Consider the following 128,664-nt stretch of genomic DNA (forward strand, 5'->3'; position numbering starts at 1 on the left):
AAAAAAAATTGTATTTACCTGTATGCTGGTTTTAATTTCCTATTTCCTTTTTTACTTCTGGTTAGTATACATTCAAACTTAGCATTAATATATACCTTATTCGAAAAAAAAATGGATTCACCTGTAATCAAAATAAAAAGAGAGAGTTTGACGACGTCTCTCAGCATTCTTTTTGAATATAGCGGGCCTGTCTCACAGCGAAGTTTGCGACCTGGAATTATAGCAATGGTGATATCAAACGATAGGATCACGATAAACAGAGTTTCTTCCAGGCATCTCTCCTGGAAGGGAGAAATCTGGTTGAATCTGGTTCCACGTATATTAATTTAATGTGTACTCAAAATTGTTTCGGTAGCTATTTTAAATAAAATTCATACTTAAAAAAAAAAACACATGACGTAATTTCGTCATGTTTATTTACATTTTCAATAAGAAAAAGGGAAATTTGTTTTACAAAATAGTACCATTAAATGCGTCCAATATTTAGTAAAATCCGACAAAAGCCACATAGATCTCTAATTAAATTTAAATCTATATAACAACAGTTTTTTTTTAAAATAACAACACACGCGAATTTTTAAATATCTAATGGAACCTTCGAGTCTTTTCCTGATTGTTTCACCGCGAAAGATAGAGAATGTGAGAAACTAGATATAGATCTAGAATAGAATAGAGAAAAATCAAGAATAGTCCTAGCCTAGATCTACTAGATCGAGATCTAGGTTCTAGATCTAGAATCCAGATCTACATTATTAGATCTAGATTTCTAGATCTATACCTAGATCTAGATCTAGACTAGTTCCAAGAAATACAGCAATTTAATTATAATTTAAGGCTTAATTAATGTAATTAAAATTATTAACGTTTTCTTCATAATAAACTATGGATCTAGGTTGTATATATATTTATTACTTTACCGTACGTATCAACATTTAACAAAGTCTGGTCTCTAGATATTGACTTAATATGATAATTTTAAAAAACCTAGCTAACACCCAGGCTATACAACTGGGACCCAAGATTGTAAACATCGAGAGATACATCTAGACATTATGTCGTCACTAAGGATGTGAAACCAGAAACGTGCGCACTTTCATGTTCAGCAATTTTAGCTTACATCCAATTTATTAGCGGAGTTATTTGCACACCAAGGGGATGCGAATTTGTTGAAACGTGTGTTGCTTTTTAGTGTTTGAAGATTAACCTATTACACACACACACACGCGCACACACACACACACACAAACACACACACGCACACGCACACACACAAACACACACACACACACGCACACACATGCACACACAAACACACACACACAAACACACACATACTCACACACACTCACACACACACACACGCAAACACACAAACACACACACGCATGCACACACGCACACACACACACACGCACACACACACACATACACACACACACATATATATATATATATATGTGTGTGTGTGTGTATATTATAAACCTTTCAACCACACAAATTCTTTTTGTTACGTTACATAATTCCTCATGAAAACAAACATTTTGAGCCGATGTGATATGAAAAGGATAAACATCATATCGACAATTCGTAGATAATTATGGAATTATTTTACGCTCAACTGAACCAGCTTCCCCCCCCCCCCCCCCTCATTAACAAAGCCAAGCTACGCCTATTAGGTTAAAACGGTTTGAACGAAAGTTCAGTTCATGGACTGTTTTATTTCTTGTTTTGTTAGAAATTTTGACTTCTACACTAATAGTAATATGTCGTCTCTCGTATTACCTATCTGATATCATTAGAAATGTTCAGAGAACAACACACTATAGTCACCCCCCCCCCCCCCAATCTCAGTCAAAATACGATTTAAAATTAAAATATTTAAAAAAAATTGTGTGCATTTTAAAAGTTACGGGAATCAGATATTGCAAAAGTTACGGGAATATTGCAGATTATACATCATGATACATCATGTTATAAAACTTTGTTGCATACCATTGTCCCTTGTTGATTTCTTAAATTACGTCGCTGTTTCTAAACAAGGATAAAAACTTCAAATAAATTAAAATAGTAAACAACATAATGTGACGTCATGGCTTAAGGGTACAGCGCTAGATCCGGGCTCAAGTCATGAGAACGTCTCTGAGTCCACCCAGCTCTGATGGGTGTTAAACTCATGTTTGGGAAAATAAAGGCGCTTCTTCATATGAGAGGTCACTGAAACAGATGAACTCTACTTCGTCTGCCCCATGTGACTTTGGTACAAAAGGGGAAAAAAAAGAAAAAGCAGAACCAATACAACGTAGACCTACCCACAAATGACACGGGTTTACAACGTAGACCTACCCACAAATGACAATGGTATACAACATAGACCTACCCACAAATGACACTGGTATACAACATAGACCTACCCACACACAAATGATACTGGTATACAACATAGACCTACCCACAAATGACACTGGTATACAACATAGACCTACCCACAAATGATACTGGTATACAACATAGACCTACCCACAAATGACAATGGTATACAACATAGACCTACCCACAAATGACACTGGTATACAACATAGACCTACCCACAAATGACACTGGTATACAACATAGACCTACCCACAAATGACACTGGTATACAACATAGACCTACCCACAAATGACACTGGTATACAACATAGACCTACCCACAAATGACACTGGTATACAACATAGACCTACCCACAAATGACACTGGTATACAACATAGACCTACCCACAAATGACACTGGTATACAACATAGACCTACCCACAAATGACACTGGTATACAACATAGACCTACCCACAAATGACACTGGTATACAACATAGACCTACCCACAAATGACAATGGTATACAACATAGACCTACCCACACACAAATGACACGGGTTTACAACGTAGACCTACCCACAAATGACACTGGTATACAACATAGACCTACCCACACACAAATGATACTGGTATACAACATAGACCTACCCACAAATGACACTGGTATACAACATAGACCTACCCACAAATGACAATGGTATACAACATAGACCTACCCACAAATGACACTGGTATACAACATAGACCTACCCACAAATGACACTGGTATACAACATAGACCTACCCACAAATGACACTGGTATACAACATAGACCTACCCACAAATGACACTGGTATACAACATAGACCTACCCACAAATGACACTGGTATACAACATAGACCTACCCACAAATGACACTGGTATACAACATAGACCTACCCACAAATGACACTGGTATACAACATAGACCTACCCACAAATGACACTGGTATACAACATAGACCTACCACAAATGACAATGGTATACAACATAGACCTACCCACAATAAGACAATACGAAGTTTGACTAACCATCTGCTATTGTACAACATGTCCATCATTTTTACTGTACCTAGATTGTATGCATCTGATTTTAGTACTGTTTTTTTTCCAATACATTCTAAGAAGTTTCATTGTTCTCACAAGGACGCAAACACCAGTCAATGATCTAAATCAACACATATATTTGTCACAACGACATACATAAGGCCCAGATGGGTTCACATTTCTAAATTTGTGACAAACACACTATTTCTTTATGGGTCATATTTCTAAATATGTCGTCACACTATATGAGTCTAAGGAGATGACCAACTGAAATATTTCTAACACTAAGGTTTTTCCTGATAAGTATTCACGTTTGAGAAGTCATTTTTTTTCGCCTACAAAACTCACCTCTTTGATATTTTAAATGTCAGAGAGACTAAAATACTTTATGCTTACATCAACTCCTACTAACATTTCAGGTTTGTGATTGTTGTTGATAAATATTGACTAGTGGAGTCTTCTTAACAGAATAGGCAACTTGCCAAATTTAAGCTAGCATATTTGGCAACTTGGGGATAATTTTTTTCTAACGGAAACTGAAAAAAACACATTCGTCATTCTTGAGCTTTATTCATCTTTCATTGAAAACATTATGAATTTTTATATGTGTTAACATTAGGAGCTTTTTTGTGGGATTAGTCGACATTTTAAATTGAAAAAACAAACACCTGGTGTATCTTCAATTTAATGTCTATAGGGAGGTTTGAAACCAGATGCTAGTTGAAGAAATAGAAATTTAGAATAATAGTTATGAATCAATATTTTATTTTTCTCGAAATAGACAAAACAGACAGCGGCCATCAACCCACGGCCACCAGTCGCGGGGCCATGGGGAAAGTTTTTCTCATGGCCATGCACTTCTCGCGGTCGATGAACAGGGTGGTGTTCTTGATGGAGAGGTCCTGCTCCAGGGCGCCCTTGGTCCGCAGGAGGGCCTGCAGGGCGTTCTCGGCCTCACGCAGTTTGTGCTGCAGGTGGTCCACAGTGTCCGTGATCTCCCCCACCTCCTCCACCAGCCGGTTGTGGGCGGCGTCACGGCACAGCTCCACGTTGGGCCGCCGGAGCCGGGTGTCGAGCCGGGTCTGGGCCACCTGGGGGGTGGATACAAGTATTACATTAAGGTCTTAGGAATCTGAGGGGGGGGGGGGGTGGATACAAGTAAGACATTAAGGTCTGGGCAATATAAAGGGGGGGGGGGTAAAGAAACACGTATCACATTAAGGTCTGGGCAACATTAAGGGAGAGGGGGGGGGGGAGAAACAAGTATGACATTAAAATCTGAGCAATCTGAGGGGGGAGGGAGGAGAAACAAGTAACACATCAAGGGATAAACGTTCATATATCAACGTCGAGTACTCGACCTATAACTACCCATTCGGTTGTAAATTGCGATGTGCACCGACACTTTACCTAACAATTCGATTGTAACTCGCAATGTGCACCGACCCTTTATCAAAACAATCAGTTGCAAATCGCAAATTTTTAGTGCGCATTATTCCCAAAATAAAATACTACACCAGAATTTAACTGTGCTTATAGGGAGAGCTCACACAATCCCCATTAGTGCACATTAGCCCTAAAATAAATATTACACCATAATTTTACTGCACTACGTTGAGACAGCTAATAGAATCCCGTTAGTGCATATGCGCCCTAAATTAAATATTACACCATAATTTTACTGCACTACGTTGAGACAGCTAATAGAATCCCGTTAGTGCATATGCGCCCTAAAATAAATATTACACCATAATTTTACTGCGCTACGTTGAGACAGCTAATAGAATCCCGTTAGTGCATATGCGCCCTAAAATAAATATTACACCATAATTTTACAGCGCTATACTGAGACAGCTTATAGAATCCCGTTAGTGCATATGCGCCCTAAAATAAATATTACACCATAATTCAACTGCGCTATACTGAGACAGCTTATAAAATCACGTTAGTGTGCATGTGCCCTAAAATAAATATTACACCCTAATTTTACTGAGCTACGTTGAGACAACTAATAGAATCCCCGTGAGTGCGCATGCGCCCTAAAATAAATATTACACCCTAATTTTACTGAGCTACGTTGAGACAACTAATAGAATCCCCGCGAGTGCGCATGCGCCCCAACATAACCACTCCCTGTATCCTGGCCTTACGATGTAACCAACCCACCTGCATCGGCGCCTCCTTATCCTGAATCGACTTCTTGAGAAGCTCGATGTTCTTCTCCATGTCGAAGATCTCCTGGAGCGTCCTGTTGAGATGCAGCTGGATCTTATTCCTGGCATCGGTCGTCTCCTGGATGCGGTGGCACAGGGCGGTGTTGACGGCGTTCCATTCCTGCGATGCCAGATGTTTCAGTTTAGAGACATTGGTTTATTGCATGCTGACTACTATGTGATTAGTTAAAAACTTGATGAGTGATGTAGTAATGTTTAACACGAGCTGAGTTGAATTAAAATCAAGACAGAAATTAACACTTTGACTTAAGTCCAAGCTAGGTGCAATAAAATAAAGCTAAAGTGCTCCAATGAAACACAGGCACTGTTTTGATGCCTGTGAATATTATTCGGTAGCGTATTTGGTCTATGATTTTTCTCTTTAACGAGCTGATCATAAATGACTTCAGACAACTGAAATTACTACTTTTATCTTTCTGGTTGCATAACAATACAAATAGCCAGACCCACCTATAATGACGTAATAATGCTGTTCTAACCTTGCTAAAAATAACACGAGCTACAATAAAACTTAACGGGAATTTTTTTCTTCTTGCTAATACATAATTAACCCTGTTACTTTACCTGTACCTTCCTCTCCTACTTAACATATCGTCAGATATACTGGAACCTTCTCTACCTTTGTCCTAAGTGACGTAATCTATGAACACCACCCCCACCCTCCCCCGAGCCCCATATGTTAAAATGTTGAGCACTAAACAAATCCACCGAACTACATTAACTCACCATCCACATCTCGTTGTTGCACGTGTTGATGACGCTCTCTATCTCACTTCTCATGTTTTTAGAGGCCAACCTCTCAGACTGTGAGCGCTGGATATTGTCATTGGTGTACCTATATAAGGGAATATATTGTCATTGGTGTACCTATATAAGGGAATATATTGTCATTGGTGTACCTATATAAGGGAATGTATTGTCATTGGTGTACCTATATAGGGAATATATTGTCATTGGTGTACCTATATAAGGGAATATATTGTCATTGGTGTACCTATATTGAGGAATATATTGTCATTGGTGTACATATATTGAGGAATATATTGTCATTGGTGTACATATATAAGGGAATATATTGTCATTGGTGTACCTATATTGAGGAATATATTGTCATTGGTGTACCTATATAAGGGAATATATTGTCATTGGTGTACCTATATAAGGGAATATATTGTCATAGGTGTACCTGTATATGGGAATATATTGTCATTGGTGTACATATATAAGGGAATATTGTCATTGGTGTACCTGTATAAAGGAATATATTGTCATTGGTGTACATATATAAGGGAATATATTGTCATTGGTGAACCTATATAAGGGAATATATTGTCATTGGTGTACCTATATTGAGGAATATATTGTCATTGGTGTACCTATATAAGGGAATATATTGTCATTGGTGTACCTATATAAGGGAATACATTGTCATTGGTGTACCAATATAAGGGAATATATTGTCATTGGTGTACCTATATAGGGAATATATAATATTGTCATTGGTGTACCTATATAAGGGAATATATCGACATTGGTGTACCTGCTTGGCCCACATCAGACAGACACCGAGGTCAAATTGACCCAAGTCACACAGACAGAGGTCAACTTGACCCACATCACAGAGACACCGAGGTCAACCTGACCCACATCACCCAGACAATGACGTCACCAACTCACTTGGCCCACGTCTCCGGCACGCTGATCGTGTTGTCAATCCTGTGAACACCGTCGTGGTAGGCAATGCCGCGGCTGGTGTTCCTCAAGGAGTGGGTGGTCGTGTCCAGGTTCTCGGCAATGAATTTGTCCCCGGAGTCTCTCTCTAGCTCGTGCTGTGCTGCTCTGTTCAGGCCAAGCTGGACGTTCGCTCTGAAAGGTGGACCGGAAGTGCCAGATTAGTCAAGGATAACATTTATTTTATTGCTTTTTTTTCCTACGGTAATTAGCCTGTAATATATATATATATATATATATATATATATATATATATATATATATATATATATATATATATATATATATATATATATATATATATATATATATATATATATATATATATATAATTAAATGTATTTCTTGTCGAACGTTGTTCAGTGGTTGAGCTTATTAAAATGAAAATAACCAAGATAAAAAAAAAATGGGTTATAGCTTTAATTATTTCATGGAATTGTAACGTTTTTGTGTGTGTTGGGAGTGGGGGTGGGATGGGGGTGTCTTTTTTTTTGTGACAACATGTGACGTTAGGCGTGAGATGGAGGCAGGGTATTAAAGCGATATCACATTATTGTGCACTACCCGTGCAGTAAAACATATTTCTCCCAGTTACAAGGAGAAATGTCAACAGGGTGGGGACCGAACTTTTCTCTACCACATGCTGCTATCTGTTGGGACCTGAGTTTTTTTTTTTATCCCAAGGCTTTTTCTTACACTACTTGGCGTGGTTGGATGTTAGAGCGCACGATTGCTAACCCGAAAGTTTGTAGTTCGGACCCCGGGCTCGTGTCCACCCAGTTAGGGAAAGTAAAGGACATAGTGCTGACCACACTATCCCTTCATTAGCCAAGGTTACAGAAACAGATCAACCCTACTTTATGTCCTATGGACCGCTAGGTTCGACAGAGCTACTTTAATTTGACACTCAATTTCATTGACTTATGGGTTAAAAGGCGAATTTGATTACGGGTGTGGGGTAATCTACCTACCACTCTCGTCTCGACCACGCCATGCTAGTTACCTGACTTTGACCACGTCATGTTAGTGTTACCTGTCTTTGGCCACGTCATGTTAGTGTTACCTGTCTTTAACCACGTCATGTTAGTGTTACCTGTCTTTGACCACGCCATGCTAGTGTTACCCGCCTTTGACCACGTCATGCTAGTGTTACCCGCCTTTGACCACGTCATGTTAGTGTTACCTGTCTTTGACCACGTCATGCTAGTGTTACCTGTCTTTGACCACGCAAGTGTTACCTGTCTTTGACCACGTCATGTTAGTGTTACCTGTCTTTGACCACGTCATGCTAGTGTTACCTGTCTTTGACCACGCCATGCTAGTGTTACCTGTCTTTGACCACGTCATGTTAGTGTTACCTATCTTTGACCACGCAAGTGTTACCTGTCTTTGAGCACGCCATGCTTGTGTTACCTGTCTTTGACCACGCCATGCTAGTGTTACCTGTCTTTGACCACGCCATGCTAGTGTTACCTGTCTTTGACCACGTCATGCTAGTGTTACCTGTCTTTGACTACGTCATGCTAGTGTTACCTGTCTTTGACCACGTCATGTTAGTGTTACCTGTCTTTGGCCACGTCATGTTAGTGTTACCTGTCTTTAACCACGTCATGTTAGTGTTACCTGTCTTTGACCACGCCATGCTAGTGTTACCCGCCTTTAACCACGTCATGCTAGTGTTACCCGCCTTTGACCACGTCATGTTAGTGTTACCTGTCTTTGACCACGTCATGCTAGTGTTACCTGTCTTTGACCACGCAAGTGTTACCTGTCTTTGACCACGTCATGTTAGTGTTACCTGTCTTTGACCACGTCATGCTAGTGTTACCTGTCTTTGACCACGCCATGCTAGTGTTACCTGTCTTTGACCACGTCATGTTAGTGTTACCTGTCTTTGACCACGCAAGTGTTACCTGTCTTTGAGCACGCCATGCTTGTGTTGCCTGTCTTTGACCACGCCATGCTAGTGTTACCTGTCTTTGACCACGTCATGCTAGTGTTACCTGTTTTTGACCGCGTCATGCTAGTGTTACCTGTCTTTGACCACGTCATGCTAGTGTTACCTGTCTTTGACCACGCAAGTGTTACCTGTCTTTGACCACGCCATGCTAGTGTTACCTGTCTTTGACCACGCAAGTGTTACCTGTCTTTGACCACGTCATGCTAGTGTTACCTGTCTTTGACCACGTCATGCTAGTGTTACCTGTCTTTGACCACGTCATGCTAGTGTTACCTGTCTTTGACCACGCCATGCTAGTGTTACCTGTCTTTGACCACGCCATGCTAGTGTTACCTGTCTTTGACCACGCCATGCTAGTGTTACCTGTCTTTGACCACGTCATGCTAGTGTTACCTGTCTTTGACCACGCCATGCTAGTGTTACCTGTCTTTGACCACGTCATGCTAGTGTTACCTGTCTTTGACCACGCCATGCTAGTGTTACCTGTCTTTGACCACGCAAGTGTTACCTGTCTTTGACCACGCCATGCTAGTGTTACCTGTCTTTGACCACGCAAGTGTTACCTGTCTTTGACCACGCCATGTTAGTGTTACCTGTCTTTGACCACGCAAGTGTTACCTGTCTTTGACCACGTCATGCTAGTGTTACCTGTCTTTGACCACGTCATGCTAGTGTTACCTGTCTTTGACCACGTCACGCAAGTGTTACCTGTCTTTGACCACGCCATGCTAGTGTTACCTGTCTTTGGCCACGCCATGCTAGTGTTACCTGTCTTTGACCACGTCATGCTAGTGTTACCTGTCTTTGACCACGTCATGCTAGTGTTACCTGTCTTTGACCACGCAAGTGTTACCTGTCTTTGACCACGTCATGCTAGTGTTACCTGTCTTTGACCACGTCATGCTAGTGTTACCTGTCTTTGACCACGTCATGCTAGTGTTACCTGTCTTTGACCACGTCATGCTAGTGTTACCTGTCTTTGACCACGTCATGCTAGTGTTACCTGTCTTTGACCACGTCATGCTAGTGTTACCTGTCTTTGACCACGTCATGTTAGTGTTACCTGTCTTTAACCACGTCATGTTAGTGTTACCTGTCTTTGACCACGTCATGCTAGTGTTACCTGTCTTTGACCACGTCATGCTAGTGTTACCTGTCTTTGACCACGCCATGCTAGTGTTACCTGTCGATCGTGTTCCTCATCCTCTCCTGGCACCGTTTGATCAGGTCGACTTCTCTGATCAGTTCCTTCTCTGGTTTATCATGTACGAGGTCAATAGACTGGCGTTTCTCCCTAGACGATGTGAGCAGATATTGGAAACATGAGTTCATTCACTAACGACAGACACTCGTATTTAATCAGTGCCACAACGACATAGCCACAATAATTAGCTAATTTCTGCATGGATCAAAATTTGTAAGCTACTAATTAAGGAAACAAATCTCTCAGTTTTAAAGAAACTATCATTTGTTCTAACTGCCCTATGTCATAAATGTAACACGTCCACTAGATGCCCTATATCATATATTTAACAAGCCCATCAACTGTCCATGGCATACATATAACAAGCCCACCAACAACCCATGTCACACATTTAACAAGCCCACCAAGAACACATGTCATACATTTAACAAGCCCACCACTACCCTATGTCATACATTTAACAAGCCCACCAACTGCCCATGTCATACATTTAACAAGCCCACCAACTGCCCATGTCATACATTTAACAAGCCCACCACTACTCTATGTCATGCATATAACAAGCCCACCAACTGCCTATGTCATACATTTAACAAGCCCACCAACTGCCCATGTCATACATTTAACAAGCCCACCAACTGCCCATGTCATACATTTAACAAGCCCACCACTACTCTATGTCATGCATATAACAAGCCCAACACCACACCTGTTATACAGACACTCCTGGGCTATGTGCAGGGGATTCTCCGTCTCTGCCAGGTTTTTCTCCAGGATTCTCTTGGCCTCGTTCAGGGCGTTGGTCTCTGTGATCATCAGCTCCAGCTCGTGGTTCAGCTCGGTCTTCCAGAAGTTGATGTCGCCTGGAGAGGCAGGGAGAAGTAGGGAGAGGTAAGGAGAGGTAGGAGAGGGTGAGAGAGTATCAACTAGATGCGAACAGGCAGTTGTATTAAACATCAAGGCACCCAGTTACATCACCAGTACACATTTTGAAGTAAGTTTGTGTCCTTTACAGAAAACTATAGGAGAAAATGCCGGGATGGAACACACTAGGCCTCGTTCACATCGTCCCATATCTACATCACTGAAAACATTATTTCATTTCATCTACGCTTTTTGCAAAAACTGTTAACATAGATTTAAGCCCCACGAACTATACATTCTAGAATAGCATGCTCATCAAATAAAGACAAAGGATCAAAAAGTTTACTTAAGTGATCCTAACCAAAACTTCTTCCATGTCAATGCTGTGATGATTTTAACACGTATAAAAAGTTGCATGTCAAAATCTATTCTAATTATTTAAACTGTTAAAACATAGTCCGACATCAAAACATTTCAACGCAACTCAGCAGAGTTTATTTTTAACACCCCCTCCCCTCCGGCCAGCTTTACCAACGTTCTTTGCAAGCAATACAAGCACTGGTTTGAGTCTTGAAATTAAAACATTACCCCCCCCCCTCCCAACTTTATAGCACAACACTGACGTTTCGATCAAAACATGACTCCCCCCCCCCCCCATTTTATTACAACCCAAATTTAGCGCTGAGTCTAACAATGAATGACAGCCCCCCCCCCCCCCACACACCCACACACGCCGACTCAGCACGACCCGACTCACCAATTCTTTCGCCCAATCTTTTCCCGACATCGGCCTGCGTGCGTTTGGTCTTGTCATCATACTCCTTACACAGCCGCATCGTGTCCATCCGCAGCCGCTCCGACCCCCCACGGACCCTGTCTGAGGCCAGGTAGTTCCCCTGGTTGGAGGCCATCCAGTCGTTGGGGGTGAAGCGGGTGTACAGGGCGTTTCTGGCAGCGGCGAAGACGGGCGGCACCTTGAGACTGTCAAGCTCTGAGAGTTGAGTTCTGGCTGACATGGGGTCGGGCATGCTTCGGGTGATAGCAGAGCACGGGTTGACCTGGGGTGGATGTGTACATCAGCATGTCTATACATTCAGCTGCTGTATGTGTCGTTTATATGTCTATATGTGTATACATGTAGCTAAAACAGTTTTTAACGTGAGTTCAACATTTCTACACATTCAGCTTTTGTATGTGTCGTTTATATGTCTATATGTGTATAAATGTAGCTAAAACCGTTTTTAACGTAAGTTCAACATTTCTACACATTCAGCTGTTGTATGTGTCGTTTATATGTCTATATGTGTATAAATGTAGCTAAGTCCGCATTTAACGTACGTAAGTTTCCTGTCAAATTTGTATTTTGAGTGGGTACTTTTGATGTTGTTAGGGTCAGGGTAGGGTCAAGTTTAGGGTTAGGTTTAGGATAAGAATCACCAGGACAGTGCAAGTATTTTGGTTTAGCTTAGACTCAGAGTTGGGATAACGATTAGGGCTGTAGAGAAGGTAAAGCTGAAGTTTTAGATCAGGTTTAAAGCCAGGGTTAGAAATATAATAAGGGTTAGGGACAGATATTAGGACCATGGTTATTGTATGACACGGCCTTGATATCAGGAACATATATCAGCAAAAAAACAACAACATACCTTTGATACCCTCAACCGGAAGTTTTACTAGTACCAAATGACCTTCACACGGCCCTTCTCTTCACATCCTAAACAGTATATAAACCATGATATAACAAGTGATATATAAGTTAAAGTTTAACAACTCACCTTTGCCGACTGGTAGTAAGTACTTGGTCGCCATGGTAACGTGGTCAGAGACCGCCGCATGGGCGAGGGTGCCGGGTACGTGTCGTAGGTCTTGTACTGGTTCTGCATGGTGCCAATGGTTGGCAGCTGGGTGAACTGAACGGCTTGACGGGGGCCGGCCATGTAGCTAGAGGTAGCTGTGGATCCTGGGGGGAGGAGAGAGTGTATCAGGGGGTGGGGGTGGGTGGAGGGAAGGTGCTAGAGGTAGCTGTGGATCCTGGGGGAAGGAGAGAGTGTATCAGGGGGTGGGGGTGGGTGGAGGGAAGGTGCTAGAGGTAGCTGTGGATCCTGGGGGGAGGAGAGAGTGTATTAGGGGGTGGGGGTGGAGGGAAGGTGCTAGAGGTAGCTGTGGATCCTGGGGAGAGGAGAGAGTGTATCAGGGGGTGGGGGTGGAGGGAAGGTGCTAGAGGTAGCTGTGGATCTTGGGGGAGAGGAGAGAGTGTATCAGGGGGTGGGGGTGGAGGGAAGGTGCTAGAGGTAGCTGTGGATCTTGGGGGAGAGGAGAGAGTGTATCAGGGGGTGGGGGTGGGTGGAGGGAAGGTGCTAGAGGTAGCTGTGGATCCTGGGAGAGAAGAGAGAGTGTATCAGGGGGTGGGGGGAGGGAAGGTGCTAGAGGTAGCTGTGGATCCTGGGAGAGAGGAGAGAGTGTATCAGAGGGTGGGGGTGGAGGGGTGTAGATTGAGGTAGCTGTGGATCCTGGGAGAGAGGAGAGAGTGTATCAGGGGGTGGGGGGAGGGGTGTAGATTGAGATAGCTGTGGATCCCGGGAGAGAGGAGAGAGTGTATCAGGGGGTGGGGGTGGAGGGGGTAGCTCGAGGTAGCTGTGGATCCTGGGAGAGAGGAGAGAGTGTATCAGGGGGTGGGGGAGGGGGTGAAGGGAAGGTGCTAGAGGTAGCTGTGGATCCTGGGGGAGAAGAGAGAGTGTCTCAGAGAGTGGGAAGGGGTTTGAGGGAAGGTGCTAGAGGTAGCTGTTGATCCTGGAAGAGAGGAGAGAGTGTATCAGGGGGAGGGGGTGGAGGGAAGGTGCTAGAAATAGCTGTGGATCCTGGGGAGAGGAGAGAGTGTATCAGAGGGTGGGGAGGGGGTGGAGGGAAGGTGCTAGAGGTAGCTGTGGATCCTGGGGAGAGGAGAGAGTGTGTCAGAGGGTGGGGGAGGGGGTGGAGGGAAGGTGCTAGAGGTAGCTGTGGATCCTGGGGGAGGAGAGAGTGTATCAGGGGGTGGGGGTGGAGGGAAGGTGCTAGAGGTAGCTGTGGATCCTGGGAGAGAGGAGAGAGTGTATCAGAGGGTGGGGGTGGAGGGAAGGTGCTAGAGGTAGCTGTGGATCCTGGGGAGAGGAGAGAGTGTATCAGAGGGTGGGAAGGGGGTGGAGGGAGTAGATTGAGGTAGCTGTGGATCCTGGGAGAGAGGAAAGAGTATCAGAGGGTGGGAAGGGGGTGGAGGGGTGTAGCTCGAGGTAGCTGTGGATCCTGGGAGATAGATGAGAGTATATCAGGGGTGTGGTGGGGGGAGGGGGGAATAGCTTGAGATAGTTGTAGATATTGGGGAGAAAAGAGTGTATCAACAGTGGTGGCGGGTGGGGGGGGGGGTAAATTGAGGTATTTGTAGATCATGTGGGAGAGAGGAGAGTATCAGGGGTGGGGAGGGGGTGAAGAGAAGTAACGAGGTAGCATTGAATACTAGGGAGGGTAACAAAAAACATAGATAGGATGATGAGTAGTAGGGTTTTTCTAGAAAGTAACAGCGTTAGAATACTTGTAGGTAATGAAAACAAAGCAGGGGTTGTATAAGTAGATACTTGTGGATGTAAAAGTAAAGTACTTATGGATATACCAGTAGGGTACTTATGAATTTATAAGTAAGGTACTTATGGATATATAAGTAGTGTACTTATGGATGGATAATTAGGGTGATTAGTAATGGATATATCTCAGGCTACACTGTAAGTTTAGTACTGACACCATCTGTACGCCTAACCATATCATTGAGTTTACACTTTGTTCTAACCATGACTAGTGCTCACTCAAACAAGTGAAGAAAATATTTAAAACTGTTTGTTTCTAGTACATGCACTATAATCCCACCCCTATCCTTAACCTAGCCTAGACCCTAGCTCTAATTCATTCTCTAACAATGATGCCCACAGAAAATAACTGAACCGATACAGTATTTTCCTGCCGGCGATTGTATACAGAAACTTATAACATCTTGACTTTAACAGCGATTAAAAATAAAAGATTATCTTGAATGCTAATTGAAACATCGATCATTAACATTTAGAGTTTCAACTCCTGGTCGCTATAATTTGCAGATTTGTTTAAACAAAACGATAAGTAGATATAAAATTAGACTTTAATAGATCTATCAGTTTTTGATAACCAATATTTCAACAAATACAAACTGTATCTAGATCTATTAGAGATTATATGGTACATAACTTTTTTCTAGGTAAATAATTGATGCTAGTTTTAGTACTTCAAACTAGTCTATGGACTATCACCATCTTTTCCCGTTCGTACCTAAGATGTATGGGACCTCGGCATAATATGTAGGGATAGTGTGGTCAGCACTTTTCCCAGCCGTCTTTTTTTTTTTAAACCCGGATTCGAACTCAATACTTTGGGGTTAGCAGTCTAGCTTACTAGGACTATGGCAGTGTTTTATAATTTATAAATAAGGTTATGATAGTCTATAAATGACTATGTTATCTGTAAGTTGATATGACAGTCTACAAACTACAAGACTATTTCATCTAGATATGTAATTTGCGATATAATATTGAAACAGAAGAACTCTGCTTCTGTTGTCTAATAGAGCCAGCAGAATCAGACCATCATAGTGTTGAAACTTATATAGATCTAGGTCTAGCTAGATCTAGCTATAGATTTAGTGTTGGATAGTTTGGGATAGTTAAATTATTAATTGTAATTTATAAACGTTTAGGAAAACTTGGAATAGTTATAATTCGAACTTTAATCAAGACATAGTATTTAGAGTCTAGATTCTAAATCTAAATCTAGATTCTAGATCTGGATATCGTTCACCATTGTTGATCTTTTCAAACATCCCCCTCCCTGTATTACTGTAAAGTTGAGCACACAATGCACGCGCCTACTCACCTAGATACTCGACGTTGCCGTAGTTGGGCGGGCCAGCCATTTGAGGCTGGGTCACCGCGCCACAGGTCGCCATATCCGTTTCGTTCTGGAACCGTTGTCCTGAAATCAGGCCAGACTTCCAGCCGACACTTGAGGATCTCCAAGACGAATCAGCTCGCCTGTAGCTGCTTGTCTGGGGAAGGAGGGTCTTCTCACGTCAACCCAGCTTTTTCTGACGTCATCGGTTGTTGTGTATGTCGTAAGCATTTTGTTTCGAGATTAACGCGATGGTTTGTTTATTATTCTATATTTAGATATAGAAGACAAAAATAGTATAATTTAATGGTTTCTTTTTAAATGGAGGGTTATTTTGCTATTGTACAGCTTTAAGCGGAAATTAGTTCTTTTTACCAATGCCCCATTATGCTGACAATACTTCCTATTTATAGGAAAAACAAAATGTATTGATCTAGCAATGTTTTTAAAATCAAAATTTTGGATCTATATAAAAAACGTAATAATAATTTTGCAAATAACGAAACAAATGATTTTTAATGTAATTATTTTTACCTTTCTCAAAGGCAATGTGAATTTAGTTTGTTTGTGTGTAGATGTATGTGTGTGTATGTGTATGTGTGTAGATGTGGGTGTTTAGATGTGGATGTGTAGATATGGGTGTGTAGATGTGGGTATTTTTATGTGGGTGTGTAGCTGTGGTTGTGTAAATAATGGTGTACATTAAATAGTTTGATAAAAACAGAACAATAAAAATTGTCTAGCATAAATCAGAGCATGTGGACATTTTACACAGATACGCACAGAAGTCGACATTTTATAAAAATAAACAAAACAGTGGACATTTTTTTAAAAATACATGCATAAGTCGACATTTTACAGAGATACATGACCTAGTCGACATTTTCCAGCGCTACGAAATCAAATTTACACCCAATATATACAAGAAGCTCGACATTTTTTTCTAAAGCGCATGTACCCGACATTTTGCTACAGTATTTTGATTGTATTGCGTTCACTGCCAATAGTCAACACACTCTAGGTATAAATCGATTTTGTATTGGCACCAGACTGTACAACTTTTTTATATGCAAATCAATGGACCGCAGCGGCCTGCCTAAAAAAAATCTCATTCCCCTCCCCAGCAGGGAGAGTATTTAAGTACACGCCAACAACACGACGTAGCAACGCACAGCACAGTGTAAACAAACAGCTAGTGTGTTCCAATGTATGTGTGTAGTGGAGGTAGACCAATAATGAAAGTGATAAAAAAGTGAATTCACTATGGCGTTTGTGAAGAGTTTTAAAGATTCCTCACTTCTATTGAAGGTAAGTGGGAGAATATTATATATATATATATATATATATATATATATATATATATATATATATATATATATATATATATATATATATATATATATATATATATATATATATATATATATATATATATATATATATATATATATATATATATATATATATATATATATATATGTGTGTGTGTGTGTGTGTGTATCAGACGCAGTCAAGAAACTATATGTTTTATGAAAGGACAAATAAACAAATAGATATATTATCAATCTCTAACTAATCAGCGGTTTAAAAAATGTGATTAGCCTAAGCCACTAGATCAAATTTTGATTCTCCGACCCCAGGTGACGGCATGTATCCTGATCATCAACATGGCCTTGGCCTGGGTGTCCTTTGTGACGGCCTCCTGGGGGGACGGGTACGGGGATGACGCGACTAAGACTAAGAAAATTAAAAAAGGTTACGGGCTGTGGAAGGAATGCAGTGATGATGAAATTGAATCTGGTTGTGTTAACTTGACCGGCTGGAATCTACGTGAGTCGTACACACACACGCACACACACACAAACACACACATATATATATATATATATATACATATATATATATATATATATATATATATATATATATATATATATATATATATATATATATATATATATGTATATATATATATATATATATATATATAACTTTAGAAAAAGCGTTTACTGTGTTAAAATTTAGACTTTTTAAAAAATATAGATTTAACCCTACTATGTACTTGTATTTAATTTAAAAGGATAACGTACATTAAAAAATAACATGGCACATACAATAATCTAACCTAAATAATAGCATTCTTAATACTAATCACAGTTTAATCTTTTGATAGTTACTGTCCTGAGTTATTTGGTCCATGAATTACTCTGTCCATGAGTAAAAAAATGACATTGTGTCATGTACATAAACGTTTTAAAATTCCAAAACTCTAGAATGGTACCGGGCAGTGCAAGCGTTTTCCATCTTTGGCTTCATGAGCGTCAACTTCTGTTTCCTGTCTGTCCTCTTGTTGATGTTCAACCCCAGCTGTCACAAGCGGAAGTCACTCCATCTGTGGGTGGCGGTTATCGGACTTTGGTCAGGTACGTCGCGTATAAAAACTTAAGTCCCTGTTTAGTAAAATTGAGTCCGTAGGACTCCGACTTGACAATATCTTTTTGGGCTTGAGTTTTTTTACTGCAGATTTCTTAGGGTGAGGGTTAAGGTCTTGGCGAGTCTACAATATGAACATCATTATGCTTGGTTTAGGGTTAGGGTTATCATAAGGGTTATCGTCTGGTATATAGGATGGGGTAAGATATATTGTTAACGGTTAGGGTTAAGATTAGAGATAGGGTCAAATTCAGTGTTAAGATTAGGGCTGAGGTCAAATCTAGGGTTAAAATAAGGGGTGGGGACAAATCTATCTAGGGTTAAGATTGGGGGTGGGGACAAATCTATCTAGGGTTAAGATTGGGGGTGGGGACAAATCTATCTAGGGTTAAGATTGGGGGTGGGGACAAATCTATCTAGGGTTAAGATTGGGGGTGGGGACAAATCTAGGGTTAAAATAAGGGGTGGGGACAAATCTATCTAGGGTTAAGATTGGGGGTGGGGTCAAATCTAGGGTTAACAATGGGGATGGGGTCAAATCTAGGGTTAAGATTGGGGATGGGGTCAAATCGAGGGTTAAGATTGGGGATGGGGTCAAATCTAGGGTTAAAATTAGGGATGTGGTAAAACCTAGGGTTAAGAATAGGGATTGGGTTAGTCCTAGATGCAAGCACATGGTCGAGGTGAGGATTAACAACAAAGGTTAAGACCAGCGTAGCAATACCAACAAAACCTAGCCTTAACTACGTTGTCCCATGTTAAACGTTACCAATACCTACACCATTCATCTCGCTTGCTCACTAACCTATGTTATAAACTAGCTAACACAAACCCTTAGAGACTTCAAGCTCAGCTAAAGTTTATCAAATCTAGTTTTACTCTAACAATAGCTTACATGGCTTGGCGACGCTACCAATTAATTTTTCTTTATAATTCACTAGCTATCAACAGTCGTGCGTACGTTTTAAAATAAAAATCAATCAAATGTAATTAATTAATCTTTCATTAAACCTTTAAGCCTGTTATGTGTTTAATCAATCTCCCCCACCCCCATCCCCCACCCCCTTGTGTCTACCATTCCAGCCATCAGCTACACAGTATCCATCATCGTGTTTGGGGTGGGGTTCGACTCGTCCTTCACCGACAGCTCACTGCCCAATCAGTACCTGGAGTACGGGTGGGCGTTGGCCATAGTAGTGGCCGTGTTCCAAGTCTTCGTCGGCCTCATCATGATAATCGAGTCCAGGAGTATCGATGCCAAGTTCATGGACTTGTAGGGAGTATCGATGCCAAGTTCATGGACTTGTAGGGAGTATCGATGCCAAGTTCATGGACTTGTAGGGAGCATCGATGCCAAGTTCATGGACTTGTAGGGAGTATCGATGCCAAGTTCATGGACTTGTAGGGAGTATCGATGCCAAGTTCATGGACTTATAGGGAGTATCGATGCCAAGTTCATGGACTTGTAGGGAGTATCAATGCCAAGGTCATGGACTTGTAGGGAGTACCGATGCCAAGTTCATGGATTTATAAGGAGTATCGATGCCAAGTTCATGGACTTATAGAAGGTTATTTCTGCCAAGTTCATGAAATTATTAATCGTTCTTTCTATTTGTGTATGGGTTCTTCTCCTTTATGTCAAGTTCAAGGATTTATAAATAATTGTTTATGCCAAGTAAATGGATTTATAAACAGTTCTCCATGTATGTGTATGTGTTCCTTGTTTTAACGTCGTTCTTTCTCTCCATGTATATGGATTCATCATCCCTTATGTCTCGCTTGAATTACAAGTTTATGTATTTATAGCTAGGTCTTTCTGTCGATGTGCATATGGGTTCGTCGTTTAAATGCCACATTCATAGATTTATAAATTATTTTAAAAAAGCTCTGCGTTGTTCTGTGTGTATGGGTTTCTACCGTTATTTCATGTTTACTTTAAATTTTACTGTAACAATATTTCAGAGTTCCCATGCCGTATTTCGACAGGTTCGTATGAATAAAACATCCGTAAAACCCAAGATTTAATTTAGTTTGTTATCCTTCATGTTAGCATGACAGGTCAGACTAAACTAGGCTATTCCTACAACGAAACGCTTTTTTAAAAAGAATAAACAGCTGCATTACAACATTCAGGTTTTACTTTAAAAGTTAGGTATTTAATACTGTTTATATTGCATTAAATTTATTGCGTATTTTACTATCTAGTTATGTTTACCATCTTATTACTAAAGGGAAACAACTGAAACAGTGTTAATACAATCTATCGGTTGTATCCCATGACAAATACAAATCCAGTTATATAGGTAAGGGGAAATAATATAAACGCCTACTTGTGCAAAATATCGATTGTTTCCCTTGTAATGCACAAAACTCCCAGTGGTTTTTATTTACTTTTCAAAAATAAATATTTTATCTTAAACATAACTGAGAATGAAAAAAACCAACTAAAAGCTGTACTGTTAATGTTCATTTGGAAAATATTAGGACAATTAAATTAAATAGCTATCCATTGATTTAAAAACCACAAGCAATTAAAAAAAAACATTGTACCCCACCTAGAAACTTTCTCACACGCTACGTTGGAATAAAAAAAAGTATTACTGTTGTAAATCTGTATCAGTTTACTCAAGCCGATGTTGAAAAGTGTAATGCTAAAAAGAACACGATGTAAATTTCATGTCTGAGGCAAAAAAATGATACAAAATGATTTAAAAAACTATAAAATGTAAGTAGGCCTACAAAGTTGATTAAAGCATGTCACAAATTAATTTAGTACAACAGTCGTCGCCGCCCTCCCCCCCCCCCCCCCCCCCCCCCCCCCACAAATGTTCCCTCACCTTACAGATTCGTGCGGTTTTCAAATGAAGAAAAAACAAACACCATTGTTAGGTTTGAAAAAGAAGTGAATTTTTAAATACTTTACAGCAAGGTGGTCATATGTCATATGTACAGTATGGTTTGTTTCCACACAATGGTCAGCGTGTTATGACGTAGACGTGGGGGTGTGAACGTGCAGACAATTGTTTTGGCTGCTCGATCAAAACATTGAATTGACTTGGAGAAATTCACAAAGAAGGCATTACGGGTAAAGTTACAATTACATCACAGTTTATGATGTTACAATTACATGACAGTTTGTACACGTTGACTAGTAATTTTTTGAAAGACGGAGCTGGAGGTTGGGAGTTCTTTCCGGTCTGACGAGAAGCCAGGTGTCAGAGGTCAGCATGACATGCCAGATTTTCCAGAGGTCAGCATGACATGCCAGATTATCCAGAGGTCAACCTAATATGCCAGATTATCCAGAGGTCAGCATGACATGGCTGATTGTCCAGAAGTTAACCTAACATGGTCCAGAGGTTAAGCTAAATGCTAGATAGTCCCGGGATTAACCTAACATGCCAGATGGCCAAGATTGGCCAAAGTTCAACCTGACTTGCCCAGAGATAAATCTAACAGGCCATCTTGGCTATCATCTGCGCCCTGACGTGGTCGTAGCGGCTGATGAAAAGATGTTCTTCTGTGTTGTATTTGTTCCTGGCTCCCTGGGCGTGAGTGAGAAAACAATAATGTCAAATATTAGACAACTTAAACGAGAACATAGGGGACATTTTAAATAAAGCAAGGCCATCGATACTATGACGTCTTTCAGGTAAAACTTAACTTCCTGATTCAAAGATATAATAAATAAACCGGGAGTGATCTCCCCTAAACTTTCTCAAATATTTTTATATAAAATTACAGGGGATGGGAACTCGGGCTATAGACATGATTTTTAATCCATTTTAAATACTTAAAGTTTTAAAAATAGAATAAAATCTCGTAGACAAATTAATTGCACTCCAAGTGAACGCGAAATAAAAAAGCGCATAATAGTGCGCAATATTATTAGTACTTTTAAAATTTACATTAGTTTTTTGAGAAATCGGAAGTAGCGTAAATTACTACTTCCTGTCAACGGAAATTACTCAAAATTTAACAGAAGGTAGAGAATTAGATCTTTTACTTACATGTGAAATTTCATTTATCTATCTGAAATAGTACTCAAGTTATAGGCTTTTGAAAAATTCAAAGTAGAAAAAGTACCACTTCCGGTTGTCGGAAATCGCTCAAAAGTTGATACGGATCTACGATTTTGATAAAATACTTATATATGAAATTTCATCAACCTAGCTGTAACGGTACTCAAGTTATCGTGTTTACACACGGACAGACAGACAGACAGACAGACACACACACACACAGACATACGGACAAGATTGCAAAATTATGTTTTTCCGTATCAGTGAGGTGTAAAACGTCGAGATTTGTAAAAATCTCGATTTTTTTTTTTTTGCACGATTACAATACTTTCTCTATACTACGTATATACGAGAAAGTAAAAAGTATTTTACAAAAATGCACGTTTTTACTTTCTCGTATATATGATATGTAAGTAAAAGATCTAATTCTCTACCTTCTGTCAAATTTTGAGAATTTTTCGTTGACCGGAAGTACTTATTTACGCTACTTCCGATTTCTCAAAAAACTAATGTAAATTTTAAAAGTACTAATAATATTGCGCACTATTATGCGCTTTTTTATTCGCGTTCACTTGGTGTGCAATTAATTTGTCTACGAGATTTTATTCTATTTTTAAAACTTTAAGTATTTAAAATGGATTAAAAATCATGTCTATAGCCCGAGTTCCCATCCCCTGTTATTTTATATAAGAATATTCGAGAAAGTTTAGGGGAGATCACTCCCGGTTTATTTTTAAAGATACACAAGAATACATCAGAGGAAAACAGTTGCACTTTTTTGTTGCAAATTGTTCAGGTGTCTCGTGAAAAAGACACGTAGTTACTTATCGACAGACTCTGGTTAGGAGTCCATACAATGTCCTACAGCTTAATTGGAACTTTAAAATTGGCTTTATTTGGTGAGAATAATGACTTACTCCATTACAGTGTTGAATAACTCACCTGAAATCTGGAACTGGGCGCCTTGACAAGGATGTTCACCACCTAGACATTGTCCACCAACTCACCTGGAACTTTTCAGACATTGTCCACCAACTCACCTGGAATTTGTCATTGTCCACCAACTCACCTGGAACTTGTCAGACATTGTCCACCAACCCACCTGGAACTTGTCATTGTCCACCAACTCACCTGGAATTTGTCATTGTCCACCAACTCACCTGGAACTTGTCAGACATTGTCCACCAACCCACCTGTAACTTGACATTATCCACCAACTCACCTGAAACTTGTCAGACATTGTCCACCAACCCACCTGAAACTTGACATTGTCCACCAACTCACCTGGAACTTGTCATTGTCCACCAACACACCTGGAACTTGACACCAACTCACCTGGAACTTGACACCCACTCACCTGGAACTTGACACCAACCCACCTGGAACTTGTCAGACATTGTCCGACAACCCACCTGAAACTTGTCAGACATTGTCCACCAACCCACCTGAAACTTGACATTGTCCACCAACTCACCTGGAACTTGTCATTGTCCACCAACACACCTGGAACTTGACACCAACTCACCTGGAACTTGACACCAACTCACCTGGAACTTGACACCAACTCACCTGGAACTTGACACCAACTCACCTGGAACTTGACACCAACTCACCTGGAACTTGACACCAACTCACCTGGAACTTGACACCAACTCACCTGGAACTTGACACCCACTCACCTGGAACTTGACACCAACTCACCTGGAACTTGACACCAACTCACCTGGAACTTGACACCAACTCACCTGGAACTTGACACCAACTCACCTGGAACTTGACACCAACTCACCTGGAACTTGACACCCACTCACCTGGAACTTGACACCAACTCACCTGGAACTTGACACCAACTCACCTGGAACTTGACACCAACTCACCTGGAACTTGACACCAACTCACCTGGAACTTGACACCAACTCACCTGGAACTTGACACCCACTCACCTGGAACTTGACACCAACTCACCTGGAACTTGACACCAACTCACCTGGAACTTGGAGCTGGGTGCCTTGACCAGGATGATGGCCAACTCCGTGACGGTGTCCTGCAGGTCCTCCCCAGTGTAGCTGGTGTAGAACTCCAAGTCCGGCGTCCACGTGACGACCGTATCCAGCCAGATCCGCCTGGCCAGGAAGAGGGCACTGGCCGCCTTCAGAGAGGGCAGCACGGGCACCATGTGGATGCTGGACACGCTGAGGTCCAGCACGTACCTGGCCTGGTACTCCACCTGGTGGGGGGGGGGGAGGGGAGGAGAAAAAGGAGCTGTATGTTGTCTTCATTCCAATTTTAACTTAGTTTGGTTATTTTCATGAGCTCTTATATCCGTGACCACCTACCCTAATGCCCAGATTTTTTATGCCTATTTACACATATGCATGCTTTTTTCCCCATGCCCAGATATCCTCATGACAAGTTACCCCCATGCCTTATGACCCACATGCCCGGTAGCCCCCATGCCCTGTTACCTGCATGTCCAGTCATTTCCATGTCAAGGTACCCCTTTGGTTAACACCGCGTTACCCCCATGCCAAATGCCCAGTTATCCCCAAGCCAAGTCACCCCCACGCCCAGTCACCCCCACGCCCAGTCACCCCCACGCCCAGTCACCCCCACGCCCAGTCACCCCCACGCCCAGTCACCCCCACGCCCAGTCACCCCCACGCCCAGTCACCCCCACGCCCAGTCACCCCCACGCCCAGTCACCCCCACGCCCAGTCACCCCCACGCCCAGTCACCCCCACGCCCAGTCACCCCCACGCCCAGTCACCCCCACGCCAAGTCACCCCCACGCCAAGTCACCAATACGCCCAGTCACCCCCACGCCCAGTCACCCCCACGCCCAGTTACCCCCACGCCCAGTTACCCCCACGCCCACTTTACCCCCACGCCCAGTCACCCCCACGCCCAGTCACCCCCACGCCCAGTTACCCCCACGCCCAGTTACCCCCACGCCCACTTTACCCCCACGCCCAGTCACCCCCACGCCCACTTTACCCCCACGCCCAGTCACCCCCACGCCCAGTCACCCCCACGCCCAGTTACCCCCACGCCCAGTTACCCCCACGCCCACTTTACCCCCACGCCCAGTTACCCCCACGCCAACTTTACCCCCACGCCCAGTTACCCCCACGCCCAGTACCCCCAGGCCCAGTTAACCCCACGCCCACTTGACCCCCACACCATACTACCCTTGGTAGTTACCTCCTTAGGATGCTGGTGAACCTGCAGATACCTGTCTAAGAAGGTGACACAGACAGGTCGCGTCAGGTCGAACCTGAGGGTCTGCAGGATGTACCTCTCGTAGCTGAGCACCTGGTCCTTGACGTAGGTGTTGTCTGTCAGGTAACACAGGGTGGTGATCTGGGATAGGTCATCTATTTTTAGTAACAATATTGCGAGCTGGGACAATCTATTTTTAGTAACAATGTTGCAAGCTGGGATACAATCTATTTTTAGTTACAAGAAAGTGTTATGGAGCAAAACAGTTGTTTTTTTTCAAGGTCGTAATTTAGTGAAAACAGAACATTTTTTTCTAAAAGTCGTCATGCAAATTTAGCGCTCCTTAACATATAAGAAGTTCAACTATATATTATGTAACTGCACGTTTAGAAGCAACACCTTTTTTTCCAAAATGAGCACTATTAATTTAACATATAAGAAAAGGGAGGGGGGAGTATTCACGAATAGCACCAGATAAATGACCACTAGCGCGACAACACCCACATGAACACCTACTGAACTGACCCCGGCAACACAACACCCACAAAAACACCTAATGAACTGACCCCGGCAACACAACACCCACATAAACACCTACTGAACTGACCCCGGCAACACAACACTAATATGAACACAACAGCCTAACCCTAGGGTCGGCAACACACCCACATGAACACAAACAGACATGACCCCGGCCACACAACACCCACATAAACACCAACAGAACTGACCTCTGGTGCGAATCTCTCGCTGAACTTTGAGGCAATAAGTAGACTCGTGATGCCAACCAGCTGTAGTTTGGGCATCTTGACGTTGATGATGCTGAGGAAACGGTCGATGAGGTCCACGCACATGTGTAGGGTGTCGTCCTTCAGCTCCTCGTGGTTCTAGGCCCGTGGGGGGGGGGAGACAGGAAGTGGTGGGAGTTCATACACAGCACGGTGGGGTGGGGGGGGGGGGTGAAGTGATGGGAATGTATATAGTTATGGATGTGAATTTGCTAACTACTATGAAAAACTGAGATGAATAAAGAAATTTTAAGAAATACAAAGCTAGAACACCTCTAGTCTTTACACAACCATATACCAGAACACTGTTATACATGATGACACTGCATCGTAGGTGATGACTGGAGTTTCATCCTGGCTGGTCACTATTATTCGCACAAGGAGACTTGGACAAACAGTTGTTTCGGTGATGTAATTAAGCAATAAACTGTTGTTTAATTGAATTCTGAAGTTCATTTTTCTTCTTTTTCTTCTTCGTTCTTAATTTTAGTGTTGGAAGGGATCCCCTCCAACACAATTAAGTATACGTGTCAACTGGTTATGCGCCATTAAGGCCGTTGACTCAAATTTCAGCCTGCTTTTCTTTTTGGATTAGCTTCCATAGCCTTTGTCCAAACTGCAAGGCAGCGGTTGTTTGATTTTGGAGTTGTCTCTCCTAGAAGAGTGGCTGCCCCCAGCTAACGAGCCTCATCTGCCCGAGGGTTCGAACTCGCGACTTTTTCGGTTTAGCAACCATGAGCTCTACCGACTCGACCATTTTTCAAAAAGTATTGATTCATTAAAAAAACTATCAGCAAATTTACGCAAATGTTACGTCCCCCCCTTTTCCCACTAGGACGTACACTACAGGCACCCATACCTAGTTAATAATGTCTGATCTAATTAAAGAAATGAAAGACACGTGATGAATACCTGAACCTGTAGGAGCCAGTCCATCAACACGCCCCTCATTCGTGACGTCACATCCGGACTGTTGTTAAGGAAACCTGGTTCTAGAACACCCCTGGTCTCCATGTGCTTTGTGTGTGGTCAATGGAAGAGACAGGTTATCTCAGGCAGTAGGTAACCGCAACAATTAGAGACAACACCCTGCCCTAAAGACAACACCCCTGGTCTAAAGACAACACCCCTGGTCTAAAGACAACACCCCTGCTTTAAAGACATAAACCCTTCCCTAAAGACAACACCCCTGCTCTAAAGACATAAACCCTTCCCTAAAGAATACACCCCCCGACATATAGAAAGCCTCACGTATATCCGCATAAAAACAAACATCCATATAACACGACTGACACCAAGTAGGCAGTATCCCAGACATGCATACAACACCAAACACCCCTGACTTTCCACCCAACACCCCTGACCTTCCACCAAATATCCCTGACCTTCCTTTCACCAAACACCCCTGACCTTCCACCCAACACCCCTGACCTTCCACCAAACCCCCCTCACCATCAAATACTCCATTATCTCCTTAGAATAGACCGTGGTGCTGAGAGAATCTGGACACTGGTCAATGTCTGACACACCCTCCGGCAGCTGACGTCGGTCTCCGGCCAGTGCACACACGCTGACCATGTCGGTGTCCATGGGGAAGGCGGAGACTCCAACTGTAGAAATCAGAGATCTCACAGACAAGTCTTTCTTTCAGAATTGACAAGTTCAGATGTGACAAGTTTTGACGGACAAGTTTCAAAGTGACAACTTTAGAAGTGACAAGTTCAGAAGTGACAAGTTTAAAAGTGTTAAGTTCAAATGTGGTAAGTTCAAAAGTGGCAAGTTCAAAAGTGGCAAGTTCAAAAGTGAAAAGTTTAGAAGTGACAAAGTTTAGAAGTGACAACTTTAGATGTGACAACTTTCAAAGTGACAACTTTAGAAGTAACAAGTTTAGAAGTGACAACTTTAGAAGTGACAAGTTCAGAAGTTTCTAGTGTAATAGTGAAAACTTCGGAATTGAAAAGTTTAGAAGTGAAAGAACAGTTTAGAAGTGTAAAGTTTTGAACAATCAAGTCCATTTATGACAAGGACTTCTAATGACCAGGAGAGAAGTGAAAGTAGTGACAATGACACAAGTGACAAGAACTTCCTGTTGGTCTTACCTGGCGTGGACATTGTAACCTGCAGAGAGTTAAAGTCTGTCTGGTAGATTTGTCTGTCCTCGACATTTTTCTGTCTGCCTGAACATGGATTTAGAAAAACAAAACAAAAAGTATGTACGCGTTATATAATTAGTGCTTAGTTTATATATTTCTTCGGGAGCCTGACAATAGTGCTAAGTCTTGAAATAAATGCTAGAATGAAAAAAACACTTATTGTAAGGGGGTGGATTCCTTGTCTGCAGTCTTCATGTCGGTGGAGACACTCGTGGGATTCATTTGTATTTATATGGGACTAGTTATAAGGTGTAAGATAACTTGTATTACATGACTTAGCTGGAATAGATTTCATTACCTGACTTAGTGGAAGTGACTTCGTGTGGCTTGTATTGGGTGACTTGTATTACATGACTTAGCTGGGGTGACTTGTATTATCTGACTTAGATGGGGTGACTTGTATTACATGACTTAGCTGGGATGACTTGTATTACCTGACTTACCTGACTTAGCTGAGGTGACTTGTATTACCTGACTTAGATGGGGTGACTTGTATTACCTGACTTACCTGACTTAGATGGGGTGACTTGTATTACCTGACTTAGATGGGATGACTTGTATTACCTGACTTAGATGAGGTGACTTGTATTACCTGACTTAGATGGGGTGACTTGTATTACCTGACTTAGATGGGGTGACTTGTATTACCTGATTTAGATGGGATGACTTGTATTACCTGACTTACCTGACTTAGATGAGGTGACTTGTATTACCTGACTTAGATGAGGTGACTTGTATTACCTGACTTAGATGGGATGACTTGTATTACCTGACTTACCTGACTTAGATGGGGTGACTTGTATTACCTGACTTAGATGGGATGACTTGTATTACCTGACTTACCTGACTTAGATGGGGTGACTTGTATTACCTGACTTAGCTGAGGTGACTTGTATTACCTGACTTAGATGGGGTGACTTGTATTACCTGATTTAGCTGGGATGACTTGTATTACCTGACTTAACTGAAGTGACTTGTATTACTTGACTTAGCTGGGGTGACTTGTATTACCTGACTTAGCTGGGATGACTTGTATTACCTGACTTAGCTGGGGTGACTTACCTGACTTAGCTGGGATGACTTACCTGACTTAACTGGGGTGACTTACCTGACATAGCTGGGGTGACTTACCTGACATAGCTGGGGTGACTTGTATTACCTGACTTAGCTGGGTTGACTTGTATTACCTGACTTAGCTGGGGTGACTTGTATTACATGACTTAGCTGGGGTGACTTACCTGACTTAGCTGGGGTGACTTGTATTACATGACTTAGCTGGGGTGACTTACCTGACTTAGCTGGGGTGACTTGTATTACATGACTTAGCTGGGGTGACTTACCTGACTTAGCTGGGGTGACTTGTATTACATGACTTAGCTGGGGTGACTTACCTGACTTAGCTGGGGTGACTTGTATTACATGACTTAGCTGGGGTGACTTGTATTACCTGACTTAGCTGGGATGACTTGTATTACCTGACTTAGCTGGGGTGACTTACCTGACTTAGCTGGGGTGACTTACCTGACTTAGCTGGGGTGACTTGGTCCAGGGGTCTGTGTGACTGCTGACGACCCACAAGAGGAGGGTACCGGGCGGTGTTCTCCCCTCGCTCGCTCAGTGTTCGCCTCTACACGGGACAGGGGAGAGAACAACAACGTGTTACACGGATACACGGCAGTGTGTAGGTGAGAGGAATAAAAGAACAGACGAACAAAACTAGGCTTGCAACACCCAAACACAGTCACACACAAACATGTGTTTAGAGCAGTGGTTTTTAACCTTGGCTCAATGGAACCCCAAAGGTCCGTTGAGTCAGTCTCTGGGATTTGGTGGAGGTCAAGACACACACCTGACTCATATGACTCATGACCGGATTTTGTCAGTGCGGACGATAGAACTATTAAGGAGGGTTCGGTGAATACGCATATGAAACTGGTGGGGTTCGGTACCTCCAAAAAAAATTAAGAACCACTGATTTAATGAAAATTTCACTTTCATTTTTTTTAAAAAATCAAACTATTTTAGATGGCCGACACCTAAATGAAACGTTTTATGGTCGAGCAGGAGAGCTACTGACTGCTAACTCCAAAGGTCCAGAGTTCGGACCCAAACATAGTTCTTGGTTGGATAAAGGCTACAGAAACAAATACAAAAAGAAAAGGCTGAATTCAAGGGGACATATTGTGTATAACTTGACGTAATACTTAAATGTGTTGGGGGGGGGGGGGGGGAGAGATCCCTTACAATATTCCTTACAATGAAGAATGAAGAAAAAAAGAAAATATGTAATTTAAGCACTTTCTTTCAGGCATCTGTTCGTGGGATCAACACCCCCGCCTCCCTTTTTTTTCTCTCAAAGCACGACACCCCCTCCCCCCTCATTCCCACACCCCCTAAGCTTCTCGAATGAAATACAATTTATATAGAAGATATATACTTTTACCAGTGTCCATCCTTCCCCCCACCCCGAAAATTCCCCCCCCCCCCCCCGGAAGAAAAAAGTCTGAAAGAAGCACTGATCTAAATGAGGGACTGAACCACCAATTCTTCTACATGGTACCCCTGATCACGGCAGGACAAGAGAACGTAACTCTAATCAAAGTAAAACCAACAAAGGGCGACAACCTGCTTGAACTGCTTGGCCGTGGACTCGGTCTTGGAGGTCTTGTCGTTCTCGCGGCTCCACGCGTCGCTCTCGTGCTCCAGGGGGAAGGAGCGGCGGTTGTAGGCGGCGCCGCATGCGCCCAGCTCGGCGTTCTCCTCGTCAATGTTGGCCAGGACGTCTTTGGACTTCCGCCTGCTCAGGTTGCTGCCGGTGGCGGCGTTGCCATGACGACCGAGTAGCTCGCGGGCCTTTTTGGCTCGCAGACGTGTGGTGACACCGACGTTGGCAGCCATTTCTAAAAATAGAATTGGGGTTTATAGTTACATTTTTTTTTAAAAACCAAACCAAAACCAACATTTGACGATGGTGATTTGTATTGATAAAGTGTCGAGAACTCCGTCAATCACAATCACAGTTGTTTCTATCTACAAATTCTTAGATTTATTTTTGGTACGCGATGTGTTCAAAGTTTAAATTTAGTAACGTCTCTGTAACATAAAACGTGTGTAATAACGTCTGTTTCTTAATCTGCTACATAATGTCTGCAACATGACTGTCTAATAATATCTGTCTCTAAATTTGTTTTTTAAATGCAATGCAATTGAAATGACTGTAGATCTATTTTTTTAAAAGGCAGGCGTTTGAAATTACAGCAGATCTATATATTTAACACAGAAAAAAAGTTTTACTGTGTGCAAAACTGTTTCTGGACTATTCAACACTGTACGTCGGAAAAGCAGGTTATTAAAATAAACTTTTACAGGCATTTCAAATGCTTTGTATTTTAAGGTATAGATCTACTGTCATTTTAAGAAGGCTAAAGCAAAACAATCAATACAAAATTATTCTAAAGAAATGCAATGATTTTAAGATGAAGAATATACTATATCAATATTTCTCCACTATTTCGAATCACATATAATGTGTACATTATCTCGTTGTCGTTTTTACGTGTCTGCTGTTAAACTTAATGTCTTAATTACGCGTCTGCAATTAAATTAAACTACTTAATTACTGAATCAACCTGTTTAATTAAACGTGTTATTGTAAAACCACACACCTAGAACACACGGACGTACAAGAAGCTAAAGACATTACACTGACGCTTACCTTCGGGTCAGACAAGTTGAAATGTGAGTTCAGCATCCAAGTACATCGCGGCCATGTTGCTAAGGTCGGACACAGTGGTGGGTGTCGTCCTCACTCAGGCGTGAAGTTGACACAATTTAAAAATAAAACAACGCAGACAGCGTGGGCACAGTAGTGGTGTCAGGGGGGAGACACGGAGAGTCGTGGGTTCGAGGCTGTGTGAAGGAGGTGGGGAGAGGGGCGGTGGAAAGTATTTTTATCATGATTTTTTTTTTTGTTAGTGTGTGGAGATATTAGCTGTACACGATTGCTTGGATGGGTGAGTAGGGAGGGGAGGGGAGGGGGGTTCTTGAAACACAGGTGACAAGACTTGGGCGGGGAGGTGAAGTGGTGATATGTGGGGGTAGAGGAGGGTGGGTGGGGACATAAATGAGCTAGACCTATAGATTAGCCTTGCAAGTATCGCCCAAACCTAATTCAATCCATAGCCGAAGTCACACGTTTACCCTTAACCTAAATTCACTTTAAATATTTTAATTTAGGTTCAATTGAAATGATATTTTAACCAACATTAAAATATCATGTAAATTGAACCTAAATTAAAATATCATTTAAAGTTAAACCAAATGAAAATATCATTTAAAGTTAACCTAAATTAAAATATCATTTAAAGGCATTTCTTGCTATTAAATTATGCTCGGTAAAACTGACTGATACCAAACAACATCAACGTTGATACGACAACAACAACAACAGCAACCACCCTTAGCATCTCGCCAGTAGCGTAGCCAGGATCGTCTCATGGGGGGGGGGGGGGGGTTCAAATTTTTACCCGGGGACAAACTTTCGATTTGCACCACCCCTCCCTCAAACTTTCGATTTACACCCCCCTCATACTATATATATATACCGAGGGGTCTATGGGGGGTATGACCCCCTACCCCCCCCCCTGCCTACGCCACTGCATCTCGACACCAAATCATTGCATAGGCTTTAAAAGATCCATTCTAATTACCGGATATCGTAACCCTGTAATTCGGAAGGATAGAGTACAGATTTTACATTTTGATTATACTGTGTTATATTATGGAATGAAAGGGTTGGTGTCGTCAAGTAATTTTATATTACGACAGTGCCTATGAAATAAACACCCCTATATATATAACAGAAGAGGTGATATATGCAATTGTTGTACCGGATTTATATGAAGTCATCAATGCCCCATGTTTTGTTTCGTATCATATTTGCATGATCCCAAAAGTGTGAGTTTTTTAAAAAACAATTATTGCGGTAGACACACCAATCAGATGTGTCGATACATCGTGTTGGGAGAACCATAGGTTGTTGGATGAATGGAATGGTCACGTGATAGGTAACTGGTCTTTGTAATCTGAAGTGGATGGCGGATAAATGGATGGTGTGGGTGGGGATGGGGGATTGGTTGGGGTTGGTTGGAGATGGGGAAGAGATGGTAATAAGGGGTGGGTGGTGATAAGGGGTGGGTGGTCATAAATGATCTGTAAGTGATGGGGGTGGGGATGGAAATGGGGAATGGATGAGCTAGAGTAGGTGGGGTGGATGAGTGGATTAGGTATAAGGATGGGTGAGGGGTTGGGTTGGATGAGGTGAGGGGTTGGGTTGGATGAGGTGAGGGGTTGGTGAGGGATTGGGTTGGGTGAGGTGAGGGGTAGTGTAAGGTCGATAAATAAATACGGTGACGCTGTTGGTTTTGTGTTGATTTTAAAGAAGTACAGTATACACACATAAGAATGTTAGCATAAGAACGGTAGCATACTCACATCAGCACTAGCATACACACATCAGCACGCTAGTGTACAAACATCAGAACACTAGCATACACACATCAGCACTAGCATACACACACAAGAACGGTAGAATACACACATCAGAACACTAGCATACACACATCATAACACTAGCATACACACATCAGCACTAGCATACACACACAAGAACGGTAGCATACACACATCAGCAATAGCATACACACATCAGCACACTAGCATACACATCAGCACTAGCATACACACATAGGAACGCTTTCAGACCCGTTGGCGTACGCGCTAGCTTACACATAGGGCACGCTAGCTTACACCCAGGACCACGCTAGTTTACACACAGGACCACGCTAGATTACACCAAGGATTCCGCTAGCTTACACACAGGACCACACTAGATTACACCTAGGACCACGCTTGCTTACATCAACGACCACGCTAGCTTACACGCAGGACCACGCTAGCTTACATCAAGGACCACACTAGCTTACACGCAGGACCACGCTAGCTTACACCTAATACCACGCTAGCTTACACATATGGCCATGCTAGCTTACACAAAGGACCACGCTAGCTTACACAAAGGACCACGCTAGCTTACACAAAGGACCACGCTAGCTTACACAAAGGACCACGCTAGCTTACACAAAGGACCACGCTAGCTTACACCCTTGACCGCGCTAGCTTACACCCTGATCACGCTAGCTTATACAAAGGACCACGCTAGCTTACACAAAGGACCACGCTAGCTTACACAAAGGACCACGCTAGCTTACACCATTGACCGCGCTAGCTTAACCCTGATCACGCTAGCTTACACAAAGGACCACGCTAGCTTACACAAAGGACCACGCTAGCTTACACAAAGGACCACGCTAGCTTACACAAAGGACCACGCTAGCTTACACAAAGGACCACGCTAGCTTACACAAAGGACCACGCTAGCTTACACAAAGGACCATGCTAGCTTACACCTAGGACCGCTTACACCCAGGATCACGCTAGCTTACACCCTTGACCACGCTAGAATAGATACACGCCTATAACACAGCAACAAACACACAACCCACACATCTACTAACACCCAGACCACCAATACATACACGTCACAGTACACACGCATGTAATGTTGAACCATTGGCCTGCTGAAACAGACACAACTGCTAACGTCGGAGGGTTCAAAACAATCAAGTGAGAACCGTCGCAATAGACACAACTACGCAGTGTCTTGATCTGGACAGGTAGTCCATTTTGTCTAGATCAGACTCCAGTGTTTCTTCAAGAGATTTCTCCCCGGGGGGTTGGGCACAGAATTTCTTCCAGGCATCTCTTTGAGGGGGGCTCCACCCCCACTTCCCGAAGAAAGTCTACCCCCCCCCCGAACGAAATGGAATTTATATCAAAAACATATACTTTAACCAGTGTCTGTCCCCCAGGAAAATGCCCCCCCCCCCCCACGAAAATATCAAGTGCCCCTCCGGAGAAAAAAGTCTGGAAGAAACACTGGTTGGGCACTTGAAACTGTGTGGGGTGGGGGCGCACTTAAATTTCCGGGAACTGACATTGGTTAAAGTAAATATCTTCTATATAAATTATACATCTTTCTTTTTTCATCTGGGGGGGGGGGTGCTCAGGGTGGTATGGCTAAGAAGTAATGATCGAAAGTAACTGCGTCTATAAAATGTTATCCCCATGTTGATGATTCAGAGAAAATACTTAATGTATACATGCATAAGTATAGACAGAATAGCGATTATCTACGAATCTTTTATTAGAAATATTTTTATAAAAATTAACAAACTGGCTTGTTTTATTATTTTAGCTTGGAAATGTTTATTAAAGTTTCCACTCCGACTTTTGTGTGACCACCTCCCCCCCCACCCCCCATCCCCAGTTCAAGCTACGTTATAGGGTGGAGTGTTGATTGTAAACTCTTTGTCGGGTAGGCTGGGAGAGGATGGGGGTCGGAGGTCTTCGTTCAGTTTTAAATCTTGTAACCATGGTGACAAGAGGGATAATTGCTGGGCTGAAACCTTTTAACCATGTTAGCAAGGGGGTAATAATTGATAAAAAAAATTTTGCTTTTAATAAAAACATCACATTCCATTTTTTTTTTAAATCGGTATTTGCTTAGTTGTAGACCGCTGTAATAAAAAAAATTAAGTTCACTTTTTGGACCCAAGGCAGGTGAAGTAGAGTTCATCCGTTTTTGTGACTTCGGCTTATGAGGCGATAGTGTTGTCAGCGCTTTGTCCAGCTACATTTATATTCCCTAATGTAAGTCATGTACTTAGAGTTTTAAATCGCCGTACAGCTCTTATATGGTGTTGAAAAAGTTGCTTGATCCACTCCAATGTTACTTTTTAGTCACTCCCCACAGCCTGACTATAGAAGCATCATGAGACTGGTCAAGTCGAACATTTCGGTTTCTCTGACCTGAGAATAATGCAATTATTGTGTACTCAACGTTAAGTACATAAGCGTGATAACAACCATTTTTCACAAATATAGTGTTCTCGACGTTTTGTACAGCAGCGTGATAACAACCATTTTTCACGATATGCAATCACATCATGATAAACTATGAAACCATGTAAAGTACTTTTTTATTTTAAGTTTAAAACAACTAAAAACCACGAACCCGAACCCTCTAAAAATAAAATACCTCTTAAAATACTTCAGCAATGTACAGATAATCTTCCGATTTGGTTTAATTAATGCTAAATAAATATTGTTAAATAAATATTGTTTCCAAAGTATACATAACTATAGTTACTCAAAACAAGTTTAATTAAGTAGGTCTATTTTTATGTGTAATGCTCTGTTTTAACTACAATTCAATTAAGTTCATCAACTATAATTTACGCTAATAAGTTAGGTGTTTAAGTTGAGTGCAAATGAGGTATTAAAGAAATTGCCAGATAGATTATTTTTATAAAACCAAATTTAAACTCTTTTATTAAATCTGTCACTTTTTTTTTTACAAAAGTTGCTTCCGCTGTTGTTAAAATGTAAACAAAGTGATTTAAAATTGTTAACAAAAATACAAGATGTGTGTTAACATCTACTGGACACGTCATACAGGTGTGTTAAGTAACTTGACACGTCATACAGGTGTGTTATAATCTAATTGAAGCGTCACAGGCGTGTTAGTAGACACGTCATACTGCTGGGCTGAGTTACTGAAACCATCATACAGGTGTTTGATCAGAATGATTCAAAACGGCATTGTAAAAACCAAGATATGTGAATAAGAAAATGACCAGGGCACCATAGGGGTTGTGTGGACAATGACATTTAAAAACACGAACCGTCAAACATTTAAAAACACGAACCGTCAGACATTTAAAAACTCAAACCGTCAGACATTTAAAAACACGAACCGTCACACAAGAAACGAAACTGTCTGGTCGTGACTTCATCACTTCTGATGCTATCTGGCTAGACTGATTGCGTAACTGATTAGATTGGTAATTAGATATTAGTCAAAACACACTCATACGTTACCTCATATTCTCAGTCATACACACTCACATACCCACGTATACATAAGTAGACACCGCTACATACAATGCTTATATATATATATATATATATATATATATATATATATATATATATATATATATATATATATATATATATATATATATATATATATGTAAACACTGTCTGGGTTGTCTTTTAAGTAGGGTAGGACATCTGCAGGACATCTGAAGGACATTTTTCTGGCACGTGGGCCTGGGTCAGTGAAAGATCGATGATCGATCCAAACATCAACGGAATCGATGTTAGATAACGGGGGTGTATCTGGCGGCTGGTGATAGTGTTTGGTGTATGACAAATGTACTGTTGTCAGTGTCAGTGGTTTTTTATGTTGTACACAATGACAGACGTCAATCATAGGTGGTGGCGGGGGGGGGGGGGGGGAGGGGGGATAGGGTGGGATAGGATGGGATTTAATAGGATAGGATGGGATAGGGTGGGATAAGGTGGGATAGGATGGGATTGGATGGGATAGGGTTGGATAAGGTGGGATAGGGTGGGATTGAATAGGATAGGATGGGATAGTGTGGGATAAGGTGGGATAGGATGGGATTGGATGGGATAGGGTTGGATAAGGTGGGATAGGGTGGGATTGAATAGGATAGGATGGGATAGTGTGGGATAAGGTGGGATAGGATGGGATTGGATGGGATAGGGTGGGATTGGATGGGATAGGGTGGGATTGGATGGGATAAGGTGGGATAGGGTGGGATAGGGTGGGATTGGATGGGATAGGGTGGGATTGGATGGGATAGGATGGGATTGGATGGGATAGGGTGGGATTGGATGGGATAAGGTGGGATAGGGTGGGATAGGATGGGATTGGATTGGATAGCATAGGATGGGATGGGATAGTATTGAATGGGATAGGTGTGAAGGCAACAGAAGCAAGACCTCGCCCTTGGCGCCGTGTGCAGAATCTGCCATTGTGTCCAGCAAGCTTTATTAAACTGCTAAGTATATTTTTAGCGCAATTTCCATTCTGGAGAATTGCGTTTATTAACTCGTCATTTCTGGGAATGGATGGATGAATGAATGGATGAATGAATGTATGGATGTATGAATGTGTGTCCGGGCTTTAAGTCGTATCTCCTCCTCAACGAAGCAATATCGATGACTAGTTCCAAAAACAATTATGTTAAGCAAGTTACGAGAATGAACATAGGCCATAAAAATTCCGGGTTTCTTTCATGGATTTCCCGGAAAAGCCAAAAAACCTCGAAAAAAATCAGTTTTTGGCCCCTATCTCGGCAACCAGACCACTTAGCGACTTGAAAAATGTACCAATCGATTCATGCCATAATTTAGACCAATATTGCCGAAGAAAGTTTTCAAAAATATCCTTTCGTTCGGTCACAAACATTTTTTTTAATTAATTAAAATTTGAACCGATTTAGTAGGCATTTTTTCCAACCACACCACACGCGTCATCACGTTCAATAGCTGCGCCATCACGTTCAATGGCTGCGTCATCACGTTCAGTAGCTAGGCGCGCAATGGTTTTAGTCATGTAACTCTATTGTAAATAAAACATGTAAAATACTGAAATTTTTTTTAATAAAAAACGTTTTAATAACTAACCAATGGTTTTACTAACCCTGCTCTTGATTTACGCTACGACAGAGCTATTTTTAGATAACATAAGGAAATTGCGCTTAAATTGTCACAAGACTTTTTAATTACCTTGTTTTTAGAGAAAACACATAATGGAACAAAAGCAAAAGACTACACTATAACAAAAATCTCAATCAATTTGAACGAAATTGTCAAATATTATTTAACCCTATTGTGCACCTATGTGATGGCTTTGCCTAGAGGTAGAACGCTAGACTGCTACCTGAAAGTCTCGAGTTCGAATCCGGATTCAAGTCAGTACTATGCCAATGAGTCCACCCAGCTCTGTTGGGTACCTAACATGCGTTAGTGGGAGAAAGGCGTATTGGCATAGTGCCGACCACACTATGTAATTCAGTTAAGGAGTTGTTGATATTTTTAATAGCAATATAATTAAATTCAGCATATCTGTACCTGTACCTGTATCTATATCTATAATAATCTATATATATATACATATATACATGTTATATTCATATACATGTGTGAATGTTTGTGTGAGTGTTTTAATATCACATTTCAACATGCATGTACACTAAATCTGTAGCTATCAGTTATACCCTAAATCTGTAACACGTCACTCTACAGTTATATGTTATGTTATCACTGGAGTGGTACTAAGGTACTTATATAACTAGTTACACATGGCGACACACACACACACAAATAGTGTAGAACTAGGACTAGTGGTGACACATACACACACACACAGGGCCATGTGATAACTGCCCGTGTAGATCTAGGACCAGAGAACGAAGCTACAGTGGTAAACGCCGTCTGTATGTTATTTGTAAACATGTGTTGGATCCAGTGGTAAACGATAGCGGGTGGTAGATTTTAGGGGGGATACATTTTCGCTGACCAGTGGTCAGTTTGTGTGGACCATGGACACGGACAAGCAGACGTTGTTGTCGAAGGATGAGGCGAGTTCATCGCGTGATTTCGAGAAAGCGAACGGACGGTACGGAAGTTTCGGGAACGAATCCGACGCGGAGATCTATCCCAAATCGGGGGTGCAGAGCCCGGGCTCACCCAATGGGGCGCACGTCACCCTGCGGTCACCCAGATCCGGGCAACTGACCCCCGGGCTCGGCTCCCCCACGACACCGACGTCACCAGTAGTTTTTGGGCAGTGTTCACCGGAGACAACGTTAAACGTCATAGGATTGTCGTACACAGTGAGTAACAATTCTTGGCTAATTTTAGACCGCTGGGAATTCCGGGGAATCTTTTACTTGTTACTAGTTAAAATTTAACTATTGACTGCGATAATGAATTATAATAAATATAAATAACTTGTTTATTGTTATCTCTACCTCCGGGGTTTCTTAAGATTTAAGAGAAAGATAGACCTTAGGGTGGTTGGGGGGGGGAGCTAAGAACACAGTGGGGGAAGTGGGAGGCTCTCGACTAAAGGTGACAGTTGTAGATATCCTAGACTTAACATCACCAGGCTCAATATAAGGCTTTCTTAGTCCAGAAGATGCTTTATGACACATTCTTTTTTAATATCCACTCATTATATTTATAACCCATCTCTCTTGTTCCACGTGTCTATTTTAACCATCCATCCACCATCACCACCATCACAACCATCCACCACCACCACCCATCACCATCCACCACCATCCACCACCACCCACCACCATTCACCACCATCCACCACCTTCCACCACCATCCACCACCATCCACCACCATGCACCACCTTCTACCACTACCACCATCACCACCCTACATAAAACATGTTCGCATCCATATTTAACAAAGCATACAAAATCCGCCATGTTTTCCAGGTGAAAGAGAAGGTCGGCCATTGGTGGAACGGAAGTTGTCTGAGAAAAGCCCGGAAGAAGCACGTGCTCAACAACCTGTGCATGAGTTTTGCCAGCGGGGAGCTCACGGCGCTGGTCGGCAGTTCCGGTCAGTTGTGTTTCTCTCTAGCCTCGTTTTTGGTTTATTGTACGAACATTTGCTTTTTTTTTGTATAGATGTCTCAATGTGGTCACAGTCAGTCTTTAATTAAAACAAAGGGCGTGATGTAGATAGGGAAGGGGGGGGGGGGGAGAAAAATATGTGATTTAAAAAATAAAGAAGTCAAAACAAGTGTATTCGTTGGTTTTTAACTAGATGTCAAAAACAGACGGTCATCGCTCATGACGTATCTAGTAGGGTAACACTGAACATCCGCACATAACTTACGAAAATTAGTCCTCCCCCCCCCCCCCCCAAAAAAAAAAAATTCAAAAACGTCTGAAAGAAACACTGATTAGGATTAGAGACTTAGTAGGCCTACACTACACATCCCTATAGGCTTCAGTTAAAATCAGTTAAAAGCACAAGTTATGACTTGGTTGTTAGGGTTAGTTGGCTGTTGAGTTGGACCTAGATCTATAACGTTAACATCTGGGTCACTCTCGTATTGCTAACACTAACGTTTTGTAACAGTCCCTGTATCCAGTGTTTCTTCCAGAGGGGGCGAACTAAAATTTCCGGCGGGGCAGACACTAGTTAAAGTATATATTTTCTATATAAATTCAATTTCGTTGGAGGGGGAGGGGGACGGTATACATTTTTCGGGGGGATGCCTGCTGGAATAAACTCTGCTTGTATTATATCTGTGTGAGATTTTGTTTTCTCACACCGCAGGCTCGGGCAAAACATCCCTGCTTGACGTCATTTCCGGCAGGGCCCAAGGTGACGTCACCGGCGTGGTGACGTACAAGCAGGAGCAGTGCACGCGCGACACGATGATGCAGAAGGCCAGCTACGTGCTGCAGGCCGACCGGCTGCTGCCGACCTTGACCGTGAGAGAGACCTTGACCTACATGGCCTACCTCAAGCTGCCGGGCTACACGACAGAGTCTGAAATCGAGGCCAAGGTGAAGTATAAATAGATGTATTGATCTCACCTATATATAAACTGTAACTACTAAAGATTCCATTATTAAAGAACTTCTGCATTATACAAATGATCTTTTATATCAGTCAGAATAATCGGTGACAGGTTGGGGGGGGGGTGTTCAGTATAACGTTTAGAATTTGGGGGTCAGTGAATGTAGAGGGAGGGGGGGGGGGTTCGTTTTTAAAATTAATTTTAAAAAACTAAACGTTTTCGCACTGTCAGTTAATTGCAGATAAAATGAATAGTAAAGTCTATTCTTATTTTGAATTAGTTCGATCAGAAATGTTAAACTGAAAATGTGTTCGCAGGTCGAATCAGTTATACGAGACATGGGTCTGACTCACGTGGCTGATAACAGGATAGGTGGCGCTGTGATCAGGGGCGTGTCTGGGGGAGAGAAGAGGAGGATCACCATTGGCGTGCAGCTCCTCAAAGATCCAGGTATGTTAGCTAAACAAAGATCCAGGTAGTTTAGCTCCTCAAAAATCCAGGTAGTTTAGCTCCTCAAAAATCCAGGTAGTTTAGCTCCTCAAAAATCCAGGTAGTTTAGCTCCTCAAAAATCCAGGTAGTTTAGCTCCTCAAAGATCCAGGTAGTTTAGCTCTTCGAAGATCCAGGTAGTTTAGCTCCTCAAAGATCCAGGTAGTTTAGCTCTTCGAAGATCCAGGTATTTTAGCTACTCAGAGATTCGGGTATTTTAGCTACTCAGAGCTTCGAGTAATTTAGCTACTCAGAGATTCGAGTCTTTTAGCTACTCTGAGATCCAGGTGTTGTAGACCAGTACACATTCAGGTATTGAGCTCCTGTTAACCCAGGACATGGTTGACTTACTTATCCATCTTTTCTGCCCCAGGATTTGAACCAGGAATACTCACATAAGCTAAGGGGCGGATTTCTAGCTGACCACACGTCAGACGAATCAGTTCCACATATTATCCACCCAAACGTGTCATTTTATGCGAGATTTGTTTTTATAAATACATTTATTTTTTAAGCAGAAACTATTCCTTTGCAATCCCATGATTTAAAAAAAACTTTAACGAATGTAATACTTGCAGACATTCTGCTGCTTGATGAGCCCACTTCCGGTCTAGACTCCTTCACGGCGCGCCACCTGGTGGCCAGTTTAGCCGACATCGCTCACAAGGGGAAGCTAGTCATCATGTCCATCCACCAGCCTCGTTCTGACATTTTCAACCTGCTTGACAAGGTGGCCATTCTGACAGTTGGCCAATTGGCCTTCCTCGGACGGCCGAACCAGATTGTTCCGTACTTCACGAACATTGGGTACCCCTGCCCCAATAACCAGAACCCATGTGACGTTTACAGTAAGTAAACAGCAAAAGCCTTTCGTTCTCCTACTACGATAAAAAATCTGTCAATCTCCTCTATACATCATCATCACTGCCCGTCCCCCCTGATGGGGTATGGGCCGTCAACTAAAGATCTCCATAGTCCTCTGTCCTGATGGGGTATCAGAGCTTCTTCCAGGCATCTCTTCGGGGGGGGGGGGGGGGGGGCTTCTACCGCCCCCCCCCCCCCAACGAAATTTATATTGGAAATATATACTTTTAACAGTGTCTGCCCCCCCCCCGGAAAAAGTCTACCGCCCCCCCTCCCGGAAATTTTAATTGCCCCCCCCCCCCATCCCCCGAGAAAAAGTCTGGAAGAAACATTGTGGGGTATGGGCCGCCAACCAAAGATCTCTATAGTCCTCTGTCCTGATGGGTATGGGCCGCCAACCATAGATCTTGAGTCCCCTGTCATGTGCTATCTTACCAACCTGACTCCAGATGTAAACCATCTTTTTTTGTTTCCGCTTTAACGTCTAGTCGCCAGGTTTTGCTTGTTCAACCTTTTTTGCACTTTTTGAGAGTTTCACCTCAGCACCCGCCTGGTAATTTTGGTTGTCGGTTTGGGAAACTGCACAAACCACCAACTCTATACATAGAACTCCAGAAATTCAAACGTAACACAAATTGGAAGTTCAAAACAAATTCAAACCAATATTTTTCCCTAAATCCCTTGAAATGAAAATCCGTTTCTTTTTTTATCTTATCGGGGATTCCCAGTTGACGTCACGAGTGTTGACAGACGGACGCCGTCACAGGAAAAGAAAACGTTGTCACGCGCGCACAAACTTTGCGCAGCTTTCGCCAACTCGGATCTGCAGACGGGAATACTGAAGCGCATCACATCCGGTCTGGCCCGACCCTACTCCGAGGTGTACGACGAGCTGGAGGAGGCAGGAGTGGACGACCGGCCGTCGTGGTCAAGGACGTTCACCTGTCTGCTGACGTATGTAGCATGTGTATAAAATGTCGGACGTTTACATACTTAGCATACATTTAAAACATCATTTCGGTGTATTTTATAATTTTTTAAAAAAAAATTTTGCAATTCCATCGGCGTGGTCGAACGGTAGAGCGTTTGGCTGTTAGCCCTAAGGTCACGAATTAGGATCCGATTCAGACTGTAGGGAACCAAAGGTGGCTGGACAGAGCGCTGACCACATGACAATCTTTGTAAAATAGAAATTTAATTTATAAAAAGTTGAAGGAATCCAAATTTCAACATAACATCCTTTTAACATATTTTTAGAATAACAAAATGGTTTAAAAACAAAACATACAACACATTAAACCTTCTATACTTTGCGAATCATTATTCAAAAGTTCTAGTAATCGTCCAAATAAAGTTAAATATAATGTATGCAAGGTAACTCGATAGTGGAATCAAATTCATCTGTAAACCTAAAAATCATTCTAAAATATATTGTTGTCATATTTTTCTTTATATATTCACACTATGATATTTTTGTATACTTAAGTTATATTAAGCATGGAAAAACCAAAAGCTTTGCAAGTACTGAGAAAAAACTAAATGTAATATTGTTCTATTTTTAGACGCATGAACGTGCACCTCTGGCGAGATCGCAGTGCCTTCCTCGGCCGGTTCCTGCTGCTGCCCTTCTTCGTGCCCTTCATCCTGATGTTCCTGGGCAAGCTCGGCTACAACCAGGGCAGTATACAGGACAGGCTGGGCGTTATCTACCAGGCCACACAGGTCCCACCCTACCTGGGGATCGTCAATGGGATCGCGTTATGTAGGTGGTAGATTTAGGGTGTTGAACTTGCGTGGGTGGCAGTTGTTCTATCGCTTTTTTTGTAACGATGTGACAATCTTTTTGTCTAATGTTCTGAGCAATCAGCTATTTGTTAATTTTCTTTTTAAGCAATTTTTTTTTAAATTAAGTATATCCATTTTTCCCTATTAGTTTTATTGATTTATTTTAATTTTTTGTTGGTTTTTATATTTTTACTTTAATTTATATATTAAAAAAAGGAATTAAAAGATACAAAGCCAATGTCCAAAATACCAAATATAAAGGCAGATAAAAGTTTCAAGATATTTAAAATTAATTATCTGATCATAATTGTATGATCACGTTATATATATTAATGTATTTCAACGTGTTCTGTCTAAATATTATATGTTAGTGAGTGCATCAAAAATACGTGTTTTTGAGTTTTACGTGCTGTTATATTTCTTTCTTGGTGTTGTTCATCTGACCATTTTCCCCTCGAACATTGTGTAGTATATCTCGACATTTGAATGTCTCTCTCACCCATCCCTTTCATCCAGTCCCAGTACTAAGGAGCTTATTCTACCGTGAGTGTTATGACGGACTCTACTCCACCTTCACATTCCTCGCCGCATACTACGTCCACTGCCTGCCCTTCAACATCATCTGTAGTACCATCTTCTCCGCGGCTTTGTACTGGTAAGGTATTGTTAATACTTGATATCATGGTACATAACTCTAGTAATCTAAATAATTAGTAAAGGGCAGTAAGTCTTCACTAAAGATAAAAATAACCTTTCGGTCTCGACGTTTTAGGATTGCAGGCATGAACGACGACCTAGAGCCTTGATATCAGGGGACATAACTCTAGAAATCTAAATAATTAGTAAAGGGAAATAGCCCTTCAAGTAAAAATAATTATAACCTTTCTGTCTCGACGTTGTAGGATTGCCGGCATGAACGACGACCTGGTCCGGTTCGGGTCGTTCATCCTGGTCTGTGTCATGCTGACCCAGTTCGGTGAGATGATGACCGTGGGTGTCCTGGGCGTGTTCTGGAATTCTCAGCTGGCCAACAACACGACGGCCTTGATCATGTCGGCCTCTGGTCTGGTGGCCTCAGGGGTTCTCAGGTCTGGTGGAAGTTTGTTTTATTTTATTATTTTATTATTTTATTTATTTTTGTTTGTTTTTAAATTATGAATACTTACATATATATATATATATATATATATATATATATATATATATATATATATATATATATATATATATATATATATATTATTTATATATATATATACATATATATACCTATATAAATATATAATATATAATATATAATATATATATATATATATATATATATATATATATATATATATATATATATATATATATATATATATATATATATATATTAATAATTTAACTTTTAACAGAGCTGATTAAAAAGTGATATCTATGTATATTTCTAATTTAAATAAGTAAATTTGTCGTTAAATAGATTTGCTACTGGGTAATTTATAACGGCGTTGTTCATTGGTAGAGTACAATAGTTAGTCCTAAAGTATAGTGTTCGACTCTATGGAATCTCACAGTAATCTTTCACGTACCTAGATCGCATGAGCGTTTATAATTGTCTTTAATTCTTAGGGGGACTTTTATTTTTATTTTAGAAAAAAAAAAGGCATGGTGAAAAGTTTTTTTTTATGATGATGTTGTTGATGTTGATGTTGTTGATGTTATTGTTGTTAATGATGTTCTTGATATTCATGTTGATGATTTTGTTGCTGTTTTTTTTGTTGATGATGTTTATGTTGTTTTTGATGATGGCGTTATGTTGATGTTGTAGATGTTGTTGTTAATGATGATGTTTTTATGTTGATCTTGATGCTGTAGCTGATGTTGTTGCTGATGTTGTTGCTGTTGTTATTGTTTTTGTTGTTGTTGATGGATGTTGTTGTTGATGTTGTTGATGCTTTTGTTGATGTTGTTGAATATTATGTTAATGTTTTTGATGTTAATGTTTTTGATGTTGATGGTCTTGATGTTGTTGATGTTGATGTTAATATTGATGTTAATGTTGTTGATGTTGTAGGACCGTGGAGAACATGCCGCAGGTTCTGCAGTGGGCGGGGTTTGTGGCCATACACAAATACTCCACGGAGATCATTGTGGGCAATGAGTTCCAGGGACTCAAGTTTGAATGTGACTCCAAGCAGACAGGTAAGTTGTGACTCTTAGGTAAGGTTTGACTCAATTAGACAGGTAAGGTGTGATTCTTTGACAGGTAAGGTGTGATTCTTTGACAGGTAAGTTGTGACTCTTAGACAGGTAAGTTGCGACTTTTAGACAGGTAAGGTGTGAATCTTAGGTAAAGTTTGACTCTATTAGACAGGTAAGGTGTAGCTCTTTATTAGACAGGTAAGGTGTGACTCTTAGATAAGGCTTAACTCAACTAGAGGGTAAGGTTTGACTCTGAGACAGGTAAGGTGTGACTGACTAGACAGGTAAGGTGTGACTCTGACTAGACAGAAAAATGACTTGTTACTCTAAGCAGACCCTAAAAGATAATGTGTGACTCAAAACAGACAGATGCTAGTATAGGAAGTATCTGTAACTTAAAGTTAGTTTTATAGACAAACACAATATATATTCAGTACTACTATATTACTACCAGAACATACTCATAACCCCATACTACATATAAACTTAACCCTAGTTGTATTAAAGTAAAGCTATGTTAGTTACTAGTTAATTCAATTACAAATATAGGATGGAGCATATTTTAAAGCTAAAAAAAAATTCTTATTTAGGATACTGACTAGTGGTGTTTTTTTTTAATTTCCCGTTGAAAATTAACCTAACGGTCAAAATTTCTAGTACATCGTTAGTATTTAAAAACCTTTATTGATGACGTCCACTCTGGTCTTAAAGTGCTCACACAATGGGTTAGGGTTACCTTTTAAAAAAAATAATTTTTAACATGGCTCCCCAGATCAAGCGTGTATTGAGACCGGAAATGACTTCATCAAGCTCTACTACCCGAACGCCCTTGACAACATGACGCGCAACTTTATCCTCATGGGAGCCTACTCAGTCGGTGCTTTTATCTTCGCCTTCACGCTCTTCAAGATTCGTGGGTTACCGACCTTACATTAGACTGGTGAATACTTTATTCTTCAAGATTCGTGGGTTACCGACCTTACATTAGACTGGTGAATACTTTATTCTTTAAGATTCGTGTGTTACCGACCTTACATTAGACTGATAAATGAACATATCTTAACATTATGATCTCGTTTGTATCATTTAAGCCAATCCTCACGTCTTAATAATATAGGTAGTATCAAACATCACTAAAGTACCATCACTATAGTATCTCTTATGTAACATAACTGCAACTCTGTCTTAATCATCCATCACTAAAAACTACTGCTACTACCACACAATCCCACTATCAATATAACATTAACATATCAATAGTATAAACATCACATATTTCAACATTACTTAATCAAGTTGTCCGTCAGTCTTGTCATGTATTTTATTCTCAAAACGACCAAACACAAAACTTGTGATGGCATAAGAATGATACGGCCTTCCAAGTTCATCATTTTTTTTAAATCTGAGTTTTATGTCAATTATTTTTTATTGAATAGCGTTCAATATTTAACGGGTATTTAAAATATGGCTTTCAAATTGTAAATTATAATATTTTAACAACTAAATAATATAATGAGCTAATGCTTAGAAAATAAATACAAACAGTATTTACGAAAGTACAACAATGATACATCGTTGATGATCATTATGTAACATTTTTTACTATCCATACTTTGATTGTCTCTTGAATCAAGAGACTGAATGTTAATGTGCAATATAGATCTACTTCAGGTACATTTTTCTGTGATATTTGAAGATATTCTTCAATATCTTTAGGTTTTTGGATGTAGTTTTAAAAATCTTCAGTGCGCACGAACACAATCTGAATTCATGTAAATTTAAAATAATAAAACTAATTACTTAAAATTGTTTTTTTTCAATTAATATAGTGAAAAGTATGTTTTTCGAATATTGCTAAGCTATCGTAATTATTAACATTTTTTTTAGAAATTTTAAAAACAGCAAGTTATGGAGATTTTACAATAAATTTTAACCCTCTAAGATTTTAAAAATAGTTTAGAAAGGAAATAAATGTTTAGAAGACTGAGAAAGATGGAGTTTGTCTAGGAAAAGTTTTTTTTCCTGAGGCTCATGACGCGGGAAATGATCACAGTAAGGGAGGTCACTCGCTGATAGCTTCAATATAATTTATTTATTGCCGTTCTTGTTTCTATTACATCATTTGCATTAAACTATTAATTTTTTTTGTATTGCATAATATTTAAACAAATTTGTATAAAATCACACGAAAGACTCGAAAACAAATAAAATGTTTATTAAACCTCTTTTATATTTATGTCTTTCTTATTGATTATTTCATAATGTTTCGTCCGGTTAATTAAAATTGACAACTTAAAACCCAAAGATTATTTTTAGGTATGTAATTGGAGGATAAAACCAATTAAAATTTAAGCTTTTTACTTAAATTTAATATTTTTACTGAGATCAGAAAGAAAAATACAAAAACAAAATAGTGTGGATGTTTTTTATTGTAGAGTAAGATTCTGAGGCTTGATAGATTAGGACAGTAAGTACGTGTGGATTAAGGGGGAAGGAGGGGGGGGGGGGGACTAGGTAAGTTCAGAGGTTCTCAGATAATCATTGAGACCAGGTGAGCTACTCGCCCAGACTGAACATCCCACCAGGCTGGGCATTGTGCCATTCTGGGCATTATATCAGTCTGAGCATCATGCTATCTTGGGCATCATGCCATTCTAGGCATCATGCCATTCTGGGCATTGTGCCATTCTGGGCATTATGTTAGCCTGGGCAATCAATGAAAACACCTGATGTACAAGTGACATGTACATCTATGTACAAATGACATGTGCAGATAATGTAGTTGAGAGGCCTAGGTGGAGTAGCCATCAAACACGAAGTTAAAAAAAATGATATAAATGCTATATATCTTAATACAATCAGTACATGAAGGAAATAGAGATTGTTATCCTGGTGTAGACCGTCTTAGGTATGCAAATTATGTTTGAGATGTATAAACTGAATTACATTACATAATAGACAAGTATAGAATATAAAAATCTGGAATACACGAAAAAAATATTATAGACCATTTTAAAGCAAATTGTTGATTGGAGAATGCAGGCAAGTAAATGAAGTATAAAGTAATTATGACACAATTATACTAATTAAAGTAAATATTGCACTGGGCTATGTTAAGATATGGAAATAGCCTCACCGATATAAAACGTTAAACAAAGAGCTAAATACCATCACTAAATAAAACAAATATTGCACTAGGCTTTGTTAAGATGTGGAAATAGCCTCACTGCTATAAAACGTTAAACAATGAGCTAAATACCATCACTAAATAAAACAAATATTGCACTAGGCTTTGTTAAGTTGTGGAAATAGCCTCAATAGAGTCATTGGAAACTAAACAACATCACATACAAATATTGCACTAGGCTTTGTCATGATCTAGTAAACGCCTCACAAATAAATAAAGTCAAAAGATGCGCTAAAATAGCACTAAATGAAACACATATTGCACATATTTTACCAGACTAATTAGGTTTATACACATTAATTTTGATTACGCATACATAACAATACCATATTACACTAACATCTTTCTACTCTCAATAATAAAAGCTGGAATTTCACCATAATCACTACCATCAACACTGCACAATCGTCGCACCAACTAGTAAACTCAAATAATCAACAAAAGTCGCGCAAATAGTCTCCACTAGTCTTGGAAACAGAACGAACAGCGCTACAAATAAAGAGACAGTTTCACTAATAAAACTTTAATAAAGGCGGTCTAACTTCAATAAATAGTACACTAGCATTCGAATGTCGAGTTTCTAAAACCATTCAATTTTATTCTAATTAAAACTTGCATAATATATCAAACACGTAAAAGTATTAAATCTTACAAAAATGGTTCTGGGTCTATAAGCAAATAATAAATCTACATTCATATTGACCATAAAATGTTCACACAAATATGTGTTACAACGATAGGTAAGAGGGTTTTCTACATTTAAGGTACAATGATTGGTATAGCAAATATATTCCAGTTTTTATTAAATGTATCAGTTAAAGATATTTACTTGTACATGAAATAAAATTAACGTTAAGACACTTGATAAAAATCTTATTTTTAAAAAAAACTTTACGATACAAAAATATTTTTAAAGTAGAAACAGCTTCATGTTAAAACTTATCACAAATACGATTTGGTTCTTATAGTTTTTCACATCGCCACTTCCTACTTCATGGTATTCTAATAGCCAGTTCCGACATAGGAATAGCAAGTCCGTGATTTTCCGACATCGGAATAGCCAGTCCGTGATTTTCCGACATCAGAATAGCCTGTCCATGATTTTCCGACATCGGAATAGCCAGTTGATGATTGTGTGGAATACAAATAGCCAGTCTACACATATATTAGTTCTTGGATTTTAATGTCCTTCATCAGGCTTACATATCAGTCCCAGGCTTACAGACCAGTCCCATGAAATCACACACTTTTAAGCACAGTTTCTTTTTCCTTTTTAACGTGAAGTTTTAGCCTCTTGATTCCTGCGTTGTAGATGCTGTAGGTAACGCCCCTCCCTTGGGCACATCAGCTGTGTGGTGGGGGGGGGGGGGGCTAATACATAGGCAAAATATGACTCTTCTCAACTCTCTGGCTAGTTTTTGCGTCTTGATTTCTTAGGCGTAATAATCCAATCGTCTACCAGACTATGGCACCAAATTAATTATTTAACCAACATTTAAACCTAACCCAACCTGGATAAAATTAAAGCTATTTTAGTTACTACAAGTGAATATAATTACAATAACTAGATGCATCAAACTGTTAAGTTTTAAGGGCGAACATCGACAGAAAAAATACTTGAAAAAATCGAACAATGATTTAATTGCACCTGGATTTTGTGTCTATTTCTCATCATATTACTTGAAACTCCTTTTCCAGTTGATGTCGTTTCACTTCAACATCAACTTTTGTATTTACATGTAAAAATGTCTGATTAGAGTAGATGTACTTGGTAACATCCGGACACGAGGCACATTAGATGAACACAGAAAATATCCCACCCAGTTTCTGGCCTCTCTGTGTTCACGATATTTTGCTGGAATAAAAATAAAAACATGGGTTAAATAAAAAGTCTCTCTTCCTAAAAATCCCTATAATATTTTTTAAATACCAATCTATAATAACTTTTAACACGTTTCGACAATAGCTTGTATTTGTTCTAACTCATAGAATTGTGTATGTACACTGTAAGATATTAGCCTTTAGATATTTTTTTTCATTAAAGTACATTTGAAGTCGTATATATACAACATTGCCAGGTAATGTTTGTTCGTTGCTGATTGTATGTCAGAATATATTGTTGTATATCTTTTTCTATTATTGTATGTCTATTTATATTGGTGTGTGTTTATTTCTATTGCTCTATGTCAAACTCTATTGTTGTATGTCTGTTCCTATGGGATGTATGTCTATTTCATTTGTTCAAAATCTATTTCTATTGAGTTATGACTTTTGTAAGCCTAATTGTAAGCCTAATTTCTTGCTATTCTAATAGCTGTTGTTGGATATCTTTTCATTTTCTTGCATGCATATCTATTTTTGTCTTATTTCAATAGGGCTGGTAAGTCGGTCACCAAACAGTTCTACGGCTCAATAAAACCTGCATGAGCCATAGAACTGGTTGGTGACCTACTTACCAGCCCTATTATCGTCTGACATGATCATTACCATCCGGCCTTGACCTGACCCACGTCAGACTCCGACAGCACGCGCAGGAGGAACTCGCCCTGGTGATGGTCCGCGTGGTAGTAGGGCACGAGGAAGTAGCCCCCGGGGTCAAGGTCGAACCTGGCCGTGACCTCCCGCCTGTCCGGCTCGCCGTCCACCTGACCGATCAGCTGGAGCTTTGAAATGTGCCTCTTCTCGTCCCTGTCGCAGTGCTTCGTCTGGAAGTGGGGCAAGGTTTGTTTTAGCAAGTATAAAGTTTTATAAGGACTAACATCAAGTTTTTATAAGGACTAACAAGTACCAAGTTTTTATAAGGACTAGCATCACGTTTTTACAGCAAGTTACACGTTTTTTATAAGGACTAGCAAGTATCAAGTTTTTATAAGGACTAACAAGTATCAAGTTTTTATAAGGACTAACAAGTATCAAGTTTTTATAGCAAGTATCAAGTTTTATAAGGACTAACATCAAGTTTTTATAAGGACTAGCAAGTATCAATTTTTTATAAGGACTAGCAAGTATCAAGTTTTTACAGCAAGTAACACGTTTTTATAAGGACTAGCAAGTATCAAGTTTTTACAGCAAGTATCAATTTTTATAAGGACTAGCAAGAATCAAGTTTTTATAAGGACTAGAAAGTATCAAGTTTTTATAAGGACTAGCAAGTATCAAGTTTTTATAAGGACTAGCAAGTATCAAGATTGTTTATAAGTACTAGCAAGTATTAAGTTTGTATAATTACTTGAAAGTATCAAGTTTTCATAACATCAACAATCGACTATCGCGTTTTAAAATTAACTATGAAATATCAAATTTTAATGTTAACTATCACATATGAAACATAAACTAAAATATATCAACACTTGCAATGTATTATGCATCAAGTAAACCTAGCATGTATCAACAAAATGTAAAAATGCATCAATAAACAACACGAACATAATCGATGATCAGAAGAACTCTACTCACCCTGTACAGACAGAACCCTATGGGCACGAGCAGCGAGTTGGCCGTGGACGGGCCGTGCCTGTAGTCCTGGATGAGCGAGATCAGCACGTGACGCTTGTCCTGCAGGGTCGGGGTCACCAGGGGGTCCTTGACCTCGTGCCGGGTCACCAGGAAGTAGACGCGGTGGGTCTTGGAGTGGACGTCCAGTCGGGTGCGGTCAGCGCTGGGCGTGTCCCCTGGGGTGGGGGGGGGGGGGGCGAGAGACGAGATACAATTAATGACGTGTGTAAAAAAGGGTTAACCGGAAAGATGAAAAACGGAAAACTGAGCACAAAAAGTGCGCAATAGATTTTTTTCTAAATCGATTTATTTATAGACTTTAGAAAAGAATGATCAAATGTACTTTGTAGCATAAGAAAACATTTTTCTACGATATAGGATCAAATAAAAGTTCATAAGTGTAATGAGTTTGTATTTGCGCATGTTTCTGTTAACGCTGTTGCGCATTTTCTACTGCGCATTTTACTAGGAACTAGAATAAAGAAGGGGGAAATAAAATGTAAGTCAATATACGCAATACAGAAGTACGATACAAGTAAGCATTACAGAGATAAGATGCAAGTCAAGATAAGTAACTTAGATACAGGTAGGACAAGTAACACAGATAATATACCAGTCAACGGTACTGTAGAAAAAGATACATTTAAACCGCGTAATAAAGGTTATATAGTAAGTTAGAGTACAAATTGTTTCAAAACTTACTGCTGATTTTAATTAAAAAAATGAATTCTGAAAAATTATAAATATACCAAAATAGAGACGTTTGTATAACGAATATTACAGAAAAAGTGGTTACTTTTCCATATATCCTTATGCTCGAGGATAACTCTCCACTTGCCGTCTGATCTGAAATAATCTCCCCTTGTTGCCAGAAACGAGCTTTGAGTCAAAGAACTAAGGGAACCAGACGACACGTCTTTCGTATTTCCGGTCGAGTTTGGCGCGCTTTGCGGTCTTTTCCCGTCGTCTGCTATCTTCAGAAACACATCAGACGTGGAGTACGAGTTGTCTGCGGTTGTCGGACCTGGGGTGGCTGGCGTCACGCTGAACGTTGCTGACGCGTGCGACTCGTCGGGCGTGTCGGCCGGCGTCGACAACAACGAGAAGCTGGGTTCGAATCCGGATGGCGAGGCCCAGACACCGGAAGACTCCTGGTCGGAGCCTGTGGCACTATCGGTGCTGGAGTGATGAGGGGAGGTTAAAGACATCCCGTGCAGCGTGGTGTCCAGGCTGTGTTTTTTCATGAAGTTTGTTTTGTGGGTTTTTCGAAAAGCGTGACCGGTTTTGTGTCCCGGGCTGCTGTGGGCCCCCGGTGCGTCTTTTAGTTTTTCACCCGTGGATTTCCTCCTACGCGGGCTGGGCAGACAGGAACTGGATAAATGTTTGTTGCAGGATTGACTATCACTGGGGTGGGGCGCCCCCCCGCCGGCGTCACGTGACTGACGGGTCGGGCTGCACGGGTTGCTGCCGTCGTCGTCCCCGGCTCTTTGCCGTCCGGCTTCGCTGCACAGCTGCGCGCGGTAGTCTCTTTCTTTAGCGACGAACAACCGCCTTCTCATAGCAGCGTCCGTGTGCTCGGTTTTCCCTCTATCGTTCCTTGAGGGCGAACACGGTGCGCTGGCAGGGTCGACGTAGAAGTTCGTGTGACAATCAGAGTCGCTGTTGGTTCGCCTTTTGGACAGCTGCTTGGCGAAGCTGTCGTTCGGCGACGTGAACCGCCGGGCCCGGTTCCGGTACGAGCCCTCCGTCCAGGTGTCGGTGCTGTGCAGGCCGGCGTCGCTGTAGGTCCGGTACGTCCGCTGGATGTTGAACCCGTCCATGCGGAACGGTTCCGGAGAGCTGATGACGATGAGGCCGCCGAAGTTGCACCGGAAGTCGCTGTAGGTCATCCAGTACTCGTCGAGGTCTTTCTTGGAATGGGGTTGCAGACGAGACATGAATTCAGAGTTGACGTTCTGCCAGGAGGGTGTATCGCTGGGGAGGGAGAAGGGGAGGTAAATATTGTAGACGACGTGGATGGTATAAAGGATAGAAGTAATGTCTAGTAGGTTTGTTAACATTTATACTATTTTAAACCTATATAGGCCTACTAGCTATTAATAAACATGTATATTATTCTAAATTTGGTAATAAAAGACTTTACTTTTTATGACGATGTGTGACAGTTGGAAGAGGAAGGTTGAAGATAAATATCGTCAAGCAAGCAAGCGTGACCCCCTAAACCCACAGTTATCCAAAGGATAATGGGTGATCTAGTATACTTTAAATAATAATAAATTTTATGGAAGATGATGTGGTGTAGAGTGTGCAAGTCCCTAGTGAGGAATGTGAAAGGTCAATCTTACCCGTCAGAAAATCGACCGTGCCATCGAGGCTCCGAGCCGTACGGACATTTGAGTCGGATCATCTGCTCCATGCGGCCACCGCTCACAGAAAACTGGGGGAAATAGTTACACGGAACAGTGAATACACAGTGAATACAGTGATAAGATGATACATGTTAGTGTCTTTTACTCATCAGAACCAGGGGTGGACTGGCCCGCTGATGGACAGTGAAAAATCTGATGGGCCCCTAGGTTAAAAAAATCCCGAAGGGCCCCCAAGAAAAGTCTCAATGGGCCCCTAGGAACTGTGCTGTAATAGCCCTATTAGTGTTTTGATTTCTTTTTTTTTTAATAATTGATTGGAATTTCTCCGTTTGAACATTTCAGTGCCTTCATACCAAGGCGTAAAATTCAGTTTTTGTTGTTGAAGAAAAAATGCACTATGAAAAACGTAACATGGGGTTGAGGGCCTATTTTAAAATATCCCGGGCCTTTAGGGCAAAGCCAGTCCATTCCTTATCAGACCAGAGCTACGACATTTAAATCAATTTAGGTCTCCACAGAGAAAAAGTTATTCAATATGCTCTGCCTTTAGACGCCATACTTGAGTACTTAACTTAGTGGATCGATGATATACACCATTATTTCCTCTCAGACATATTTAAATACGATTATAAAAAATATAACGTATTTGTTTAATGGACACTGAATGTGTCTAGTTGGGACACACAACAATACTCCCTTCTAATTGCAAACAGTTTCGTGGTCGCAAAACTTTCACCAGAAATGTGAACGGTGCCTAGACATAATTCTAAATATTTGAATACAACTCTTTGACATAGAGCACTAAGGTTAATTAGATTCCACAACGTGTGTATCGAATGACACCTTTTATTTATTTTAAAATTTAACTTGATCTCTAAACCAATTAACCCGGTGTTCCCAGTTCACAGATCAAAATGAAATGCTTAAAACATTTAACCCTTTCAGGACAAGGGATGAGAGAATGTAAATCTTCGTGAACTTCCTTGTCTAGGAGTCGCGTTGAAAGGGTTAACAGACATTTGAAAAGATTGTGTGAGTTACCTTGCTGACCGCTGTAATGATGTGAAGGTATCTGTCTTTATCTGAACTCTGCAGAGAAAAGACAGAAGTAAAGTAGATCACAGCAACACCAGAACCAGTCGTGCATAGGCGTAGCGAGGGGGGGGGGGGCGGGGGGGGGGCGCCGACCTTAGGGGGGGCGCCAAATTGAAAGTTTGGGGGGCGGGGTTCTAATGAAAAGTTCGAGGGGGTGCAAATGAAAAGTTCGAGGGGGGGTGCAAATCGAAATTTTGTCCCCGGGCGCCGCGAAGGGTCGCTACGCCTCTGCAGTCGTGATTGGATGATGGGTTAGAACATCTAAGTAAGGTAGAGTTCAATGACAGAAGCATCTTAAATGTTGCTATGCTGACTTCCTCATATTACATTCAATTATTTTAATAATACGAAAGTTAATTAACGTGAATGTAAAATTAACAACGAAAAAAAATATTTTTAAATACAATTCTTTATAGTTATTTTCAAATTTAAACCACATAGTGATATATATATATATATATATATATATATATATATATATATATATATATATATATATATATATATATATATGTATAGGATATATATATATATATATATATATATATATATATATATATATATATATATATATATATATATCCTATACATATATATATATATGGTTGGAAATAATTATATATATTTATATACGTATGTATAGGTTACATAAAGGATATATATATATATATATATATATATATATACCTATATATATATGGTTGGTAACGTATGCATACCCCTGAGTCATCTGACCAGTTAAAACCGGCTGGGGTCAGTCTTTTGTTGTTCCTCCAACAGGCCATGAGTGAGCGGTTCAAGGCCGACTTGTACAAAATGTGGAACAGGTTTGAGGGCGGGTCAATGTCCGGCGTGAAGAACTCGCAGATGGCACCGGTCAAGTCGGTCAGCACGTCCAGGGTGAAGCCGTACTCGATGGCCTGGAAGGTCCGTTTACACCTGTGGGGGTGGGGGAGATGGGTGGGGAAAATGTATGAAGATAATGTTGTATTCGGGTTAAGTGTCAAATTGAATTGGTGTCAAAATTTAGTCTGTGACAAGTTGAGGGTCAACATTGTGCTGTCTAGTGACCAATAGACCATGCAAATATACAGCTGTTTTAGAGGCATATGCTCACACCGAGGAGTGAATGTAACTGTCGATGCCTTGGTCCGACTCCCTATTCGTTTCCTATACTAGTCATATCTATAAACGTGGGCACCAAGTTTAGTCGACCATCTTTACATTTGTGATATTTTCTGCACATCTGTATAAGAATTAAAATTTACGTAGGTGATAGACAAGCCCAATCATAGCTGAACATCTCGGCTAAACCTCTACTTGATTGTCAACTCATTGAACGTTAAGACTAAGACTCGTGTATGATCATAGACAGTTTGTATAAAATATCAAGTGCATTGAGTAAAAACTAGTTTCGATGGATAATTATATATATATATATATATATATATATATATATATATATATATATATATATATATATATATACATATATAAATTGCTGTGTGCGTTTGTGGAACATGTTTAGTGTTATAAGTATATATTGACAAATATTAAAAACATATTGTGTATAAACTGATCTTATATATAATCTTACTTGTCGTGTATATTGTGTGTACACTTACTTGTCATGCATAACGTGTGTACACTTACTTTGCATAAGCTTTCTCCACCAGAGGTCCCCACATCTCTCCAGCACTACCCAGGGGGCGGGAGAACAAAGGGAAGCCATCCAGGATGGGAAGATAATCGTCGACGACAATGTCCACCCACTCACCAAACCTCCAGATGTGGAAATGAAAACAGCCTACAAAATAGATAATCGATTGAGATCAATAGACATATTCGATTTGAATTATTTAGTCGTTAAATTAAATCTCTGAGAGTAAGTAAAGATCCCCTTAGAACCTGACGGTTTATAGGGCAAGTGACGTAGAGTTCACCTGTTTCTGTAAATTCAGAATATGAAGGAATAGTATGCTCAGGACTATACCCAGACGCCTTTACTTTCCCTAAGCGTCAGGTATCCATCAAAGCTCGGTGTACTCAAGGACGTTCAACGTTCTTGAACCCGGATTCGTACTCAAGATTTTCGGGTTAGCAATCGTGTGCTCTAACATTTGACCACTGCTCCTATAAATATCTTTGAGGTATGTCTTTAAAACGAGTTTGGGACGAAACAGACATCGCGCGAAATGACTCACCAACATAGCTGGCGTCGAAGTTCTGCTCACTGTTTCTGAACCCAGGGATCAGCCGCTCCAATGCACGAACGCTGAGTGACACGACCACCAGGGCCGCGTGAAACCACCCCCTCTGTTTCCACAACTGCCACGGGAAGGGTTCGTCACAGATCCCCCCGACCCCCGTCAGGATGGGGTCTTCCTTGATTTCCTGTGAAGTGGGAAAAGTTGGTTAACCAGTATGGAGGGGGATTGTTCTTGTTTAATATTTTAATTTTTAATTAGATTAATATTTCGAGATAATCTACCCAAACTGCTAATTTAACTTTTTTTAAAATGCAATGTCTAAGAAATTCCTATTTAAAAAAATAATTTGTGAAAGAAAAAACTTTTTAAATGCGTCTGACTTGAAGACTTTAAAAAAAAATGTGTATGTTACAGTGAAGTGACTTACAGTAAGAACTGAAATGTTTCCAAATAAAATGTACGGGACGAGCGCTATAAATTATTCCGGAATCTACATTGCGAGTCTATAAAGGAAAACATTAGAAACAACATAATAAAACGACAAACAGTTATGGCCGACCAGAAAGAAGATCCCGACAGCAGAACTGCCGACTTACTGTTTCCCATCTAAAGACCGCCGAGAAATGAGCCGTTGACAAAAGATCTCTCGACGATACTGTTCCCGACAAAATAACTCCACCCAAACTAGGTCTATACAGAACAAAACTCGACGCAATCAATTCATTTCGGTAACAACAAAACGAACTACGAAAGGGAAACACAGTAGGCCTATATATTGGGACTACAAAATAGAAGTACAGAGGATTTCGAATTCCTTGACTGACATTACAGCTCAAATGGTGTCTTTCTTTTTGCAAGCGAGCTGCAAGGTGGCTAACCTTTTTAAAAAAAAAAGGGACGGCGTGGCCTAAGCGGTAGAGCGCTAGGCTGCTAACCCGAAAGTCTAGAGTTCGAATCTGGGTCCTGAGTCCACCCAGCTCTGATGGGTACCTATCTTATATTAGGCTTGGCAAAGTGCTGACCGTACCTTCCGAGGTCAAGAAACATATTAACTCTACTTCATCTGCCCAATGGATCGCTAGGTCTTAAGAGGAATCTTTACTTTTCTTAACCTAACCTTTAAACAAAATGCCCCTAAAACTACACTTGCCATACTTTTAAAAAGCCGATGCTATCAGCGTTGTGGGTAGACAGAAGTGGATGTTGTTTACAGCCACAGGGATTAATGCGGGTGTTTTAATGGTCCCCGAATATAGAAGTCGTGTGAAGTTCCTAAACAGTATAGCTTACGGTTGGGAAAATAATCGTTTAATTACAGGGGGATAATTACAGTATGGAACTGTAACAGAGATTTAAGGCAGCTTCAAAGAATGAAATAAGTTCCAGATGGATCGATGCAAAGCGTCGTGATATTGGCTAGCTGGATATTGGCTAGCTGGATATTTGCTAGCTGGATATTCGCTTGCTGGATATTCGCTAGTGGATATTCGCTAGCTGGATATTCGCTACACGCTAGCTGGATATTCGCTAGCTGGATATTCTCTAGTGGGTATTCGCTAGTGGATATTCGCTAGTGGATATTCGCTAGCTGGATATTCGCTAGTGGATATTCGCTAGCTGGATATTCGCTACCTGGATATTAGCTAGCTGGGTGATAGCGGGCGTGTGTCAATATTTGCTACCCGTGTGTACTCTAGTGAGATATCGAGATATTCGACTTAAAAGCTCACTCTGCTCTGCCTTAAAGAATTATACACAGTCAGAGCTTTTAAAAAATAAACGGCTGATTGGCTTTGCAGACATATTTAACTGTTTTCTGCATCATTTGTCTGACATAATAAACACTGTTAAGGGACACTGACTTTTAAAAGCGCCAACGGCCTTTGCAAATGGGGGGGGGGCTTTTCGCCCACGTGAATAATTATATATAACTGGGGGAGGGGTCAAACTCGATAAATCGACCCGAAATAAGTCGCTACACCTCTGACTGTTGTAACAGTATCGATTATGTAACATGACGTCTATATTGAAAACACGTGTGTGTGTGTGGGGGGGGGGGGGGTTCGAACTCGTGATGTTTTTGTGTACTTCACAAGCCGATTACGATCATTCCTCAACCAACAACGCTCGTGGCTATCTTTAACCTTGATTCGTGTCTTTAAATAGCGAACTGGTGAGCAGTGTGTGGCTCTTCTAACCTCGGCTGGGACGACGTCGCGAGTATAAAAATAAGCAGTTAACAACTTAGTTTGACAGCAATCAGTGTATCGAGTGAAGTAATTGGTTGATTGGCTTTTCGATATGTCATACGTCGATTTGGGGGAAAACCTCGGTAGGGTTTGTGGGGCTATCTATTGCTGGCATCGCTTGTCTAGAGAAGGTACTGGGAACCTAATTCTGGCTCCTAACGCTGACCCAGAGCCTAACCTTAATTATAAACCCTAAGTCGTACAGTCACGATAGGGCCTAGTGGTAGAGAGCTAGACTAATAACCCGAGAGTCTCGAGTTCGAATCCGGGTTTAATCAGCTCTGTTAGTTTCCCAACAGTGTTATCCCCTCATATGACCGAGGTCATCTGAAGCAGATAAACTCTACTTGATACGGTGAGAATCACGATATGGGTTAGAAACAGAGTTAGACCAACATACCTAGCGCTTTCAAATTAAGAACATACTTGTAGTTTCTTCTGCTAGGGTTAAGCGTAAACCTAGAACTAGGGGTTGGATTGGAGTTCTCTGCAAATTTTCTCTTACAGTAACAGTAGCTGTTTCTAGATTTCTTGGATGTATCGGTGAGACTACCCACAAGTACTTTTTAAAAAGTGAACATTGAACATTGAATATAGTATATTTTCTACATTGTTTATTTGACCTACCCCCACCTTTTCGCCCCACCCAGTCCCCAATACCTAACTCATAAAAGCCGAACTTTAGCAAATAACGCGTCTATTTATAGCCGGCCTAATAAGCACCTGCAAGCCTCTATTGCAACACGCGAATCTTTATTAGGCCACTCACGCCCAACTCGTGGTCTGTCAGATCTCTGATGCAGGTCAAAGGGGGGGGGGGGGGTGATGTAAAGGGAGAGAATTCTTCGTCAATAGTTGGATTTTACGCGGTTATTGGCCGTGTGTAGGTTGTTGTCAGGGCGACGGGACGTTCTGAGGATAAATTGTGACAAAAACCTGGCAAAACATAGTTTGTTGAACATCCGCGAACCGTAGAGGGAATTATTAGGGAATTGTAAAGGGAATCGTTAGGGAATTGTAAAGGGAATCGTTAGGGAATTGTAAGGGGAATCGTTAGGGAATTGTAAAGGGAATCGTTAGGGAATTGTAAAGGGAATCGTTAGGGAATTGTAAAGGGAATCGTAAAGAGAACTTTAATAAGAATTGAAATAGGAATTGTAAAGGGATTTGTAATTGTAAAAGGAACAGTAAAGGTCACTGTAGGGGAATTGTAAAGGGAATTGCTAAGAAAATTATAAAGAGAATTGTAAAGGGAATAGTAAAGATTACTGAAGGGGAATTGTAAAGGGGAACTATAAAAGAAAACGTAAAGATATTGTAAAGTGAATTGTAAAAGGAATTGTAAAGGGAATTGTAAAAGAGGATTGTGAAGACAGTTGGAAAAGACACTGCTGAAACGCTGTTGTAAATTAAAATTTAAAAAAACTTTTTTTTTGCCTTTGGTGTTCTTTACTTAGACAGGATTAACAAAGTTTTTTTTAATGACACATTTGCATGATGACAAATTATTGACATCTTTTTGTGTTATCCAAACGACTGCCATCCTGGTATATTGGCCAATTAATTGACATCCTAATATATTGAACAATTAATTGACTTATTGAGTGTATAGATTGACTAAAATCTTATCAAATGTGATGCATAATGGATATTCTGAGATATTGACAAAATAACTAGCATATCGGGGTGTTGACTAATTACATAACATCTCGTCATATTGACTGAATCAATACCATTTAGTCATATTGACTAAATTTTCTAGCACCTCAACATATTGACTAAATAATTGACATCTCGGCATATTGACTAAATAAATTACATCTCAGCATATTGACTGAATAAATTACATCTCAGCATATTGACTGAATAAATTACATCTCGGCATATTGACTAAATAAATTACATCTCGGCATATTGACTAAATAAATTACATCTCGGCATATTGACTAAATAAATTACATCTCGGCATATTGACTGAATAAATTACATATTGACTCAATAGTTGATACAGTCTAGGCAGTGTGGTAGAAAATGTAATCACAAAACCCACATATTCGTGGATAAGAGATGAAGAAGTCAGATAACATAGTTCTTACCACACCATTCCCCAACAACAGATATTTCTATTACGGTTTATAGACAGCCCGTTTATGTTTTACAATTTAATTCAATTTCTACTCTGAATATCAATTACATATTATGATAACGTTCCGGTGTTAAAATTCAAACAGAAAAAAAAATGTGCGAGCAAATCTTCACAAGTTTCTATACCTTTTTGCAACGTTTCTTTCATCTAAAGAATGATTTAACCGTTGCATTATTTTACAAAAAAAAAAAAAAAGAAAAAAAAAGAAGAAAAAAAAAAAAGAAAAAAAAAAAAAAAAAGATTGTAAGGTTTTAATTCTGGTAACGTCTCGAAACACATAAGGTAGTGGAGACACACCTACGTGTAGTGGTTTGGTTTGTCGATATGGTTGTGTGGTGTCTTGACCGGATCAATAGCACGTCTGCCGGCAAGCCGGAAGGCCGATGCCGGAAGTTATGTGTTTGTGCGCCACTTATTGCATAACTACAATCAATTTTTTTTTGTCGTCTCCAGGTTGTGTGATTTAAAACAAAATAAAATCCTTCTTTACTTATTTATCTCATCGAATAGAAGTTTTGTCCTCCATATTCCCCCACCCCTTGTTATCCTTTAGAATTGTCTAGAATTCAAGCGAAAGTAGGCTACCGTAAAAGATACATTGCGAAATATCTGAATAAAGAGAAAAAAAAGCCGGTGAAATAATGGCTATTAAAGAATAGTCAGTTCTGTCCGCGTCTAATGAGGCCAATCCCGTGATGGAGTTTTCAATAAAGATTGGGAATCTGAAATCTTTAGGGTGTGTTTTTGTCAGCTGGACACGTTTTGTTCGTTAGAATATTCAGATTTTTTTTTTGTACTGACTGGGCCGGAAGTTTGTTTTTGCCGTAAATAGGAAAAATGTTAACATATTGTTTATTAAGTACACATTTTCTTTATCGTCGATACTTGGTTTTATATGAAAACAAATCTCCCGAAATCTTCATTAATATAAGCCGACCATTCTTTATTAAAATCTGCTTACAAAGTATTTAAAGACACAACACCACCCTATAGATTAACACCTTTCTTCTTCTTGGTTCTTAATTTTTAGTGCTGGAAGGGTTCGAACTTTTCGGTTTAGCAACCATGAGCTTAACCGACTCGACCACGCCTATAACCACCTTTATGACATGATAATACTAAGGGAGGTGCAATATTTACGTTGTACGCTCGATTGCTCTGCAAAGAGAAAGATACCTTAGATAATTCTACAGAGCTTAGATACTAAATGAAGTTCTACACAAAGCAAAGATAAACGATGTATGTTTGGGCGGTAGAGAGGAACATCTTCACAGTAGTACTCATCTGTTTCTGTGACTTCGGCATATTGAGGGGATATTGTGGTCAGCACTCTGACCAGCCGCCTTTACTTTTCCCTAACGTGAGTCAGGTATCCATCGGAGCTGGGTTAACTCAGGGATGTCTTACGGACTCGAGTCCAATACCCGAACTCGAGACTTTCAGGTTAGCAGTCGAATGCTCTACCGTTTTTCTACACAATCAACTTTTGTATAGTACTGCAAAAAAAATAATTTGGAAGCGGTAGTAATCAATGAAGAGATATTTCTGGATGGGGGCAAAACTACCTTGAGAATCGAATGTCTTGGAGAGGTACCACACTGGGACACAGCGCATCAACGTGCAGGTAAAACTGTCCAAACATCAACAACACCTGTACAACTGACGTCATCGTGTAAACACGTGACATGTCACGGAAAGGATCACATCACCAAAAGGTCAACCAATCAGCATCCACCTGGTATTGAACTCCAGACGTGCACACTTAGGGGTGGGGTAGGAGGCTAAGGGGATGGGGGGACAAACCATCCCCTACCTGACAAGAAAGCCCGGGGACGGGGACACAAACAAGCTATTAACATTTACCTTCGGTCGTCTGAACACGGTTCTCTCATATTTGTCATCGCCGCTGTAGACGTAGGTCAAGGACGATCGATCCGGCGGGAAAGACGAGTCGACGAACAGATCCGAGGTGGTTAGCTCCCCTTTTAAATCTGCCTTCGCTTGCACCATTTTCTTGATACGGCTGAAGTAGATAAACAAGGGAAAGGGAGGTAAGGATTAATGGCGAAGTAAAAACAGATATGATATTGTTGGGAGTTATGTGATTAAATATTACAGGATAAGCCGCGGACGGTGTGAAATTGTTGATGACAGGAGAATGCTGAAAATGGAAGTATAAAAATCTGGTGGAGGGGTGGTGAGGTAAATGAATGCTGAATTGCATTAAGAATTTTTGGCGCGATCGAACGTGATATGTAGAACACTCGCTGTTCAAGTTGCTGTGGCGTAGGTGGGTGGGGCAGGAGGGGGTCGATCTGCTGATGGACGACAGTGGGTGGGTGGGTGAGTAGTACAGAGGGGTCGATCTGCTGATGGACGACAGTAGGTGGGTGGGTGAGTAGTACAGAGGGGTCGATCTGCTGATGGACGACAGTAGGTGGGTGGGTGAGTAGAACAGAGGGGTCGATCTGCCAATAGAGGACAGGGGGTCGGTCTGACAATGGAAAGCAGGGTGAGACGGGGGGGTCGATCTGCTGATGGACGACAGTGGGTGGGTGGGTAGTAAAGAGGGGTCGATCTGCCAATAGAGGACGGGGGGGTCGATCTGCCAAAAGAGGACGGGGGGTGGGTCGATCTGACAATGGAAAGCAGGGTGGGACGGGGGGATCGATCTGAAAATGAAGAACAGGGTGGGACAGAGAGGTTGATCTGCTGACGGACGACAGGGGGGGGGTAATTTGCCAATGGACTGAGGGGTCCGTCAGTGGGTGAGGTGGGGGGGGGGGGGGTTCGATCTCACGACCTGACCATGTGGGACGGTGTGTGACCGAGTAATCCTTCTTCCCATAGTGAATAAACAAATCACAATAAACAAACCACAGAGCCCAAAAATGTGTATCTATGTCTGTTTTTTTTTTTTTTTTTTTTTTTTAATTCACGGTTTTGATTCTCGATGAGAACAGATGAATACAGTTCTTGAAAGGTGAGCAGGGCCAGGTGTTCCGCACATGCGCAGTGTTAACGTATTACCAACCTTTGGTTTTATCAAGTACTGTTAGATTTTAACACCGGAAAAATATTAGTTGAAAGTTGGAATAAATTGAAAGTTGGAAAATTTTGAGTTGAAAGTTGGAATAAATTGAGTTGAAAGTTGGAATAAATTGAAAGTTGGAATAAATTGAGTTGAAAGTTGGAAATAAATTGAGTTTAAAGTTGGAATAAATTGAAAGTTGGAATAAATTGAGTTGAAAGTTGGAAATAAATTGAGTTGAAAGTTGGAATAAATTGAAAGTTGGAAAATTTTGAGTTGAAAGTTGGAATAAATTGAAAGTTGAAAATAAATTGAGTTGAAAGTTGGAAAATATTGAGTTGAAAGTTGGAATAAATTGAAAGTTGGAAAATTTTGAGTTGAAAGTTGGAAAATATTGAGTTGAAAGTTGGAATGAATTGAAAGTCGGAAAATTTTGAGTTGAAAGTTGGAATAAATTGAAAGTTGGAAATAAATTGAGTTGAAAGTTGGAATAAATTGAAAGTTGGAATAAATTGAGTTGAAAGTTGGAAATAAATTGAGTTTAAAGTTGGAATAAATTGAAAGTTGGAATAAATTGAGTTGAAAGTTGGAAATAAATTGAGTTGAAAGTTGGAATAAATTGAAAGTTGGAAAATTTTGAGTTGAAAGGTGGAATAAATTGAGTTGAAAGTTGGAAAATATTGAGTTGAAAGTTGGAATAAATTGAAAGTTGGAAAATTTTGAGTTGAAAGTTGGAAAATATTGAGTTGAAAGTTGGAATAAATTGAAAGTTGGAAAATTTTGAGTTGAAAGTTGGAATAAATTGAGTTGAAAGTTGGAATACATCGTGTTGAAAGTTAGTAAATTTTGAGTTGAAAGTTGGAATAAATTGAAAGTTGGAAAAAATGGAGTTGGAGGTTTAAAAAAAATTGAGTTGGAAGTTGGAAAATATTGAGTTGAAAATTAAAAAAAAAGACATGCAATTACATAAGCGACTTCAACGCTGTTTTTTTTATTGATTGAATACTTAATCAACTCTTCGGAACTTTATTAACCCCAATGATATTAAAAATCAATATACATGTAAGGTACATACAAATTACGGTTAAGCAAAATCAAATCTAAATCAATCTATCCACACACAAAATGACGATGTTAAACAAGAAATAAATGCAATAAAAAATGAACTCCTTGACTAGATTTAATCAACATAACTGAAATAAAAATGAAAAAAATAATTCCTGAAATTATAGAACAGTGATTCTCGAAACATTGGTGCGTCCCCCGTATTTTCTAAGTGGCTATTTGGCCAAAAAAATTATTTTATCATTTTATTTTAAATGTTCGTATATCTTCGCTCATGCTCTTATAGATTACCCCAAGAGCACAAATTGAGAACCTCTGCCCTAGTCTAGAGACTAAGATAGAAGTACATCAAAACTGTCCTGTCCAGTGGCATAGGCAGGGGGGGTTAGAGGGGGGTCATAACCCCCCCCCCCCCCCATAGACCCCTCGGTATATATAAAAAGTATGAGGGGGGGGTGCAAATCGAAAGTTTGAGGGGGGGGGGGTGCAAATCGAAAGTTTGAGGGGTCGGTGCAAATCGAAAGTTTGAGGGGGGGGGGTGCAAATCGAAAGTTTGAGGGGGGGGGGGGGGGTGCAAATCGAAAGTTTGTCCCCGGGTAAAAATTGGAACCCCCCCCCCCTTGAGACGATCCTGGCTACGCCACTGGTCCTGTCTTTAAACAAATTGTGAACCCCTAGTCTAGAAACTAAAACAAGAACATCTAATCTGTCGTCTCTAAGCGTAGAATCCTGGCCCTAGAGCAATTAACCAATACGTCAGTTTAAACTGTCAACATTTCACTCTTGTCCTACACAATGGTCCCTCAACTGTTTTTATAAAAAATATTTTATTTGCTTTTTTTTTATTTTTGTCTGTAAAATTAAAATAAGTTTGTTTTGAACTAATCTTGATATTCCAGGATTCCTCTGCAATTAAAAAACAAGCTTTTTGCCATTTTGTCCCCTAAAAAAAAGTCACAGTTCATCCCTTGTTATTTTGAGAACCACTGCGACCCCATAAATCCGAGAATGCCAGACAATTAAATTCTCCAATTCAATCTTAAAGGATTAAAAAAAAACTGAATGTCTTTTGTGACAGTGAACATGGCACATTGTAAAGACACATTTAATTTTTTTCCAATTATTGTTAATTAAACTTTGAAAATATTTTTTTTCAAATAAATGTCACGGGAGTGGATGAATTAAATTGAACAAATAAAATCTTTAAATGTGGATTAGCCCTTCCCCCGGGCGGGGAGAGTCTTTAACTCTCTCTACTACGCCGGTGTGTACGTTCGCTGTTTAGCACCTCACCGGCTTGAAGTACATCTTTTGTTATAAGGGCTGGGGACGTGATTAGGTTTAAACTAAATTGGTGAGTTAATTGTTCGTGTGCTTGTTACACGCGCATTTTTATTTAAAGTTAATTTTGGTATTCTGCTTTTTAATGTATGCCATAACGTAAGGGGGGGGGGGTGATCCCATGAAATTAGATATTTATGGGTACTGGGGTCCCATTGAGGTGTTGCCCAGTAGATGTTAAGAGCAGAGTTTCTTCCAGGCATCTCTTCGCCCCCCACCCCTCGACGAAATAGAATGTATGTAGAAAATATATACTTTTACCAGTGTCCGCTCCCCACCCAGAAAATAGAGTCCCCCCCTCCCACCCATCCCGAAAATTTCAAGAGCTCCCCCCCCCCCCTCCATTAGGAGAAAAAAGTCTGAAACAAACACTGGTTAATAGCTCTATGATCCTATGACCCCATTATAACAAATATTTTAGGGTTCTGGGATCCCGTTGAGAGGTTACCCAATGGATTTTAAGACCTTAATGATCCCATTAAAGGAGATATTTCTGGAAAAAATATACTTACGTGCTTTAAATAAAATACAAATGTGCAATACAAATAAAGAATAAGGTTCTTAACATAGCATTAACAGTATCAATATTTAATCTAAAAATATATTTTGGAATAATTTTAGAAAAATGTTTTGTTAATCCAAAACATGATTTCTTTTAATTTCTAAATTTGCCTTTCGATCGATCCAGTAATTGGTTTTATTTTAAAAATAACCCAAACTGGTGAATTATAACAAACCAGTGTTCCGCACAGACGATCAGAATTAATGCAATTAAAATCTATATTCAGCACACTTTGTCCTTCAAGATTATTTCAAGAAATGTAGAACTCATTTATACAGCTCTACTTTTTTATTTTAAGACATGTGGAACTCATTTATCTAGCTCTACTTTTTATTTTAAGAAATATGGAACTAATTTAGGCAGTTCATCTGTAAATTTTGAGACATGTACAACTATTTTATCAAGCATACCTGTAAATTTTGAGACATGTGGAACTAATTTATCCAGCTCACCTGTATATTTTAAGAAAAGTGGAACTATTTTATCGAACTTACCAGTAAATGTTAAGAAATGTGAAACTATTTTATCCAGCTTACCTGTATAGTTTAAGAAATATGGAACTAATTTATCCAGTTCACCTGTAAATTTTGAGACACGTTGAACTATTTTATCCAGCTCACCAGTAAATTTTTTAACACGTGGAACTATTTTATCCAGTTCACGTGTAAATTTTGAGACACGTGGAACTAATTCATCCAGCTTACCTGTAAATTTTGAAACACGTGAAATTAATTTATCCATCTTACCTGTAAATTTTGAGACACGTTGAACTATTTTATCCAGCTTACCTGTAAATTTTGAGACACGTGGAACTTATTTATCCAGCTTACCTGTAAATTTTGAGACACGTGGAACTATTTTATCCAGTTTACCTGTAAATTTTGAGACACGTGGAACTAATTTATCCATCTTACCTGTAAATTTTGAGACACGTTGAACTATTTTATCCAGCTTACCTGTAAATTTTGAGACACGTTGAACTATTTTATCCAGCTCACCAGTAAATTTTTTGACACGTGGAACTATTTTATCCAGTTCACGTGTAAATTTTGAGACACGTGGAACTATTTTATCCAGCTTACCTGTAAATTTTGAGACACGTGGAACTAATTTATCCAGCTTACCTGTAAATTTTGAGACACGTGGAACTAATTTATCCATCTTACCTGTAAATTTTGAGACATGTGGAACTAATTTATCCATCTTACGTGTAAATTTTGAGACATGTGGAACTAATTTATCCATCTCACCTGTAATCCTGGTACGGCGTCTCCCTGGGCGTCCGCTCCAAAAGCGGGAGTGACTGACATTCCCGCGCCTTCTTGTGGGAGGTCCGAATTTTGACCACAGGGGTCAACCCGTCCCTCGTCATGGCTGACAGGCAACAGGTTTTCTGCCTGTCGCAGGTAAAAAAGAGAACATTTGGGATTGGATTTAATGATAATGAATTTCAAAAGATGAAGATGAAGGTTTTGTGTAACTCTTGAAAAATTAAAAAAAACACATCGAAATAAAACTAAATGACAAAAAATAGTTGTAGAAGTAAAGCGTCACATTACTCACACACGTAAAGCCGCTCACACATAGGAGCACACAACACGGACACACAAACATACCCACAACAAAGCGCGACCGAATATTGCGAATATAAAAGTGCGCAATGGCATTAATTTAAAATCGATAGTTTCAAGACATAAACAAAGAATGACCACATGTAGGCCTTCATTGTAGCATAACAATACATTTTTCAATACATGAGCAAATGAAAGTGTATACATATAATGAGTTTGTGTTGAGGTATTTTGAGGTATTTTTCTGATGCGCATTTGATATACATAACAAAATATAAAACACGATAAAGATGGAGCCAGTTTTAAAAGAATTGATTAAGTTATTATTAAAATATTCATGATATACAATATAAAACACGATAAAGACTATATGAAACCAGTTTGATAGCTTTAAAACAAAAAAAAAATCTACAATTTCGATAGTTTCACTGGACCAGTAGCTTGTAGGTATAATAATTTTAATCTAAAAATAGACGGCGATCGATTTTTTTAAGGAATACATTTCACATCGTGTCTTGTCTGCTACGTTAGGAGGTGGCATTTCCTCAAAGGTGTTCACGTCACTGTCTATAATTGAAGTTATTACACACACACACACACACAAACACGCGCACGCACACACACACACATAAACAATTTGTTTCTACATGTAACAATATTTTCTACATATAACAATATGTTTCTACATATAACAATGTGCTTCTACATATAACAATGTGGTTCTACATATAACAATGTGGTTCTACATATAACAATGTGATTCTACATATAACAATATGGTTCTACATATAACAATATGTTTCTACATATAACAATGTGTTTCTACATATAACAATGTTTTTCTACATATAACAATGTGTTCCTACATATAACAATGTGTTCCTACATATAACAATGTGTTTCTACAGATAACAATGTGTTTCTGCTAGTCAATGTAGTCGTGTAGTTGAGTGAAGTGTTGCTAGAGTCTGTCTAGAAAATGAATCACGCAGTTTGCTAAACTAGGAAATAAAATAATGAAAAAAAACGCGGATTTAAATTAGATTTTTTTTTTAAATAGGGGTGTGTTTGAAGTAAACTTGTTATGTCATTTTACAGAGCTCTGGGATTTACTAGTGACATGTGACTTCGCGTGGCTGTCTGATGTTCTGTAACGAAGTAAGGGTTGGGATAAAAAAGGCTATCATTATTAACCGAGTCAGCTCAGCTCTTAAGGGTCGGCGTGGTCGAGTCGGTAAAGCTCATGGCTGCTAAACCGAAAAGTCTCGAGTTCGAACCCTAGTCAAGCTATAACAACCGGGTATGGTTGCTGTGACCACACTACTATTCTGTGTGTGCTCAAGCCATTAAACTGATCTACATCGTTCTTAATTCTATTGTTGTTATGCGCCATATAAGCCGATAACTCCGATAGGATTTGTAAGTTGTAAAAAATAGTTTACCAATTTCTCGTTTTGGTAGTTGCCAGCTTAAGTTTTCTTTTTTTTTTTAAACCAAATGTAAATATTTTTTATTAAATCTTTTATTTTTATGTTATGAAATCTACTTTCGCTTTTGGAATCAAAACAAGCTCAGACGATGAGTTATTGTTTTAAGTTGAAAATAACACACACACATAAATATATAGATAGAATACAAATGTTTTTTGTTATCAATGGGATTCCCGTTCACAACAATTGATCTAGTTCGAAAACTTTTATCTCTCCCTTGCTAACGAGATTTGAATTTAAGTGAGAGAGAAGGAGAACTTAGTTGAACTTACAAGTCTTATTTTAGCCTGATTTTCTTTCTGGATTTGCTTCCATAGCCTTTGTCCAACCAAGAACAAACTACAAGGCAGCAGTTGTTTGATTTCGGAACTCGAGACTTTTCGGTTTAGCAACCACACCGACCCCCATAACACTGATGAACTTATCTTCATTTTACTTTCAGGAATCCGAAACAGCTTCTTTAAAAAATAATATAAAGCCGATCACATAGCCCCACGCTTAACCCTAAGTGCAACAGATTAGCCATCGATAAGAGTATGTGTAAGGCTAATCTATATGAAGAGAAAAGTACGATGTCTTCAGCCGTTGATCGTCTCCTGATTTAAGAAATCAACTCCAACTGCGGCGTGTGCTGGTGACAATCAGATTCAAGTTGTTCACAAATTCAACGAATTTTTTTATCTTTGACATCAAATTTATTCATCTCCCTGTCTCCCCCCCCCCCCCCTTCCCCCCCCCCCCCCCCCCATCTCTCTCTCTCTCTCTCTCAACTTCTTGCTAGCCAAGGAATTGACCAATCGGAAACAATTACCGATTCTATATTTAGATTTGACACAAACACGGCTAGCCATCACTGCTCAAATAACCTATGACAGGGGTCGGCAACCTGCGGCTCGCGAGCCGCATGCGGCTCTTTTGGTGTCCAGTTGCGGCTCTTCAGCTCCATGCACAAATATTAATAATTATTTTATTTTATTTACAAAACTCATAAAAATATTAGTCGACAACACTCGGTAATAAACGCTATAACAATAGGTATAAACCAGGGGTCGGCAACCTGCGGCTCGCGAGCCGCATGCGGCTCTTTTGATATCAAGATGCGGCTCTCCAGCTCCTTGAACAAATACTAATAATCTTAATAAAAAAATAAAATATTTGAAATAAAAAAAATTGTTAGTGGCTCTTTGAAACCAGTGAAATTTTGAAAATTGTAACTTTTGGCTCTTCCGCTTAAAAAGGTTGCCGACCCCTGACCTATGACATTATCAGAAGTGCACAGATTACTAGGTTTTTAAATCTACGCGTAAGATTTTTTTTTAAATACGTGTTTTATTGATTTCTTTAGCCATCATCCCCCCCCCCCCCCCTACCACTCTCCCCCCCTCCACCTCATACACTTAAACCAAACCTGGCCACCGTTAACAACAATAGCCAGATGACCGTTTGTTCACGCGCCATGCAAGGGGGAGACAAGTGGGACTTGTCGAGTTATGGCCGTGAGATGTCGTCCGGGTCTAAAACCAAGGTCGTGTCAACCATCAGGCCACACCGGAACCTGGTCGGACTGTACACGAGTTTTACCCGCCCCTCCCACCCTCCGACCCACCCTCGCGGTTGAACCGTCTAATGACAACTTCCTTTTGGTAAACAGGTTATTTTTACATATCGGGAAAACCAAAGAGTATTTTTAACATGTAGATCTAGCGATTGTAGCGTGCTTTAAGATTGTAGAAGGATTAGTTCCAAAAGAGAGGTTTTAAATTGAGGCGCAGAACTAAATCGCAACTCACGCTAATTCTAGCCCTGACCTTTGACCCTGTTCATTAACCATAGTCTTATCCCTAGCCTTGACCTTTGCTCTGACCCTCGCCTTGACCTTAGCCCTGATCCTTAACCAAACCTAGCTTTGGGGCTCTGTCCCTATCGATGATACCGACAAAACACATCAACGCTCTAGAGTTTCTCACCCCATTTTTTTTGTTAGATTATTTATCCTCTTATGAGAACACTGTAAACCAGAGGCGTAGCGATGGGGGGCAGGGGGGGGGGGGGGCATATGGGTTGTAAAAACAGATTAAAATGTCAATTCAGCTGCACTTTTGCAGTTTGAGGGGGGGGGGGTGCAAATCGAAAGTTTGAGGGGGGGGGGGGGCAAATCGAAAGTTTGAGGGGGGGGGGGGGGGGCAAATCGAAAGTTTGAGGGGGGGGGGGGGCAAATCGAAAGTTTGACGGGGGGGGGGGGGGCAAATCGAAAGTTTGACGGGGGGGTGTGCAAATCGAAAAGTTGATGGGGTGGTGCAAATTGAAAATTTGCTCCCGATGGGGGCGCCAAATTGAAAGTTTGTCCCCGGGCGCTGGAAAGGGTCGCTTCGCCTCTGCAGTAAACCACGTCGTTTGGGTTGAAAAGTACTAATCACTGTGGCATTTCTCTTCTCAACACCCTACCCGAATCACTCGCACTTTTTATACCAAACTTTTAACCAAAGGGAAATAATGCAATAAAATTGGGAGGGCAGCGCACTCTCACCTAACACAAATTTCCGGGGATCGAAAACGTGCACTACACTTGTACTACTATCACAGCTAACACTATGTTTGACACGGATAGTGAAGTACATAGATTCAAATACAAAAGACGCAAGATGAGTATGATATAAATAAACTGTGAATAACCATGCGCGATAATTCCTTGTTAATTCCAGGGTCATAAAGATGCACGGTGTAACTCAAAGCGCTGGTGATACCTTAGATAATAAGATGGTTAGTGCGTGTGGTTTAGCTATACTAAGACCCAGGTTTAGAGTTGGGTTAAGGGTTAAAACAACGGTCAGAAACCTGCGGCTATAGAGCAAATTGTCTGCTTGCTGTGTGGACTGGTGGTTTGATTAGATTGGAGAAAACTTTACGAAAAACAGAAATGACACAGTGGGAATCTGAGACTTACTCTAGCGTAGTTTACCTAGTGCAAAGCATCGAGACAGTGATAAACATGTCAGAGTATCAAGGGTATGATGTACTTTAATGGAAGCATGTCACGGTATCAAGTGTATGATGTACTTTAATGGAAACAGTTCACAGTATCAAGGGTATGATGTGCTTTAATGGAAACAGTTCACAGTATCAAGGGTATGATGTACTTTAATGGAAACAGTTCACAGTATCAAGGGTATGATGTACTTTAATGGAAACAGTTCACAGTATCAAGGGTATGATGTGCTTTAATGGAAACAGTTCACAGTATCAAGGGTATGATGTGCTTTAAATTAATGAAAATAGGTCATGGTCTTAAGGGTATAAGGTGATTTATTAGAAAAAGTTCACGGTATCAAGCCTATGATGTGATTTAACTTTAAACTTCACTGCATCAATTATATGATGTGATTTATTTTAAAACTTCACTGAATCAATTATGTGATGTGATTTAACTTAAAACTTCACTGTATCAATTCTCTGATGTGCCTTAACCTAATTCAACTTGTTCAAAGCATCAGACCTCAGATTTTATTCACCAGCGTGGCTAATCAGGTTTTTTTTTTCACTAGAATATTTTTAACAATCTTCTATTTCCATTAAAAGCGATAAAGATTACTGGCGCCTACGTGAAGTGCTTAGATTATGATTTGTGCTAAAAGCCGAAGATTGATCTGTTTCAGCAATCAATACATTATAACGTGGGACGATATAGTTAACAATATTACCAGTTGTTTTTACAAGCTTTTATTTAGTTCGCAACGTTTCTTTGTTTGTTTGCTTGTTCTTGTTTGTTTGTGGGTTTGTGGCAAATCTTTAACTCAATTTTGACCCACTTCTAATGCAGCGATTTCTTTCAAACTTTCTAGATACGTTCCACTTCGAGTTTAAAGCTTGTTACTATAACGTCCTAGTTTTTTTTAATATATATCTTTTATTTTGTAAAACGACATTTATGGCTTTTTTGAAAATAAAAAAAGATAAACTCATAAACAAAACATCAGATTTAAAGCGGGTTGGGGAGGGAGGGGGGGGGGGGTGAGATGTGAAAATGAATGACGAAAAGAACAGAACAGTTTATTTTTTTGTGGTATAATTAGTCGAGCTGCATAGCACATTCTTATGGATTGCTTATCCATTGTACATCTATGAAGTAAAAAGAAAAGAGTATTGTATGTGTGTGTGTGGGGGGGGGGGAGGTTGTTCATTTTATGTTAAGAAAACCTTCACCTAATTGTAATATTTATACTCGTGTAGACGTTCAAGAGTATTTTCGACTTTTTCAAAATTAATCGTCTATATTAAACAGATCGAAATAATAGCTATTAAGAGTAAAATATTTATTCGGAGTAAAATAGCTATTAAAAGTAAAATTATATGTGTCGTTTTGCCCTTAGGGCTAAGAAAATTGACACAGAAATACTATGACAAATAAGAGGATTAATGTCAAATGTCATGTATCATGTCATATGTCATCTACAAACTACAGTGTCAGACATTGTCTAGATCGAGTTGTATTCATTCAAACTGATCTACTGAAATAACCTAGGCCTCTCAACGATTGCGATCGGCCATAAATAACGACACATTTATAATCCAAATTTTTTACCCCCAACCCCCCTCCTCCAACACACATACACACCTACCCAGTGGAGTAGCGAGGTCGGATGTCACCCGGTGCGGCACCTTAAGGTGTGACGCCCCAGAGGCGTAGCAACTCTTCCCGGGGACAAACTTTCAATTTTCGATTTGCAACCCCCCCCCCACCCCCACCCCCTCAAACTTTGCGTTTTACACCCCCCTCGAACTTTCGATTTGCACCCCCCCCCCCTCAAACCTCAAACTTTCGATTTGCACCCCCCCCCCCCTCAAACTTTCGATTAGCACCCCCCCTTCAAATTTTTTTAATATATATTTTTCTATTTTTTTGCCTTGGTGTCACCCCCCTAAATGGTGTCACCCGGTGCGGTCCGCACCCCCCGCCCCCTTCCCCCCTCGCTACGCCTCTGCACCTACCGAAACAAGACCTTAAAGAATCTTTTTCCGCCACTGGTAACCATGTATGGTTAACATTAAATTTAACGCTTTGTTTAATCCCGTCAGCTTTGAAAACATTGACAGATTTTCCTAACTCAAAATATAAAAAGGTCACCTGACCGCATTGCTTTAAACTCCTACGCATAAACAAAAATACCGAAAGATCACATTTAATGCTGGGAGATATAGTGGGGGAGGGGGGGTGGGAGATGTGAAAAAGAAACACGAAAATAAACAAATTCAAAGGAGAGGAATCTTTTAAATTTCCCCGAAAACCTTCTCGCACTGGTGCCGCTATAAACAAATGAATTTTCCAAGGGGCGTAACTGTCAGTTGAGCAAATAGGGGAGACAACTACAAAAAATAAAGGAAGAGTATACTGATTTTTTTTAACGGACCGAAATCACATAGGAAACTTCCGCCTTCTAAAAAAAAGTACCTTGTTTTACTAAATAAAAAAGGTTTTTTTGAAAGGTCAGAAAATGTACGGTGTACATCAGTGGTTCTAAATCTGGTTCGATCGAACCCCAGGGGTTGAATCAGTCTCAGGGGTTCTGTTGAGGTCAAGACACACCCCACTCATATGATTCACGGTCGGATTTTGTCAGTGCCGACGATAGAAATATAAGAAGGGTTTGGTGAATACACTTATGAAACTAATGGGGTTCGGTACCTCCATAAAGTTTAGAATCACTGTTCGACAGTAAAATGTCTGGTGTTTTGAGACAATGTATTGTTATAACAATAAAACAACGTTTACGGGATGTTTCTATTTAGTGCGTTAGGATCAACACAATGAAGTCACGCATTACTTAGACCACACCCCCCATCCCCATCCCCTATATCACCCCTCTATAGCCAGTTTTTTTTTTATTATGTTTAATGCTTAGAGACGAGACAGTAAATCAAGTAACGGCGTGTCGTCTTACATTAAATTTGTGGGAATTTGTGGATGATAATTTAGTTTTTCTCTTAGGGACGAAGTGTCGCTACGTAATAATTATTGTCAGTGACGACGATAGAAATATAAGAAGGGTTTGGTGAATACACTTATGAAACTAATGGGGTTCGGTACTCCAAGTTTAAGAACCACTGTTCGACAGTAAAATGCCTGGTGTTTTGAAAACAATGTATTGTTATAAAAATAAAAACAAAGTTTACGGTATGTTTCTATTTAGTGCGTTAAGATCATTACACACATTTACTTAGACCGAACCCCCCACCCACCCATCCCCCACCCCACCCCTCCATCCCCCCTCTATAGCCAGTTTTATTTTTATGTTTAATGCTTTAAAGACGAGACAGTAAATCAAGTTAACGACGTGTCGTCTTACATTAAATTGGTGGGAGTTTGTGTAAGATAATTTAGTTTTTCTTCATAGGGACGAAGTGTCGCTACGTAATAATTATTACAAACATCGCGAGGTAGATGTAGTGTAGGTTTTTTGTTAACAATTTATGTCAACATTTCTATGTACGTGAATACACTAAAAGTCGTTTATTCATACTAGTACCAGCTGGACCAGGGGTCGGCAACCTTTTGAGACAGAAGAGCCAAAAAGTTTACACTTTACAAAATTTCTAAGTTTTTAAAGAGCCGCCACATTTTTATACTATTACGAGCCGGCCCGCGGCATAACATACGCCGCTATTTAGTTGTTGTTTTTTCTACTTTTCAGTAATTCATATTTGTGAATTCGACAGTAACAACGCTGCCACTGAAAATATTTCTTTAAAACACTATAAGTAGCTCGTTAAGGACCATAACCCCCCCCCCCTTCCTTCCCTCCCCCTCCCCCCCCCCCCCCCCCCCCTACGTTTAAAATCGTTGGCTCTGCTTGTAAACATTTAGAGTGAATACAGCTCACTAAAACCATGTAGGGGTGGGGAGGTAGGGAGAGCGTTTGCAGCTTGTTTTCTAACGGCTCGAAGAAGAGAATTATATATATAGATAGATAGATATATATAATATATATATATAGATATATATAATTCTCTTCTTCGAGCCGTTAGAAAATAAAATACTTAAAAAAAAACTTTTTAAAAAAACCACGTTTTTCTTGTGGACTAAAAAGTAGAAAATAAATTTTTCTTTTGTGCTTCCTCGAGCTGTGCAGGTTCTTGTGATGGACTGACAAAAAACGTGGGTACGTTCACCATCAAATTTCCCGACCCATCTGCCCGACCCACGTTTTTTGTCAGTCATCACAAGAACCTGCACAGCTCGAGGAAGCACAAAAGAAAAATTTATTTTCTACTTTTTAGTCCACAAGAAAAACGTGGTTTTTTAAAAAGTTTTTTTTAAGTATTTTATTTTCTCCTTTTAGTCCGTTGCTACACAATGAAAAACGTGTTTTTAAAAAAAGTTTTTTATATAGTTTATTTTCTACTTTATCTAATGACTTGATTAAGTATGAATTGACTAAGTGTTTATAAATACACGGACTAAAAATATTGACGACCAGGATTCGAACCTGGGTTGTCGCGGCCACAACGAGAAGTACTAACCACTATACGATCACGGCCAGCGCGCTCACATCGATTGGGGCCGAAGTAACTATGTCAATAGGCCTCCAGTCTTGTCGGTATCTTTAGAAATCATGTCCTCAATTTTTATGGTCCTTGGGGCGTAATTAAATTAAGCTAATTACGGTCTCTAATTGCTAGTTTTTATGATTGCATCTGAAATTGTTAGGCGAAAGTAGCGTGTATGCCAAATTTCAGATCTCTAGAGCAATCAGAAGTGGGCTAATTTTCGATGTCAATTTTAACAACAAACAAACAAATCCACAAATCCACAAACGCGAAACGCGAAGCTGAGTTAAGAAAAACGTGTTAACAAGCTGCAAACGCTCTCCCTACCTCCCCACCCCTACATGGTTTTAGTGAGCTGTGTTCACTCTAAATGTTTACAAGCAGAGCCAACGATTTTAAAAGTAGGGGGGGGGGGGGAGGGAGGGGGGGAGGGAAGGAAGGGGGGGGGGGGGGGTTATGGTCCTTAACGAGCTACTTATAGTGTTTTAAAGAAATATTTTCAGTGTCAGCGTTGGTACTGTCGAATTCACAAATTATGAATTATTGAAAATTAGAAACAACTAAATAGCGGCGTATGTTATGCCGCGGGCCGGCTCGTATAGATTATTATTAATATTAGGATTTGGTATATGTATATATATACATATATACATTATACATATATACATATATACATATATATATATATATATATATATATATATATATATATATATATATATATATATATATATATATATATATATATTTATTTATTTATATACATAAACATAAACATAAAACAAAGTATGTGTGTTTGTGTGTGTGTGTGTGTTTTTCTTTTATGCTTTACTACACCTTTCATCCGATCGCCATGAAACTTGGGAAAATTATTGAGAATACTCATAGGGAGGTTTGTGCAATTTTTTTTTTTTTAATTTCGCAAGGGCGGCGCCCCAGGGGGGGGTAAAGGTGTGATTGTTCTCTATATACGGTAAAAAAAAAGTTGTATGCGGTTCGACACAGTTTATCAGAGTGCCATGAAACTTTGGAGAGTAGATGAAAATACTCCCGAGAAGATTGCTGCGAAAAAAAAATTAAAATTTCTTATGGGCGGCGCCCGGGTGGTGCATTTTTTGTCAATACACGTTTTGGCACCCAGAGTTCCAGAGCGGATATATTAGTACTTGGCATCCGTTAATCGGGCGTTCTGCATAGCGGGTAAGGGGTACTACTATATTCAGCGGCAAAACTGCAACAGACGCAACCGCCGGCGCCTCGTCCATTTGGCGACCCTACGAGCACTATAGCGCCTACATTGATTTTTTTTAAGGCTGCACACTATAGTCACGATGGGCAACAATACGTTCATTTTAACAGCGCGATAGGCTATGGATACAATAAGTTGTTATAGTCGCTCACTAAATCAATTTGGCGCGTCTCCGACGTCACTGCAGGGTGCGATTTGGCGCCCAGGGCTATCCCGTGAGCACTAAGCTCCTACCTTAGTTCTAAGGAGCACCCTGCAATACGACATTCGATAATTAAACCGAGCTAGGGGCTACGCGACGCCCCAGTGGTAGTGTTATCGGATTCACGAGAGCGCCGCTTACCGTCGGTGAGTGATTAACGGTGATATTACGGTGAGTGATTAACTTACACTCAAAACTTTCACACTGCACGCCATGGTGGTCGGCGCTAGTGCCCCGATAAATATGATCCAAGCACAGGCATTCTTTATATTTAAATAACTCAGTTTTAGGAAACAAGGAAGTATGTCTACATTGAAATATCGATTCACTAAATATTCAAAAAGAATAGCGAGTGTTTACTGTTTATATTTATTATTATATCGTTCATTACTGAGTGTTGCAGACTAATACTTTTATGAGCTTTATAAATAAAATAAGATATTTATTTATATTTGTTCATCTAGCTGAAGAGCCGCATCTTGACATCAAAAGAGCCGCATGCGGCTCGCGAGCCGCAGGTTGCCGACACCTAAGTTAGACTTTAAGAAATAATAATAGCGTTCATAATTTGAATTCTCGACCGAATAAATATAAATGCAATGAGGTATTTAAAAACATTTTTTTCAAAACAGATCAAAAAGCTGTTTATGATATAATTTTAATAAAACAACAATTCTAAAATGTATGAGTTAGACAATAATATTTGTATGTATAATATTTAGTATTCATTCTTTTATAAAAAATTCATTTATATTTTTATTTTATCACTTTTAATGAACATGTAACTTTAACATATTTTGAGAATATGTTGTTTAGTTGTATCCCTTAGTTAGGTTGATTATTTGTAATGGGAGGTAACTACACGATTTGAATAATCACTACAAATGAATTGCCACAATTGGTCACCGATAATGTATTTAAACTTATCAATGAAGATTATTATATTATTGTATTTTTACTATTAAGTTTGTATATACATATATTCAGCTATATTTGTATATTTTATATTGTACATTTGTACATTTATGTTTTTGCGCCTCTCCTATCACTCGTCCTGGGCAGAGTTCCCAACATAGTTTGGAGGCTGCTGTCTTTCATCCTCTTTGGTGTCAAACTTTATTCTTTAACTAATTGTACCTGATGGATCCTTTAGATCCACATTTCATTTGGTACCTCAGGGTGTCAGATCCACATTTCATTTGTATTCTCGGTGTATTAATTAGATCCACATGTCATTTGGTACCTCAGGGTGTCAGATCCACATTTCATTTGTATTCTCGGTGTATTAATTAGATCCACATGTCATTTGGTTTCTCGATGTATCAGATCTACATTTCATCTGGTACTTCAGGATTTTTAGATCAACATTTCTTTTGGTACCTCATTGTTTCAGATCGACATTTCAATTTGTATGTCAGGGTGTCAGTTCCACATTTTATTTGGTTCCTAAATGTGCCAAATCAACATTTCATTTGGTTCCTAAATGTGCCAGATCAACATTTTATTTGGTTCCTAAATGTGCCAAATCAACATTTCATTTGGTTCCTAAATGTGCCAGATCAAAATTTCACCTAAATGTGCCAGATCAACATTTCACCTAAATGTGCCAGATCAACATTTCACCTAAATGTGTGTGAGGGTGCGAAATCAATCTTTGTTTGAATTTCTTCTAGTTGCACCAGTTGTGAGGGTGGGGATTTTTATGAAGGCGGAACGAATGAATCCAACAACACACAGTTCAAGTTCAACTATAATTGTTCTTTATTAAAATGATATATATGTTCAAGTTTCTACCTAACTGATCTACACTGTACTATTTACTTCTACTACTGACTGTTCATACCACATGCTACCTACTACTACGCACTCCCATGACCAATCCTAACACTAACTGTTCTCTACATTCTACAACCTAACACCTTCTACCTGCGCTAGCTAATCATGATCTCCTAACTATCTACATTCTCGGCCGTCTCTGACCGCTACCCAACAACTCCTGGCCTATCGCTCTACTGCCCCACGCCTCAGTGGTCAGCTGACCGTCCCACGTGACCGGTCAGCCCTGTGCGCCCATTGGCCTCTCTACCCAACCAACTAGGCCTATAGTCTGTTTCTGCTAACCTATATCTGCTAAACATGTCTGACGTAATCTTGCGTCATCACAATGTGCCAGATCAACATTTCACCTAAATGTGCCAGATCAACATTTCACCTAAATGTGCCAGATCAACATTTCATTTGGTTCCTAAATGTCTCAGATCCACATTTCATTCAGTTCCTCGATTGCCTCAACCTCTACTTACACCATTAACACTCAAGCACACACAAAAATAAAAATTCACTTACCAACTAGCAAAACGTACCAGGCGATCAGCACGGTCATCACGTGACATGCTGCCCTCTCTTTTTATCCTCTCCTAAAGCCAGAACGAGACCGCGCCTGCCATCGTCGTTAAACCAAAATAATCAAACATCTACCATCCACCACCGTGAAACAGATACACCGGGCACAAAAACTCTCCCAGCCCACATTAAATTTTCTCCGTTGTCTTACGCCGGTATTGATTTTTAATACCTCAGATCATTCCGCTTCTTACTTTTTAAATGCACCAGTTCAGCACATAACGGAGTTGTTTTATTTTTTAAAAACTTGAGCAGGAAAAAAAGGTACGGGAAAAACAGCAAACAATTATGAGTGAAAAATAATAGGTTTATTCCATTCGCGACAAAGGGAAGGTATGAGCAGAAATATAATTGGCTTGATTTAGCAGCTCGCGAACTTCAACCAGGGAAGAAAATCTATACACTTTTCGACAAACACAGCGAAGGGAAATGCTAATCCATACAGTAAAGTCAAGAACGTTACAGGGAAATTACGTTTCATATAAATATTTATATAACATGAGATAGATAAAGAGAAAAAAAATTAAATAATCGGGAATAAACGTGAAGGGGTGTGGAAGGGACATAACCGTGGGTAATTTTGTCAGTTTTCGTCCAGATTCGATTATGTTTTCCTGTATCGAGTTTCATACGGGGGAGCGGCGAGTAATAGATAGAAGTATCGGGATTGTTGGAGGGAGAATGAATGTCGGCACGCAATCAACGACGGGGGTGGGGGGGGGGGGGGGGGGAGGGGAAATGTGGGGAAGGTAGAAACTGCCAGCTGCCGTTAAGCAGGGCGGGGAAGGTGGTTTGAAAATGCGGGGAGGGGGGATCAAAGGCATTTGTAATGCATACATGTATTTTAAATTGCAATATCCTTCATACTGGCATAGCATTGTAATATATCTGCAGACCAGATACACGAGTTAGATGGCATGCTCTTTTGGGTCTGTTACCAATAAACGTACACGTATAATACATACATTCATGTATATATATATATATATATATATATATATATATATATATATATATATATATATATATATATATATATATTTATTTATATATTTATATATTTATATATATATATATATATATATATATATATATATATATATATATATATATATATATATATATATATATTTATATATATATATATATATATATATATATATATATATATATATATATATATATATATATATATATATATATATATATATTTATTTATTTATTTATTTTTATATATGTATACTTTCAAGTAAATCAAGTTACCGGCGTGTTGTCTTACATTAAATTGGTGGGAGTTTGTGTAAGATAATTTAAATTTAGTTTTTCGTCATAGGGACGAAGTGTCGCTGCGTAATAATTATTACAACATTGCGAGGTTAGAGGGAGTGAAGCTTTTTGTTAACAATTAAGTCAACTTTTCTATGTACGTGAATACACTAAAAGTCGTTTATTCATACTAGTACTTGCTCGACTTTAAGAAATAATAAAAGCGTGAATTAACTGCAACATCGAAATAGTTCTTAAATAGCAATGAGGTATTTATAATCATTTTTTCAAAACAGATCAAAAAGCTATTTATGATTTAATTATGATTAAACAACAATTCTAAAATGTATGAGTTAGACAATAATATCTTTATGTATAATAATTAGTCTTCATTCTTTTATAACAATAATTCATTTACATTTTTATTTTATTACTTTTAATGAACATGTAACTTTAACATATTTTTAGAATATGTTGTTTTGTTGTATCCCTTAGTTAGGTTGATTATTTGTAATGGGAGGTAACTACACGATTTGAATAATCACTACAAATCAATTTCCACAACTGTTCACCGATAATGCAATGTATTTAATATATATTTATTTATTTTTTTATATATGTATATGTATATATATATATATATATATATATATATATATATATATATATATATATATATAAATATATAAATATATATATATATTTATTTATTTTTATATATGTATATATATATATATATATATATTTATTTATTTTTATATATGTATATATATATATATATATATATATATATATATATATATATATATATATATATATATATATATATATATATATATATATATATATATATATATATATATATATATATATATGATGAAAGCATCTGCAAAAAGAGCTATTTCCAATAAATTAACGGAACTGGAGAAACGAAATAAAATCAATAACATTTCTTGCTGTCGTCAGCCCGACAAATCAAGATCCAAAAATATTTCCTGTCCTTGTGTATTTTTACAATGGATAAAAACAGGGTCAAGAATGTTTTCTTTTTATCTTTGATCAATATAAAAAAAAAACCATTTTTTTTTAAAGTGCTGTATGTAAAAGAATGTTCGTCTTTTTATGGATCTTATATAATGAAGGATAACGTCTTATGTTTGTTGAAGTGGGAAATACGTGTTGAGGGGGGGGGGTGCTAATCATCAGCATTTAGTGTGGGAAGAAGGGGGTGCTAATCTACAACATTCAGTGGGGGGGGTGATGTTCTAATCTACACCATTCAAAAGCAATGGGAACTGATTAGAAAATACAATGAGAACATTTAATTAGACTGGACTTTTAACCAATCGAAGTTTGTCAAGAAAATCGTGTGTTTATTTACTCATTAATTCTCCACTCCACTTAGCGTAGCACATTTTCTCCTAGAAAAAAACAACAACTTGTGACGTGTATAATTACTAATCAGGTGTACTCTTATGGTGTTTGATCAACTGCAATGTGGTCTAAACTATATTGACTTGTCAGATGTGTCGGCTTTGTGTCTTGTTTGTTTCAATAATGAGCTTTTGCTTTGGCTAACAATTTCTTTGCTATCATTTCCCTCCCCCCTCCTTACATGCACACACACACACACACACACACATACACATACACATACACATACACATACACATACACATACACATACACATACACATACACATACACATACACATACACATACACATACACATACACATACACATACACATACACATACACATACACATACACATACACATACACATACACATACACATACACATACACATACACATACACATACACATACACATACACATACACATACACATACACATACACATACACATACACATACACATACACATACACATACACATACACATACACATACACATACACATACACATACACATACACATACACATACACATACACATACACATACACATACACATACACATACACATACACATACACATACACATACACATACACATACACATACACATACACATACACATACACATACACATACACATACACATACACATACACATACACATACACATACACATACACATACACATACACATACACATACACATACACATACACATACACATACACATACACATACACATACACATACACATACACATACACATACACATACACATACACATACACATACACATACACATACACATACACATACACATACACATACACAAACTTTGCTTCAGTCGACAGCCATTGAATGTTTAGCGTGTACAGTGTAAGGTTTTTTAAATTTCCGCAGCTAAGTACTCCTAAAAAATCGATGATCCTTTATTTCCGAATGTCAACGGTAAAAAGTAAAGTTCCCTTTTGAAATCTGACGGTCCTTTGGGCCAGCGAACTAGAGGTCACCTGTTTCTGTGAAGAGATAGTAGGGTCAGCATTATTCCCAGCCGCCTTTACTTTCCCTAACATGAGTTAGGTACCCATCAGAGCTGGGTGAACTCAGGGACGTTCTATGGACTTGGACCCGGTTAAGTCAGTGTTCTCCACTATTTTGCTACTTCTACCTACCAGACTGCAAGGTATTGATGTTCTACCTACCAGACTACAAGGTAACGAGTTGTTCTGCCTACCACTAGAAGGTAACGAGTTGTTCTACCTACCAGACTACAACGAAACTATGTTCTACCTACCACAGTACAAGGTACCGACATGTTCTACCTACCACTAGAAGGTAACGAGTTGTTCTACCTACCAGACTACAACGAAACGATGTTCTACCTACCACACTACAATGTAATGATGTTCTACCTACCACCCTACAAGGTACAAACTACTATCTAACGAGTTGTTCTACCTACCAGACTACAAGGTAACGATGTTCTACATACCACTACAAGGTAACGATGTTCTACCTACCAAACTACAACGAAACGATGTTCTACCTACCACAGTACAAGGTACTGACATGTTCTACCTACCACTAGAAGGTAACGAGTTGTTCTACCTACCAGACTACAACGAAACGATGTTCTACCTACCACAGTACAAGGTACCGACATGTTCTACCTACCACTAGAAGGTAACGAGTTGTTCTACCTACCAGACTACAACGAAACGATGTTCTACCTACCACACTACAATGTAATGATGTTCTACCTACCAGACTACTATCTAATGAGATAAAAACGCGAACAACATTTGCATTGATCCTCTGCCCCCATTGATCCTAGCCACGCACGGCCGGGCGTCCACAATTAGGATTGATTTTAAAATTGGGTCACCATTTACAATCACCCATGACAAGAATAACCTGCGCCCGAGTTGGTTTCGATCCAGCGGACTCATTTAATTTGTGTGATGACAGTGAGCCATGTTTTGTTTGACACATTCTTTGAATGACAGTCTAATGAAGCAAGGATGGGAAATCTATCGACCGGGTTCGAAGTGTTCTTGTGCCGCTCTATTGTAAATTGAAATGTTTACGTCAAATGGCCTTGATTGTGGTTGGTACATAGTCGATGCACCTCGTGGGGTAGGGGAAGTAGAGTTTTACATTAATGTATAAACTATATGCGTTAGTTGCAGTACGACATGGTCCGTTTTTTTGGTATTTGAATTAAATAACGACTCACGTGAAGACGAAAGGCACTCTAAGTTTTAAAATAACAGCTAAGGGAGATGTAAAACCAATGCACGATTTCGGTATTTAGACCATTCTGCATACTGATATCTGATCATTTCATTAAAATGTAAATATTTTTAAAATAGGGCTAGCATTGGTAAAACCCTCCCCTACCCCCCCCCCCCCCACCCCACCCACCCCCACCCCCAATAACAACATAAACTACAGAGCTAATGCTACCCCTCCCTCCATTATCAACTACTGACTCATATAAGTAGTTCATGTCAGCGCCGAAACATAACCTTAATCCAGGTCCTACCATGATCTCAAGGGTTAACAACCTTGTATAATAAAGTTTTTTTTTTATGACGTCAGGCGTTCATAGCTAATCAACAATAGTCACGTGACCGTGTACACGTTTAAGTGGTATTGATTAGTTTGGAGGGTAATCGTGGGGTGTTGGGTTAGTGGGATAAGGGTAATCGTGAGGTGTTGGGTTAGTGGGATAAGGGTAATCGTGGGGTGTTGGGTTAGTGGGATAAGGGTAACAGGTGTTGGGTTAGTGGGATAAGGGTAATATTTTGAGGAGTAGGTTAGTGTGATAAGGGTAATCGTGAGGTGTTGGGTTAGTGTGATCAAGGTAATTGTGAAGGAGTAGGTTAGTGTAAAAAGGTTACCGCTAAACTTGGATCGTAGGCCTGTCATTACAAGAGTTGTCTCCATGTAATTTTGATGATTTGCTCACCTCGCTACTAATTGTACGCAACTTATTTTCGTTTGATTATCTAATCAAGTTGTGACAATAGTTCCATGGGGTGACTCAGGAGAGGGGAGGGAGGGGTGGCAGCTAATGACAGAACAATTCTAGAATTTCCGGGTACACATTATCGGTCGAATGTTGCATCGGTTTCTGTTAGTATACTTTGTTTTATGTGGATACCACACCACACCCGCCTTTCTACCTAACCTCTGTGGCGTGCACCTTTACCTATACACACCCTCACACTCCCTCCCACCGCCACACACACGACACCACTCACACCTTCCTACCTAACCTCTGTGGCGTGCACTTTTACCTCCACACACCCTCACACTCCCACACACACACGACACCACACACGGCACCACACACACCTTCCTACCTAACCCCTGCGGCGTGCACTTTTACCTCCACACACCCACACACTCCCACACACACACGACACCACACACGGCACCACTCACACCTTCCTACCTAACCCCTGCGGCGTGCACTTTTACCTCCACACACCCACACAATCCCTCCCCCCCCACACACACACACGGCACCACACACACCTTCCTACCTAACCCCTGTGGCGTGAACTTTTACCTCCACACACCCTCACATTCCCACACACACACGACACCACACACACCTTCCTACCCTAACCCCTGCGGCGTGTACTATAATAACCTTCAAACACCCACAACACCCGCCTTACACCTCGCCTCACATTGACATCAAACCTCACACCCCTCCGATACACAATGAGCTCATCCCATCGCTGTTTATCTGCGCGTGACATCAGTGCGCATCAAACGGCAGGTACTGGGATTGTGATTTGCGTTGTAAATATGAAAACCTCCCCAACCTTGACACAGACAGACGGCCTGATGGAATCGATAGCCGTCTGTAACGATAACAGCCTGATAACAAAGTGGACGCATTATCAAAGTCGTGCGACATTTTAGTCGGAAGACAAACAGGACAAATTAGTGCGTAGATAATTAAGGTTGTTAGTGTATCGGAATGAGAGGCTGTGGGTTTTTTTAAACCAGACTGTTGTAGCCTATGGTTTTGTTATTTCCTACAGACATGCATGTTTAATTGTTTGTTTGTGTGTGTTGTTGTTGTTTTTTTTTTTTGTTTTTTTTTTTTTTATACATTCCTTTTGTATGTGTAATGATATGTTAATCATCTTATTTTCTTCACGCAGTAGCCAATTATGTGGCTATTGAGTCTAATTTTCTTCATAAATATTGATTCCCTATCCTAACCTCATCTCTAAATTTACCTAACGAACACCTTAAACCTAACTCTGATATCCGATTGGTAACGTTAGACTATAGATATACGCGACGAATGTTAAACCCGAGGTGGGGCCTCCTGGTACCAAGTAACGGAATTGTACTGGCGTTACTTTTATATTTTAAAAAAACTCTCATTGACGTATGAGTGTCCTATAGGTTCAGTATATCAGATTTTGTCCAATGCAAGTTTTAGCAGCTATATAGTTTAATGTAGCTACATCCGCTGAAACAGATTAACTCTACTTCCTCTGGTAAGACAGTTTACATCAGCACCGAAAAGTTTATAAGGCGTTAGTGTCGCGTGGGACTATATCAGGACAAAATCGTGTGACTGGTGTTTGAAAAGGCGTTCCCATGTTACAAGCTGAATTCACACGAACAGATAAACTCTACTTCATCTGATCAGCAGACTTCAAAGGGTACATTATTTTTTTTAAAATCCTGTTCAATTGTATGTTTAGGCCAGTGGTTCTTAACCTGGGTTCGATCGAACCCCTGAGGTACGGTGATCTAGTCTGATGGGTATACGGAGGTCAAGACACATATGATTCACGATCGGATTTTGTAAGTTAGAACTATTAAACAAGGGTTCGGTGATTGCTGTAATGAAACTAGTGGGGTTCGGTATCTCCAAGAAGGTTAAAAGCCAATGGTTTAGGCTATCCTAGTTACATATAACCTGATACAGGTGTATATTTAGACTATCCTAGTTATATATATATATATATATATATATATATATATATATATATATATATATATATATATATATACCCTGATACAGTTGTGTGTTTAGGCTATCCTAGTTATATATAACCTGATACAGTTGTATGTTTAGGCTATCCTAGTTACATATAACCTGATACAGTTGTATATTTAGGCTATCCTAGTTACATATAACCTGATACAGTTGTATATTTAGGCTATCCTAGTTACATATAACCTGATACAGTTGTATATTTAGGCTATCCTAGTTACATATAACCTGATACAGTTGTATGTTTAGGCTATCCTAGTTACATATAACCTGATACAGTTGTATATTTAGGCTATCCTAGTTACATATAACCTGATACAGTTGTATATTTAGGCTATCCTAGTTACATATAACCTGATACAGTTGTATATTTAGGCTATCCTAGTTACATATAACCTGATACAGTTGTATGTTTAGGCTATCCTAGTTACATATAACCTGATACAGTTGTATATTTAGGCTATCCTAGTTACATATAACCTGATACAGTTGTATATTTAGGCTATCCTAGTTACATATAACCTGATACAGTTGTATATTTAGGCTATCCTAGTTACATATAACCTGATACAGTTGTATATTTAGGCTATCCTAGTTACATATAACCTGATACAGTTGTATGTTTAGGCTATCCTAGTTACATATAACCTGATACAGTTGTATATTTAGGCTATCCTAGTTACATATAACCTGATACAGTTGTATATTTAGGCTATCCTAGTTACATATAACCTGATACAGTTGTATATTTAGGCTATCCTAGTTACATATAACCTGATACAGTTGTATGTTTAGGCTATCCTAGTTACATATAACCTGATACAGTTGTATATTTAGGCTATCCTAGTTACATATAACCTGATACAGTTGTATATTTAGGCTATCCTAGTTACATATAACCTGATACAGTTGTATATTTAGGCTATCCTAGTTACATATAACCTGATACAGTTGTATATTTAGGCTATCCTAGTTACATATAACCTGATACAGTTGTATATTTAGGCTATCCTAGTTACATATAACCTGATACAGTTGTATATTTAGGCTATCTGTGATGACGCAAGATTACGTCAGACATGTTAGCAGATATAGGTTAGCAGAAACAGACTATCTATAGGCCTAGTTGGTTGGTCAGATAGAGGCCAATGGGCGCACAGGGCTGACCGGTCACATGGGACGGTCAGCTGACCACTGAGGCGTGGGGCAGTAGAGCGATAGGCCAGAGGAGTTGTTAGGTAGCGGTCAGAGACGGCCGAGAATGTAGATAGTTAGGAGATCATGATTAGATAGCGAAGAGTAGAGAAGGTGTTAGATTGTAGAAGGTAGATAGTGTTAGGATTGGTCGTGGGAGTTAGTAGTATAGTGAACAGTCAGTAGTAGAAGTAAATAGTACAGTGTAGATCAGTTAGGTAGAAACTTGAACATATATATCATTTTAATAAAGAACAATTATAGTTGAACTTGAACTGCGTGTTGTTGGATTCATTCGTGACGCCCTTCTAAAAACCCCCACCCTCACATCTGGTGGAGCGCGGGTCGAGGACAGGAAAGACAGTATATTGGTTACTCATGACGGAGTGTACTGGTGTACAGCTTTCTTAACTCAACACAACAGAGGGTTTCTTCAACCGGAACGAGTTTGGATTACCAACACAAGGGAACAGTCAACATGTCCAAAAAGATAAGTACCTTCCAAAATTTTTTTAAACGTTTGGGTTTAGACTTGTGCTGGATATTTGGTACCAGCGGTTTTTCTGCCTCTTTCTTATCTATTTCTTCAACCACACTACCCTTAAAAATGCCTCCATTGTACGAAGTGGGCACTAAAACTGAGCTTAAGTCAGGCCTAGAAGAGTCAGGTAGAATTGATAACTCGTTACTAGATATAAATGTTCAGAATACAGTCAAAGTGAAAAGCAATTCAAGAACTATTGAGGATCCAGATATTCTGGATGAATTGATTATTAGGCTTGGACAATACACGACAACAGAAAATCGAGACTGGTTATTAACTGTTAAAGAATTTGACGTAAAAACGCTAGATGATCCAGATGCTATGGAAGATTTGATCAATAGAATTGTAGATTACAAGGTATTCGGAGATCCAGATTCCTTGTTGACTGAAGAAGAATATGATGCAAAGATAGATGCCGAGTTAGCAGAGAAACAAAGAGAAGCAGAAACATATATTGCCGGAATTAAAGAAGAAACAGAAAGAATTCGTAAAGAAAGAGAAAAACTGAGAGAACTTAGCCAAGCCAAACAAGAAACGGTGCAAAGTTTAGATACAAATAAAAACAACCAGATAGCATATGCACCAACATATTACTATTCAGATGAATCATTCAGTGAAACAAGCGAGAGATTTTCAAAAGAAAGCGATACAGCTCATTCAGTTCAATATAATACAAGAAACCACAACATACACATGTACTACAGTCAACCAGAAGACTATCACAGTGTCAGATGCTACTATTGTAATAGAACAGGCCACAAACAAATAAGTTGCAGAATACGATATTATGATAGACGCCAACAAGATGCACAACGCAACAGACCAAAATATAGACAGATTAATAGAATAGCATTTATGTCATCGTTTACAGAAGCCAGTAAAAGAACAGACACATTTACGTCAAAAATTAATAACAGATACGCCACAGCAATTAGGGATACACTATGCTCCACAGTGGCAGTACGTAACACATTCGTACAACACCACCAATACACAGGCAGAACACAACTTGTCCACAGCTCAAGAGGCAGCACATATGTTTGGCCAACAGCCATAGTCACCATAGCCACACCCTCAGCGTGTAAAACAGTTGAAGCAGTTGTTTTCAAAAACGGGCCATACGATATGATATTAGGCAACATTACAGGAGTGAAGCAATTTAATGTAGAATTTATGAGCCACAAGCAACAAGTAAACAAGCAGCCCAGTATTCGAGACAACGAAAAAGTAGACGAATTGCAATTCAAAACGGACAAGTTGATAGAAAAAGTTAACGAGATTATTGAGGATCATTCTATAAAGACTACCGAGATTGGTGCAAATGTTCTTAACTTAGGGATGCAGAACGACACAGTCAGTAATAGATTGCTGAGATTAGAGAAATCAGTAAACAATGAATCAGAGGAATATGTAACAAGGAATTTGATAGCAGACAAACAGTACTGTTACTCCTGGTCAGCCTTAAACCAGATGACCCCATCAACACACCTACACAAACACAAGTATAGTAATCATAGACCATGTGAAAGCTCACAACACCTTTGTACACACCGAGCCCCGCCCTATCGGTCCTAGTGTGGTATATTAATGCCGGGATAGAATTTGACCCGGACCGCCCCTACGAATGATTTGAATAATGGACATAATTGTGAAGTCAAGTCGAGTATTTTTGTGTTAATCTAAGTAGTCGAAAAAATCGGCATGAAGTCGATATAGTTGAAGTCGAAGTCAGTGTAGTCAATCTGAAGTCAATAGTGTTATTGAAGTCAGTGAAGTATAAGTCAGAACTGAAGTCAAAGAAGTCATTTGAAGTCAGTCAAGTCAGTCAATAAGTTGTTGAAGTCGTAGTTGAGGTCATAGTGACGTAGTTGAAGTCATGTTGCAGTCAAAGAAAAGTCTTTGAAGTTATATTAAAGTCGTTGAGGTCATAGTGAAGAAGTGAAATCGTCGAAGTTATAGTGAAGTCTTTGAAGTCAAAGTGATGTCGTTGAAGTCTTTGAAGTCATATTGAAGTTGTTGAAGTCAAAGTGAAGTCTTTGAAGTCATATTGAAGTCTTTGAAGTCATATTGAAATTGTTGAAGTCAAAGTGAAGTCTTTGAAGTCATATTGAAGTCGTTGAAGTCAAAGGGAAGTCTTTGAAGTCATATTGAAGTTGTTGAAGACTAAGTGAAGTATTTGAAGTCATATTGAAGTCGTTGAAGTCAAGGAAAAGTCTTTGAAGTCAAAGTGAAGACGTTTAAGTCGTCGAAGTTAAGTCAGTCAGTGAAGTCTTTTAAGTTGAATTGAAGTTGAAGTCGTCGAGGTCAAGTTAGTCTTCAAAGTGAAGTTAGTCGTCAAGTTGAAGTAATTGAAGTCGTCAAAGTGGAATCAGTCGTTAAATTGAAGTCAGTCAAGTTACTGAAGTCAGTCAAAGTGAAATAAGTGAAATTACTGAAGTCAGTTAAAGTGAAATAAGTCAGGTTACTGAAGTCATAAGTGAAGTCAGTCATTAAGTCAAGCCAGCCAGTTTAAGTCAAGTCAAAAGTCACATAGTGAGAGCTGCTCCACTATTTGATCACGTGTTGAAATGTTGATTTGAAATGGCACGATATTATTGATATACACTCACATGTCTATTCTTTTTGTGAAGCTATTTCTAAGCTCTGGTAGTGTTTACGTCTATTGAGTTTATTAGGCTTTACAGATTGTTGTTAGATTAGAGTGTACTGATTTTTTATTTGGTTAATTTTGTAATGTTACTTTTGTATGCTGTATGTACCGCCAGACAAATGTTCAGCACGTTTAATGGGATTGAGGTTTTTTTTAATGGAAGGTACCTCTGTCTGAATACTTGTCTGCGCGGGCAATAAATGGTCATGTAAAGCCATTGCTCATGGTCTCGTAATACAATTTTCAGCAGAATGAGACGAGATGAAGCAGACACTTCAAAGAATGCCGCCACCTGAAGCCCTGATTACGTTGAATTACCTGGACAGCGGACAGCCCTACTGAACAGAGAATTGCCCTGGTCAAGACAGCGGACGCATCGCCACCGCTTCGCCCCCCGCACTGGAGTTGAATAACAGACCGCCAGCTACGTACACCTACGTCGGCACATACAAAGGGTAGACGACCCATCGTCCAAGTTCCCAGCGTCGGAACGTTACGTCGTTGTTCGCCACCGCATCAGACAGCTCCAGTTCATCGTATAACCACTCTACGTGGACGTCTCAACCAGCGTTGAGTTTGTTGCGTCATCACATTGACCAACGAAAGTTACGCCTACACCCGCCTCACGGGAATTTACATCAAAACTTGCCACAACCTACCCACCACCGAGGAACGCCAGTAATTACATAACACTTACACATACACTTACACTGCTCGCAGAGCCCGTTCAACCAGTTACAGTTACACATTACCACTAAGATTGGCTCAAGGCCAGTACAGGACAACCTAGCCAGAACTGAGTTTCACATGATTGAATTCACACATACCATAACATAGACATACATTATCAAGCAGAAACACCCAACGTCAAGATACTTACACGAGAACTAGAGCAATGGCATTTTTATTCTGGAACACAGACACAAGATTTTATGTTTTTGTAAACTGTGCCGTCCCATTTTGTATTTGATTTATATGATTGGTGTTAGGGATAGAATAGAGTAGTAAGATAGATAGTTGTTGATGTATTAGATTAGTAGCAGACGCTGAAAAATATAATTTGTCAGCTACAGAAAGGGAGGGAGATATGTGATGACGCAAGATTACGTCAGACATGTTAGCAGATATAGGTTAGCAGAAACAGACTATCTATAGGCCTAGTTGGTTGGTCAGATAGAGGCCAATGGGCGCACAGGGCTGACCGGTCACATGGGACGGTCAGCTGACCACTGAGGCGTGGGGCAGTAGAGCGATAGGCCAGAGGAGTTGTTAGGTAGCGGTCAGAGACGGCCGAGAATGTAGATAGTTAGGAGATCATGATTAGATAGCGAAGAGTAGAGAAGGTGTTAGATTGTAGAAGGTAGATAGTGTTAGGATTGGTCGTGGGAGTTAGTAGTATAGTGAACAGTCAGTAGTAGAAGTAAATAGTACAGTGTAGATCAGTTAGGTAGAAACTTGAACATATATAGACTATCATTTTAATAAAGAACAATTATAGTTGAACTTGAACTGCGTGTTGTTGGATTCATTCGTGACGCCCTTCTAAAAACCCCCACCCTCACACTATCCTAGTTACATATAACCTGATACAGTTGTATATTTAGGCTATCCTAGTTACATATAACCTGATACAGTTGTATGTTTAGGCTATCCTAGTTACATATAACCTGATACAGTTGTATATTTAGGCTATCCTAGTTACATATAACCTGATACAGTTGTATATTTAGGCTATCCTAGTTACATATAACCTGATACAGTTGTATATTTAGGCTATCCTAGTTACATATAACCTGATACAGTTGTATGTTTAGGCTATCCTAGTTACATATAACCTGATACAGTTGTATATTTAGGCTATCCTAGTTACATATAACCTGATACAGTTGTATATTTAGGCTATCCTAGTTACATATAACCTGATACAGTTGTATATTTAGGCTATCCTAGTTACATATAACCTGATACAGTTGTATATTTAGGCTATCCTAGTTACATATAACCTGATACAGTTGTATATTTAGGCTATCCTAGTTACATATAACCTGATACAGTTGTATATTTAGGCTATCCTAGTTACATATAACCTGATACAGTTGTATATTTAGGCTATCCTAGTTACATATAACCTGATACAGTTGTATATTTAGGCTATCCTAGTTACATATAACCTGATACAGTTGTATATTTAGGCTATCCTAGTTACATATAACCTGATACAGTTGTATATTTAGGCTATCCTAGTTACATATAACCTGATACAGTTGTATATTTAGGCTATCCTAGTTACATATAACCTGATACAGTTGTATATTTAGGCTATCCTAGCTACATATAACCTGATACAGGTGTATGAACACGGTATGGCTCCTACTCATATAACTGTGTGGGGGAGACGTGGAGTCTGGGCACATACATTCGACACCACCATCACAATAGACAATTAGGGGACTGCACCCACGTTTGGAAACAAATCAACCCCAATTCCATGAAAACTACCCACAGAGTAATTAATTATTTTTTTTATTTGACTACAGCCATTGAACATTTGTGATAGTATAGGGCCATTAACACGGGCATTGTTAATTAAAGGACAATTAATTAATCTCACTGACGGGGATTGTATGGATATGACAAACGGTTATAGAAATATGTGGTTTTCAAACAGTGTACGTGGGAACAGATGGGTGTTTGTATATGGACGCGATGGGCAGGGCAATCGGTATTGAACGTCTCCCGTTGGGACGAAAAAAAAACTTCGATTTTTTTTTTTAAATAGGGATTTTGTGAGGGGGAATTAATATTTTGGGATTTTTAAAACACAGCGCTAATCCCTCTCTATCCCAATGCCCCCTCCCCCCCTCTCTCTCTCTCTCTCTCTCTCTCTCTCTCTCTCTCTCTCTCTCTCCAAAATCTCTTGACCAGATCCAGCGAAGATGAGGGAAGATTTGCTACACTTGGAAATTTGACATCACAAGCCGGCAAGATCTGACCCATAATGCTTCACTTCGTCACAATAGACGATGATTTGGGTGACCTGATATATGACTCTATTGGTGGGGGGAGGAGGGTAAGAGACGGTGAGGGGGAGTGGAGCGAGGAGAAAGAAAGCTCACGTCGTACAACTACGTCACTGGAATGAAGAAACACAAAGACAGCAATGTCTTAAACATGATACATCTTGCCGTCCATTGTGTCTCGTTTTCACAGCGAAGGTAAATTTATAAAATTTATAACGAACTATTTAATAAAATTAATATTGAAAATATGCTTTGTCACAATTGATATATATATAAGAACATCATGTACACAGTATCTGTTTTGTTTTTAATTCACGAACTAACTTCCGCTGTCCTGACCTAACCTACACCCTCCCCAACCCCCGCCCACTTGAACATGTTGAAGCTTAAACCCATCACACTTTCCAGATGTATGACGACATCAAGTTCAAATAACAAGACTCTCGTTAAGTTAGCGGAAAATAAACGCTAATCTCGTAATTTATTCTAATGCAAAATGTAAACATTATCTTGGGACTAAAAACAAATAATTGTATCGTGCACAAGGCCCCTATAATAAGGGGTCATTTTTAAGCTTATATGCTTTAACACCACAACAAACAATATAAAAGTATATATATATATATATATATATATATATATATATATATATATATATATATATATATATATATATATATATATATATATATATATATAACGCCAACGCAAAACCTATTTTGTACTTGAGAAGTCCCCATTCGAGTACGTTCTCCGCCCCTCTCCCAAGAACGTAAGCTCCCCTTAGTTCTACTTCCTGTGTCTTGCTGATCTCTGGGAAAATTAATTGCGGGCGGCACGCCAAAAGCCCGCGGCGTTTTGGGGGAGAAGGTTAAAAAACTCTATCAGGGGCTGGTCGGAGTTTTTTTAATTACCAGCACGTTGGCCAGGGGCGACTCGGACGTAACTCTGCCCGAATCTCTCGGCGTCAAAGTCTAACTCTTGACTTGCTTTACTTCCCTTTTTGTCTTACAATTCCATTCAGTATTTGTTTGTTGTTTACAGTTTTCAAATTCCTCATATCTATATTTTTTTTTGTTTAATTTTTTTTTAAACTAATACTCCATAATGCTTTTGAAATGAACTTTACATAGTGATAAAAAAAAAGATTGTTAGGCTCACAAACTACTTATACTTTATCATCGTCCACCAATATACTACTAGTACGGCTTCTTGTTAAATTAGATTAGGTGTACATCGGCTTCACTATAAAACAAAAGTGCTGAAATTATTATTGCCGTGATAGATGTTGATTGCAAAAAAAAAATTTAGTTTTAGACGAAGTTTTTGTTGTGTTGTTGTTGCTGTGTGTGTTGTCTTATGAAATGGATGACTGAATCGCTCCGGCAGTGTTGTAAAATACCTTCGATGGCTAATGTCACGTGGGTCTCTGGACATAACTGTTATGCTGTTTCTGAGTTCATTCAGCTCTAATAGGTACCCGGCATATGGTCGGACATAAGTTAAGGGTTCTTCCTTGAAATACGGACAAGTGGACACACGATAGCTGGTCGTCATATGCCAGAAATGCGGTGAGGAATGTAAGGTCCAGTAGTTCCTTGAATGTAAGGTCCAGTAGTTCCTTGAATGTAAGGTCCAGTAGTTCCTTAAATGTAAGATCCAGTAGTTCCTTGAATGTAAGATCCAGCAGTTCCTTGAATGTAAGGTCCAGTAGTTCCTTGAATGTAAGGTCCAGTAGTTTCTTGAATGTAAGGTCCAGTAGTTCCTTGAATATGAGGTCCAGTAGTTCCTTAAATGTAAGATCCAGTAGTTCCTTGAATGTAATGTTCAATAGTTCCTTGAATGTAAGGTCCAGTAGTTCCTTAAATATTAGATTCAGTAGTTCATTGAATGTAGATTCAGTAGTTCCTTAAATATTAAATTCAGTAGTTCCTTAAATGTAAGGTCCAGGAGTTCCTTAAATGTTAGATTCAGTAGTTCCTTAAATGTAAGGTTCAGTAGTTCCTTAAATGTTAGATTCAGTAGTTCCTTAAATGTAAGGTCCAGTAGTTCCTTAAATGTTAGATTCAGTAGTTCCTTAAATGTAAGGTCCAGTAGTTCCTTAAATATTAGATTCAGTAGTTCCTTAAATGTAAGTTCCAGTAGTTCCTTAAATTTTAGATTCAGTAGTTCCTTAAATGTAAGTTCCAGTAGTTCCTTAAATGTTAGATTCAGTAGTTCCTTAAATGTAAGGTCCAGTAGTTCCTTAAATATTAGATTCAGTAGTTCCTTAAATGTAAGTTCCAGTAGTTCCTTAAATTTTAGATTCAGTAGTTCCTTAAATGTAAGTTCCAGTAGTTCCTTAAATGTTAGATTCAGTAGTTCCTTAAATGTAAGGTCCAGTAGTTCCTTAAATGTTAGATTCAGTAGTTCCTTAAATGTAAGTTCCAGTAGTTCCTTAAATGTTAGATTCAGTAGTTCCTTAAATGTAAGTTCCAGTAGTTCCTTAAATGTTAGATTCAGTAGTTCCTTAAATGTAAGGTCCAGTAGTTCCTTAAATGTTAGATTCAGTAGTTCCTTAAATGTAAGGTCCAGTAGTTCCTTAAATGTTAGATTCAGTAGTTCCTTAAATGTAAGTTCCAGTAGTTCCTTAAATGTTAGATTCAGTAGTTCCTTAAATGTAAGGTCCAGTAGTTCCTTAAATGTTAGATTCAGTAGTTCCTTAAATGTAAGGTCCAGTAGTTCCTTAAATGTTAGATTCAGTAGTTCCTTAAATGTAAGTTCCAGTAGTTCCTTAAATTTTAGATTCAGTACTTCCTTAAATGTAAGTTCCAGTAGTTCCTTAAATGTTAGATTCAGTAGTTCCTTAAATGTAAGGTCCAGTAGTTCCTTAAATGTTAGATTCAGTAGTTCCTTAAATGTAAGTTCCAGTAGTTCCTTAAATGTTAGATTCAGTAGTTCCTTAAATGTAAGTTCCAGTAGTTCCTTAAATGTTAGATTCAGTAGTTCCTTAAATGTAAGGTCCAGTAGTTCCTTAAATGTTAGATTCAGTAGTTCCTTAAATGTAAGGTCCAGTAGTTCCTTAAATGTTAGATTCAGTAGTTCCTTAAATGTAAGTTCCAGTAGTTCCTTAAATGTTAGATTCAGTAGTTCCTTAAATGTAAGGTCCAGTAGTTCCTTAAATGTTAGATTCAGTAGTTCCTTAAATGTAAGTTCCAGTAGTTCCTTAAATGTTAGATTCAGTAGTTCCTTAAATGTAAGGTCCAGTAGTTCCTTAAATGTTAGATTCAGTAGTTCCTTAAATGTAAGGTCCAGTAGTTCCTTGAATGTTAGATTCAGTAGTTCCTTAAATGTAAGTTCCAGTAGTTCCTTAAATATTAGATTCAGTAGTTCCTTAAATGTAAGTTCCAGTAGTTCCTTAAATGTTAGATTCAGTAGTTCCTTAAATGTAAGGTCCAGTAGTTCCTTAAATGTTAGATTCAGTAGTTCCTTAAATGTAAGGTCCAGTAGTTCCTTGAATGTTAGATTCAGTAGTTCCTTAAATGTAAGTTCCAGTAGTTCCTTAAATATTAGATTCAGTAGTTCCTTAAATGTAAGGTCCAGTAGTTCCTTGAATGTTAGATTCAGTAGTTCCTTAAATGTAAGTTCCAGTAGTTCCTTAAATATTAGATTCAGTAGTTCCTTAAATGTAAGGTCCAGTAGTTCCTTAAATGTTAGATTCAGTAGTTCCTTAAATGTAAGTTCCAGTAGTTCCTTAAATATTAGATTCAGTAGTTCCTTAAATGTAAGGTCCAGTAGTTCCTTGAATGTTAGATTCAGTAGTTCCTTAAATGTAAGTTCCAGTAGTTCCTTAAATATTAGATTCAGTAGTTCCTTAAATGTAAGGTCCAGTAGTTCCTTGAATGTTAGATTCAGTAGTTCCTTAAATGTAAGTTCCAGTAGTTCCTTAAATACTAGATTCAGTAGTTCCTTAAATGTAAGGTCCAGGAGTTCCTTCAGCTCCACTTCCATCACAGTTCAGCTCCACAAGTAAATCGATTTCATCGGTCCTAAATTATTTTTTAGATCTTCTAACATCTTTATAAAAGTACAACATTTTCAAAACCAATACTTTGTTAAACTAGATCTAAAATCAGAAATAGTATATTAGAAAAGCTGTAGAACGTGCTATTAACAAAAGTTTAGTGTGTGTGTTGTTTTAGTAAGTGTGTGTGTTTTTTTCAATTACTGGTTAATGTAATTAGCTAGCTAATCAATTCTTTTAATATACATTAACTAAATTTTAATTAATCAGCGTTAAATGGGTCCACGTCAGCCTATAAAAATTAATACTTTAATCAGTAAAATGGTAAAATTCCCGTTAAAAGCTGTAATGTTTTTTTAAGTAAAATTAATAACATAAGTAGAGTGTCAAACTTTCAGCTACAGTACTCGCTAACACATATGGGCCTTTTCTTATGTGTAGCCTATGTTCATTAATATGTACACATTTAACTCTATTAGCTTTGACGGTAGGTCGCAGTGCCCATATGCCACTTTTCAACTAAATAAAATTTTATATCAGGGAATTTTTTAAATATAATGTATTCTTGTTGACATTATATATACAAACTGAGACAAGTATAATTCCCCGTGAATCTAGTTCACTTCACAAAAAACTAGAAGGAATTTAAACCGTACTTAAATACTACATCAATACAAAAAGAATGTATCAGTTTTTTAAATGACGAGATAAAAAAATATTCTTTTGTCTGGGTTTTATCTAAAGAAAAGTTTCGCGATTTAAAAAAAAATTCTCCATAAAAATCAATGAATGTAGCGTCTCTCCTGTGTACCACGTCAATACCGCCATTTGGCACAACTTCCGCCTGTCCCATAATTCCCAGACTAAGGCAATGACCTGGTATTTTTTTTTAGATACAAATTCGAGTAAATAGAATTTTTTAAAGTTTTTCTTTTAGAGTTTATTTTAAATTGTAAAAAATAAAATTAAACGGATAAACTGTGTTGACTCCGTTCTGTTTTGCTTTTTTCTTCTTTCTCAACTTTTCCCCATAATAGAGCCCCCCCCCCCACTACACACACTCGTACCCATCCCCCACCACCAGCACCCCACCTCTATCACGATCCGACCACTATCCCGACCCCCCCTCTACCCCCACCTCCTATTTTCATAAAACCTCACCATCACAATCACACCAACACCCCCCCCCCACTTTCACCACACCTCACCACCAACATCCCAACGCGCACATCACACCCCCCCCCCACTCCATCTCACCCTACTGTCTCATTCTTCTCGCATTGACCGACCGACACCCCGACACGACGTATGTGATACACAGGCACTCCATCCAAGGAGCGTCTTGGCATTTCACTGTGACATTTCGCTGTAATTGTCGTGTGGATTTCTTCGTATTTAGAATCTGGGCCTGGGGTAGGGGAAAAGGGGGGGTTGGGGGAGGGGGGGTTAGGCTGCGAGAAATATTTACCAGCATGCAACCTACTTAGTCACACGGACACAGATAGAGATATACACACGGACAATAAGACAGATAAACACACAGACACATAGACAGATAAACACACGTACACAGATACAGATAAACACACGTACACAGATAAACACACGTACACAGATACAGATATAAGAGGTACACAGATACATATAAACACACGTTCACAGTTTCAGATATGTATTCACGCACACAGATACACGCTCACAGATACACTCACACAGATACACGCACACAGATACACTCACACAGATACACGCACACAGATACACTCACACAGATACACGCACACAGCTACACGCACACACATAATGAGTGAGCACTAGGCCTACTCACTATTGCGATGTTGTATTGTCTGTAGAAAATGCCAAGCAGGCCTTGAGTGACACGTATCGACAATGTATTGAACCTTTAATTAAACTACTTGGTGGAACAATGCTGAAATTGATGGGGGGGGGGGGGGGGGGGGCATTAGATTCTAAACTTAATGAGAAATAAAGATGCGTAAAGGGCTTTGTTTGTTTTATTTGCATATGGAAATTAAATAGCAACCATTGCATGAATAAGAAGCACAGACCAAAAAAAAATTAAATTTTGAAAAGAAAAATATTCCAAATCTTGAAGTTTTATATCTTCATTAGTAAAGAAAGTTTTGCAATCTAGTATGTTTTTTTAACTTTTAACCGGAAATGGTACTTTATTTCCAGTTTCACAACAGCACCAGAATTGTATAATTTTATGTAACTGGGGTAGGCCTAACTACCAGTTACAAATGATAACGAACGAGAAGCCGAGACACAGTGTTGGTCTGATGCAACCGATAACAGGTGGCTTATTGGGTCGGGCTGATAACAACCTCAAAGCCGGCGCGTGCTATTTTGGGAAACGGTATTCAGACGGCCTGTCGGCTTTGATGGATAGGACGCAGATGTTATTTTACGGTCTGTACGTTTGAACTACGCAACTGGTGGTCGGAGATCGAGTACAAGTATCGATTACGGAGGAATACAAGTACAGAGACGAGTACGGATACAAGGCATAAATAGGAGGGCACGGCAGGACTCGTTCTCTCTCTTCCCGTTTCAGCGAGCTCTCTTCCATCTTCATCGCTCGCTTAGATCAGTCAGTCTGTGCGACTATGTCAAGTCGGTTATAGAACGGGTTAGCCGTATTGTGTTAAGGAGGATTATAGACATGTGGATTCAGTTATATAAAGCCTAGTGAAGGACTGTTAGGGGTCAGTTGATTCAGACTATTATTGAGAAGCATTCCTGTTGATTTATTGTGTTATTATGAAGCATTTCTTGATTCATGTAATAAAGGATCAATAGCGAACCTGCATCTTGAGTATCTATACTGTGGTCAATGTTGTCTAGAATGAGTGGTTAAACTCGTTAACCCGTGGCACTACAGGCAATTAGGTCTCATTACATGTGGCGTTGCGAGCATGGTAACTGTTGGCTCGTTACAATTGGCGTTGTCGGCAGGATAAATGTTCGCTCGTCACAATTGGCGCTGCGAGCAGGGTAACTGTTGGCTCGTTACAATTGGCGTTGTCGGCAGGATAAATGTTCGCTCGTCACAATTGGCGCTGCGATCAGGATGAATTCAACTAGACTTGCCGTTTAAGGCACCTATAGTCAACCTTGTGCATAACTGTGTTTAGTGTGTGTGTGAATTCGGACATTCAGGAACTGTGAAAATTGAGGAACGAGGAAAAATTATTTTATACACACACGGTAAGAAAGAACTCTTTTTTTTAGTACTTAAGGAAGAAAATGTCTACTCTGGACGAGAAGCAGACCCATATAGTGGTCCTACCCAGAGAGTCCCATATTAACAAATTTTACGGGGACGGAGATCCAACTTTAACCAACAGGTTCAGTGAAGAGGTCAAAGCGGCCTGGGCCTCGAGACATATGTCACCAGAGGAAAGATTAAGACTGCTGATGGGTAGTATAGGTGAAACGGTTAGGGCAGAGGTTAAGTGCCACGATAGGACCGCCCAATCAGATCCAGATAAGGTGCTGGATCTGATTATGGAGACCTTTGGGGAGAGACGGTCGGGAGTGCAACTGCTATCGGGATTCGTGGGCTTAAAGCAGAGAATGGCGGAGAGTGTGATGGAGTACTCACACAGGATGAACAGGGCCTTTGATTTGGTAAAGGGCAAATCACCGGACATTGATGTACGCCTACTGAGGGACCATTTCATCGAGGGGCTAGCAACCCCGATCTTAAGGAGAGAGTTGAAAGAGGAGGTCCACAGAGACCAGCAGTTGACCTTCCTTCAGGTCAGGAACTCAGCGATCCGCAGGTCCGAGGATGAGGACCAATCGAACTGTTCGGTGGACAAAGTCTCTGTGCCTCAACAGAGACAATCCCCACCCACAGGGGCCGACACGATGGAGACCATGATGGCTCAACTGTTGGCCCACCTAGAGAAGGTTGACCAACGCTTGAAGTGGTTGGAAAGCAGGTCAACAGCTGAGAATCAGGAAAAGAACGGGACAAAACGGGGACGGGTTGGACGGCCGCGTCCTGCCAAGCCATCACTCCAATGGACGGCAGACGGTCGACCAATTTGTTTGTCTTGTTCACAACCCGGACATATGGCACGGTACTGCCAGGGAAACGGTCGTCCTCTGTAAGGCAGGGCCAAGCTACAGAGGGGCGAGGTTATGGCCCAAGAAGCAAAATGATGGGAGTCTGTCCCGAAATGGTGATTACGATTGGGGACATCGCGGTGAAGGCAATTGTGGATACAGGCTCCCAGGTGACGACAATCACGGAAAATTTTTACACCAAATGGATGAAAGGAAAAGACCATAGGTTGAGGTCTGACACAGGCATGCGCCTAACGGCAGCTAATGGACTTACCATTCCATACTGTGGTTATTTTCTGGCGGATGTCGTGGTGGCAGGACATAGGTTGAAGCAGGTTGGGGTGTTCGTTACGAAACACAACCTAGAGACAAATGTGTCAAATATACCTTGCCTATTGGGCATGAATATTCTTGGCCAGTTGCCAGAATTTCTTACAAATATTGTCGGATCGACCACACCAGGTCGGGGATCCAAGTTGGCCAGGTTTGCCAAGACCAGAGGAAGGACAGCAGTCCCGGCAAACACGGTCAAGGCAATCACATTACAAATTGGTGATAGAAGCGTGAATGGTGATGTGATGATAGAACCATGTGGCGCCGCACTGAGGGCAGGCGTCGTGTTACTGCGGACATACACATCAGCGGAAAACGGACTAGTTCAAGGGTTGGTAGCAAATGTTTTGGATGAAGAAATTTTTATACCGCCTAACACTCTGGTAGGAGTACCACAGAACGTCGAGGTACAAAGGTCGGCACAGTGCATCGAACTGATCAATACCAGTAGTAATGAAGTAACAATTAGGTCGGTCAATGTGACGGCCGAGGTGAAGAAAGAGGTTGGCCGATCATATACATTCCCGGAAACTGAGGACCCAAAACTAAATGAATTGCTGAATAAATACAGTGATATATTTGCCTCGTATGAGGGTGATTTGGGGTACACGGAAGTAATAAAACACCAGATACCCTTACTACAAGACAAGCCGGTGGCGCAACCTTATCGAAGATTACCACCGAGTCACTACTCGGCGGTGAAAGCACACCTGAATGATCTACTAAAAAAGGGAATTATTACAACCAGTACGAGTCCGTATGCGGCACCGATAGTAGTGGTAAAAAAGAAGTCAGGGGAGATAAGACTGTGTTGTGATTACCGGAAATTGAACAATATCACAAGAAGGGATGCATTCCCCTTGCCTCGTATTGATGAATGTCTTGATGCGTTGGGGGGAGCAAGATTTTTTTCTACCTTGGATTTGGCCAGTGGCTACCACCAAGTGGCCATGCACCCCAACGATCAACATAAAACTGCATTTATTTCTCCACTGGGACTGTACGAGTGGACCCGTATGCCGTTTGGTCTAACTAATGCACCTGCTACATTCCAGCGAGTAATGCAGAGTGCTATGAGTGACTTTCTATTTCAAATAATGTTGGTGTATTTGGATGATATTCTAGTTTACTCAAAAACTTGGGAGGACCATCTAAAAAGATTAGAACAAGTGTTTCTCCGTCTTAGGGAGATAGGAGTAAAGCTGAACCCAGACAAATGCTGCTTTGGTTTGAAATCGGTACATTTTTTGGGTTACGTGATTTCGTCGGATGGCATCGCCACTGACCCAGATAAAATTGCAGCTGTTAAAGAATGGAAACAACCAACAACTACGGTAGAGGTCAGGTCATTCTTGGGCTTTGCTTCCTATTATAGAAAATTTGTGCCGGGTTTTGCAAAAATTGCCGCACCATTGCATGACTTGGTAAACAAAATGACAAAGAAACACAGTAAGGAGAAAAAGAAAGGTAAAACACAACTGATAGGTGAATTATGGACTGATGAATGCCTGAACTCGTTTAAGCTATTGAAAAAGGCTTTGACAGAGGCGCCGATATTGGGATACGCAGACTTTGACAAACCATTTCGGCTAGAAATTGACGCCAGCTCTAAAGGTCTGGGAGCTGTGCTATCACAACAACAAAAGCAAGGTTTCAGGGTTATTGCTTATGCAAGTCGAGCTCTGAAGGAATCAGAGAAGAACATGACAAATTACAGCGCCATGAAACTAGAACTTTTGACATTAAAATGGGCTGTGACTGAAAAATTCAGGGACTATCTCTTGGGTGCTAAATGTGTGGTATACACTGACAATAACCCCTTGAGTCACCTAAAGACAGCAAAGTTGGGATCCATCGAACAGCGATGGGCAGCAGAATTGGCACTCTTTGACCTAGAGATAAAGTATCGCCCGGGGCGGTCCAATGGCAATGCGGACGCCTTATCAAGGAATCCTTACGAGAGACCGGGTGATGAGGAAGAAACACTGACAGGAATATGTGAGGTCAGAGCGTCAACAGATATCCCTCATGGGGTACAAGTGATGCAAAACGGGCAGACCGGGGTGGAGCACATATCCACGGAACCCGAACATATGGACAGTAGTGATTTTAATTGCCTTAATCACCAAAAGATAAGAGATGCCCAGAGAACGGATAGTGGCTTACAACCGCTATTGAAACACGTCCAGGAACAAAAATTCCCAGGAAGAAGGGAAAGAGAACAATTTGGTCGAGAAACAAAGAAAATACTGAGTCAGTGGAACCGTCTCAGTATAAAGGATGGTGTTCTCATGCGGAGAATTCATGACCAAATTGATGGCACAATACACCAGGTGGTGGTGCCGGGACAATTACGAGGAGAAGTGCTAAGGTTGGCACATGACAGGGCAGGACACCAGGGTCAGGACAGAACCCACAAAATATTACGACGGAGGTGTTACTGGCCCAATATGGAAATGGAGGTCAAACGCCATTGTGAGGCTTGTGTCAGGTGTCAGCATGCGAAAATGCCAGTTGTCAAAATGAGACAGCCATCAGGACACCTACTAGCGACAAAACCACTAGAGATTGTGGCTATGGACTTTACGTCGTTGGAGCAATCATCGGATGGGACGGAACATGTGTTGGTAATGACTGATGTATTCACCAAATGGACGGTGGCGGTGCCCACGCGAGATCAGACTGCCAAAACAGTGGCAAATGTCTTAATAGAACATTGGTTCATCAGATATGGCATACCAAGACAATTACACTCTGACCAAGGAAGGGCTTTCGAGTCAGAAGTAATTAACCAACTGTGCAGCCACTACGGGATCAACAAATCTAGAACAACCACATTTAATCCGAAAGGAAACGGACAGTGTGAACGGTTCAACCGCAGCATGCATGATTTGCTGCGTACGCTAGAACCTGAACAGAAAAAACGTTGGCCTGATTTTCTCCCAGAGTTGGTATATTTATACAACTGCACACCCCATGCCACAACCGGCTTTTCGCCATACATGTTGCTGTTCGGACGAGAGGCTCGACTCCCTCTTGATTTGTTCCTAGGAAAAAGGGAGAGTATGACTGGCTCATACACCGCACTGGAATATGTGAATGAACATATGAGAAGAATTAGAGAAATGTACAGGGTAGTACAGGAAAGACTAGAACATGAATCTCGGCGAAGGGAACCGCCGATACAGACGAAGGACCCGCCACTCAAACTGAATGACAGGGTATTACTGCGTAGCCACCCGTTAGGCAGAAACAAAATCCACGATCTCTGGGGACAGGAGATATGGCAAGTCGTGGAGATGCCTAAAGTAGCAGGTGGCCCCTTTAAGATAAGACCCATCGATCACGCCAAACCGGATCGGTGGGCGAATATTGCTCAATTAAAGAAATATTGGAATAGGCAAGAAGAGCAGTTACACACAGAGAAACCCAAGACAATTAGGGAACCGGAAGTTATAACGGAAATTCACATACCCATTCCGGAACCATATCACCATCAACAGAACAACAGCGATACGCAAGGGGAGGATACCGGCAACAATGAGGATCCCGGTCCCTCCAGAAGCAGAGAGACAGTAGACCATCAGATAAGTGGTCCGCGGAGAAGTTTAAGGAACAGAAGGAATACGAAATTTTTTGTCAGCAACCATCAATTCTTTCATGGTCGCGCTGGTATGAAAACAGACTGTTCAAAGAGCTATAGAAGTGAACTGGTGAAGGCACCAAATGGAAAGGGTGGATGTGAATTCTAGAACTGTTTTGTGTCTCAGGAAGATGATGTAGACACAGTTGATATGTGAAATAGGTAGAACTGTCAATCGTATACGAATGGAACGTCGTGGACAGTGAGTAGAACAATAGATTTTTTTTTACGACTGTGCGATTGACTTTGGAGGAGTGCACCTGCCAGGCGTTGTTTGTGGTTGAAAACACACAAAAAAAGCAGGGGTGGATGTAACTGGGGTAGGCCTAACTACCAGTTACAAATGATAACGAACGAGAAGCCGAGACACAGTGTTGGTCTGATGCAACCGATAACAGGTGGCTTATTGGGTCGGGCTGATAACAACCTCAAAGCCGGCGCGTGCTATTTTGGGAAACGGTATTCAGACGGCCTGTCGGCTTTGATGGATAGGACGCAGATGTTATTTTACGGTCTGTACGTTTGAACTACGCAACTGGTGGTCGGAGATCGAGTACAAGTATCGATTACGGAGGAATACAAGTACAGAGACGAGTACGGATACAAGGCATAAATAGGAGGGCACGGCAGGACTCGTTCTCTCTCTTCCCGTTTCAGCGAGCTCTCTTCCATCTTCATCGCTCGCTTAGATCAGTCAGTCTGTGCGACTATGTCAAGTCGGTTATAGAACGGGTTAGCCGTATTGTGTTAAGGAGGATTATAGACATGTGGATTCAGTTATATAAAGCCTAGTGAAGGACTGTTAGGGGTCAGTTGATTCAGACTATTATTGAGAAGCATTCCTGTTGATTTATTGTGTTATTATGAAGCATTTCTTGATTCATGTAATAAAGGATCAATAGCGAACCTGCATCTTGAGTATCTATACTGTGGTCAATGTTGTCTAGAATGAGTGGTTAAACTCGTTAACCCGTGGCACTACAGGCAATTAGGTCTCATTACATGTGGCGTTGCGAGCATGGTAACTGTTGGCTCGTTACAATTGGCGTTGTCGGCAGGATAAATGTTCGCTCGTCACATTTATATGATATTTTTATAACGCAGAATATTTTAAGAACTTAGAGCTCCCTATGTGTATCTAAAAAAAAACGAAAGGCAGTAGCGTAGCCAGGATCGTCTCATGGGAGGGGGTTCAAATTTTTACCCGGGGACAAACTTTCGACTTGCACACACCCCCCCCCCTCAAACTTTTGATTTGCACCCCTCTAAAACTTTCGATTTGCACCCCCCCCCCCCTCCCTCAAACTTTCGATTTGCAGCCCCCTCAAACTTTCGAGTTACACCCCCTCCTCATACTTTATATATATATATATATATATATATATATATATATATATATATATATATATATATATATATATATATATATATATATATATATATATATATATATATATATATATATATATATATATGCGTTTGTGTTTTTTTAGTTTTGTTCTGTTCCCAAGTTGGTACATGTAAAAAAGATTTACCGTGGCGGAGCACGGGATGCAGCTAGTATATATAAAACGAGGGGTCTATGGGTGGGTTATGACCCCCCCCCTAACCCCCTGCCTACGCAACTGACATGAGGTGTTTTACAAACTACTCGAACATATTCTGTGATATCTGAGTCCTATCTGAAAGAGAAATGCTCCAATTTACACCAATATATCCACATAATATAAAGCATATTTTAATTAGAGTAATGTACATTTTTGGTTGTTTCTTTTCTCGATAGTTTTTTCTAGCAAAGAATAGAATATTTATTGCAATTTTTTTGTGTTGAAATCTTACTGAAAATTTAATAACATGTGTTTTTAGTTTGTTTGTTGTGGGTTTTTTTTTAATCGAAATAATTTTCACTTCTTCCTGTTCCCTCTTTCCGCGTTGACGTTTTCACACTTTGATTCCCCCTCTTCATTTCTTTCTCTTTCCTTTTTTCTGAGTTTTTCCTTTTCCGCTATCCTTCACCTTAGTCGTATTCCCCTATGCCATCTTCCTTGTTCTCGTCATCTTTATCTTTCTTCCTCCCATACTGTTGTATCTATATATTTTCCTCTATCCTACGAGCTACTCCTTCCACGTTTAACTACCCCACCCCCAACCCCGTTTAATCTCTTTATAAACCCTCCACAACCACCCCGACCTCGCTGTTTTAGTTCAATATTTGACCTTCTGACCTAAATTCCCTTTAGGGTGAAACACAATTTTATGACATTCTGTTGAATTTTACATCAATTCAAAAGTTCTTTTGTAAAATATAAACTTTTTAAATAAGATTTATTTTGCTTGAGGAGCATTCGTTGGGTAAAAAAACAACAAACAAAACTAAACGTCAGAAAATTTCGTCTTGGGGAGAATTGGCGAGTTTGAAGTCTGGCTGCCTTGTAAGAAAATCTTGGAGAGAATTGTGGAGTTTGAAGTCTGGTTCCATGGTAAGAAAATCACAAAAAACCTTAAGGGCTCATTTGTAGAGACGTCTAACGCTTAGGGCATGGGGGGGGGGGGGGGGGGTGACGATGTGACATATCAAAGGAGGCGAAGCTAAAAAAAATATAACAAGACATATTTTACTTTGTACTGCGTAAGACAGAATATAGAACAGTCAATTTTAGCAAGAATATTGGTTATTTTTACTTTAAGACATTTTAGGGTTTGAAGCTTATAGGTAAGATTGAAAAAAAATAATAGAGAAACTTCATTTATGAATGATATGTCTCAGGAATACATAAGTAAATTTCCTCTTAAATCTAGCAATCCATTAGGCAAATGAAGTAGAGTTCGTGTGTTTATTGACATCGGAATATGAAAGGATAGTGTGGTCAGCACCGTGCCCAGTCGCCTTTACTTTCCTCAACAAAAGTCAGGAAATCAGAGCTGGGTGGACTCAGGGTCGACCTACAGTCACAAGGCCGACCGAGATCCGAACTTTGGGCTAGCAGCCAACCGCTCTACCATTCGACCACGCAGTACCTTCACTATTTATACATGCATGAAATACCTGGTATCCGCTTTTTATAATCATGTAGGTCAATACTCGCAATAAAACCAGCTTTATTCGACACAAAAAATAAAATAAAGCATAAGATAAATTGTTACTGTCCTTTTCTAGCGTTTGTTTGAGAATTATTTCCCCGACATCTGTGTTTTGATTACAGTTAGGGTTAGGGTCACACCGGTTAGGTTAGGGTTACATCGGTTAGGTTAGGGTCACACCGGTTAGGTTAGGGTTACACCGGTTAGGTTAGGGTCACACCGGTTAGGTTAGGGTCACACCGGTTAGGTTAGGGTCACAGCGGTTAGGTTAGGGTCACACCGGTTAGGTTAGGGTCACAGCGGTTAGGTTAGGGTCACACCGGTTAGGGTTAGGGTCACACCGGTTAGGTTAGGGTCACACCGGTTAGGTTAGGGTCACACCGGTTAGGTTAGGGTCACACCGGTTAGGTTAGGGTCACACCGGTTAGGGTTAGGGTCACACCGGTTAGGTTAGGGTCACACCGGTTAGGTTAGGGTCACACCGGTTAGGGTTAGGGTCACACCGGTTAGGTTAGGGTCATACCGGTTAGGTTAGGGTTACACCGGTTAGGGTTAGGGCCACACCGGTTAGGGTTAGGGTCACACCGGTTAGGTGTCCTGGGTTAACTGGATACATACAGGTTAAAAGAGGTCAACCAAACATGGACGAGGCTACTTGACCTTGACCTAGAGCCGTGATCTTGAAGGTGACACCAGGAAGATGGAAGACCTCTGTGACCATCTAAAGAAACTGGGACTGAACAACTCCAGAAAATGTCCCACGTGGGGGGACAGGGTATCGACATGGAGATTTTGATGGAAAGATAACAAAGGCGTAATGTAATTCTGGTACCAGCAGTAAATAAATGACGTTGTTGTTTGTAGTTAGCTTACTCAACCTGCGCGGAAGTAAAAACTAGTGGAAATACAATTTCTTGAGGAGAAATATAACCATGTTTATAGGCGTAGTTAAATGGGTTTGTTCCGTATATATATATATATATATATATATATATATATATATATATATATATATATATATATATATATACATACATATATATATATATATATATATATATATATATATATATATATATATATATATATATATATATGTGTGTGTGTGTGTATATATATATATAATATATATATATATATATATATATATATATATATATATATATATATATATAATAGATATATAATATATATATATATATATATATATATATAATAGATATATAAATATATATATAATATATATATATATATATATATATATATATATATATATATATATATATATATATATATATGTATATGTATGTATATATATATATATATATATATATATATATATATATATATATATATATATATATATATATATATATATATATATATATATATGTTTAAATCATAACTTAATTAAATATATGAGAAATACACCGGGTGTCTGCGTGAAAACTAAAAATTATAAGAATGCATTGGAAACATTAACCGCAAGATGCTTGTGTAAAATAAAGTTCAAATAAAATAGTACAATCTTAAAATGATCAAAAAAGCAATAAACCGGGAGTGATCTCCCCTAAACTTTCTCGAATATTCTAATATAACACTACGGGGGATAGCAACTCGGGATATAGACTTCTAGACATGATTTTTAATCCATTTTAAATAAATACTCAAACTTTTTAAAATTGAAAATCGTAGAAAAAAGATTTGCACACCAAGTGAACACTAAATAAAGATGTGCATAATAGTGCGCAATATTATTAGTACTTTATAAATTTACATGCGTTTTTTGAGAAATCGGAAATTGCGTAAATAAATACTTCCGGTCAACGGAAATTACTCAAAATTTGACAGAAGGTAGAGAATTAGATCTTTTACTTACATTTTAAATTTCATTTATCTATCTGAAATAGTACTCAAGTTATAGGCTTTTGAAAAATTCAAAGTAGAAAAAGTACCACTTCCGGTAATCGGAAATCGCTCAAAAGTTGATACGGATCTACGATTTTGATAAAATACTTATATATGAAATTTCATCAACCTAGCTGTAACGGTACTCAAGTTATCGTGTTTACACACGGACACACAGACAGACAGACAGACAGACACACAGACATACGGACAAGATTGCAAAATTATGTTTTTCCGTATCAGTGAGGTGTAAAGTGTCAAGATTTGCAAAACCTCGATTTTTTTTGCACGATTACAAGACTTTCTCTATACTTCGTATATACGAGAAAATAAAAATATGTTCCTTTTTCGAACCTGACGGTCCATGGGGCAAGTAAAGTAGAGTTCACTTGTTTCTGTGACCTAGGCGTATAAAGGATCCTATTAATCACAATATTAAATATCTTGCTATCAAGGTATAAAGTGTATATTGATTCTAACAATTTAATTCGAGAAGCAGTTACTGCGTACGGTTTTTTTTTTTAATTTTATTTCGCTGCATCCAAAAATATTTTACCCATAAAATACAAATTAAAATTTAGAACGTAAATAGATTTACATGTCCGACCATGTATTCCATAAATTATTGCCTTGCACATTTTTTATTCACCGTTTGACCCTATACCGTAAAACCTTTCATAAAAGTTCCCACAAATCAAGTCGATCTTTCTGTCAGTCGATAGCGCGGTTCATTAAAAAACCAGCTGCCTGTTTTTGGTTCTGACCTAACTCGATGGAATGACCCCCACCCCCCTGCTACACACACACACACACACACACACACAAATATCGGAGATTAATGAACATAGTTCGATACTTTAGATTAGCTAAGTACACCGTCAACACGTAGTGTTGCAGGAGTGGATCTCAAAATGGTGGGGACCGCCCCGTGAGCTGTCACAATAAAGGACAGCCAAGACAGACCTCATCATCCTCTTTTCCCGTCCCTGCACAAAGGCACACGGGGCAGGTGAAGAAGAGTTCATCTATTTTAATGACATAGGCATGTAAGGGAGGTCAGCAATATGCCCATCTGCCTTTGTTTCCCTAACAAGAGCTAGGTACCCATCAGAGCTGGGTGGACTCAGGGACGTTTTAAAGACTCGAGCCTTTCCATTTAATTGACGTACGTGAAATATCTCCACTTCAAAAAAGTATTCGTATCCCAGGCACTGTGATAGTATTCTAGTGAGGTGAGGTTTGGAGGAGGAGGGACGAAGGAAATAACTGTCTACTGGCGGACATTCTTATATATATATATATATATATATATATATATATATATATATTTATATTTATATTTATATATATATCCGCAACGGTTTTAGCTACACTTGTTCTATAGAAGTTCATGGTGAAAAGTGTATGGCTGGTACATATACGCAACATTTTGAGAATAGGTTTTTTTAAATGAGATGAAAGAAGTTAGAGTGGCCGTATGCCAGTCAATCGGTTGATTAACGCGGCGAATCTATAGCGTGACGTCATCGTGTTCAATATTTATGGAACCGGTGTCACTCGCAATACAGGGAGAGAACTCGTGGCAACAAATTCAAATTAATGAGAAGATAACTCGTGGCAACAAATCCAAAGTAATGAGAAGATAACTGGTAGCAACAAATCAGAATTAATGAGAAGATAACTCGTAGCAACAAATCAGAATTAATGAGAAGATAACTCGTAGCAACAAATCCAAAGTAATGAGCAGATAACTCGTAGCAACAAATCCAAAGTAATGAGAAGATAACTCGTAGCAACAAATCCAAAGTAATGAGAAGATAACTCGTAGCAACAAATCCAAATTAATGAGAAGATAACTCGTAGCAACAAAATCCAAAGTAATGAGATAATTAATAACATGTAACGATAAATCCAAATTAATGAGATTATAGCATTTAGAAACAAAGCCAAATTAATGAGATAATAACATGTAGCAACCAATCCAAATTAATGAGACGATAACTCTAGCAACAAATCCAAAGTAATGAGAAGATAACTGTTGCCACTAAACCAAGGGATATAGAGAAGATAAGTAACAAAGATATTACAAAAATTGATGAATATTTTAAGATTGTATCATTACCGCCTGTCTCGAATGTGTTTTTTTTTTAAATCGACTTTTAAAGAAATACGACGTCTGGGTGTAAAGTGCCGCTCGTGGATGACGTAACGTACCCAGGGGGAACAATGAGGTCCAGATATTTGTTGACGGTACGTTGGGTGGGGGTGGGGGGAGGAAGACATGTGGGACAGAATATTTCTTGGAATTGGAAATTATTTTCTTGTTTTCGCTAGCTGTACTGTTTGGGGGGGAGGGGTGAAACTTGCGGGGGGGGGGGGGGGGAAGACATGTGGGACAGAGGATGTTTCTTGGAATTAGAAATTATTTTCTCGTTTTCGCTAGAGTTACTGTTTGTGGAGTAGAGGTGAAGTCATAGTGGGATGATAGAAAACAGTGGAGGAGGGAGGGGGGGGGGGGCAGACCTTGCCTACAACAACCTGATGTTATTTATTGAAGATCCGTCCCTCCCCCTTTAAGCTAAAGCTCTTCGATGTCGTATAGAAGGAGGAAGAATATATCGAGGTGTGATTTTTTTTTTCAATTTCATTCAAGAAATCTAATGTGATGTTTATTTTATTTCGATGTGTCGTACTTTGCGCAAATCACAGATTAAAAAAAAATTGTTTAAAACTCTACCAAGGTCAGGGTCAGTCGCGGTAGTGACCAGTGAATGACGTCATGGCAGCGGTCAGCTTTGATGCAGGTGCTCCACTCGCTGCCAACCATGATTAACAAAATGGCGGCGGGTGTTAGTTCAATACTGAGCTGACCTTTAAACTTTGATCCTTAGGTGACCAACCATGTTTAGCAAGATGGCGGCGGGAGTTAGTTCAATACTGATCTGACCTTTAAACTTTGATCCTTATGTGACCAACCGTGTTTAGCAAGATGGTGGCGGGTTAGTTCAATACTGATCTGACCTTTAAACTTTGATCCTTATGTGACCAACCATGTTCAACAAGATGGCGGCGGGAGTTAGTTCAATACTGAGCTGACCTTTTAACCTTTGATTCTTATGTGACCAACCGTGTTTAACAAGATGGCGGCGGGTGTTGGTTCAATACTGATCTAACCTTTAACCTTTGATCCTTATGTGACCAACCATGTTTAACAAGATGGCGGCGGGTGTTGGTTCAATACTGATCTGACCTTTAAACTTTGATCCTTCGTAATTTAAAAAAAATATGCTTCGTGAAAAGCGCATATAATGATACCGGTACTGGGTACTTATAACGTAAGGTTTTAGTACGCTGACGGGAGAGGGTTGTGGCTATACACTTGGGGTGGGGTGGGGGAGGTGTGCGGATCTACTGTTTTCCTTTTTTAGCTGCGATTTTTTAATCGATGTGTTTGTGATGTCGAGGATTAGATTTCTATCAGGAAACAGCAATCTCTTTTTTTAATTAAGTAATTAATTGTTTGTTTATTCAGGCGCCATTTCTTTTTTTCCAGGCATTAATTGTTTTTATTGATTTCACTCTCTGTGTATTATTATCCTACTGGGCATCAAATTTTATTGTTGTTATATAAACCATTCCTGTTGTTAATGTTAGGATTGTTGAACTTTGATTTGTTGCTTTCCAGACATAAAGTTATAGTTTTGTGTATGGAAGGGGTTACGTATATACCATACATATAATATTTGATAGCATCGTTTGTTTAATTTTATGTGTGAATTTTAGCGACAAGTCAAATATGTTATATGTGATTTTGGCGTCTCATTAAATTTGTTTTATGTGAATTTTAGTGACACATCAAATGTGTTATATGTGAATTTTAGTGACACTTCATATGTGTTATATGCGAATTTTAACGACACTTCATATGTGTTATATGCGAATTTTAACGACACTTCATATGTGTTATATGTGAATTTTAGCGACACTTCATAATGTTTACATGTGAATTTTAGCGACACTTCATAATGTTTACATGTGAATTTTAGCGACACTTCATACGTGCTATAAGTCATGTCTTGCCATCGGCAGAAGAAACCCTAAATAAAAAACACATGACTGTACTACTGGAGTTCCTACATTAAACCAGACCAGGACTGGTCACTTCAGCGAGGTCCTATATTCGTCTTGTGCCTGCAGCGACTGACCAGAGGTCTGACCTCGCCAGGTCTTGATCCACCCCTGAACGGACAACTCCACCATACTGGCCGGACACCTCCACCGGACACATCCCAGAGTTCATAAGTTTGTGGCTCAAGGGGAGAAGCGCGGCCATCTTTAACCCCCCACCCCCTCCCTCTACCCCCTCCCTCTAGCCCCATAGATACGTCTCTAAAAATACCCACCTTCTACGTCTAAGAAGGAAATTAATGGCCAGTCCCTTCTAGAGCTGTGTTAATTTTCTAGACAAGGAACCCAGAGAAGTGGACTAGACGGAAAGAAAAATGGGCTAGGCGGAAAGAAAAGTGGACATTTTTTTAAAACCTTACTAAGGCTTCATGATATTAGCTGATACAATTCGTTCTTTGTTTTCAACAGACTAAATTTACCTGCAAATGCCACAGAGTTTTTACAATAAGGTTTTTTTTCAATTCCCCAATTATAAGCTTACATACAATGACAGACTCAAAAGGGTTAAGATTACATTCAATGACAGACACAAAAGGGTTAAGCGTACATACAAGGACATACACACAATGGTTTGCAATGACAGACTCAAAAGGGTTAAGATTACATTCAATGACAGACACAAAAGGGTTAAGCGTACATACAAGGACATACACACAATGGTTTGCAATGATAGACACAAAAGGGTTAAGATTACATTCAATGACAGACACAAAAGGGTTAAGCGTACATACAAGGACATACACACAATGGTTTGCAATGATAGACACAAAAGGGTTAAGATTACATATAATGCACGTTCTAGAACATCTGCAGTAAGTTCTTCAGAAGAATTTCATAAACCGCAAGCTGTTCACAGTACACAACGCACGCGCACATACACACACGCATACAAAACACACGCATACAAAACACACGCATACAAAACACACGCATACAAAACACACGCATACAAAACACACGCATACAAAACACACGCATACAAAACACACGCATACAAAACACACGCATACAAAACACACGCATACAAAACACACGCATACAAAACACACGCATACAAAACACACGCATACAAAACACACGCATACAAAACACACGCATACAAAACACACGCATACAAAACACACGCATACAAAACACACGCATACAAAACACACGCATACAAAACACACGCATACAAAACACACGCATACAAAACACACGCATACAAAACACATGCATACAAACACACGCATGCAAAACACACGCATACAAAACAGACGCATACAAAACACACGCATACAAAACACACGCATACAAAACACACGCATTCAAAACACACGCATACAAAACACACGCATCCGTTTGTTTGAATTGTTGGCAGTGATATTCCAACATCAACCTTAACTCTTTTACCATGATTAAACTAGAGCCTAAACCAAATCTGAGGTCTTTCACATCTTCATCGGCGAAATCAGATCTAGGTAGGTTAGCACATCTTAAAATAACTTAAAAGATAATGAAGATTGTACTTTTAAGAAAAATTCTGAATGAATTTCTTGAACTCCCCCCCCCCCCTTTACGTTTAAAATCGTTTCAAACTAAATTATCTGCCCCTAATAGTCGTCACTAAACCCGGCTCTGCTTGTAAACTTTTAGAGTGAACCACAGCTCACCAGACCATGTAGGGGTGGGGAGGTAGGGAGCGAGCTTGCAGCTTGTTTTTTAGCGTCTCCCAGAAGAGAATTATATATATAGATAGATTATATTGCTGATGTTACAGATTTTTCAATGCAGCGACAGCAGGAAAAAGAACGGATAGATCTGTCCTAAGTCTAGTCAACTACCACCATGGCCATAAGCCCCAATGCTTAGTTCTTCATGATTTTGTTGTGTTGTGTTACCTCCCATCATCACACAGCCCATTGTTCAACTCTCCTCTGTTGGAGAGGGAAAAAAAACATCTCCCGGCGGTTTATTTATAGTGTAAAAGTAAAGTACTGTTACCAGTTCGGACCTGACGCCCCGTAGGGCAGGTGAAGTAGAGTTATATTTTTATCGAGATTAAAGCTAGAGCTGCTAGAAATCAATTTAAATTTTAAAATAGTTCCTTGTCCCAGCTGTCCCTTGGGTAGATCCTAAAATAGTTGACCTTTAACCTTGTAGCTTCCGCCTCCCCCCACGCGCTGGACAGTTCTCAGCCAATCAAAGTCAGCACGTTAAGGGCCCGGAACACCGTGGTGCTGTTCTACTAGGGGAAATGTGTGTACATTTTTAAAGTCACGTCAAGATGATGGGTGACTGTGGGGTCATGGTGGGGATGTATGTGTAAATGTGTGCTGGGTCTGGGCATAGTGATCACCAAACCACTCGCTTCATAGGTCAGGTCACAGAAACAGGTGAACTCTACTTCATTTGCCCCATGGATAGTCAGGTTCGAAAAGTGAGTTAAAGCTACTAGAGTCTATGGTGGTCAGGTTATCAACATGAGGTCTTAGCATCTCAGCAGAAGGTCGTCACCATTAGGTCTTAGCATCTCAGCAAAAGGTCACCAACGAGGTCTTAGCATCAAAACAGAAATTCATCGTCATCCGTTTCTTCCAGGCATCTCTTCGGGGGGGGGGGGGCGGTACATAGAACAAAATGGAATTTATATTGAAAATATATGCTTTTAACAGTGTCCGCCCCTCCCCCCCGGAAACTTTAGTCCGCCCCCCCCCCCCCCCCGAAAATTTCAAGTCCCCCCCCCCCCCCTGTGAGTGTGGGGATTTTATGATGCGTAACGAATGAATCCAACAACACACAGTCCAAGTTCAACTATAATTGTTCTTTATTAAAATGATATATATGTTCAAGTTTCTACCTAACTGATCTACACTGTACTATTTACTTCTACTACTGACTGTTCATACCACATGCTACCTACTACTACGCACTCCCGTGACCAATCCTAACACTAACTAACTGTTCCGTAGCTCTGCAAATTACAACCGTCTCTAACCACTACCTAACACCTTCTCTCCTCGCTATCTACCTATCAACTCCCTAATCTCTCTACTGCCCACGCCTCAGTGGTCAGCTGACCGTCCCACGTGACCGGTCAGCCCTGTGCGCCCATTGGCCTCTCTACCCAACCAACTAGGCCTATAGTCTGTTTCTGCTAACCTATATCTGCTAAACATGTCTGACGTAATCTTGCGTCATCACACCCCCCCCCCCCCCCCCAGAGAAAAAAGTCTGGAAGAAACACTGGTCATCATCAAGAGGTCTAGGTTCTCAAGGACCTCATGGACGTATATCTACTTGTCCAAAAGGCCATCAACACGAGGTCCTAGGTAGGACAGGATGTCCATCTAGTGACGCCACAAATCGATGACCTATCAACATTACTGGTCCTGTCCTGCCATCTCCTGTCTGCTGGAATATTTTGTTTGTCCCGCTGTCGCCGTCCTGTCTATGACCGACACAAAAGGGTTAAGTCTATAAATAGGATGTATCGGCCTAATGGGAGAGGGTGAGTGGATGTGCGTGTTCTGGTATCATGGAGCTACCCCCCCCCCCCCCAACCCTACTCACAATTCCCCCCCCCTCTTTTTTTTTACTGTAAAACTATTAGCTAGAGAACAGTAACGGCACGACGTTAAAAAAAACTACAGCCAAGTTTTGTACACATCATAGTTTGTGTTGTTGGGGAAATGTTTACCTTAATAAACAACGATATTAAAACATGAAGGGAAAAAAATCCTTAAAATGAGACTCAAAATCGCGTAGAAATAAATAACACCGAAACAAAAAATTTAAAAAAAAGAAGCAATAACATCTATTTAAATGTGTATTTCTCTTACTTTTAATTACCGAAATCTTTTGTTTTATGATAAAACTGATATTTTTTTTCTTTAAAAATAAACGCAATATTGATATTTTAAAATCCCCCCCCCCCCTCTTCCATTTTCCGTTTCTATGATCTAACTCGCCGTGATAAGTTTGAGTCCCACTAGGTCGAGAGTTTGTGCAGTACGAATAAAACATTGCGAGTTGGGAAGATTTTCTTCAGTATAATGTGATCAAAGTTTGGATGTTGTATGGTTAAACATTTGGTTGGAAGTGTGGGCGGTGACCAGGGCAGAAAATCCGGATAAAATCTGCTATTTTCCATCACCCCCCCCCCCTCCCTCACTCCCTAAGTCGCAGATAACACCACTAACCGATGGACGGATTAGCTCGGACTATTTGTTCAGTATTAACGTTAATCCTATTCCCTGTCACAAGTGGTCATCAAAGTGGAAAGCGTTTTCCATCACACGACACACTAAATTCATCCGGGTATTCCATCATAAAATACTGATTGTTATTTTTTTTTAAAAACCAACATGGCTTCTTCTAAACGAGACACGAGTTGTGTGTTCTGGCGAGAGTTAGCTCCCCTCATAGGATACGCCCCCTGCCGGTCCACTTACCGGAAAATTAGGTTCTGGCTCCTGCACGCGACCAGGATTTCCTACCAGGCTGTCCACAAGTTTTTGTGCGATAATTAGTTGATAAAAAAAAATGTAAACTTTTTTTTTTTAATGGCAACAACAAAAATGTAGGCCTATACGTTGAGCTGTACTGAGATATACATGTAAAGAGGTAGGCTATAGATCTAGTGGAAATATGTTTGCTTTAATTCAAAGGAGGGGGGGTATTTTTAAAGATGTCATTTTATAAAATTAGTTTTTAAAATGTTTCCGAATTGTAGTTAAGTCAAGCGAACATCAACAATTATATGTAGTTATCTTGTGTTTTGTTTGCGAGTTTGTTTATCTTGTTTTTAAAGTGCCATCACAATACCAGTTGTGTTTACATGAAGAAGGGTTGATGCAGATGTGTAGCGAGATGGGGAGAGATGGGTGGAGGGGGCGTGTTGTGTTTATTGGGAAGGTAGGTTGATGGACTGGCAGATATCGTTGTAGATGAGAGAGAGGGGAAGATGGGGAAAGTGTGGTCATACAGCACACAACAATCAAACTAAACAAGTTAACTTTACAAAGATGGGCAGTCTTCGCTTCTGTACTCACTGTATAGGGCTACATATTTGTGTTAATTATTAAGAGGTTTATTAGACAAATTAGATGATAAAATTCGGGGTGAGTGAGAGATTAATTTAACCTGCAAGAATCCTCAAGAACCAGAACACTAAAGACATGGCTGCAATTAGATAAAGGTAACAAAATAAACCAAGAGATGGACCTAAAAATTACTTAGAAAAAAAATCAATCGTGAAGGAAATTAAATATGGTAATTTTTCTAAATCCTATTTTTTTTTAAAAGCGACGTAAAATGTTAAATTAGTTAACAGATTTAATCATTTTTTAAAATGTAACCAATCAGGCGTTTAAATTAGGTTGAGATGGGGTCAACACAATTGTTTGTTCAAACCACCCATAACGCCCCATAACGTGGTGAAGCGCTGTTGAGAAAAAAAAGAAATCAATCGCTTGGCGGAGAGCGGTAAAAAGGCTCTTGTCACGCGCCTGATTGACGTAAATCAAGGAATTAATGCGCGCCAGATGATGGCTTTTTGAGCTGGAGTGGTAGCCCAAATGTGTGCTTTCTCAGTGGCCGCTTGACGCTGTTTAGCAGTCATAAAACGTGTGTAGATAGGCACAGTTTAGCGGTGATAAAATGTATGCTCTCTGTGTAGATAGGCACAGTTTAGCAGTAATAAAATGTATGCTCTCTTAGCATTTCAAAAACATGTGCCCTTATGTTTCAGATATACACAGTTTAGCAGTTTAAAAAAAAAAAACGTGTGCCTTTAATATTTCAGATACAGTTTAGCAGTTGAAAAACGTGTGCCCTTATGTTTCAGATACACAGTTTAGCAGTTTAAAAACGCGTGATCTTCATGTTTCAGTTAGTCACAGTCTAGCAGTTACAAAAGTCCCATCACAATAGATCTAAAAGGCAACAGATGTTTTATTAGAAACAAAACAATTGTGTATTCTCTTTATCAAACGTGTAACCACGAACACCGCTCAACAATACAGTGGCAGGCAGTATAAAAATTGTGATAGACAACAATAGAACTTGCAGCAGCTGATAGACTTTGAAAACACAAATACTAAAACATGAATACTTTCTATATAATAGCTATGTAAGTCAATTACTGTTCCCCAGTACATAAAAACAACAGAAGCCGCTTGTCACAAGTAATTCAAGCACCAGTATTGAAACAAATATGTGCTTTCCTAACAGCGAGAGTAACACAGTTTAACAAGAGAAAAAAATTAATTAACAAATAAGCCTTGGTGATAAAAAGAAATCCATCGACTGCTTGATTAGATATGTCCTGGAGATTAAATAATTAATTACAATAATTGCCAAGCAGTGTGCGTGTTAAGGCTGTGTTGGGGGGGGGGGGAGGCGATGGGATGAATTTAAGTGCAATGTTGCAGACATGGCGTATGTGTGGAATTGATTTTTGTGTAATGCAATAAAAGAATCTTTACTTGAGACCCGTCCGTCGGTGTTGAATTATGAATCGAAGCCCCGTGCAATATTCAGGGCTGTCTGTATCACAAACAGGAACAAAACCAATTATCTAACACAATGCTTGGTGATATCTTGAAAGCAAGACGACAACGCCTCTTTGACGGAAAGCAAAATCAGAATATGGTTAAGTATACGTTAAGATCTTCCTAGCGATTCGTTTGGAAGATGAAGTAGAGTTCGTACGTTTCTTGATCTCGGCATATGAAGGGATAGTGTGGTCAGCACTATGTTAGGCCGCCTTTACACAATGTAAGTCAGGTACCCATCAGAGCTGGGTGGTCTTAGAAACCTACAGTCACAAGTCTGAACCCCGTTCCAAACTCAAGACCTTTTTGGTAAGCAGCAAACGCTCTACCATTTGACCATTTGACCTACAGTTCTAGAAAAGACGTCATTTGTACATACATCCTTACTCTATTTTCCTCTTTAATTTCTAAATGCTCTCAGTATTTTCAACCTTTAAACGTATACTTTTTATTATACTGTGTTAATACATGAACTGCATCAATATAAAACAAACTTAAATCTTTTGTTTTCTAGTTTAATGTTTACATTCGTACTGATTTTTGAGTAAATCGAGCCACTCCAGATACTGTAACAGTCGCCACTGCTTCTTAATACAAATGGTGAGTAGCGATTAGCATTAGAGAATTGGAGCTGTATTGGAATATAGTCGTTAGCTATAAGCGTTAGAGAATTTCAGAAGTATTGTAGCTCAGCA

General features: G+C 39.7%; 6 protein-coding genes across 6 annotated transcripts; 2 read left to right on the forward strand and 4 right to left on the reverse strand.

The window, feature by feature from the left end:
• Positions 1 to 3,974: 3,974 nt before the first annotated feature.
• Positions 3,975 to 16,571, reverse strand: LOC131931282 (tektin-3). The gene is made up of 9 exons (XM_059288023.1): positions 16,343 to 16,571; positions 13,189 to 13,373; positions 12,171 to 12,471; positions 11,259 to 11,412; positions 10,529 to 10,639; positions 7,332 to 7,520; positions 6,381 to 6,489; positions 5,587 to 5,754; positions 3,975 to 4,511 (listed from the first exon to the last, which is right to left on the reverse strand). Exons 1-9 carry the CDS (start codon positions 16,413 to 16,415, stop codon positions 4,221 to 4,223), a joined length of 1,581 nt encoding a protein of 526 aa, XP_059144006.1. The 5' UTR covers positions 16,416 to 16,571; the 3' UTR covers positions 3,975 to 4,220.
• Positions 16,572 to 17,509: 938 nt separating this feature from the next.
• Positions 17,510 to 20,798, forward strand: LOC131931277 (uncharacterized). Its single transcript, XM_059288019.1, has 4 exons — positions 17,510 to 17,665; positions 17,998 to 18,187; positions 18,631 to 18,780; positions 19,874 to 20,798. Exons 1-4 carry the CDS (start codon positions 17,621 to 17,623, stop codon positions 20,065 to 20,067), a joined length of 579 nt encoding a protein of 192 aa, XP_059144002.1. The 5' UTR covers positions 17,510 to 17,620; the 3' UTR covers positions 20,068 to 20,798.
• Positions 20,799 to 21,685: 887 nt separating this feature from the next.
• Positions 21,686 to 32,791, reverse strand: LOC131931276 (G2/mitotic-specific cyclin-B). The gene is made up of 10 exons (XM_059288018.1): positions 32,688 to 32,791; positions 31,598 to 31,872; positions 30,494 to 30,599; positions 28,919 to 28,996; positions 28,272 to 28,429; positions 27,732 to 27,836; positions 26,763 to 26,918; positions 26,014 to 26,172; positions 24,800 to 25,039; positions 21,686 to 22,335 (listed from the first exon to the last, which is right to left on the reverse strand). The coding sequence occupies exons 2-10, from the start codon at positions 31,868 to 31,870 to the stop codon at positions 22,243 to 22,245; spliced, it is 1,368 nt and encodes a 455-aa protein (XP_059144001.1). The 5' UTR covers positions 31,871 to 31,872; positions 32,688 to 32,791; the 3' UTR covers positions 21,686 to 22,242.
• Positions 32,792 to 40,386: 7,595 nt separating this feature from the next.
• Positions 40,387 to 50,059, forward strand: LOC131931279 (ATP-binding cassette sub-family G member 5). Its single transcript, XM_059288021.1, has 11 exons — positions 40,387 to 40,803; positions 41,420 to 41,546; positions 42,273 to 42,505; positions 42,837 to 42,969; positions 43,586 to 43,855; positions 44,600 to 44,825; positions 45,434 to 45,633; positions 46,173 to 46,311; positions 46,559 to 46,744; positions 47,713 to 47,840; positions 48,613 to 50,059. The coding sequence occupies exons 1-11, from the start codon at positions 40,510 to 40,512 to the stop codon at positions 48,774 to 48,776; spliced, it is 2,100 nt and encodes a 699-aa protein (XP_059144004.1). The 5' UTR covers positions 40,387 to 40,509; the 3' UTR covers positions 48,777 to 50,059.
• Positions 50,060 to 52,440: 2,381 nt separating this feature from the next.
• On the reverse strand, positions 52,441 to 71,979 carry LOC131931280 (calpain-3). The gene is made up of 11 exons (XM_059288022.1): positions 71,841 to 71,979; positions 66,455 to 66,614; positions 60,191 to 60,380; positions 59,640 to 59,793; positions 58,706 to 58,925; positions 57,933 to 57,980; positions 56,868 to 56,959; positions 55,319 to 56,496; positions 54,484 to 54,698; positions 53,515 to 53,732; positions 52,441 to 52,882 (listed from the first exon to the last, which is right to left on the reverse strand). Exons 1-11 carry the CDS (start codon positions 71,960 to 71,962, stop codon positions 52,870 to 52,872), a joined length of 2,610 nt encoding a protein of 869 aa, XP_059144005.1. The 5' UTR covers positions 71,963 to 71,979; the 3' UTR covers positions 52,441 to 52,869.
• A 30,075-nt stretch (positions 71,980 to 102,054) lies between these two features.
• On the reverse strand, positions 102,055 to 104,169 carry LOC131931278 (uncharacterized). The gene has a single exon (XM_059288020.1). The coding sequence runs from the start codon at positions 104,167 to 104,169 to the stop codon at positions 102,055 to 102,057; it is 2,115 nt and encodes a 704-aa protein (XP_059144003.1).
• Positions 104,170 to 128,664: the final 24,495 nt, after the last annotated feature.

This window comes from Physella acuta, unplaced genomic scaffold (genome assembly GCF_028476545.2).
Source record: "Physella acuta isolate Inbredline_101_S28 unplaced genomic scaffold, ASM2847654v3 ptg001935l, whole genome shotgun sequence".
In the NCBI taxonomy this organism is placed as follows: domain Eukaryota; kingdom Metazoa; phylum Mollusca; class Gastropoda; family Physidae; genus Physella; species Physella acuta.

Coding starts and splice junctions, on each gene's coding strand:
- LOC131931282 (XM_059288023.1), bottom strand. CDS start 16,415: ATGGCGACCTGTGGCGCGGTGACCCAGCCTCAAATGGCTGGCCCGCCC. Junction 11,413..12,170: donor AAGATTGGGCGAAAGAATTG/GTGAGTCGGGTC, acceptor CTGCCTCTCCAG/GCGACATCAACTTCTGGAAG. Junction 5,755..6,380: donor GCAACAACGAGATGTGGATG/GTGAGTTAATGT, acceptor CTGGCATCGCAG/GAATGGAACGCCGTCAACAC.
- LOC131931277 (XM_059288019.1), top strand. CDS start 17,621: ATGGCGTTTGTGAAGAGTTTTAAAGATTCCTCACTTCTATTGAAG. Junction 17,666..17,997: donor ATTCCTCACTTCTATTGAAG/GTAAGTGGGAGA, acceptor CTCCGACCCCAG/GTGACGGCATGTATCCTGAT. Junction 18,188..18,630: donor CTTGACCGGCTGGAATCTAC/GTGAGTCGTACA, acceptor CCAAAACTCTAG/AATGGTACCGGGCAGTGCAA.
- LOC131931276 (XM_059288018.1), bottom strand. CDS start 31,870: ATGGCTGCCAACGTCGGTGTCACCACACGTCTGCGAGCCAAAAAGGCC. Junction 25,040..26,013: donor TTCACCAGCATCCTAAGGAG/GTAACTACCAAG, acceptor CCCCCCCACCAG/GTGGAGTACCAGGCCAGGTA. Junction 22,336..24,799: donor CACCCAGCTCCAAGTTCCAG/GTGAGTTGGTGT, acceptor ACTCACGCCCAG/GGAGCCAGGAACAAATACAA.
- LOC131931279 (XM_059288021.1), top strand. CDS start 40,510: ATGGACACGGACAAGCAGACGTTGTTGTCGAAGGATGAGGCGAGTTCA. Junction 42,506..42,836: donor AGTCTGAAATCGAGGCCAAG/GTGAAGTATAAA, acceptor ATGTGTTCGCAG/GTCGAATCAGTTATACGAGA. Junction 43,856..44,599: donor GAACCCATGTGACGTTTACA/GTAAGTAAACAG, acceptor GGGGATTCCCAG/TTGACGTCACGAGTGTTGAC.
- LOC131931280 (XM_059288022.1), bottom strand. CDS start 71,962: ATGACGAGGGACGGGTTGACCCCTGTGGTCAAAATTCGGACCTCCCAC. Junction 59,794..60,190: donor CTTCGACGCCAGCTATGTTG/GTGAGTCATTTC, acceptor TCTATTTTGTAG/GCTGTTTTCATTTCCACATC. Junction 56,497..56,867: donor CACGGTCGATTTTCTGACGG/GTAAGATTGACC, acceptor CTCCCTCCCCAG/CGATACACCCTCCTGGCAGA.
- LOC131931278 (XM_059288020.1), bottom strand. CDS start 104,169: ATGGAAGTGGAGCTGAAGGAACTCCTGGACCTTACATTTAAGGAACTA.